This window comes from Astyanax mexicanus, chromosome 7 (assembly GCF_023375975.1).
Source record: "Astyanax mexicanus isolate ESR-SI-001 chromosome 7, AstMex3_surface, whole genome shotgun sequence".
NCBI classification, from domain to species: Eukaryota; Metazoa; Chordata; class Actinopteri; order Characiformes; family Acestrorhamphidae; genus Astyanax; species Astyanax mexicanus.
The window spans coordinates 11,222-155,400 of record NC_064414.1 but is presented as its reverse complement, the minus strand read 5'-3'; the positions used below and the strand labels follow the sequence as shown (position 1 = coordinate 155,400).

Below are 144,179 nucleotides of genomic sequence, written 5' to 3'. Positions count from 1 at the left end.
TCACTGCCTCTTTATTCTCTCTCAGGTCTCTCTCTCTCTTTCATTCTCTCTTATATTATTTTTATCTCTCTTCCTGTCTCTTATTTTCTTTTGTTCTCTCTCACTTCTTGATTTTTTTATTCTGTTTTCTTTCATTCTCCTTATTATTTCTATATGTCTCTGCTATCTTCTCTATCTTTCTTTTCCTCTTCTTTTTCCTCTCGTTTTCTCTCTTTTTTCCTCTACCTCTTTCTCTCTGTCTTATTCCCTCTCTCTCCATATTTTTATAGGTTTTAATATCAAAGTCAGGAGGACCCATTATTGTGAATAACCCAGTGTGTTAGTGACAGTTTACAAATAGTGTTTTTATTTATTTATGTTTTTTCATTACTTTTATTACTTTTATTTATTACATTTACATTAATATTTTTTTCAAAAGTTTAAATATTCTAAATAATAAAAAAGAGGCTGCTCTTTAAAGAGGTGTGATTGCATTATAATTCTAATATTATATTACATCTCTTTTTCATTCTTGGATTCTCTATTAGGTTCACTAATTCACACTTGCTCTATTGTTTTTATAATTTATTGTTTCTTTCTCTTGTTCTTTGTCTCTTTCCCTCTCTCTCTTTCTTCACCCTCGTACTCACTCTCAGTGTGGGTCATTATTCTGGCTGAGCTCGGTCACGGGGTGTCTCTTAATTTCTGGAGTCCACAAAGCCCTTAACAATCAGCCAGAGATAATAAGCATGAAAACACTTTTCCCTGTAGGATCAGCCACAGCTATCAGCACCACAAGTGCAGGAGAGGGGGATAGATAGTGGCACAGAGAAGCAAGAGAGAGAGAGAGATCAAGGAAGAGAGAGAAAAGAGACAGAATAGAACGATGGAGGTGGAAGATAAGCCAAATCTTCATTAGAAAATTCTGTAATAAACAGTGAAAGGAAGCTGTTTTTTATTTATAATGATGATGTCTTTTACAGAGTCTAAAACTGATGGATTAAAATGCTGCGTAAGATTTTTAATCTGAACCTATATTTTAAATCTGAATTTGACCAATCAAAGCTCTATGGGTAATGTAAATGTGCTACTACCGGTTCGCTGTGGCCACGCCCCTTTCCCAGTGGAACATGCCATAAAATTAGGCCTGTCAGAATAATTTTAATGGGTGGTGGCCTACTCTCACTATCTGTCCTCAGAGCAGATGGGAGAACAGGTCAGTGCACCTGGTGAAAAGCCTCCACTTAAATTAACACAAATAAACACAATGGACATATTGAATTAATCAAAAAAAAAAATATATATATATATATATATATCTGGAAACAGGCATTTCTAAAGTATGATCAACTCCAGTCAATCAAAGCTTCCTAGATACACATCCCCTGTCTGTTTCTGCTCCTCTTGTGAACTGATGCCAAATATCTCAGATGTCTGATTCATTATTTGTCTGTACTTGAATTCTCTATTGTCTGACCCTGTTTTGGTAACTCCAGATGCACTTCTGTTTAGTTAACCTTTCTGGTTACATGATTTAAACAACCCGTGTCTGTCTATATCTGTCTATTTAGTACTCTGGGTATTGTCTGGAAGTGATATCAAACTTCCCTGCTAAGTGTATTATATTACTCTGAGTTTCAACACAATGCATATTAGCAGTTTCCTGTTTTTGGTGGACGAGGAGTTTTCCAGTGCTTTAAAACATCACATTTGTTTTCTCATTGCTGAGCTGGGAATATACATCCAGAATGTAGTGGTTGCTGAATAATGTGATGTGTGCTATTTCTGTTTTATGTATTCAGAATACATTTAGAATATACTTAAAACACATTTTGATAAGGCACAGTGGAAAACGTTTGCTGTTGTGATTCTCAATACATTCACACTGTTAATGGTTGGCACTTTTTGTCTTGTAATTGTTCATTTATCTACATTTTAACTCAAATTTGTTTGACAATCAGAGCATCTTAAATTTGATCACAGCTCCACTCGCGTTCCATCATCACGTCTCCGTCTCAAATTCGCCTTTTCTTTCTCTTTGCTGTTGAAGCGTTAATATTTAGCGTGAAGCAGTCACGTGATTGTGTGAAGCTCTGCACATCACTGGTCTAATGATCACTGTAGAATGATGAATGTTTTTTACAGAAACTAAAACCAGAAAAAATTAATCATACATTCTATAAATAACTAAATAAACATAAACTGTATATTGAATACTAAACACAGTCTAAGGCCCAATCCCATTTCTCCCCTTAGCTTTACTGCTTAGCTCTACTCCTCAGTTTTGTGTGCACACCTAGGGGTAGGGTGTCCCGATTCTCATTAGGATGAAGGGGTAGATTAGGGAAGTGTTGGGGCTTTATATATTTTTTGAATCAGCACACTCGAAACAGAGGGAATAGTAGTAATAAATGTGGGGATGTCCAATTCTCAGTCGTATGTGTTTATTATACAACCTCCATCTCTGAGTATTATTCACATGAAAATCAAATGCCCAAATATTTAATTATGTCACTAAAAGAACAAATGTTTTCTCGGGGCGTCCTAATATTATTAGATGATTAAATACTGCAGTAAAACAGCAATGACTCTCCACTGCTCCAGCTTTCAGCTTAAAGAGGAAGAGACAGATAGTGGAGGGGGTGTGAGGGTGGGTGTTTTAGAAAGTCATTGGGTGCGATGTAAAGCGATGGTGGCATCGTGCTGATAACTCAGCGCGGCGGCTCGGCTGCCCGGGTGATTGGAGGTGTCTCTCGCTCGTCTCCAAACCTCAGTCACAGTGCCGGCCGTGTGTTTACACATCCCGCGCTGTGAAAGGGCTGAGTGTTGACCCAGCCGCAGCGCTCCAGTCAAGATTGAGTGACAGACTTAAAAAGAAAAAAAGTTGATTGAGCGGGTGAGACAGGATGAGAGGACGACAGGTAGAAAAAAAGGGGGAGGTAATGAGACGCTGCTGTGATGAACAAAAGGCCCGGGGCGGAGGAGGACGAGGAGGAACAGAAAAGGACGAGGAGAGGTGGACAGAGTTAATGCAGAGGCTGCAGAGGCTAAAGTAGAGAAGAGCACTGCGATGTCAGGTGTGTGTGTGTGTGTGTTTTACCTTCACTGAATGTGTGTAGGAGGAACGTGGAGAGGAGCAGCTTGGCCACCGTCATCCTGCCACCAGAACCTTCCCTCCACATCACCTGCACCTTCTCAACACTGCAGAAACACACACACACGTTTCATTTCAGTAAAAACTGCGAAAAATACAAATATTGGACATTTTTATTTCATTTATATCACAGGTCTGAAACCTATTTTACAGCAAACAATTTCAACAAATAGTATTTTGCCCTTTCTTGGTACTTTATACAAACAAAATCTTCACGCAAGCTGAGACAGGGGTTACAAAACTACACACAGATCATTCCAGAGGTTCTATCTCATAACTGCGTTCTCCTATTTTAAACTGGACCCATTGTTGACAGTAAAACACAGTTTGTCTAGTCCCTGTAGAGAAGTACTGCCAACAGAATATACAGTAACTCTCTAGAGCAGATAAATCAATATAAAAGTATTGGCACCGTACCTGACGCCGGGTCTGGCTGAGGGGTATAAGACCCTCAGCGTGGGGGTGTGGGGGGGTGGATTCAGAATGATGGAGCTCCATAAAATACAACAATCAAACCACACTAATGCTTCTCTTGTTACAGAATGCAATCAAATCCTCACAGCAATGCTGGACAGTACCGAACAGTTAGAGAGACAGTTACTCCAACTCCAACTGTTTAATATCACTGATTACAAAAGAACTATAAATGATCCTAATGTGTCCCAATATTTAAAAGTGAAATCTCTCGTGATCTGGCAGATCAGGACTCCTCGACCCGGTCAATACTCTGTTCATTTAAAGCACCTTCAAAGGCCTACAGAGCCTCGGAGTGCAGAGTATCACCCGAGGCGAGGGGTTTTATACCAGCGGCATTAATATTGGATAGGGAATATGACTTATGCATTGAACTGAGCGATGAGCCAGAAGCTTCAGCTGCTCACTGTGGCTAAAGAGGAAGATTCAGCTCATCAGGGACGTCCCCAGTAAAGGCTGATCCCCCTCTCCCCCAGAATCCCTGCTAATCGAGACATTCCTAATCGTCTCGCAGGGTGTAACTCGCTTTAAATGAAAACCCGACGGATAAGTGAGCATCCGAACGAGTAAATAAAGGTGTCTAAAGTGTGTTAACTATATTAGCGGGAGACCCGGTGTGACATGCGATTTAATTAAAGGAACTGTAAGGTCGAAATTAATGATGTGTAATCGCGCCGAGTGCAACCTCTGTGTAATCAGGCTAATTACAGCAGTGGGACTGTTTGTTTGCTGCTGTTTAGTGCTAATGTTGCAGAGATTGGGAGGCTACAGGGGAGAAAGCGAGAAGCACACCACAACATCTCAGCACTGAAAACTCAAATCATTTAAAATCTGTTCACCTATTAAATATCACTAACAGCACAACATTGCTTTATAATAAGGATTTCAGATTAGGATATTTTGCCCCTCGATCAGATCTGAGTCTTTTAATGCTGAGTATCATCCAGTACCTGTCCAATCCAATCTTTGTGTTTGTGTAAGTAATTCAGCTCCACAGTTTAAATCAGATGTGCTGCTGGGTAACACTGACGTAAAATCACTTTATTTTGTAAAATGCTGGACTGATTTTACATAGTCCTATCCCATGACTTTGACATGATTTTTATAGCATTTTTAAACAATCTAAATTAACAGTTTCCTTTATATTCATTACTGCTTTCCAGAGTCTCCTTTAAGTTTTTTTTTCTCCAGACAGTTCCCAACACTTTCCCAAAATTTCACAATAGTGTTTAATCATCACTGGGGCTGCATCATATTGGAAAAAAAAATATGGCATTACAATATTTTGTTGTTGTGCAATATTTCGCCAGAAGTCAATCCTGCAACGTCACAATATAAAAATGTGTAATGAGTATTTAAAATGGTTGTATGCAGCAAAAAAGTGCTTAAAAAGTAACATTTAAAAATTAAACTCCCTGTGATGTGGCTATTGTGCATTGCGATATCGATGCAGAAAATATATATTGCAGCCCTAATCCTCACCACACTGCATCACTGGATGATGGTGTGGAATTTTGCTTTGTCGATCCTTCAGACACATCCTGAACATCTGCTGCACACCCGCATATCAAACATATACATCCTTTCACAACAACTGGTTCCACTGAGGCGTCCAGGTTTACAGATGTTTACTGAAACCCAGCACCTCAGCACCTGATTTCAGTAATTAGTTTACCTTGATGCTACAGAAAGGAGCAGGCTGGAGGAAAGAGCTGCTGGATGTGCAGTGCTGGAACCAATCTCTTAATGACTCTTAATTAATGACTTGATTTAATGCAGGGAAATAATAATGTGTGAAAGAATGTAGACATCTTTGATAGCCTGGAATAGTGGTGCACGACACAGAGAATTTAAAGTGATAACCCTGCTGGATATCCATATCTAGCTGTACTCATTTCTCTCATTCTCAGGTTAAGAATTAATTTAGTTTGATAGTTTGATGCAGGCGTCCACCGTGAACTTTTACCTTGTGCTACCTCCAGCTACATCCATACATCTGTAATATCAGATATCGGCATCAGCCCAAAAACTTTAATTTAAACAGTACAAACTAAATTAGGTTGTTTGTGTCACACCCCCCCTATATTTCCAACTGAAATACTAAAATGTGGCAGGAGGATGTGGCAGCAGTGTCTAAGTAAATGTTTTAAATAGCACAGAGTTAAAGTTTAATAAAGTAAAATAAAAACACACATGGGCACAAACCAAAAGATTGGTGTGGAATAACATGCTCTTCTCTTTCAAGATGGTAAATAATCTTTTCCAGGTGACTCTACTTCATGAAGACACTGAGATTAAAATACCAAGAGTGTACTAAATATGGCTACTTGGAAAAATCTAAAGTATTAAACATGTACAAAATGAACAAAATAATTCCATGTGTTCCTGAAGAGCTTTAATATAGTGTTCAATATTAAAATTATGATATAAAAAATCATAAAAAGAAAGAAACACACTGAATTGGAAGAGGTTAATTTAAGGTGAGAGTAAGTAAGGTAAGATGGCAGAGATATTAGACATTTAATCTGACACCGAACTACTAGTTAAATGGTTTATCGGACACCCATAACCTGAGCAGGCCAGGCTGTTACTAGGAGACAGGTTTTGGGAACCACTAGCAGCCAGTGTGTGTGTGTGTGTGTGTGTGTGTGTGAAGCCAGCCATGGGACAGGTAACTCAAAGAGCCACTAGATAGAAACTGGATCCACTCTGAGTGTCCAGGATCGATTTATTATTTAGTGAATCAACCTGATCCTCCGGCCGCTCCTCGCTCTGAGAGAATTTAATCACTGCATTTTTACACTCTGAGCTTCTTCTACACTCTTCTGATCATTTCTAAAGATTATAATGTGGAGGACCTTCCATCCATGTTCCGGATGCCTCACAAATCCTGCCAATAGTTTTAGGATCATCAGGTTCTGAGATTAAAGCATATAAAGTGCTAAACACATTATGCAGCATTCTGGTTTAATAACCAAAACATTAGGAACTCTAAAAGCATTGATGTTTATGAGGCATACCGGTCATTACGAGTTTAAAAAATAAGATAAACAAGAAAACTTGTACGCTATTTACTACTACTTTTATTCTGTATTTATTGATTACGCTGGTATATCAGTTATTAATCAGTACTGTGTCCAATAGAAGCTAAAGAACGCTGCACTGATCTGCAGGATATGTGAATGTGGAAGTGGTTTCTGTCAGATGAAACCCTCACCTAATGCTGTCCCATGACTTTTAGCATGTTGGTTTATGAGCATGGTTTCAGCACTGAATCAAATGACTAAATGTTTTCAGCTGAGCTTTACTGTTTTCTATTTTAATCTTTTATTCTCTTATTTTTTTTCCATATACTTTAGTGTTTCACTTAAATATTCCATTAAGCACTTTTTATTGAGTCATATAAGCTGCTTTTTCATTCATTATTCAAGGTGCTATATTATATTATAATTATGGGTGAGCATTGCAAAGTAATATTCTTCCTTTCTTCTACTTTCTTGTCTGCAGGATATCCACATCATAACCTCACAAAGTTATCAAGATATCGGCATCATCCCCACACTGTCCAGTATGATAAATAAACAGCTAAAAAAAGTGTACAATCTATTGTACTGCATTGTACTGTACTGATACACACCGTTTTAAATCCAGTTTTTTAGGACAGCCCCCAAAAAATAAATTCAATATCGTTTTAAACCACACTCATTTTATATTCATCTCTCATTTTCCTAATTTATTGCAATTTATTTTCATCCATGGCCAAAGCCTAGAGTTTAATTGGTCAAATAGACACAGTTTATTCCCTTGTTCCTCCCATTTACTCCCATTCATTCATTTTTCATTCATTTGCCTGACAGAAACCAAATTACATGTAATTCTTTAGGGTAGGTTTCTAAGTTCTAATCTACAGTCATACTGACTCGTACTTTTCTGTTTGCCGTTTTTGCATCCTTTGTTCCAACCGTTTAGCTGCATAAACTTTATGCATTTCATTCAGAAAATTAACATGTCTAGTTATTACTATTATTTAAAAAATGTAATTTCCATAAGAGAAAGAATTTGGTCAGTTTATTCGTCAGTGTTTGAACACAGGAAGTGTTTGTAGATATGCTGTATGATAAATGTAATTACCAATTTACAACAACCCTCAGTCCTTAGCTACAAGTTAGAATTCATATAAAGTGAGTGCAAATCAAAAAGCGGGAAAAACACATGGCTGTTCAAGTCTCTGCAGATTACACAGTGGGAAAAATAACTGCATATGATTTTGCAAAATGTAATAACAGGCTGCCTAATACACAGAGTTCGGTTTGCAAGTCGGTCCCTGGTGCGGGTCAGAGCTGCAATCTTGGCAGTGAATTGGATTCTGAGCGAAAAACCGGGGCGAGCGAGAGGAAGAGACAGACAGACAGAAAGACAGAGGGAGAGACAGAAAGAGAAATGGTTGCATTTGTTTTCATTTGGCCTGTTGTTGCTTCCTGGGTGTGATAATGATTGGAGTGCCCTGCTCTGCTCCAACAGCCGCACACCCACCCCTCCCTCCCTCCCTCCCTCCCTCCACCACAACCTGTATCTCATTCTGCACCGTCACCCGACGCCGCTACACGTGCTTCACCGGTCAGAGGCCAACGGTCCAACAAAACATTATAAATCATAGCTGATTAAGAGCATAAAGCCAAAAAAGCCACAAAGTTTACTGTCACTTTTTCACCCATGTTTTTACTCTTATTTTGTTGAACAACTTTTAACAGATTTATTACAATAATGACATATTTATTTACACACTTAACTGTTGTACATTAACCAGCCATTACATCATCATTTCCATGTGTCTACACTCACTGTTGATCCTATAAGATATAATCTGTGTAGCTCTATAATTACAGACTGAGGTCCTTCTGTTTCACTACGTTATCTTCATTTCACCCCTTTCTTCAGTGGCCCAGACCCCACAGGAGATCAGGGTTAGGGTTCTATAAATCTGGCCTTAATGAACAAGTGGCTAAAAGAAAATAAATAAAATCATTAGAAGTGCTGTTTGCTAATTTGCCACAAGAATAAGAGAATGAAAAAACACAGATTCTACCACTTTTTTCTGTTCTGAAGCTCACTTGCTAAACCAGCCTCCGGTACAGATACACAGAGTTTCAGAATGATAGCTAACCAACTAACCACTAACAGCACAACACAGACCACGATCAAGCAAGATCAAATCACACATCTAAAAGATAAAGCTCTAAATCTGCACACAGTTAACTGAATTATGTTTTTTGAGGCACACTTTACAGACTCTTTCGCTTGTTTAATTGAAGAAAGCGACTTAAATTTTGTGAGCATCCCCATCATATGTCCATCATAACTAAACATTGTATTAGCTAGACACAGAGCAAACATTTGGCACATCAGACACATCAAATTTATGAAATATTGAAAACATTTTAAATCCTCACACTCAATTGAATTATTCAATGAGTCACCCGTGACAGAATAACTATGAAAACACCATGCTTTTACTATTTCCTTCAATACGGTTACTCTGAAGGAACCTATAGTAGGAATCTGTGAGCACAAAAAGTGGTTTAATCTTCCAAAGAAAGAACAGAGCGTCACTTAGACTCCAAAGTGAGCTGAGTGCCTGCACTGCAAAAGGTGGGATAGCTGATGCTGGCTGGATGACAGATAGAATTAGTCTCAATCACAAAGAAGACTGATCCTTCTGCAGAAGCTGCAGAACTGACAGGCCCTTCAGCGTCACACTGCAGCTAACCCTGTTATAGCGGGTCCTTTTGACTGATATTGACTGTTCTCACTGATGTTCAGACACTCATATGGACATGGCTGGTTTGTTTCCAGTCTTGGTACATTTAGACAAGATGCACTTATGCATGTACTGATGCTCAACACTATTGTAGAAGACACAAACTTAACAACAATAATAATGTCTTGCTTTTTTCCACCAATACCGGTAATAAGAATACACTGAGTGTGTATACTTTGATATACTTTGAAACTGGTTACGCTGCAACCCTGTTCTACAATAGTATCACATCACCACAATTTCAGTGAAGAATAGAACATTTTCAGGTTCAAAGTCTGAACAAACCAAGATTCAATTTGATTCTATTTGATTCACCTGCAGTTTAGTGAGCGCACTAAAGGACTTAGCTACATTTAGTCATCATTACCTCCAGCTCTAGTCGGTTATCAGTAGTGGTCTTTATTCTGAATGCAATCAAATCCTCAAAGCAATTCTCCAAAATTTCCTGGACAGACAACAAAAGCATGATAAACTCTTTTAATGCCTTTGATTTCAGAAGAAAGAATGAGTAAACCACTGTCTCAATACTTTTCCACTGCAGCGTATGTATAGCCTGAAAGAGCCTGGAGTTTAGTGCTCTTTCTGACCTCTTTTTAACACAAACATGTACACTCAGACACTCTGCAAGCACTGTCAGAAACCTCCCCTCCCCCGTCCCTGAAGTATGTCCGTGCCAGCCCTGTCGCATGAGTGGACGTGATGGATTTGATGGTAGCCGGAGCAGACAGTGTGTGTGTCTGTGCGCTGAAGCTAAACTGAGACTTCAGCAACTCCACTCGATGCTTACTCTCACCAAACACAACCAGACTACACAAACACCAGCCTGCACTGCTCCGCTCCTCAGATCAATGACTGCAAACGCCATCCTGCTCTAATAAGGCTGTGTACTGTTAGCAGCTGCTGAGCCTGGACAGAAAATACTTTAGAAATATAATGGTCAGTGCTGTGGTCCAACAGAAGAGCACAAGATCCTACTTCAGCACAAAGACACTTCCAACATTCTTAAAAGGCTTAATTAAGTATAGGTTTAGGTTAAGTTTAAGTTTAGGTTTAGTATAGAATTAGTTATTTGAGGTGTACGTTAAGTTAATATTTAGGTTCAGGTATCTTTGGTTAGGTTTATGTTTAGGTTTAAGCTGGTTAAACTTATGTTAGGGTATTTTACATTAAGTTTAGGTTTATGATGAGTTGTAGTTGGTTTAGTGTAGTTTGAGGTGTAGTAGGTTAAGTGTAGGTTAGGGTATTTTAAGTTAATATTAGGTTTGGGTGTAGATAAAGTGTAGGTTGAAGCTGAGGTGTAAATTAAGGTTAGGTTGAGGTTTAGGTAAAGTGTAGGTTGGGGTGAATTTTAAGGTTAGGTTGAGTTTGAGGTGTAGGTTAATTTATGTTTAGTAACTAAATTTTTACATTTAGTACAGAAAATGTAATTTAGTCACATATGTATAAATTCCTCTTAAAACCCGTCTGAACTGTAAGCTGGCGACAGATTTAGTAATGAAAACATGTTTTAATTTGGTCAGTTAAATGTTTGCATTTCTAGACACAGAAATGGAATCACTTGGCCATCTGACAAATGAGAATTCCCAGAACACCTCTACCTCGTGTTTTACGATAGCTGTGTTTTTACACTCCCAACATGAAATTTTTCATCATGTTTATTGCATTATGTATCAGAGCCAGAAGTAGTGTAATTTGGATCACTGAGGATGTAAATGTGTTGCAGGGACTCTTGCCCAGTCTCTCTGTTTCTACACTCTCTCACTCTTATTAAGATATCAACATGATTTGTTCCAAACTTGGCAAATGCTGTATATTGATTTGCATCTCGTTTGGTGTAACACTAATCTGATTTTAATTGCTAATTGTTGAGATGGATCTGCGTTCTACATTCAGGGAGAGTGAGCGAATGTGTGGAGAATTACAATGTTACACCTAAAACACAATTAGCCTTGTGAACAGAAATGCTTTCAGCCTACAGTTTTCTGTATTTTAGTTTTTCTCTGTGGTCCATTTACAGGCTTTAAGTGAGATTATGCTTCACATAACTTATTTTTGTATTCTGAATTATTCTGTCTTGTCTCTTTATTGTGTCATCTACACCAATAAGCCATAACATTAACATAACATGCCTAACGATTTTCTGAACTTACCCACTCACTAGGACTCCCTCTATGATTCCTGACATTAGGAGGGTGAGGATAAGTGTATGCCTCCTCTGATATATGTGAAGTCACCCACAATCTTTTTTCCAACTGCAGCCAACACACACTCAGAGGTAAGAACAGGACTCCTGTTATCTGCAACTAAGACTAACGCTTTAGAATATTTATGGGTGCTTTTATATCTACTGTGTTTGGTCTGAACCTTCTGACATTTCAGTTTGGTCCAAATCAAAATGTCAGGAGTAAATGAATGTGCAGACTGTAGTCTACACCAAATTATCGTTCAATCAAATATAGAAGTTTCATTCCAGATCAACTAAACCCTTTACATTTTTGCAGTAAAAGTGAAAACTTTTGGGTTTTAGAACAAAGAAATCAGAGAATGGGCACAACACCTGGAAAGACAAATCGCTGGATAAAAAAAATCACTGACCCAAATGCCAGACTCACACCCAAAGAAACCCAATAACCAAAACTAACTGCAAAGTGGGGTCTTTTTGACCATCAAAGCATCAGTGACAGCAGTTCACAAATTCTCCTTCCTGGTGCTTATCACAAGATCTACCTGATGTTTTAGAGATTTTCTGACCCAGTCTTCTCCCCATCACAGATAGGTTTTTGTTAAAAGTCTTATGTTTGCCAAAGTTTCAATGTTCCTGCTTCAATACTTTACCTTCAAGAACTTACTGTTCATTTGCTGCCTAAGCCCATCCATTTACAGGCACCACTGGAACCAAATATTTAATGCTATTGAATCACCTATCAGGGATTTAACAGTGTGTTTTAAAACTATGTTCACATGCCACATCTAACTACATTGTATTTCTAAAATGCGAAGAAAATTCAATTCTACATGATACGTGCCTCTGACCCGCCAGTCAAGCCTGAAGCCATTAAAGTCGGAAACCCATGAGAGCGGCAGGACCTCTAACTCCTTCCTTTGCCCCGGGTACCGACATGAGCCCCTCTCCCTGCTCCTCTCCTCCTCTCTGTCAAAGCCACTACTCATCAGCCCATCATTCTTCCTCTTCATCTCCTTTCTCTGTCTCCTGCATTTTACACTCTCTCTCTCTCTCTCTCCCACCTCCCGACTGCCACTCTTCCGCTGCCGTTCATCAGCCCTGTTACTGGTCTTCTTTCCTCCTTCTGGAAGTAAATTCTCACCCTCTGTGAGAAAGACACAGTGACAGGCGAGACAAAGTGCAGCCTAAGAATCAAAGATGGACTCGACATCAGTTAAACCACAAAGACACGTCCTGCTGACCAGCCCGTGGACCTGTCTCACACAACATGTTCAACTAGGTCAGGGCTTCTGAAAAAGTCCAGCTTCATGAAACCCAACCAGCTCCTCTTACTACAATGAACAGAATGTCACGTCTTGCTGCACACAGGCACTTTGAGTTTATATCTTATACTAAATAATCTATAGTAGTTACTAAGCCTAAAACACAGCAAAATTCATCACAGACAATCACCTGTGCGAGAGCCAACCCCACAAATTTCAGGTTCACACCTCATGGTTTGGTATACAAAAAACATCAGAGTATCGCAGGTTTCTTTTCATTTCATTTGAATTTACAGTTGTGCAAGCTACGCTCTGTACCATCGGTTTATGCATATTACCCCCTATAGTTAATACAGCTGCAGTGTGTTAATTAAACCGCAGTTTAACCAATATAATAATACAATATATAATATTAAATATATAATAATATTTATAAACGCACACAACAACAAATCCGTCATGATATGGTGATATGTTTTTTTAGGGGACCTGAGGTCCAGAGGTGATCAGCACTTGTGTTCAGGATCAGCTCTTCTGTATCTGTGGAGAAGATGCTGCCAGAATGTTTAAATACAGAACAAGTGACTCATGCACTGCACTGTGGACACCCTGAGAATTGTGCAAACAACATCTTTTGTTTAGATATACTGTACGCACTGCAATGGCCGGATTTCAATAAAACAGCTTACCTCATTACAATGAAGAAGAGCAGAGGAGAAACACTACACCCCCAACTATTACTACAGTACCATAACAATCCAGAGGCTTTTAACAGTTTAGGGTTTCTGAGAGGCACATGTGCTGGCAAATGTTTATGGTATTTACCCGAATATCGTGTATTTCCTGCAGGCACTGTGACGGTGTGGAGAATAAGCACACATGCTGTTAAACACTAACTGCTTCAGGAAAACAGGCCCTGCATGAGATTTCTGAATGTTAGAACTTTACTGAAGGCCTACAAAAACTCCATCAATTTAAAATGTTAATTAATAGAAAGCCATTGTCCTATAGCCCAGCAAACTCCACACAACTTTCACTTTTCCCAATTTATTTACAGTGACTGACCTCAAAACAACACTGACCTTAAACAGTTTGTTCCCTCCTGAAAAAGCCATTAGAAAAAAGGACATCATCATCAGTAATCCTTTACACGGGCTGTTAAACTTTTCATATTAACTTTATCCAGGCTATCAACATAGCTAAAATTGTAATAAGTTTCAATTTAGAGTTCCATAAAAGCTTAATATCCTCCAAAAGCCATCTGGTAATGGTGATGTTCCCACTCAATCAATTAATTTTATAAACACTCATCATTATGTGATAAATATGGCTTACGGGTCCAAACAAAAAAAGTTTGAAGAACGTCTGGTGTCGGTTCTCTGTGCTCAGTGGTGCAGAATAAGGTACACTTTGGGCGAAATGAAATCTCTCTCTCTCTCTCTCTCATTCTCCCTTTCTCTCTGTCTCTCTCTCTCTGTACTGAAGTGGTTCCCCCTAAAAACTCCCACTTTGATATTATTGATTGCAGTGGGATTGTCTTTGACGGGACTTAACCTCAGAGAGCTCGACTCAGACAGACACCCTCCCCCAAGATCCTCACACTTTCACAGGACTCAACCAGAGGCACACGCCGCCTCGGACTCCAATAAAAGATCAATCATTTATTAACCCTGATCACAAACGAACAGCGATTCTGTTCAGTATGAATTCAGAAGAAACGGTGGCTGAATGATGATTAATATGTGCTCTCTAAAGGTGAGCAAATTGATAATGTTTTATTATCATATTGTGATAACATTGTTAACCCATACGTAAGATTTATCGTTAACTAAAAACTGTTTACCAAACCCTTACATAAATAAAGTACTAACTGAGAAAACGGCAGGGTCAATAATCAGGATTGTTTTAGTGGTTGGTTCTATATCAAATTATATTATATTATATTACACACTTAAGACATCAATTGTCTAATTAAAATACAGCTTGGCGATGGTGGAGCTTTTGATATCAATGCTGCAATCAATGAATTCCTGCAGACAACTGGTTATGGTCACAATTTAAGCAATGCTGCTGTCTCTGTTATACTGTGCTGTAATTTCACTTTTGCACCACTTATTGGTTTTAAACTGAATTTGTAATGTAATTACATTTTCACTGTAACTATAACACATTGCAGTTTTAGTTTTTTTAATCTTTACTACAAACAGTTACATGTGTTCCTTTACTACCCAGCTCTGCTTGTGTTCTGCTGTGTGTGGAACTGGTGTTCTTCTCTCTGAGTGCAAACTGACAGATCTGCAGAGTTTGAGGCTTTGCTACAACAGCCAAGAAGCAAATCTAACACAAACACTCCACAGTGGGGCCCTGTAAACCAACACTGGGAACAGTGACAGCTCAAAAGTGTGTGTGTGTGTGTGTGTGTGTGTGTGTGTTCCAGAAGAGCACACTGAGTGTATACCTCTTGTAGTGTTTACCTCTTTTTTTCACATATGCGCACGTGTGGGAATTAGCTGTGAGGTGCTTCAGTGTCTGGACTGTGTAAGGGTGTGTGTCTGCGCTCCAAGGTGCGTTTGTTTGCGTGTGTGTGGTTGTTTGTGTGTGTGTGTGTGTGTGTGCTTGAGTGTTTTGAAAACCTGCAGTGACGGCAATTATCGGGACAGGATGGAGTCTCAGCGAGGTGTCACTCTGCCATTTGCCCTGTCACCATCGCTCAAGCCCCAGCTATCTCTGTAGGAGCCGCCGCACTCTTTGTCTCTCTCCATTTCCTTCTTCTTCGCCTCATCCTCTCAAAACAAACTGCAGGAATGAATGAATTCTAGTGCGTCTCCCGCAGAGAGAGAGAGAGAGAGGGAGAGAGAGAGAGAGAGAGAGAGTAGATGGGGTCTGCATGAGGGGTGGCATAGTTAGGAGGCTGCACTCCTGAAAATGAAGGTGACAAAAAGGGTTCTTTGGAGTGATGCCACAGAACGACTGCTGGCTCCCTAAATCGCCTTCCAGTGGGCGGCTCTTAAAACATTATTTTTTGTAAAGGAGTCTAAGTAGACTTAATATTTCAAAATGCACTATTCACTCCAAGTCCATAGGGTCCATATATGTGAACAAATCAGTAAAAGGGGCCTGGCTTAAATTCATTCTTTTAAGCTCAGTTCACACTTTCAGTTTTACAAAATTTACATTTTGGAAGATTATCTACAAAATCCACAGATTACAAGCAAATTACTGTTTAATCAACACTGGGCTCTAGCTCAGTAAATTTTTCAAAATCATGATCCAAAAGATCATGAAGATCAACAGCTCCCGGATGTCTCGCAGGTGCCCAACAAGCTGTTCATATCTGGAGTCCAAATCTAGATGTGTGAAAATTGTTTGGGACTGTCAGTAAGGGCCGAGAACAAACAATGATATAAACAATGATCTTTGTATGGCTCATAAAAAGAACCACTAAACAATGTACACTAGAACAATATACATCAATCAGCCAGAACATTAGCACCACCTGCTTATTACAGAGTAGGTGCCCTTTGTGCCAACACAACAGATCTGACTATTCGAGGCATTGACCCACAAGATCTCTGAAGGTTGTTGTGTAGTATTTGGAACCAGGAGCAGCAAAGTTAGTAGAAGATCCATCTGTAAGTTGTGAGGTAAATCCTTTATGAGTATAACAGCATCAGCTGCACTGGAGCCTCACTGACTCATTCACTGTTTGTTCTTCATTGGAGGGTTTGGTAAATACTGACCACTGCATACTGAAATTAGAAGAGTAACTGTCTCTACTGTGCAGGGAAATGTTTCCTTCAGATTTTGGAGGATTGCTGTGAGGATTTGGCAACAAGAGCGTTAGTGAGGTCAGGATGCTGGATGATCACCAATCCAACTCATCCCCAACTCCTCAACTCATCCCATCCAATAGAAGAAGGGAGAACACACGTCCACTGCTCCACAGTTCAATGCTGGGAGCTTTAGAACCCTCCGGCCCAAACCTGGCCTTAGACATGCTGCCTACACAGCCAGGATTCTTTATCTGCTCCAGAAAGCACTACTCTGTTTCCGATACAAAACAATAATAGAATGCATTTATTACACAGAAAGAGTGTCCACCATACTCAGACTAAGAGCAGGTATGTGACCATGAGGAACGTCATATACATTACTGTAAATAAGGTCCACATAATGTAAAGAGGTGGAGTTCTGGGATGTTGCATTAAGAACTTTTGACTGAAAATGTTCTTCACACTCACATACCTCTGCAGTGTGCTAATTAAAGCATCTTTTTAGAACCGCGCAACCAAGCCAAAAAGCATTTAGAAACCTTTCATTCTGAGAGTGTATGTGTTTGTGTGAGACTAAACACAAGTGTGGATCTGAATTGGAACTGAAGGCTGCTGCTGGCAGACTCATGAGTGACGCTTTCTACAGTATAAAAAAATAAAACAGCAACTTCAGGGCAATGCACCGAGCCACGCACCAGATCTTGGGAGGACATGCCAAATGGAATTATGATTGACTAATTACTTCACAGGGATACTGATGTGCGTAAAACTAAAACATGTACCTGCTGGGATTCTTCTACTCAAGAGTCTTATACACAAAATTAACCGATCGGCTCAAGGCGCCACAATGACAGGGAAAGAAACAGCTGGAGAAAATCAATTAATGAACAAATATTTATGCAACGCTGACGGCCATGTAATTTTAAAGAAATCAGTGATGACTGAGACCACGTGGGACTGTCAAAACGTCTAAAACATATTCCACAGAGGTGATTATATATTTCAGAAAAGGACAGTGTTTCTTTATAATGGCTGTTGTCATTCCCATACTTTACGATCTCAAAACAATGTCATCTTTCTATCTCCAGAGTCTAACTCCACCAGTTAGTTTACCCTTTATTGTCCCCCAGAAATATGAGGTTACACCTAGAAATGATGTCATAGAAAGCCTTGGCTGGAGCAGATTAGCTGCATAAAACAGTTAAAATGAGTTGTAGTTGAGCTGTCAGACAACTTAATTATATTATTAATTATATTATTACTGATCAGGTGCTGTTGTGCTGTTGGTCACTTTAACAGACACAAATCTGTAGTATTTGTTCTCAGTCTCAGGCAGTGCTCTCGTCACATTTACTTCAGTTCTGCACGGTTAGTTCTGTCAGCGGTGCATGCTGACTCTCGCAGCAGCTCGGGGGTTAAACTGGACAATAGGAGCTAATAAACACATTAACTGCACTAATGTGCATGTATTGTACATTAAATCAATAATGGAATTATCCTGACAGGCCTCATGCAGAGTGTAGTAAGTACATCTCTCTACATTATATTTCCATATTTATAAACACTAATACTCTCGCGTGCTCTCTGCTGGTGAATGTTGTTTTTGTCTTTTTGAAGAATAAAATTTAGAGGTGGACGAGTGATCCAGACTATGTTGACTAAAAGGCACGGATCAATAAAGCTGTCAGATGAGGGGAGAGTTGGAAAGGGTACTCTCTCTCATCCCTCACTCCGCAGAGGATGGGCTTCTGTGTTTGCTCTATCATTTCTCTGCAAAACAAACTGTCAGAAGGCTGAGAAAAGAGAGAAACAGAAAGAAAGGAGGAGCTCGTTTCTTTGTCATATGGAAAAGCTCCATGGATGCAATAAACCCATCAATTCCAGAAGCTCTGACACAAAGCTTTTGCATTTGCGCTGAGGCCCAAACAGCAAACAGAACAGAGCTGTTGATGCTCAGTGTTCTTAACCCTGATCTAGACCGGGGGTCGGCAGCTCGCCGCTCTTTCTCTTAACCCTTAACTCCTCCAGCTTGTGGTATTGTTTGAAAAAGGACAAAATAAAGTACTACTAAAGTGCATTAAAATTATCCAAACATTTACAGTTAAAATTACTTTAAACAGAAAACACCAATCACTCATAACCAAATTCACTGACCATTTAATCAACATCAGATAAAGGAGCACTCATCAACTTCATTATTTGTATTTGGTTAAGAAACAGGTCTCATTTGTGTTATGAAAACTTGTTAATATAAAACAGCCTTCTCAGTTTCATATATTTCACTCAATAATAAATTAATAAAGTTATTCAATAATTTATCTTTTTAGAAAGTATTGTTAAAGTACATTTACACAGTGTTCTTGTGTAATACAACCCCAAATCAGAAAAGGCTGGGACATAATGGAAAACAGAGTTTCTTACATTTCCTTTGGCTTTTTTTTAATGCAGACAGTATGAACCCAAGATATTTCATGTTTTGTCTGCTCAACTTAATTTTATTTATTAATATACATTAATTCAGAGCTTAAACACATTCAAAAAAGAGGTTTGGACAGTGAAGCATTTACCACTGTGTTGTTGCCATTCCTTCTCACAACAGTTAAAACCACAGAGAATATTAAGCAAATTCAGGTTTTGTATTATTTTATCACATTTCTGGAACATTTTTGGGTCGTATGGGGTCACTAACATTTATAACTTCACAATTCTCCACAGGTTCAGACTGCCTCTGTAATGTGTGCTGTATGTGGTTTTGAATTGTCTTGTTGAAAACTGTTGAAAACTGTTGGAATGGATCTGTATTAAACAATGAAATAAAGTGTAACAGATAAAGAATGAAATATTTTGACGTAATTTCATACTTCATACACTGAAAGGTTCTTCAGTGAACCTAAAGTGGATCTTCTACAGTACCCTGTTTTATCCTGAGCATGATTAGTCAGGTTTCCCCTCACTGCCTGGATCAATAAGGAATCCCTGTAAATGTTTCCCAGCACAACGTTATTGATTAAGGTCAACAAGCCAAAAAAGAGCACTGGAGGCCAACTGCTCATACACACACTTTTACTGCCATCTAAAATCAGTGTGAAATTCATACGGTCAGGAATTCATTCATTTGCAGCTTATGTGTGGTGCTTCAGTACTGAATGAACTATGGTATTGTTTGCAATATTCCTCTTAACAATATAGAACAAGAATGAATGTGGTACAGTAGCATACTACTGCATTGTTACGAGCACACTGCGCCGTAAAGTGAAAGGAGAATTATTACAAAAAAAAGTTGACCTTGTTGTAGAAGGGCTGCAGATTAAATGCCCATGCCTGTAGAGCACAGCAATTGTGCCTGAGAGAAAGGCATTTACTCTGAAAGTGCTCTCGAGGGGAAAGCCCTGTCACACTGCTTCAATTTCCCAGGGCATGTCTGTAAATGAGAATATGTTCACAGAGCACTTTCTCTGTAAAAACACAGCGCGTCTAATTGTGCAGCCCTGGCTAAAGGGGCTGCCTGACAGAATCACTCTTATGGCTGAAGGAAGGCGTACACAGAAAACAACTAGCATTACAATTAGTAAAGCTTTAGGGTACATCTAAAAATAAATATATGGGACAACAGGTCTGTGCCCCCCACTCCTATATTGATGATACAAAACCACTAGTAATACTCGACTAACCACATGGTGTTCCACAACAACCACTTGGCAACACTTGAGCAAAAGACATGACACCTAAATTAACTGGCAACAGCCACAGCAACAACCTGAAACACTGTAGCACCCATGACTTGCTATACATTATCTGGGTTTGGTTTATCTGCTGTGCCACTTCCTTACAAAATCAACCCCAAAACTCATAAAATGTATTAGTGACTTTAAAACGCTTAAAGTTTTAATGTTTACACCTAAAGTTGCTTTGTTTTGGTCAAACAGAGGAAAACATAGAAGGGCACCAAAATGCATCTGAACAAACCACGAGAAAATTCTCTCTGCTTATTGGTCAGACCTGTCTGGGGCAGAGCACAAAAGCTAATATGGAAAGTCCTGTGTTCTAGAGTTAGAGCAATGGCCGAGATAAAATGCATTAATAGATAAAGTCGTTTTCTGGGAAAATTCCAGCCTAAATGCAGTTTGGCTTGCAGAGTACTTTTGGAGTAAACCTGCTAGGTGGGTTGGATTGAGGTCAGATCACATTTTCACTATAATCACATCCCTTCTCTCAAGGGTCTTGGCAAACAAATCGCACTAAACCCGAACATAAACTCCAAATTAAACCCACTGTACCAATTAAACTGAACTAAGAAGTCAAGGATAGACCAACCTGAAAAACATCTATTTCATTGTGGAATGACTATAAAATAAACTGTACTCGAACAGGCTACAGGTCTATATTTACAGTACATGTTTACGACATTTGTTTTCTTATGCATTCTGAAACCCCAGCAGCCAGCATAATATACACTTTTAAACCGAAAATACTTACAAAAGTATCCTTTTATATTTTACAATACTGTTTAAACAATATTTTACAAATGCTTCTGGTTCTCCCTGCCTCTCTCTCTCTCCCTCTCTCTCTCTCTCTCTCAGACACAAACACACACAGAGCTCCCCAGGGCTGCGTCCTGTACATAAATACCAACAACAAGGATTTGTCATGCTGTAAAGCTAACAGTGATTGGGTATTATGGTCACCCTCTCTCTGATTATTTATGAGCGGGGCTGTAATTGAACGCTGTAAATCCTTCAGTTGTGAGTTATACTCTCAACAGGAGTGGCTGTTCACAAAGTACCTTTCACACACAACTTCCTTTGTCATTCTCTCTCTCTCACAGGCTGTCTTCCTGCTGTCTCACCACCTGCAACTTACTTATAAGCAAATAAACATTTCTGTAGATAAGGATTGATTACTGGACAATAATCCATTAGCACACATTCTCCTGTACATTGTCAATCAAAAGCAGCTGCTCTGAAAGATGCTGCCAACAGACTGGATCTGAGAACCAAAATTTGATCTGATCGACAGAGGTGGCTTCGATCAAAATCAAATGAACCATGGTCAGAATCATCACCCATTAAATAACAGAAGTAGAGTCTCGTTCACATGCAGGTACGTCACGCAGCAGTGTGGGTACAACCAATTCCTGCATCTACTGTAACTGTAGATTAACCCTTATTAAACAGAAATAGCCGAAACCTGAGGGGAATATGCTATAGTCGATATACATCATGACAAACACAGATTCTGACAGGGAGGCAGAATTTAAACTCACTGCACAGTGCAACTGTCTAATAATATTGTCTCCTATAAATACACAAAAGTAAAAACAACGGGCAAAAAAATAAAAAACGGGAAAACGTATTCACGCCATGTTAATTTACATAATGAGTATAAGTCTGTAACGTAATTATCGAGACAAGCCTTGTGCTGTCCCAAAATCAACCATTAAACTTTATACACAAATGAACATTTGATGATGCTCCTACACTGCTGTAATGCACCTGTAACGTACACTGCAGTGTCACCTTTAATGTCTTATATTTAATAGAGCTCTCAATAATGCTCTTAGTATACTTTCATAATAGACCTAAACACACTCAATAAAGCTTTCTATCCAAACTAGCTCTTGATATGGCTCCTACATTTCCATAGCATGACCAGCTTCCGTTTGCATTTCTGAGCAGCACACAGCTTGCTGAAATGAGCGTGATGTCCGATCCACAGCTGTGCTCAATTAGGAACCCAATCACACATAATGAAGCGACTATAGCACTTCTGGGACGTGTTCTTCTGACTTCTATAAGGTTGAATGTGTACAGAACCCTACTGACATGCTGATTTGTGTAGTATTTCATGTCACTCGCAGGTTGCCTCCTACGATGGTTTGGAAGGACAGAAAGGCCGACCTTAATGCACTGGGCCGAGCAAAAGGGCCATCTCCTAAACCACACACACACACACACACACACACACACACACACACACACACACACACATACACACACATACACACACATACACACATACACACACATACACACACATACACACACATACACACACACACACACACATACACACACATACACACACACACACACACACACCAGCACCCTCTGTCCCCTCATTCCCTCTGTTCTGCCTGAGTGAGCCGGCTGATTTAATGACCTCACACAGACGTGCCACCGGGATGGAGGGATGCAGTGATCGAGAGAGAGAGAGATGAAAGAGATGAATTAACCAAACAAGAGAGAGGTGTCAGGTACAGGGTCTTCCAACAAGAGTCAGTGTTGTATATTATTATTCACTGATCCCCTAACCTCTTTATCTCGATCATCACCTTCTCACACCCTCCTTCATTTGCAGCTCCTGAGGGCTGGATGATCTGGGCTGAGTTGGAGCGATGCATGACAGTGGGTTGCCAGATTAATAGGACATTCCTTGTCTGACTTGTGCAGGAATTTAACATTCCTCGATCCACGGTGTGACGGGAATAAACCGTATAAGCTATTGCTGACCACAGTGTAGTGTAGGGGTGGACGATATGGCCCTAAATTAATATCACAATACACACTCTACACACACGCTCTACACACACGCTCTACACACACGCGCTCTACACACACGCGCTCTACACACACACGCTCTACACACACGCGCTCTACACACACGCGCTCTACACACACGCTCTACACACACGCTCTACACACACGCTCTACACACACACACACAGACCCCACAGCTCAGAGCGGTGCTCTTTAGCTTCTATGGGACACTAAAAAATCACAGGACCCCATACCACCCTTGACATTTGGCAAATACAGAAAGTTCAAATACAGACAGTTAAACATAGACTGTTGTTCTTCAGAATCGTTTGAAGCACATTTAACCCACTAGGATCGACAAACCTACATATAAAATTCAACATATCTCAATCTGTCTGGCAGTCTGGCTTCAGTCTGGCCTGCAGCAGCTATAGGAAGCCTCTTTTGTATACTAAAAAAAAAATTAAGAATTTATTTTAAAGTACTGACAATTTTCACATTAGCATGTTCAAAAGCATATCGAACATATCGAACACATGATGCTCAAGTCATTACATCACATCACCCAGCCTCTCCCCTCCCTCTGTCTCACTGTAAGGAGTGTGTTTGGACGATGCCACTGTATCTGCAATTCAAACCGCTTTCCCCTGATATAGCGTTTCATTTGTGCCTGCCACTCAAAATACCTGCCAGATATCCAGCCTTCATTTCAAATGATCGCTCCTTTCTCTCGCTTCTTCAGCATCCTTCTCTCTCTCTTTTCTCTTTTTCACTCTTCATCATCTCAATGCTTATTTTCAGAGTGGATTTGGAAAGAGTGACAGACTCATGATGTGAATTACTCAGTCAGAGAAGGTTTTAGTCTCAACATCACAGAAAAACACAGATGCTAATGCACCTCATTCACTCATATATAACCCACTGAGCCTACTGGTTAATTATACCATTTTGACTTTTACTATGAACAAGTCTTATTTGCAACAAACCCAAAGTGGCTGCAAAGCTTATTTTCTATTTGATTAATGAGTGGAATCAAGACTTTAAACTAGGGATGTCCCAATCCAATCCAGTGATTTGGAACTGGGTTGATCCAGGTATATCTTAAAGGATCAGATATCAGCTATTTAATCTCAATGCAGATCAGAGACTTTGTTTTCACAACAGTGTTCAAAGCTCCATCTGGTGCCCACACGTTATTGTCCAGCACTGAGGAGAGTTCCCAGAAGGTAAATTAAAGAGTCTGCATTGTAAAAACATACAAAGTGAATATTTGGACACAATCTAAATGCAAAAATCTGGTTTGTGTAGTCTGAACATAACTGGTTTACAGACATATGGACTTGTGTGACAGATCTGAAATCTCCAGGGTGGTAGCTGTCCAGGAGCAGGGATAAGCATCCCTGCAATAGAAGAACTAACTTACCAAAAAAAAAAAAAAAATACTAGTGATGAAGAGATGTGTGAACCATCAAGTGAAACTTTCTTCACACTCACACAACCATTTTTTTAAGTAAAAAGGGCTCTTCAATGGTATCACTCAAAAAAACCCTTTATAAGAGATTATAACAGTACCTTATCCGTGAATATGCAATGATTGTTAAAAATTATGTATTAAATAATTAAAAATTTATATTTAAAATATCTCAAGTAAACTCAATGCAATACTTTCTGGAGATCTGAATCTAAGAGAAGACTTTCTGACACACTAACTCTGTGATAGGAGTTATCCTTGGGCCATACAGCATCTCCAGCTGGGCTCTGCCTGTGTGAGTGAGCGAGTTGCTGTGAAAAATCGATTCAAGTGTCTCAACAGTAAAAAGCCCTCTGAAACAAAACAACTAGCATTGACTTCTTTTCACAAATGTGGGTCAAAATGTGTTCTGTAACGTCCCACTCAGGCTTTATGAACGAGGTCAAAAAAGCATCTGGTAGGTCATTTTAACAACCGCTTATATTGTATTTCTTCTTTTTTTTTTTTTTTACACAGGGTCTGATGATCACAACGTGGCTGCTTTGTGGTAATTCAAGTTTTTGGAGCTCTTTCTGGAGCTCTTCTGAGGAACACTATATCCTTTTGCAGGAATCTAAGAGAGCCATAGAAAAAACAGAAAGCCTAAAAAGCCTTCAGACTTCAACAGCTTCTACCCACCCGCTTTGTTAGGAAGAACCCTTATCCGAATGATAAAACATTAGCTGTCCTAACCATTTCCATTTTTATAACATTCATGCCGCATTGGAAATGGACAGATTAACTGGCCATATCAGTGTGGGTGAATATTCAGGCTACATATGTGACTGCGCAAAGAGAAAATAAAGATAGATTACACTACCAAACATTAAAGTAGGGCTGCACAATATGTGGTTTGAGAATTTATAGAGCACTCTGCAGAGCAAACTGCTCAACGCTTAACCCTTAAATCCACCCATCTTCTTATCTGCTTCTTTCTGGTCAGCGTCGTTGGGGGGGGCAACAAGGCCTTGCACTGCAATGTACCACAAATAACCATCCGTTTACACAATCACACCTAGGGGTAATGTATCATAGCACTTTAGCAATTTGCAATGTAGTAATTCACATACCCTATATATTTTTGGAACCCAGAGGAGACCCTGTCCGAACACAGGGAGAGGGCACCTCATATACAATGATGGAGACTCATGGATCAAACCCACAGCTCCAGGCCTCCAGCTGTGCAAGCGCAGTACCTGTGATGCTACCATGCTCCCCCCAAAGCTAAAACCTTTAGATATTATTTAAACAAAGTTAATTCAGCTGTTTAGATAATAAAATAAATATTAAAAAACAGCGTTTTAGAAACTAACTGAACGCTAACAAATTTAACACCTTAGGCATTAATTAAAAATTGTAGGAGTCAATTCAACCCTTTGGTTACTAATCGAATACTACTGGAGATTCAAATTCACAGGTGGAGTAAATCTGACCCATTAAAAACTTTTGTTTTATTTTAACTATTTAGGTATTAATTCAACACTATTGCAAATAATTAAACTCTTTTGGTATAAAATATACAATATATTTAACTCAACTCTTAATCCTAATTTATATACTAAACTCTTCACAACCTAACTGAACAATTATAAAATGAATTTAACCCTTTATGTATTAATTAAACGAAGGAAGAGTTAACTCAAATCTTTAGACTGAATGAACTGTGAAAGTTAATTACAATAAACTCTTTAGACATTAATTGAATAGGTCCAAGAATGTTCAGTTTATACAGTTAATTCAATGCTTTGGGTTAAGCTAATGTTTTTGGATTTGAATTTAACCCTTTATGTTTTCAGTGCTATATGGGCTGGTTTCCTGGTCTTAGCTTTAGTCGTGGTGCAGTGCTGACTGTAAATCACCACAGATTAAAATACTCTTCTCAATACAGACTTTTGCTAAATTAATGTTTTTGTAAAAGACAGTTCCACTACACTACACTACACTACACTACACCACACCACACCGTGTCCATTATCACCAGTCCATTATCACCAAACCCTGTCTCCTGGAGATCGACCTTCCAGCAAACCTGATCTCCAACTCTAATCGACCCCACCTGATCCATCTAATTATCGCCTTCAGGGCCCCGGATTGAGGGGTGCTGGGCAGGTCTTCAGGAGCAGCTCTGGTCGCTACTGTTACCCAAAGACCAAATGCTCTCGAGGGCATGTCAGCTGAGCCCTCGGTCTGCGGTTAGCTCACCTGGCACATGGTGCGTAAGGATGACTGTGCGGGAGCGCTCAGGTGGCTCAGATATCAGTAAATAAATAAATAAAGGGCGCGCGGCGATACACGAGACGCAGAACTACACCCGACACCTAGAGAGGCATCAACACGAGCCACAACCAAGCCAACACAGGGAAGAACCCAACACAGAGCACAGGACCAACACAGAGCACAGAACCAACACAGAGCACAGAACCAGCAATGTACAGAACCCAAAAACCTAACAAAGCAGAAAACCAACACACTGCAAGCACAGAACTAATACACGGCAGACAGAGCCCCAAACAGGTAAGAATCCAACACAGAACCCTCGGAAGGTAGAAAAATAAAACAGCTAGCTTTAGCTAAATATATAAAAAAAATCGTTTACAAATAAAAAAACATAACAACAAAATACTGAAAATTAAAACAAACGAAAATAAATGCAGCCCAAAAAAGTTTATAAACGCATCAGTGTCTGTCGGCATTCAAAAACATAATAAACTGCGTAAATAAACAGACTTATTAGTGTCTCCTGTCTTTTTTGGTCTCTGTTTACATTCAGTTATATTAGCTATAATTCATTCCCGTTTAATTCTAACAGCACAGTTTGTGTGGTTACTGTTTGCAGCGAACATGAGCAACAGTGTAAATCTCTCAGTGAAGGTAAACTGGGTTTAGTCGCGGGCTGAACTCTTTCCCCGCAGGGTAATAAACTCTCCCGGCTTACCTGCTGCCTCGTCCTGAGCCGGTGAGGCTGGGAGACCCGCCGCTGCTGCTGCCGCTGCCGCTGCTCGGTGTTCGGGTCCTCCGCCTTCCTCCCTCCCTCAGCATCTTTTCCCGCCCTCTTTCCTCCCAGTCCTTTTTGTTTCCCACCCGTTTTCAGACATTACCCGCCCGCGTGCGCTAGGATTGGCTGAGCTGTCCGCGCACACAAGTGGTTTATGAAATCGGCCAGTCCTAGTGTGGGAGGAAGGACGAGGTCAGCCAATCAGAGAGCAGGAGGCGGGATATGTGCGAATACCGGCGGGAAAAATTAAGGCGCGTGCAGCGCTGTAAACCGACCGTTGCTGCTGAGATAGTTATAGCTAGCTATGCTAGCCTAGCCTAGCCTAGCGACTAGCTAACAAAGCACAGAACTCCTACCTAATTATATATTTTTTTCTGTTTTCAAAGGATGTTGGTGGAGTGTTTATATGTAAATATATTGTATATTTGTTTTATAGAGTTTTTGAGTGTCCAGGTTAAAATAATAGCTAGCTAACCATCAGTGAGGAAGATCATTCTGAAAATGCAAAGTACAAAATTGCCCAACTAACTAGTTTTCCAATGAACCAATCAAATCACAGGAATTGGATCTTGCCCAAATATGGGCGAGACAATAAGTAATGCACAAGAGATGTAGTTAGCTAAAGTAACAGACCCAGATGGCAAACAACTGACTTTTTACATTGAAACATGCTTGAAGTAACGCCTTTTTAATATTAAATGATATTGCAAACGTTGACATTTTAATATTGAATTAACAAAATGTCCTCAACCTTCTGCCTTATAAATTAGCATTTAATATTTCATCATCATACAATTTCAAAAAACTGTTGAATGGAAGAATAAAAGTTTTTTTAACTCCCATTTACAGTAACTGCTTTTTAATTTGGCACCAATTCTTCTCTATACCTGGGGAATGTTCTTTTAGTTTTACTGTTGTGTTTTTGAGATCAGATGTTCAGTAATCAGATTGGCTGTGGTGGGTAACTTTCTTTATACTCAATGATGTAAGTTTATTATTAACAATCTGTTACCAGAGGATTTTAATTACTTGTAGTAATTAAAGCTTTTTGTTTGTAGTTGTACAGTTCCTGCTTCTAAGAGATGTACATTCAGAGAGAGATAGAGAATAAAAATAAAATTGTAATTTTTTTCATCATGGCATACATTTATTTCCCGCATCCATACAGTTTTGAACATTCCAAATGTGAGCTATGGTCTATTAAAGGTTGAATGTCCAGCATTGACATAACAATGTTGATTAACTTTTCAAAATCAACACCAAATCCAACATTGATTCAACCATAAAATCAATTTTGATTCAGTGTTGAAATGCCAGCTTAGGAGACGTAAAGTATAAGAACTTTATTACTGTATTGGAGTATTGTTTCTTTCTTGTACATCCACTTTTACTTTACTACATATTTTTCAATGACTTTAATATTTTTACTTTACAGTCATTATGGAGTCATTAGCCACCCCCTGATGATAGACAATATTGCATATTCTCTGTTCTCCATAAAACCAGTAAAAACTAATTCCATCTTTCTACTTTCCTCACAGTTACTGACTACCCACCTGTCTGGCCCGATACTGATGGATATTCCACCCTCAGGTTCTCCTCTCACCGGTCAGACTGCTGGAAGTTTCTGGAAGTCAGGCTTCCCCATCCGTCACCCACCACAGATCAGCTGCCCACTGCCCAGTTTATGCCAACGGCCTGACATATTAATTTAGTTACAGTGTGAACCCTATAAAGAAAAAGTGTAAAAATTTTGAATGAATGAAATATTCTCAAAACTTGCTGTACTACACTTCTACTTTTTTGTGTAGAAGTGTAGAATTGAAATATAAATTGACTTAATCTAATCATTAGTCTTAGTCTAAATGATGCTTTGTTTAGTTAGAATAATTGATGTAATGACTGAATTGGCCTCTCTGCACGGTCTGCAGTATTTGTGTATGATGCAAAGTGGTTTGGAAGACGTATTCCTCCAGTGCTACTTTGTCGTGTTATAAACTGCTCCAATGCTGCCATCTGGTGGAAGATGAGTAGAAATGTTTTATTTCTAGTCATTTAGTAAATCTGAGCAGACCTGAAATATTACTAAATAAAAAAATATTTGAGCAGATAAAACATAAAATATATCTTGAGTTGATACTGTCTACAATTAAATAAAAGCCCATTTATTTTCGCATTTAGGGTTGGAATTATGAACACATTCAGAAACTACTTGAATTGTGTAGAAATTTGGTGATTTCTATTTAGACCAAAACTGTTTTGTAATATATCTATTGGATGTATAAAGTAGTGAGAAAATCATTATAATAATTTTAAAAGCATTATAGCTTTTAAATCATTAGTTAACAATCATTAGTTAGCTGGGTGTGGCTGGGTGTACTTTTCTATTCTGTTTCCAAAAAATGTCTTAACTAAGAACTCGAGTAAAGTCATTTTAAATATGTATTTTCAGCTTCTTTAGCTCTGTTCCAACCACTTTAAAAACTGTAATGCTTTAATAAAATGCTTACCGTTCCATAGAACTATTTTATTCTAGAATAAAATAGTATAATACACTTTATGAAATCGTTGTTTAATTTTCGTTACATGAGGATTTTAATTTTAAAGTGGTTACAGGCATGTGTTGCTCACTATTTGTTATTTTTTTTCTAAGGGTTTGTTTTTTCTCTCCCACTTTGTTTACCTGTTATTTTGCTTATATTATTATATCTCTAATAATAACACAATCACCCCAGAAACGTCTGCATTAATACTTATAAAGCTGCTTACTGATGATTTTGATCAGTGTTCAGAAATGGGTCTGGGCGTCAAAAAAAGGCGTCATGTGAAGTTAGAAACACCTCATTCATGAGACTTTTATGTTGAAAAGAGGACTTTTATTTTGAAACAGGAACAGGTTTGGAGTGTGAATGTGTCTGATTTCACGGGCAGTGAGTGAGTGTACCTGTATTTAGGAAGTCTCTGTATCTGAGTGATAATTACAGTTAAATCAATGGATGATCGAGAGCTTGATCTCACTGAGGCTCAGAAGAAGATAAAATCCAAATATCCTCCAATCAACAAGAAGTATGAGTGTAAGTGAAGCGCTTTAATGCTGAGTTTAAAACTTAAGATTAGTACTGCCTCAGACATGACGATGATAGCCAGGGAGCTAAATAACTTCTGTTTTTACCAGTAAATTAAATTGAATTCTAGTTAAATGAGAGTAATATATCTGTAGGGAGTTTTAAGAAACACATTTAAAACTAATGTCTCCTCTCTACTGAAACACGATAATATCAAAAGTTAAATAATCTCCTCTGCCTGAAGCTGTTACAATTCTGTTACATAAAGTTAAAGTCGCTAAATCGCATATATCGCGTATTTATTGATCTTGGGCTAGACTCCTAACTCTACTCTGCTCCATCTCTGTAAGAGGAACATCCCGGTAAGTCGCTCTGGAAAAGAGAGTCAGTTTAATGCCATAAATGTAAATTTAAAAAACGCCAGTACCCTCTCAGGTGCTGATCGAGCTTTTTAAACCTTTAAACATTTCCCCACAAATTTCCATGGATCTTATAAAAGGAATAAGATTTAGCAAATTTTGCATTAAACTGCATAAATATGAGCTTGAATAACAGCTAGGTTACTAGGAGAAATCCCAGATATTATTTATATGAGAGGAAGTTATATTAAATCCAAACGATTGATATTCTTTTTTAAAACCTGGGCTGCTTTATATTTAAATGTAAGTATTTATTAATATAAATATATGTATATAACTACAGCAATGGCGATAAAACGAGCTTCTTTAGTTTACTGTTTTTTAAACAACAAAGTAACAGTTTGTAACTGTTGTGTATTTAAAAAGAAAAGGCTATATATAGCAAATTGGCCCTGCTCCCTCCGGGTGGGTAGATGGTGCTCTCTCCCCAAATCACTCCGAGGGTGATGTCTGCAGCACAGGGCGTCTGTCGCTGCGCTTTCCTCCGAGCGTTAGCGCTGTGATGCTCGGTAATGCTGCATCAGGAGGAAGCTTGTGCTAGTCTTCTTCACCCTCCTGGTTTTGGAGAATCACTATTGATGGTGGAAGTCCTAATAAGTGGCTTGAGTAATTGTCTGAGTAAAACTGGAAAAAAAAAAAAAAAATTATATAAAAAAACAACAACAACTGCAAGAACTGCCTGTAAAGCCTGCAGCCGCTTTTGTGATATAAATGCTGTATGTCTTCTTCACCTGGTGAAGGCACAGACACAAAAAAACAGACAAAAAACAAACCGACCTGCACTAAACCAAACCAGGCGCTGATCTGCACTGCGTTAAATCCAACAAACCTGTCACCAGAGGGCAGCAGCAGTGGGTGCTGAAGCCAAGCCAAGCAAACACAACTGCCCACATCTTGTGTGTGTGTGTGTGTGTGTGTGTGTGTGTGTGTATGTGTATGTGTATGTGTGTGTGTGTGTGTGTGTGTGTGTGTGTGTGTGTGTGTGTTTGTTATTCTACTCAGGAAGCAACACAGTCCCATAATAGCTGCTCTGAGGTGGTTTGTCCGGAGCCGTGAATAACAGGGTAAAGAGTTTGCAGTGAAAAATAAGAACTACAGTGCGTAATCATAGAACTACAGAGTGTTCTGTATGATCAGAGAGATGATATATATTTAATGTTCAGTGAGTGTAAAATCATGGAGATGATGTAAATGTAATAGCAGATCTGTGTATTTTATTAAGATGATTATTTTTAGGTGTAGATATCATACAGTTTATACAGTTGTATAAAGAGAGTTACTAAGCTGGAGGGGAGGGGAAGGGTGTTCCCCAGTTTTAAGCAGTGGAACGGAGTTCTCCGGATTGATGGAGCTCTATTCATTACCTATTCATTCATCTATTTATTACCTTTTAGAATTCATCTGCGTAATAGAACTAGCTCTCATCCCCCATCATAAGATCCTCACCGCAGTGATGCTCTAATGGGGCGTCTCTGATCATTCCTTTCCAGAAGAATAGAAGCAGTTAATGCCCACAAACTTTTGGACATGTCTTAAAATTATGACGAAATCGAGTTTTATTCCAAATGTTTCCTGTTCTTGGTGTTGCGTCAGTGCGTGCAATATTTTGAGAACACACAGTACCAGACAAAAGTTTGGACACACCCACATATGCAGTAATAAATATTTACTGTATAACTACATTTAGATTTTTCAAAGTAACTCCTTTTCCTTTAATGCCAGCTATGACCACTCAAAATAATGACACTCTTGGCATTATTCTCTCAGTCGGCTTCATGAGGCTGAACCTGGACCGGTTCTGTTTTTAGAGAATAAATATTTTTATAAGACATTTTTTACACAGGTCTGGGCTGCCCTCCCAAGTACATTAGAAGCTGACAACATTTTTTAGTCTAGCCAGTTCCATAACCCCATGAACTTCACTTTAGACTAATCCACAGGTATAAAGGTATTTTAAAAATATTTTGCTGCCTGAATATTAAAGTTTTAATATACATTTAAATTAATAAGTCATCTTGATGCTTAAAACAATCAAATAATATTTGAATACAGTTTCCTTTTACTTTTAGTTGCACTTATTGCCGACAAAGATATAAAAATGCTCATTCACAACATGTTTAGTCCCTGTAGTAAAGTACTGCCAATAGAATAGGATTCTCTAAAGTCTCTCACCATGTGTGAAGCCATTCGTGGTCTAGAGAGGTATAAAGCCCTTCATCGCTGAGCTGTGGAGCCGTGGAACTGTAATGATGTGTGTAATTAATTTTGGATGTGTGTTTTATCTAGTAGACTGACGATAACATCAGACATCTGCAATATCTGATGAAATAGATATTCTTATTTTGCATTTGTACCTTTTAGGAGAGGCCTCAGTTCCGTCAGCTTACATCATCCAGACTGATAAAAGGGGTTTTATTTGAAATAGATATTATTACTCCTTCCTAATACTTTTGAGATGACCTGTAGAGGTGAGGATGAGGTGAGGTGATGATCATCCAGCATCCTGAACTCGTCATTAAATGCAATCCTCACATGAATGCTCCGAAATCTGTAGACAGTTTGTAGACAAAAGCAGTTTTTAATAGAAAGGAATAAGAATGAATCAGCAGGTGTCCCGGCCGTCTTTTTCTATATAAAGAATGCTGGTAAGTGTGTAACTGAATCAACAATTGCGGCGTTGGGGTGCCAAATGGTCCAGCGGTCTAAAACCCTGCCACTATATTCAGGAGATCATATTTGAATCCTGATCATGCAGCTTGCTCTCTCTGGGTGGAAAGATGGAGCTTTTCCCCCTCATCACTCCTAGGGTGATGTGGATCAGCACAAGGCTGCGTCTGTGTATAAGAACCGAGTTGCTGCGCTTTCCTCCGAAAAAGCGCAGCTGTGATGCTGCTCGGTAATGCTGCATCAGCAGCAGCTCAAAAAGAAGCGGTGTCTGACTTCACATGTGTCAGAGGAGGCGTGTGCTAGTCTTTTTAACCCTTCTGGCGTTGGAGCATCACCAGTGAGTCATGTCAGCATGATTTTCATGTCTAATTCTAAACCTTTGTTTTTTTCATTTCAGATCTGGATCACACTGCAGATGTTCAGTGAGTAAACTCTGATCTTCTCATGATGATAACGTGCATCTGTTCTGTTTCATTTCAGCCTTGGCCTGTCACATTGACTTCACTTTATCTGACAATATATTTTCCCAGAAATAATTGCAATAAACAATATTACTATCAGTTTACAGCATTTTATGCTTAACTGTAATAATTAATCCTCTATTAATCAGCAGAGGTAAATTAGGGAATATGTTAGGGATTTATTATAGGCATAAAATATATGCAACATATAGTTTTAGCTGTTATGTTGAATGGAGTTATGTTGTACAGTTGATTTTTTTTATTTTGCATGTGTTTAAAGCTGTATACCAGGCCGGAAAAGCTGCTGTGATCACGCGCCTGTGATCACACTGTTACTGTCACAGGTACAGACTGGTTTCCCGCCAGGCCATAACAAACAGATGAGAGAGGAAACGGGTGGTTAGTTTTACATCACGTCTTCCAGTCAAAGATCCCACAGCTAAAGAGTGATGACAGCACGCCAACTCAAACCCTGCCCAGCAGCATTTTCCCTCCTTCCTGTAAAAGAATGCGCACTCTCTTCAGCCGTTTCTATTTGGTGCTGTAATACCATAAGTGTGTGTTTAATCAGTACTTGCGTGTTTTATCTTGTCACATGAAGCAAATAAAAGGGCATTTTTCTCAGAAATAATAAACTCAAGGCTAAAACCGATCATCAGCAGCTTACAAAATTCAGTCAGAGAGTCATTAGTGACATACTGTCATATTTTTATCACTTTATTATGTCAAACTGCCCAAACAAAGCCGAGCAGAAATGCTGGAATTTTGTTCTTTTAGACTCTCTAATTTACATGACTTGTTGTATAATGTATATATATGTGTGTGTGTGTGTGTGTGTGTGTGTGTGTGTGTGTGTTTCCAGGCTGCACTCTTGGGGTGACTCTCTGGAGGAGGCGTTTGAGCAGTGTGCGATGGCCATGTTCGGCTACATGACCGATACAGAAACGGTTGAACCCACAGATACTATAGAGGTTGAATCTGAAGGTCAGAAATGGAGCTTAATTTTGATATGATTTAATGTATAATAGTGGTGGGCGATATGGTAAATATAGTATGTGGCAGTATTTTTGTCATTTACAATGAGGTTAATATAACTATTGTATCATAATAGATTTAGATAGAATAAATAGAACTGAACAACTGTATTTTATTACAGAGTGTAATCAGTCCTGATTAATAGGATAATGTGCAGCACGAAATGTTATATAAATCACTGTGCAATGCATAAGAGTATTTGTTTAGTGATTTTTTTTATCTTCCACTGATGATCCTGATGATGATGATGTCTATTCACAATATTTTGATATAGATAAAGAATGCATTAGTTGTGTCAGGATCTTAAAAATTGCTGCAGAAAGCATAAAGGAAAGTGTAGCAGCATTGTGCAGTAACATGCCGGGAATACTGGATATAAACAGACTGATATTTGATGTAATAAAAGCGAATAGAGAGGTTTATTGTGATGCATTTTAAGGTGATATGTGATGCATGGTGTCATTGAAAAGTCATTATTTTTGCGTTTTGTTGGACAGTTGAATAATTTCCTGTGTCTGTCTCTGCCCAGGGGAAGACCTGGAATCACTTCTGTTCCATTTCCTAGACGACTGGCTCTTCAAGTTCAGTGCTGATGTTTTCTTTATCCCAAGGGTAAATTACATCTCTCATCTCCTCTTTCCCTCATCTTAATTGCTACTAAATATTCACCTGCTCCCAAATTTACGTAAGTTATGAAAACCCACAAAACAACCCCAAAAAAAGTCCATTCCTGTAGGTGAGACCTGCAATATTTTCAGAAAAAGAGAGGGATGATAATATATGTACCAGTTTCTAACACTGCCATTCTTTCTCAATACTTCAGAGATGTTTTGGTGCAAGGCAATGGAAATTTAGCATTCCACAATCTTCTGTAGTGTACTGTATTTATTTCTGTCCAGAGTTGCATGAATTTTCCCTCAAGATCTTGTATTGATGATGGGAGATTTGGAGCTCTGCGGCAGCAGCTCATCCTAAAGAGTTCATGTCTGAACTCTGTGTCGGCTATTCCTGCATTCTTTCACAATCTGAGCCCATTTAATCCTGGAACTGTTTATTTGGAAAACACACCTTGCTGAACCTAGATCTGACCAACTGCAGCAGCCCAAGATCATAGCTCCGCCTCCACAGGCTTATACAATAGCACTAGGCATGATGGGTAATCACTTCAGTCGCCTCTCTTCTTACCCTGATGCTCCATCACGGATTGGACTCATCTGGACTCAGATCAGATCTTCACATGATTTTCTTCCACTGATCCAGAGCCCAGTCTTTAGGCTCCCTAAAGAAACATAAAAATTTAGACAAAAAAAAAATTGATACCGGTTTTTATTTTATTATATATATTTTTTGTTATTTTACAGGAGGTGAAAGTTGTGCACTTGGATCGAATGGGCTTCAAAATTCGTTCAATAGGGTGAGTGTCTTGGAAATTATTCAGGCAGATGCCATTTTCCCAACAGGAATAGGCAAACATGAATATGTGTCACTTCCACTCTGTCTCTCTCTCTCTCTCTCTCTCTCTCTCTCTCTCTCTCTGTGTGTCTCTCTCTCTCTCTCTGTGTGTCTCTCTCTCTCTGTGTGTCTCTCTCTCTCTGTGTGTCTCTCTCTCTCTCTGTCTCTCTCTCTCTCAAATTCAAATGGCTTTATTGGCATGAATTGTAAACAACAACTGTTGCCAAAACAAACAATTCAACAAATACAAAAATAATAATCAAATTATGACAAAATTGAAGGATAATAAATAAATTACAATATGTGAGAAAAAATAATAATAATAATAATAATAAGAAATAAATGTACATATAGTTTATGCAATAATATATATATAATTATATGAGCAGGGTTGTTTAGTGTAGGGTGGGGCTCTGGTTTCTCAGGGTGTGGCAGTTGTGTACATATTTAGCAGATAATCCAGCACATTCTGGAATCTCTCCTAAATACAGTCTGATCAGATCTTCCTCTGTTATTAATCTGAGTGATGGGATGGTGGATGTGATGTTCTGTAGGAACTGCAGTCTGAGCTGGGTGTATTTAGAGCAGGAGGAGAGGAAGTGCTGCTCGGTTTCTACCTGCCCGGAGCTGCAGTGATCACACACTCGCTCGGCTCTGGGTCTCCAGTGTTTCCTCTGTCTCCCGCTCTCTATCTCCAGGCTGTGGGCACTGAGTCTGTACATCGTCAGCGTGTGTCTTTCTCTGGGGTTTTTAATTTTAGTCAGGTAATCTGCGAGGGTGTATTCTCTATTTAATGATCTGTAACATTCTAATTTATTAATGGAGGAAATTTCATGAAGCCAGTGATTAATATAGTCTGATTGCTGTGTTTTGTGGATGGTTTGGAGGTGTGTGTGTGTGTGAGAGTGTAGTAGGTGTTAGTGTGAAGGTGGTGGTGGTGTTTAATGTGTGTGAGAGGGTCTGTTTCTGGGTGTGTGCAGGTATTGAGGTATGCTGTGTCTCTCTCTCTGGCTCTCTCTCTGTCTCTCTCTCTGTCTCTCTCTCTCTCTCTCTCTCTCTCTGTCTCTCTCTCTCTGTCTCTGTACACAGTGAATGAGAAGGTGTGTAATTCGGTAAAGAGTGGCAGCAGCAGGGCTGAGATAAAGATGCTGTGTTTCACTCACAGATGAACACTTTCAGTACTTTTCCTAGTGGCCACAGAAACCTTTTATCCCCTTCCACTGAATCATGAGGCGTATAAATGTGCTGTGACCTAGATTAGATGTACTATTTACAACCAAAACACACTTCATGTTCACATGAGTAACGTGTGCTTACAGTTCAGAACAGGGCTTTATGAGAAGCGAACAGTAGGGTCTCTGTCTAAAATACTCGATGACTGAGGCGAGTTTATTAGTTACAGCTTCCTCCCGGGAAAAAAAAAATCTTTATTAAATAACTTTTTTTGCTCTGATTACATCAAAAGTGGTCCCAGTCCTAATTTGTTCCCAGCATGTTAATTTTAGCACATAAAAATATATTATACTCTAAAATAATACATATGTAATAAAGTCAGGAGCCACAACTAGCATGTCCCACGGAGGCTCGAGAACACGGCACTGACCTGTGGAATTTGTGTATTTTTGATCTCCTGCATTAAATAAAGATGTGATTTCTATTACCATTACTATTCATTACCATCAACTGCTCTGTCCACTGTGGGCGGTAATGCCTTCTGTGATTTATTCCCAGTACACACCTGCAGACATTGTGTTGGTTGAGGAATGTTCATAACCACAGTAATGAAATAACTTAAATAATTTTGCCATCTGTCTGCTCCCACTGTCAGATCTCACTCCAACTCCCATAATTCATGTTGCCTTGCCATTAGCATGCTGGCCAGTGTTCAGCCTCATTACCAAGATAACACCTCACAATGGCGTCCTATAGAATCCTAAAAGACAAATGCATTTTGATAAATAATGGTGTAAAACGGGAAATATATACATTAAAAAGAAATGTAGCTTGCCATCAGCTGCCAGAGCCCTGAGAGAGCACAGATGGCCTTGCTCTCTCTGGGTGGGTACAGTAGATGGCGCTCTCTCTTTCTCCTCATCAGCTCACAATGTGTCTGTAAGCTGATGTGTTAGAACCGAGTCGCTGCGCTTTCCTCCGAGCGTTAGCGCTGTGATGCTGCTCGGCAATGCTGCATCAGCAGCAACTCAAATAGAGGCGGAGTCTGACTTCACCTGTGTCGGAGGAGGCGTGTGCTGGTCTTCACCCTCCTGGTGTTGGAGCATCACTAGTGATAGGAGGATATACAGCTGAGTTACAGCTGAATGGGATAATTAGCCTAGCTACACAAAGTGCTGTGATTTGTCAATGCTGAGCGAGGCTGGCACCTGGCACAGCGGTGAAGAAATGACATGGTGGCAGGACTGACAGTGTGATGACAGTGCCAACAGCATGGCAGCAATAGGAATAAGAGGAAGAGTAATGCTGAGGAATCCAGGCTCATTACTACCAGCAGTAGCATTGCTGTGCAGTGGCTGGTATGGTGTGAATGCACTGTAACTTTCTTAGTCACAAAGCCAGTCAGAAAGAAAACAACTTTTCTGAAAATATGACTTTATATTGCATGTATTTATTTCAGACAGACATGTAATTAGAGGCATACCAACAGCTTTTCTTATTATATGTTTCATTTCCCTTAACGCCAACCCAGATAGTTGGGTAAGCCTCAGCTAACCACTAATCTAATCCAGAATACAAATTTTCTGCCTGAATCATGCCCATAATTACTGACTGTTTATTCAGGTGGTGTTGAAATCGCAGCGTATAATGTTTATTATGTGTTTTGAAACAGAGTTAGTTTTATTATATCTAGTGGAGAAGTTGTGCTCATGCATTTCTTGCCGTAGTGTTTTATCTGAAGCATTCTGCCTTTTTGCTTTATCTGTTCTGTTGTGTGTACCATCAGGAACGTGCAGTATCTCTGGATTTCCACTGGATTTATAATGCAAAGTAGATGTGGAACAGTGTATCAAATTTAGTGCATTATAATGTGAAAACATCAGGGGTGTCCGTGATCTTCAATCAGATTGTATCGATTCTAAAACTGATAAAATCTAAACTTCCTCCCCCTCCAGCCTCACACTCACAGTTCTGGTTACAACCGAACAATATATTGTAATTATCGATATATCAAAACTATTCCATTTAAAAAAAAAGTTACCATAATATTGTACAGATTATGTCATAGAAACATTGTAATTAAAGCAGCAGCATAGCAACTTAATTTCACAGTCTTAAACAACATAATCCAGTGTTATGTTATATATTAAAAATGTATATATATATATTCTATTACTTGGATTCACAGTTAGATATTTATTAAAAAGCGCACCAAAAGAGACGGGGGGCACCTAGGATTTAATTGTGAAAAAGACATCACGTCTTCTCAAATGGTTCAGAAATTATAAATCATTAAATAATTATACATCACAAAATAACTGTTTAGATGATTTGCTAGAATTTTCAAAAATAAACAATTTTCTTACTTATTAATATAAAAGTTTGGGGAAATATATATAATTTTTTAGATTAAAAAGTCAGCATTTTACATTTTCTTTTAGTTAAATTATATATTTTTTAAATTCTACCTAGGTCTGTCACGATACAATTGTTTTGGATGATGTATTGTCATGGAAAACAGCATTACCGTCACTTTAAAGAAGAACATTAAATGCCACTGATGATAAAACCTTATATTACACTCTATTAAAGCACATTAGAAAGCTAAAATGATTAAATTATTACGAATTCTCACTGAAATTGAGTATTGCCTTAAAGCTGATGAATTCCAGGCAAGTTTATTCAGGCGTGATGAGGCAGGAAACACTGTGAGCTCTGACGCACTTTATGTGTGTTTTCACTGCAGTGCGGTGCAGCCAAAGGACAGACCAATAAACACTCATATAAAACAAGAAGCATTTGGTGATGAAATTGCCTCCTCATTTAGGGATTTTTACACTGAAGTTCATGAATCAGAATAAATGATGTTAGCCAGTAGTTGCTGACAGATGTTACGCCCTGAGAATAAAAACGCACAGATGTATGTAATATTTATATATTGTAATAGATATGTAATATTTATCAATGTCACTTCACTCAGGATTAATATAATTGAAGGTTATTTTTACAGCTCGGTTTAAGGAAGGTAAAAGGTGGTGGAATCTCTGTATGAATGACTGACATGGTTTTGAATGAGCCTAATCTCACTAAAGACTTTGAGATGAAAGTATGTTGTCAAAGTCTAATGTTTAGCCAATTTAGAAACGTGTGTGCCTGCGTGCCTACCTGTCTGTCTGTCCACCTGCTACTGTTTATTCATGGTGGTTTTCTTACTCAGCAGAAGCTGACCTGTACTGAAACTGCAGTTAGTTGTTTGTGTCTGACGCTGCACAGTCAGCCGCGGGTCTTCCTGAGGTCACCTCCGTCTCTGATGTTGTATTAATTAAGCTGAGTCACTGTGTTTGTGTTAAAACTGCAGTCTTAACTACAGAGTGTACACATGGTGCAACACTGTCCAAACACAGGGCCTCTACAGAAGAAAGTCACGTCATTAACACTTACCTTACCTCACCCAGTCTAAACACAGCCATACCAACCCCACACGGACCAGTGGAATATTTATATCCTAACACTCAGAAATCTCAGATCCAGAGCAGAGTGTGTGTAGTTGCTCATGAGCTTCTCACAGCTTTAGATTTAGAATTGATTTCTGCAGTCTGAACCTCCAACCCACATTTAGGTTTCATATCCATGGGATTTCTAAACATTCCAGCTTGACCAGCTTGACCAGTCAAATAAGTTCATTTTATTTCATTTTTTCACCATTTGAAGCATTGTGTTTTTGTGTGATTGTCAGTCTGTCGCAGTGCTTTCTGTCGAAGCCACTGGTAGACCTGTCATGATCACCATGATATTTTGTCCCAGAAATAATTACATTTTTTCATTTATTTTAAAATGTTTAGTTGTGGTCTCTAGTATGAATAAATGCCATGTGCACTCCGGGGATCCGGTAAAATGCATACATAAAATACTGTATACAGATTTTGACATGTATGCACTTTAATAAACGCATCGTGCTTGATCACAGAATGTACTGTTCCAGATATATTCCTTATGCTTGCAAGTTTCACTTGTCATCTTTTATATTTTTTTATATTTTTCAAAAAGAAATAAACTTATTTATTAATACAGTGACTGGGTGTAATGTCCATCACAACTTAGTGTCCAATTTCCTCCAAACATTATTCACATGATAAGTTTGTATATACAAATATACCTCTAAAACCCCCCAGTCTTCAGTTCTTCACGTAAAGTACTGTGACTCAGACAGACTCTGTAATTCAAACAAGCAGGGAGTAACATTCACTTCCTGTGTTTTCTCTTGAACTATTCACTGTTCATTTCCAGTAACTAAACATTTGTCCACTTGCTATTTTGATCAGATTTAATTCTCTTGTCTCTTTCATCTACAGCTGGGGGGAGGAGTTCAGCCTGAACAAACATCCGCAGGTCAGTCTCACTGTTCCTCTGAAAAAATGCTTCAGTTACCTCTGAACAATCTAGTGTCCTATGATGTAGGATTCTATTAAAGAAGCACATTGATACATTTTTTATTATATATGTTATTTTATATATTACTTTATTATATTATTATATAATATTTTGCACAAAGACTACTGCTTTCAATGTAAAAGAAAACATTTATAGATGCTTTAAGCTCTTTGTTTGTTTTAAGTTTAGAAATTAACACTATCTACATTCATTTTTCAAAAAACAATTAGGAAGGAAGGGTGGGAATGTTGAAATGGGTTGATGTGATTGGCCTGTTAATCACAAACTACTTTCCCCGCACATCCAGTGTTACTTATAGAGGCTGGCATGTTTCCCAACAACAAGCTAGTATACTTATGTGTTGTTTACCTCACATATTTTAAAACACAGAGCAGTATTAGCTGGACTTTTAGTTTCAAGGGAATTTATTTGTGGCTTTGTGTTTTGCCTCGAAGCACAAAAACCTCAAAGTCTGGAAAAACAATTTGGTCTTTTCTTGTGTCAGAATAATAAAGCCATGTTAGAAAATCATCACTATGTTGTAACTTTCATTCTGAAGCATTTGAGCAAAATCTGGGAGCTTATTTGATTTAAGGCGTGTCAGTGTGTGGTTGGTATCGTGAGGACACAAGTATGCCTTGCACATCTCAAAATGTGCAAAAGGCATGTACTAATTCTCTCAATTAATCTTTGGTGTGTTTTAGGCGTAACGTTCAAAAAAACAATCAGCATTTCACTTGCCATTTCCCTTGCCATTGCTATTTTAATGGCGCATTGCTTCTGTGCTTCTAAACAGAGGAAACTGACCTGCTTGTTCACGCTGTGAAGGTGCACACACAGGTCATTTACAGGAATAGCAATGTTATTTTGTTTAGTATTCTGTCTATTGTTGATGTAAAAGTTGGGTTTGTGCACTGCTGCTAATTCTTTTGTTTATGTGTAAAGAGCGGGGGTGTACAAGTGCTCAGAGAGCAATTTTGCACCTGCATTGTTGTGATAGCAATGAACGTCTAACAGTCGACTGTTGTCAGGGTTTAAATGAGTCAGTGGTGCACCTGTGTTATAGCAATACTTCTGAAATTTACCTAAGCACACCTCCCTTTCATACCACCACACCTATCAGTGTAGATATATTCGTAAGCACCTTTTGCTAATTAAACGCCGCAGGTACAAGGAGTGAAAATAGACTGTTTGCGGGGTGTATGATAGTGATGAGCCTCGCGGCATGTCTTGTGCAGGGTATAAAATGGGCTGTACAATAATAATAATACAAATGATAGTAATGATAGTAAGACTCACAGTGTGTTTTCTTTCTCAGGGCACGGAGGTGAAAGCTATCACCTATTCAGCCATGCAGATCCGTGATGATGATGAAAAATCAGAAATCCTCGTCATAATCGACATCTGAGCAGGAGGAGGCGGAGCAGAGACAGCATGTCTTACTAAGTGCTGAGGTGTGAAGAGCATATATTTATGACTGTATAATTCACTGCTATTGCCTGTAATTTTGGTGTGGTTTAAATGAATAATGCTGCTTAAGGGAGGCTGGGTGACTCTGAAGAGATGCTCTTTTATTGTTTAAGGAAGTTTTTATTTATGTTTTCAGACTGTGTACACAGGATAAAATTAACAAGAACTCAATGAGTTGTTTACATGCACGAACAAATCCATTCATAATAATATTACAGCAGATATCAGTTTATTGTTCCAGTGCTCATGTAAACAGCATACTCCCAATTTCTAGGGTAAGGTAAAAAAAATCTCTAATCTAATTAACACTGCTTAAGGGAGACCAGATGACTCTAAAGAGATGCTCTGTTATTTTTAATTTTCTTTTCCAACTGTGTTTGCTATTTTTAAACCTCCATCCGATTACCTCATCTTAACTACATGCTAAAGGCCTGACGGAGGCTATTTTTATGGGGCTGTGGAGCAGACATCTTTCACTTCCTGGCAGGTCAATCCTAACTTCTGGTTACCTGCTTTTGTATGTTTTTTTTTATTATTAAATTCACGTCTGAGAAATGTAATAAAGTCTTTCTTTTTAGAGCTGTGTTTTTCACTCCTGGTCCTGGCACCTCCCTGCCTTTCACATTTTCGAGAATTTCCCTGCTTTAACACTGCAGCTCGAGCTCCAGCAGTTAAATCAACTTTAGTTCAGTCAAGAAAAGCACAAATAAGGTTTTTAAATGTTGTTGCTATTTTCAAGCCATCTTGAAAATTTCCTGTTTATGAGATCAGTTCACACAAACACCAGCAAAAACAACATTTACTGTTGGGAATGCAGGTTTTATTGTTAACTTTGAGCCACATGAGAAAAAATCAGATAAGGACATGCTACTAATACTTCTTTAACATGAAAACATAAAACCACTTGTTGTTTTGGACCAAAACCACTTGAACAGAAATCCAAGCTCTTAAGTAAAGATATGAACACCTGAGATGAACTTGAAGGCGCAGCTGATGTTTAAGCTGCAGACAAATGGGATTTGTTTATTTAAACATATGTCAGATTGAGATGTATGATACAATAGATGTCCACACTGTTATTTGCAGCTGATCAGATCAGATTAACGTGTTCAAACATTACAAATGTATTTGTTGTAATGAAGAAACCTTTGCTGCTCTTCTTGAACCTCATGATGCAATCTAAAAACTAAAAAGGAGTATCACGACCAGAACAGAGGAACACTGTTCTAGAGGAACATGAAGGTAAATTCTACTAGGAAATGGTCTGGGGAAATGTTGGAATGGCTTTCGGATTATTTCACAAAGGAATTTACACTGATGTGCCTGAATTGAACATATTGTACCCAGTAAAGGCCATTGCTGTGTGAATGTTGTGTGCAGCACGACTCGTCTTCAATCTTCCGAAGTTCAGTCATGTGACTTCTTTGCTGCGTTCCCTCCACTGGCTTCCTGTTGCCGCCCGCATCCGATTCAAAACCCTGACGCTGGCCTACAAGGCAAAAAACGGACCAGCACCTTCATACCTGATGGCAATGGTCAAAGCCAGATCTGCACCAAGAGCTCTTAGAGCTTCCAGTACGGCTCGGCTCGAACCTCCATCACTCAAAACACACAGAAAACAGACATCCAGACAGACTCTTCTCTGTGCTGCACCAAGGTGGTGGAATGAACTTCCACTGGATGTCAGAACAGCAGAGTCACTCACGGTCTTCAAACGTCGACTGAAGACACATCTTTTCAAAGAGTTCCTAAACTAATAAAAAAAAAAAAAAAGGTTCCAAGGGTTCTAAACATGATTAAATTCTATGTATCTCTTGATCCTAGTCTACAAACTAGCTTTGGATATTTGAAGTAACTTTGAAGCACTGTTGAAAGTCGCTCTGGATAAGGGCGTCTGCTAAATACCGTAAATGTAAATGTTTGTGTTGAATAACTTACAGCATTTCGTTTATTGGCAGAAACACCAGTAAAATAGTGCTGTTTTGATCCATTCTTTCATCAGTTCTATTTTGGAATTGTTGGCTTGAGCACCGGGAGGAATCTGGGTTGGACATTTCTTTCTGCAGATGAAATGCACTACATGGACAAAAGTACTGGGACACCTGCACAGTCATTATTTCTTCTGAATCAAAGTATTAATAATTTATTCTGCTCCTGTTGGACAGAGAAGACTTTTTAATTGGATTAGGAGCATTGTTGTGGAGATTTGATTGCATTCAGTGATTGACCTTAAACTACACAACTTTTGATTATTAACAGAATGGGTATCTAAACACTTTCTAATTTTCCATTATGGAGATTTTTAAATTTTTTAAATTAAATTTTAATCAGAATAAATGAGAGATGGTACACCAGCAGTTTTCAACCTTTTTCTAGTTGGAATCCGCTTTTGTAGAAGGTCAGTTTACCTGTGATCCCCAACCCCCCTTACTACTTCCTACCTTCCTAGGTAAAAAGAAAATATACAGACTTTTATTTTTATTTTTTATTATCAGGAAACCTTTTTTTTTAGTTTATGGGCAAATTAGATTTCCAGTGCCATGGAAAGGTATTCATCCCCCTTAAACTTTTTTAATTCTGCAATATGGTGGATAATTAGGATATGGATGAAAGGAATGGGTTTGGTGTGGGTGTTTTCTTGCTGTTTTTGTATTAATTTGTCACATACCTTTCTCTAAAATGATGTTATGTAATAACAAAAGTTTGGGAGAAGGACCACGCCCGAACTCTACGTTCTAACTCCACCCCGTATCAATCAACCGCCCTATAAATACCTGCCCTAACTAACTACGTCTCGTGACAAAAGTTCACAACCCACCTCCTCCCCAACACCCCCCTTTATCTACTCTTACACTTCTCATGAATAAAAAGGGGGGATATAACTCCACGCTTCTTCAAGCGCGCGGTTCAGAACTCCAGCCCAATTTTCCCTGAGTTTCCTCCCCTTTTTCCTTCTTCTTTCTCTACTTTAGGCGTGGTCCGCACAATTATAGAAAGTGATTGGTCTAATGAAAATACAATTTTAACATTTTTGTAATAATATGGTCCTTCAGTGTGAATAGGGGGCATCCAATTATTTTCTCTGCCATTTTGTGACCCTCTGGAGCTCAGGAGTTTCCTGTTTGCTACTGTACAGCTAGAAAACTATGTAGAGAGGTTATATGAGATGGTAGAGCGGTAATGGTAGAGTGGTAAAAAGACACAAGGAATCTCCGGTTGATGTTATTCTTCATGACGATTCTCAGAAAGTGAAGTCGTGCCGTGCCTTCTGACTGTTTACAGTACAGGTATACAGTAATTCCACCTTATTCCAAGTGTAAATGGTCCAGTATCTGTTCCACTGGTCAATATTTAATGTTAACTGGTTCATAGAGTAACACAGTCTCTAGTGATTGGTCTGAGCTGAGAGCCCACTCTCACTTTCTGTCACGACCCTACACTGGAAATTCCGTTACATAACCATGGTCATCTATGTGGAGATTGCCCCTTCTCTCACAGCCTCTACATCAGTGGGAAAGCTTTCACATTCCTTAATGCCCATAGCAGTATGATGTGTAGCTCCGCCGATCCCCATATATTTCAATAACAAAAAAGAAGCATAAAACAATTTTTCCTGTGTTAACATTAACCCCGTCCCCCGACAAATCACAAGTTTTTAAACCTTGTTTTGCTATATAATAAGAAGGCGGGTCTACACTACACAGACCAATCCTCTGCATTACATGGAGTATCTGAGTTTCAGTCGAGCAGAGAGACAGTTTATCCTACTGTTATTGGTCATTGGTGGGAAATATGCAAGACATAGTTTATATTCTATTCTGTATTTCCTTCAGGAAATGCACTTTTCTAAAGGCCATCTCAGAATCATGTCCTAAATGTGGCCTTCAAGTTTCATTTGAATTAAAATTTTAAGCATTCATAAATTATGGCTGTTAAATTTGTGAATTGTCATGCTTCAGGAGTATTTAGTTGAATATATCTTTTTGCAATTATTATTGAGTTTCAGACTCTGTCAGATTGTTGCACACCTTATATGTTAAGATTGATCAAAAATCCAAAGACTACTTTGCAAAAGTAAGTTTTGTACATTTTCCAAATTATAAAAAAAATGCGCAGCTTTATAGTCCTAACTGGAAAGTTGTTTGACCTGACCTAAGAAATAAGGCCAAAAATTGAGAATATGGTTCAGGTATAGTGCCACCATCAGGCCAATAAATGACACTTTTGGTAATTAAGTCTTTTTTACACTGTATCTTAAGGTGTAAAACCCTTACACCATAGGGTCTTTGCTCCACATTGTGTTTATCCAAGAAATAAGAAAAAACAGACAAAAACAATAAGGTCCAAGCACGTAATGTTTTAATAAGCCAAAAAATGTGCACAGGTCTGGTTAAAACATCAGTGATGGCAGAAACAGACCCAACTTTAAAGGGAATCCACAGTTCTTATATCACTGCAACATTTTACCTGTCCCCAGAATGCATTTAAAAGTTTTTAGAAAACAGATTTCCTCTTTAAACACAGTTACATGAGGAAAACAGCTTAAAAGGGTTAAAATCACTGCTCTTACTGCTGAAATGGGTGTTTTATTGAGTGGAGGCAGACACATTGTATAATCTAATATAAGAACTGCCAGTAAAACACTCATAAGCCTAATGTCAACAGAGACTTAAAAAAGCCTGGAATCGCACTGTTGGTTCTCTCAGTGAAACATCAGAACCAACAGAATTATTTTGGGTTTGTTTTTCTGGCAACAGAAGCCGCAAGGGGAATGAGCTTTATTACACAACACAGCAGAGAGTCAGCACACACTTCAGAAACTCATTCAGAATGTTTATTTGCAGAGATTAATAATCTGTTGGTGACATAAATAAAGGTGCGACATTATGCTCCAATATTCTTCATTAACAGTAAACATATTATTACAGCATCGTTATCACAATATTGTTTCAGACTTTTATGATTTGTAATTTTTTTATGAATATTTATGACATTTATAAGAAACACAGTAATCGTATTTTTAATTGTATGTATTTGTCCATGCTGTTATTGTAAGATGCACGTCAGGGTGGCATTCAGTAAAATATATTGACTAGATTTGCAGACGTGCTGAATTACTCACGATTCTTTTGATTCGAAAATACATTTTAATCTTTAATAATTATTTTAATTACTGAGATATTTTACCATAACAGGGTAAAATAAAACAGTGTGAAGGTTGTGATGTCATTGATATCAAAGACTACTTTCTTAAAGGGGCGGGGTTATCCCAAGATGACAGAATGCACAGGGAATTCTGAAACAGGTTTAAATAGCTTGATATTTTTATGAAAACTAAATAATTAGAAACTTCTTTAAAATATATTTTTATTGTGTTATTTAACCTCTTAAAATAATTATAGCCAAGACGCGTTATATTATTACTGACCCAGTATCCATTACTAATGCTTAAGGCAACTTGATGAGGTGCATTTTGAATTGATATAGATTCTGTTGTTGAAGTTTTTATGACAGCAGCAATGTGAATAGATAGCAATACTGGATACCCCAGAAAATGAGACATAGAACAAAAAAAGGCTGTAAACTCTTACAATGAATATTAAACTACATCTATGTTAAAAGTCAGATAATACAAGTATTTTTATCATTACAGTGATGAAAAAGAGACCAGAATCAATGTTAACTTCATTGAGTTAACTTCAAGGCTACATTCACTCAGCAGGTAAAAGTGGGCTATTGGTCATGTTTTATACAGATTTTAAGTAAAAGACAAAGAAACATTTTCAGTGGGGAGAAGGAAAAAGGACGGCAGATATCGCAACCACTCTGTGTTCGTAAAGAAACGGTCGAACATGGCCACAGAAGGGAGCTGCTGCAGCGTTAAAGGAAAATATAAAGTGAAAACAAGTTTAAAAAAAACAAAAATGGACGTGGCTGTATAGTGCCCTTTTTACAGCGAGCTGGAACACATTCTCAGTGGTTAGCCGAGCCGTACAAACTGGAAAGCCTTGATAGCTCCGGTGATGCTGGAGAAGATGAAACTGAAACTTCATGTGAAGCATTGCTCTTTAGCACATGAGCATCAGTTTAGGAGTGTGAACTGTTCTGTCTGAAATGTGTCACATTAAAAAGAAAACTTGGGCCACTTTTAGCTGCTGAGTGAAAGTGACACAAGAGTCAGTGCATATATCAATACATCTAGCAACATAAAGCACATCATTATGTCTATAATACACCATTATGATCAACACTATGTTTGACGTGGGATATATACATCATAATAACTTCATATGTTCCCATTAGTTCTTCAGAAGCAACAATTGACAAGAGTCCAGATATTTTTAAATACAGAGATTCTTTGCATGAGCTTTGCTAGCTCTGTAGGGGTGACAGACCCTCATAAAGAGAAACATCAACACACAATAAAAACACAGAGATTAAGGAAGTTAGTTGTATTAAAGTGTGTACCGTATTTTTACGGACTATAAGGGCTTGTAACGGATTGTAAGGTGCCTAAGTAAACAAAACTGTAATTCTTTAAAAAAATTCTTCAAATGAGAGTGCTGGATGTTAATCTACACAAATACGCGCAGACTACAGTCCGATGTAGTTACCTCTGAACAGCAAAAGAGCTAGCGCTGCGGTTAGCGGCTAATGCTAATACTGCTCCAGTCTCGGTGCTGGAGAAACTGGCTTTACTGCTCCTTAATACCTGACTGGTAGAATTCATACATAAGGAGCACCTGATTATAAGGAGCTCTGATGATTTTTGAGAAAATTAAAGGATTTTAAGTGCAGCTTATAGTGCAAAAAACACTGTAAATACGTTGTAGGTGTGTTTATAGCTGCTGGTTGTTGTGTGTTGGGCGTGCATTTGCGCGATCAGTTATTGAAATGCTAATAAGGCTAATCCTGCAATTAACTATTGCATCTATCTGCTCCTTTCACCCATGCTTAATTTTTCTAAACTGTCCCTGTATTTGAGAAAAGATGCATCACATAAATAATCAACAGCTGTAATCATCTCTGTTGTGTTTAGACCCACACTGCTGGGATATGAATAAATGTGATAGTTATAGGATCGAATAATTCCTGTAATGCTAATGCTATCCAGAAGAATATACCTCTCTATCATTTATCTAAACACAGCAATCGCTTTTTAAAGCTGTTTTCAGCAAAATCTTATTCGGTTTATTCCTAGTCTAAACTGTATCTTACTTTTCTCAGCCAGTTTTGAGTGTATACATGTTTTAGTACTGCAGTAGGCTTCTGTTTTTAAGTTAAAGATTTTACTCTTCAACAAAGTAAAATAGCCTTCAGCTGCAGCCGGTCTGAATCTTTGTGGGTGGAGTCTCACTCACTCTGCTTAAATGCTAATTTTGAATCCAATCCAAATCATAAGGCTTCATTCTAACTTCTTCAGGATGTGAAAATCCCTAATCCACTATGAATCTACATTGTTTTTAATTTGTGGAACACTTAATAATCCCTTTTAGTAAAATCACCAGGTCTGTATTTAGATGACCTGGAGAGATCAGCTGAAACAGTGGTAACTGGTAGTTTGAATCCTGAGGTAGACATTTCAGAGCTACATTAGTTTACATCACTAGCTCTCAGCAGACTCTACAGACATACATCTCATAACCAAAACTGACCATTTTTTTAACAATAAAAAACCTACAAAAATAAAGAACGTATATACACACACTTTTAAACTGATCCAACAGGAAACACAGACTCTTCTGTAACAGCATAAATTGAATCAGCAGTAAAGTAGAGAAGAGCTCAGTCGAGCTCAGTTAAACCCAATTTATAGCTGCACTAATTAACCCACCCTCCCACTATCACACCCTCTATCACTCGCAACCTCAACAACTTCCATATGCATTTTTGGAGTGACAGCATAGCCCCCTCCATAACCTGCTAAAGATCATATATGATCAGAACGGTTATTATGTAAAATCTGTTTTGATCTGCTGTGATATACTGCAGGCACTTAACCGGGGTGGAATTTAACTTCCTGGGAAATGCTGCTGAGCAGCACGGTCTGAATGCTCCTGCTCTTAATGCATCAAATTAAACTGACCATTCATAGCTTTAAAAATATAACAGACTATATATAAAGTTATGTTAGAATACATGCATAAGGCTAATTAACAAAACCAAAATGGAATTACTTTTTTCTGTGTGCTGAAGTGTGTATTGTGTGCATTATGTAGTTTATTCACACAAATAATAATCAGCATCCACCCCTTACTAAAATATATTGACAATTCCTGTAATTTTGAATATTGATAGATTTGTGCCCCGCTCTCTGATATATGATAATAAAAAAATATCAACATTAAAAAAAATCATAATATAATGACTTCAAAAGATCATCGTTACACAATACACAATCATTAGACAAATGAAGTATTAGTCATTAGTATGATTTAAATAAAAGCAAATGCATATTGCACAGCAATACTTGGCATGTAGTGTAATAATACTAAAGTACTAAATAGTACACTAAAGTATTATTCATGTAGCTTTACTTACTTCACTCTGTAGTGTTATCTGTAATGTGTGTGGCTGTGTACAGCAGAGATTTCTAGGGAAAGGAGGGGGACGATGTTTCCAGTATATCAGCAGATAAGTGAATAATCACAGAAACAGACCACTGATTTCTCCAAACTGACAAAAGCATTAAACTGCTTAATGCTATCTGACTATGGGGTTTATTAATATTTTTATGAAGATAGATGACACTATTTTTCCACTGTGTGAATACACCCACTAATATACACCTGTCTTTTGTAGTGTTTCCAGCAAGTGAAGCGCTTAGGATTTTGTTCTCTTTGTGGAGCTGTTATAACTGTATGTCACTTATCATTCACTTCTTCTTCCAGTACAACCACGCTATCAGCAGAATGCCAAAAACACAGAGCAGACTGCAGATCACTGCCAGTATAAGCACTGTTCTGTGAGCAGAGCCACCTAAAACCAGAGACAAGAGAAAAGAGAATATCAGTCATACACCAAAATCGATGCACTGGACAACATCTGTTTTCTTATTTCTTGTGTATTTTTGTTTTTACACAGATGTAGGCCTTTTATCCAATAATCAAATAGCCGTTTAGCCCTGGCCACTGCATTGGACAAAATAAAACATTCACATTAAAAGTTACCAACAATATGTGTAAAAGCTCTCAGATGTATTTGTTCAATAAAGCAGTACCACTGTTAGCACTAGTCTAAATGTAAAATAAAGCTATTGACACTATAAGCCAAGAATCGCATCTGCAAAGTTCTGGTGTGGCAGGAAGTTTCATTCTAAACAATCAGTGTCACACCAACACATTCCACTCATTTAATCGGCTGTTCAGTCATTTAACAGCTGATTAGCGAATGTGCTTCTGCTCAGATGGAATAAAGACCAGCATCCAAACCAGCCCTGTGCAGATCCACGTTACCCTTGTCAAGTTGACACTTATTTTAACCATTATTATGGTAAATATAGATCACTGACTACTAGACATGCCTATAAAATCTTCTCCATTTGCACTGGACTATACACCAGCCATAAAATAACTAATCTGGATTCCAGTTCCACAGTTTACCATGAACCCAAAGCAGCTCCAGCCTCCAGATGGAATATTGTAGGACAGCTTTTTTTTTGGCCAGGCAGTGTATAAACCAAAACCTATACAAAATAATAAAATGGCCAAATTCCGTTTCCCCCCTCATTTTTGTTTTTTTCTCCCATATTTTTTTCCTGTTGAGATTTTTAGGATTTGTCATTATATCTGAAATCCAAAGTTCCTAATTCTAAAATTTCAAATATGTTCTCTGTGTTACAATCATAGTTCTAATGAATGCATTCAGCTACTCCAGGATGAGCGAGAAACAATGAAGTCCGATAGTGTTTGTCCATATATTGCAGTTCTGGATGTTTTAAGAACTATACTTTGGTTTGGTTTGGTTTTTTGTACGTTTGGGATTAATATCATAATAGAAATATAATATTATACATGGAATTAATAAGTCTTATTTATTAACTATCTTAGAGCAAAAGTTCTGATCTCAGATCATTTCTCATCAGCTGTCTAATAGAATACTGTAAACCTTAACTGATCATGGATCAGCATTTTTGATAAAATATGGTCCATTATGAGGACATACCCACTAAGGGTCTATATAATCAGTTTTATATAATAATTTTCGTTTTCGATATACACATCTGAGTACCTTTAAGAGTGACCAGTTCACATGATGTCTTGGATTTTGGACAGTGGGAACCTGGAGGAAGTCTGCAGAGTTAATATTTGGCCTCCAGAAGTGATTTCAGCTGGTATTAGTTTCACTGTATTTGTACAACAGAACCTTCATGGCCTTATGAGCAGATGTTTGGGTCTGTGAATCGGGAAAAGGATGAATGTTTTGACCCTGCGGTTGTTTTTCTAGATAAAACCTGTGTCCTTCAGCGGGAAGCAATACTGTGTTCTCAAAGAAATTCTTACCATAAAGGTCATGTTCTGTAGATGCAGGATCATTAAAATGCAAATATGACAGATGATGAGTGCCTTAAGAAGGTGCCTTTTAAAAAAATATATATATATATGCCATTCTGTGTTGTGCAAAGTTGATAACAGCCACTTTTATAGATGTTTAATTAGAAAAAGTATGTCTTGTTCATGATATAAATTACATTATTTTTAAATAAAAAAAAGTTACATTTGCCCTCATATTTTTAAAAATAGAGCCTTTAATTTTCTGCCTCTAACTTCCTGTTTGCTTCCCCTTTGCATTTCACAAACACTATTCTGGGAAGAAAGTTTAAATTCAGCTTCTATTTTCTTTGTGGTTAAAAGTACTCTCTGTAAGTGTAAGTAAAGCATGTGGAATGTGGCTTGGTGGTCTGAATGTTTGCCTCGAGATTTTGGCTCCATGGGTTCAGAAAGGTCAGTGTTCATATCAGTGAGAGCTGTGAGGAGAACGTGACCCTAAGTGGGAGAGAATCTTCACTGCTGTTCTGTGATCAGTACTTATGAACTAAGAGACAACAAGTTCTCTGTGTGAAGTGTTGGGAACCTCTCCTCAGATCACCGGCACCTGCCTGTAAAGTTCAGACCAGAAGAGCTTTTCATCCACTCTTTTCTTCTCTTCCTCCTTCTTAGAGACTTTAGGACACTTGTTTGATACACAAGGACTGGTTATCATATTCATAAAGAAAACAAAGCTTAACAACAGCATGCTAAGAACTTGTTGCCCAGACAGGCTGGATCTGACCACATCATCTTTAATATTATATTATGTAATATCATGTAAAAATCATGAAAAAAAATAAAACACATTGAATGAGAGAGTGTGTCTGAATTCTTTCAAGAAAGGTATTGCACATGTTGTGTTCTACAGGTTTATTTCCTTTGTGTGTTTTGGAAAAACACCCAAAATTATTGGCACCCTGAACCAAATATTTGGTTGCACTCCCTTTAGAGAAAACTGAAATCTATAACTCCTGCTGGAGCTTTTGCCAGTTTTCAGGCAGTGGTGGCTCAGGGGTTAGAGCACTGGGTCGTTAATGACAAGTATGTGTATATGAGACCCAGGTTTGGTGAGCTACTGATAGATCTTCCCAGATCTCAAATGAGAAAATCAAAGCCCTCAGTTTTGACTCCTTTAACGTAAAGAAGTATCTCGTGGTCCTCTATTCATTTTAGTCCCGTCCGGACGCACATCTCTGAGTTTCGTCTCCTCGCGTTTAATAAAATAGCTATTTGTCCACTGCCGCGCACCGTAATTACACTTGGTTTCCACGGAGATCCACAATAAAAACACAACAGCGAGTGGAAATGGAGAAGCTACTGAATGTGATTTCATGATTACACAGACGTCCCCCTGAGAAACTAATCCCTTCCGGATAGAGCTTTAGTTTGTATTTGGCTTCCTAACACTAAGCTGGAATGTGGAGTCCTAGAAATAATATCCAGTGCTGTCTGGCATCCTATTTTCTAAAATGCAATAAAGCTGATGTAGTGGCTTTAAATTATGTCAACTCTATAGTCAACAATTACAACTCGTGACTGTCCTAATTCAAACAGTGTAGAAAATTGGCTGCAGTTCCCACACTGAAACATTCCACATGTCACCAATAAGAGTGCTCAGCAGAATAAATAGCCTCCCCCTGACAGATCTGAATTATTCTACTGGATTTATCAAGATTATTGCTGGTGGATTGGAAATATCATGCTAACTTCCAACAAGTTAAGAGTAAACAGGGGAGAGCAGTGCAAAAACTAACATATTTAAATAAGACTATTATTACTATTTCATTTTTTATACTGGAAATGAAAGTGTGCTGGGCAGTGTATGAACAGTGTAGACATATAATTTGTACAATGACTTGCCAAAAGTCATGGGATGGGAGTATGTAAACCGACCATAAAGTGTCGGCTTGGAAATGGCCACAAACTGTACAAGTTGTGAGGCGTTATCTTGTGAGTGAGATGTGATGTAAGAACTCGAGGATAGCTCATAAAATTTGAAGGGATACATTTTTTTTACAATATCGCCCTACCTGGAGCTATAGTGGCTCTGTCTGCAGGGGTGTAGCAGCAAATTCTGTCAGTGGGCCCCAGTACACAAGGAACATGAGCAAAAAAAAAAACAGGATTTTTAATGGGCCCCAGTTTTCCCCCACTACTCTGCCCATGTCTGTCTGTGTTTCCATTGGTTGACACTAATCAAAAGTGTATACAGTGTGTAGAATAAATCTCACCTGCACAGTCGATGCTGACGTGCCTCTGAATGTCCTGATTCATAAGTTGGTTCTTCAGAATAAAGGTGATGTTTTTTGCAGAAGTTTGGGTCACATAGCTGCTCTTTAGGTAATAGAGTCCTGCTTCCTGTCCCTCCCCTTTTTTGATTGTCATGTTGTGGCTGAGGTTCTTGCCCTGTGTGTCCAGCCACCTCACGTCAGGTTGAGGGTATCCCTCTGCTTCATACTGCACCTTCACTTCACTCGTGCTGAAGCTGATGCTCAGTCTGGGCTCTGTGTAAAAGGCTTTAGAGTGGAACATTAAACATCTTTATATAAATGAACAAAGACGAACAAATACAAACACTACAGTAAAAACAGGTATACTAGGGCAGGTAGTGCAAGAAACTGCAGGCCAACAGTAAAATACACTATACACTGGCATGCCAGAAGTCATGGGACAGCAGTATTTTGTGTGTTGTCAGCTTGTGATTCACAAGACATGTTAAGGCACAGGAACTGGTATAGTGTCCCATGCCCCACGGAGACTGGCCTCACAATGCTAATGCTCAGCAGTGTTCAAATCAACCAACCTCACAAGATAACAACTCACAACTTATATAGGTGCGTTTCCATGTCAGTGTATATAAAATACAGCTGAAACAGGGCTGCCATACAATTTAGTACTAACACTACATTTTTCATATTATACTTAGTTGTTTATACTGGGTGTCTAAAAGTTTGTTGTTGTAACGTGACAAAATGTAAAAAAGTTTAAAGAGTAAGAGTTTTACAAGCCACTGTATGTGCTATTGCTGAATGCAATAATTATCAATATGTATATATCATATATATTATATTATCACGAGAATACCTCCATAGTTCAGTAGAAGCTGCGCTCTGTCCGTGCCCTCGGGCGCGCTCACCATGCACTGGTACCGGCCCTCGTCGCTCGGCCTCACATCTGATATCCTAAGAGATGCGTTTCCTTTCATCAGCTCTGTGTAGAACAGCGCCGTCCGGTTCTGGTAATCAGAGCTCTGCAGTTCCAGCTGATCTTTCAGGTAGTAGAAGCTGTGGACCACCCGAGAGTCCTCCTGTCTCTGCCAGGTGACGATCAGGTTGGACAGGTTGTGGCTGGGTTTAGGGGTGAACTCACAGCCGAGGATTACGCTGTGCTGACGAGCTGCGACCAAGTGTGCTGATGGTACAGTCACCCTAAAGGAGCCTAAAAGAACAAACACATATTCTTCTTTCAGACTTTTTCTATTGTATCTCAGCCAGACTATGAAAGACTCTAGATCATTAAAATTCTTCACGCTAGGATTGGTTGATAGGGGCACCAATCCGTGCTACTAAGTAATGACAAAGCCCTAATTCTGTCACACAAAAGCCCCAACGCCCCCCCAACCAGGCTGTTAGAGCTGTGTTCTCCTCCAAGTGTGTCTAGCAGGCCAGTTGTGTGGCGGTTAGAAAAGATGGAGTGGAGCTTGACGTTGCTTAGAGGACTTCACTCTGCTCCTGGCATCATGTATCATCATACAGGGGGAGTTCTAGCTAGTGGTACAGTTTTAGAAAAGAACCCATAGAAAAGATTTCCTGTTCACACGACACTAAACTAAAAACATGTTTTTTAAAAATTCCTTGTCTGGGAAAACTGAGCTTTAAGAGATAAAGTCTTAAATAACTCCTAACTCCCTACATAATGAACTCCATATATAGACACAATTCATAAAATTAGAAATGGAGAGAGGAAAATCTCAGTTTGTGTGTTCAGGGCCTAAATTGGAAACTCTCTGATTTAAAATGAATGTAATCCATTTCATCCGACAGTGTTAGATTAAACTGAACAGAATATCTACATTTACACACACTTACACAGCCCAGCTGATTTCTCAGTATATCTAAGAAACCGAGACTTTTTAAATAGCAGTATAAAAACAATTTAGTGCATTTATAATTCTGTTTGTATGATTATTGATACACTGATACATTGTTTTATGCAAGTTACAGAAGTTCTATATCTACTATTAATAAAGATAAAGTGATTTTACAGCACATCTCTCTAAACTCGGGGACGATCAGAATCAGAATGCAATTTTTACATCAATCAGACTCAAACTATGTCCGAAACAAAACAAATGTCACTAAAATAGCCATCTCTCAAAATTCTAACACTCACCAGTGTTTTCTCATTTGGGTTGTCTTCAGTTATGAGGACCATGTGATCCATCATTATAGGAGCATTATTATTTTCTCATAGAGCTTTAGTAAGGTCTCTTTTTGAGAAGAAATTTAAAGTGATAGTTCCAAGTTTAGTGGATTTGTGGATTTCATGACCTCTCTGGTGAGATTGTGTAATTGCACATATCATTTAGAATAGCACTTTTAAAACAAGTTAAATGTTAATAAACATCTTTGTGAAATTCTGTGTTTTTGAGTATATTGTAATGTTTATTTTTTTCTTTTTAGAATCTATATATTTGATGTTGCAGGAATGGTCATGCCCGGAAACTGATACCATTAATTCAAGATTCTGGCCCTTCCCAACTGCTTTCAATTTAAAAGAAATCACCTTAGAGTCGGCTTCTTTTAAAAAATCCTTTCACACTTATAAAGCATTTTTTTATATAAAGGACTCTTTATACTCCTTTACACTCAGCTTTCAACCACCAAACACCTGCGAGAAGCTGCAGCCAACAGTGCACAGAGTGCCAAACCATTATAAACACACACACACACACACACTCACACTTACACACACACACACACACACACACACACTTACACACTCACACACACACACACACACACTCACTCACTCACTCACTCACTCACACAAAGCAGGCCAGGATCCGGCCGCAGCTCTACAGCAGATTCAGACCTGCAGCTTCAAGATGTGACACAGTTTTAGAGAAATTAAACATTAGCGAGAAGTTTTATTTAACAGCTACTAAATTGTACTAAAATCTGCTAAATTAGCTAAACAAGAATATTGTTTACTACATTTACTATATCATTTGCTATTTTCCATTCCACCTTAAATGCACACACTAATAAGAAATGTGTAACACAGTAAATTAAACTGACTCACAGAGGGTATGACCTTTTCTCTAGTCTCAAACACTCGAATTCAGAATGGCACTTTTAAAACGCTCTAAACTCTGTTCTCTGCATAAGACATAACAATCTGACATAATAAAGTCACATTATTCATTAGTCATATTAAAATAAGGTTGGGTATAGTGACGCTGGGTTTGGTATACAATTCCAGTGCAAACATTAATCAAAATACAAAAAAACTGGATATAGGCAGCACTGTTCCTCATCATGAATGAGCTCTTTGTAAACACCCTTGTTTCTTAATCGTGTTTATATAAAAATAAGCCCCTCTGTAATGATTATTTTCAGTAACATTTCATTTCAGAATCTGAGATTTTCCTGTACAGTAAAACAATATATACTGTTCTCAGTTTTGACCCTGAACAGCAATCTTATCGAACTGACAAGATAGAAAGTACGAGCATCTGAGTTGGACCTGAAGGCAGTTTCTAACCCAGATCCCAGGTGTGTTACTGTGTAGCAGGAGAATTAAACCCAGCAGCTCTTCTAAATCAGGTTCACTACTAGATTAAAAAGTGCAGAGACAGAGCTTGAGTTTACTATAATCATGAACAGTATATCAGGACCTACCCACTCCAACCAGCACAAATACATTTTTTTAAAAAACAGATATTAACTAAGATTGGAAAGACAGTTAGCATCGGCAGTTAGCCGCTAGCCATCTAGTGTGGCTAGCATTGGGCTGAAAAAAATGAACCTGTAAAACTGCAGTGTTTAATGCAATGCAGTCGAAAATTTGGGTGCACGTAACTAAGACAAAAAGTTAAGTGCAGTGTGCAAAAAGTTAGAGCCCTGTAAAAGTGTATATTATTAATTGCTGAGCATGCAGCAGCATCTTCAGGCCCTTAAAAATAAAAGTGTGAAGCTTATGATGTCATGTTTTATATATATATATATTTGTTTGTACAAAGTCTGCATGTCTAGGCTTGGTTTTATACACCTGTGGTCACAGAAATGTGATTGGAACTCTTGAATTCATTGATTTGGATAGGTAAGCAAATACTTTTATGAAAAAATACAAAAAAATAATATTTGAAATAATTCAATTAAGTATTGAAAAAAAAAAACCTCAAACTTTAATAAAATATATCTATAACAAATGTAGTGTTGCTTAGACTCTTTAAACTATTATTCAACTTAACCATGCAGAACAGGCAAAACCCACCCCCATATCAGAGAAAGCTGCATATACTGTAAAGACTAACATTACGTCCTCTATATATTTGGTAATCTGTTCTTTTAGAGCAAATCTTAAAAAATAAACGCAAGCATGAAAAGAAAAAAAACTTTGAACAACATTAATAAATAAACAGCTACTGTAAGTATGGAGTAAAAATTACGGAAGTTATGTCTTTTTTGGGGGCAGACATTCCTTTAAACCAGACCCAGTTACAGGAGAGAATAACACCTTTTTTCCACAAGAGGTGGTAAAATGTGTTTCACAGATGTTCGCATGTTAAGAACAATGTGAACAGTGTTCCTAACACGTCTGGAGTTGTTCTTGTTATTATTTTATTTAACGTTACTTACATTAAATATGTATAATCTTGTTTGTATTCTATTCTTATAGCTTGAATTTATAGGAGCCCCAATTATTTAATGTTCAAATCTTTACTTTAAATCTTTACTTAATAATGGTTGTTTAAGGAGTGTTTTTTATCAATAATATTACAAAATGTAATGCAAACTAAACATTACATTTATCCAATGTTTTTTGCTATCACGTGTGGACCACTATACCCAGTAAAAGAATCACACTCCAGTAGCCTAAATAAAAGTGTAATTTACCTCTTATACAGGCTGACCTGCTGTTTTAATGGCGCTATTAACTGCAGGAATTTTCCATTTCATCTTAAGAAACCCTGCAGGTATAATCAGATTCACATGTTCTTTTACATGTTTTTGCACTGGGCATAAACTGACCCACAGTTTTTTTGATAATTCTGTTTCCATTGGGTTCAATTAACAACCTGAGCTCAGTGTCATTATTTGCTTGTTATGTGTTATGTACTTGTAAATGATTATTTGTATGCATTTACTAAAATATTAAAATATTTAGTTATTTAAATGAATAATTTATAATATTTATTAAAAATACACAAAACAATTTATCTCCTCTTCTATTTTAAATTGATACAGATATTTAGGCTTTTTTTTCTAACTAGACTAATTGTGCTACCCTGTCAAACTGTGATACCTTGGTGTATATGTTGTGTTGTTTCTAAGCTACCGGATGCCTTAATCTATCTATCTATCTAAAAAAAAAGCACATACCAATGGAGTTCAACTGATATACAGTGTCAGTCAAAAGTTTGGACTAACACATTCTTTATTTAATTTAATTTCTACATTGTAGACTAATATTAAAGACATGAAAACAATTGAGGGACACATATATAATTCAGTATTAAAGAGTATAAAAGTGTTATTCCTCCACATTAATCTCCTGATCTAAACCTGATGAACTGAGATTAAGGTGATTTGAGGTGATTTAATTGGGATGAGCTGGAGCTTCACAGCAAAGTGAAGGAAAAGCAGCAGCTATTGTTCAGCACCTCCAGAAACTCCTTCCTTCAAGACGCTGAGAAAACTATTCCAGGTGATTCTCCCTCATGAAGACACTGAGATTAAAATCTCACCAAGAGTCTGCAGATCTGAACTCAAACATACATCTGATACTTCTAAAAGAATCTAAAGTGGTTTTCAGTTAACAGCTGTGCTGAACTCATCAAGAGTTAATTACTTGAATTTCTTGTCTCTTAATGTAAAGTTTGAGAGCATCAGTTAAAGTAAAGTAGTGAAGAGGTAGAGTTACAGGTATACAGTGAATAGTGAATATTTGAGTAATGTTCGAATCCAGATTATGAGAAGCAACAACTACTCAACTAAATAAAGAAAAAAACTTTAAAAAATGAAGGTTGGATAAAATGAAAGTATCCTCAAATGCAGTCACAAAGACTATCAAAAATGTCATGATGAAACTGGCTCTTATCAGGAGTTCCTTCTGTTGCACAGGATAAATTCATCAGTTAGGTTAAATTAAGTTAACAGCTCCCCAGATAAGAGCACCTAAAAGCTTCTTCACAGAGTATTTTAGTTTGTTTAACACAGTTTTTATGTTTCTACATGATTCCTTATGTGTTCCTTCATAATCTGATAATTACTTCACTATTTATTTACAGTGTAGAAAAAAAACAATGACTGGTTCTGTATTTATGAAGAAGAGCCTGTACTAAGATTATTGTTCATTATAAGGGAGTCATTGCCTTATTGTGTTTGTTATATTTTCATTATTTTAGTTACTCAAAATGTCTTTAAATTACACAAATATTTCTGAAACAAAAGTTTTGTCTCCAAATAAATAGTTGTCAGAACTGGTTAAATTTTTTTGTTTGTTATTTTATCACGGTTATCTAAACAGCTGTTCTGCAACTTTTGTTTTTCTCCTTCAGTTTTCTGAAGCTCTGCAGCTGGAAGAATCTACAATTTTAAACATATTCTGTTTTTGTTTACGGAATAATTCAGAATAATGTTATATGTATAGCTGTATAGCTTTTTTATAGTCTTCAATGTTAAAAATCATAAAGAGAAAGAAAACACAAATATTGAATGAGAAGAGGTTTGACCAAATCAAGGAATCAGGCAGAACAACTCAGTGCGCCTCTATAACCTTAAACTCTCTGTTCCACCTTAAAAAGTTTAAGGTCTTTAAGGTCTGAGAGGGTAAAATAGACTGTTTAGTGAAAAAAGCCAGAGGAAAGAAACTGAAATTAGAATAAAAACAGCTCAGCTTTGCGTTTATAAGATAAAAGTATCCTATTATTTCTTCTACTTTCTCACTTTTAGACCAAAAAAAAAACAGCCTCTCAGCGCGAGACTGGATCTAACCCGGACCTCAGACCCCTCTGACCGCCCCGGGACAGTACCTCCTCCGCAGGGGAACAGGCTGAGCACGAGGCCGGAGAGAAACACGGAGTTCCAGCAGGTTCTGGCTCGGTACCGGTCGCTTCTCATGGTGGATATACTGATGCTCTCCCCGACAGAGTGTCTTAAATCCCCGCTTTCCCGCGTTTCCCGCAGTTTTGCGCGTTTGTAAAACTTGAATAATCTTAAATGGAATGTGGTCGGGGCTTAGAATGTGGCACCACCCCTTTGTGGTTAGTGAGTGTGCTGCACTCACTAAACTCGAGCTCCTACACCTGACTGCTGGTGTACCAGTCAAAAGTTTAGAAACACTTCTCCTTCCCATTCAATGTGTTTTCTTACTTTCTTTCTTGAATTTTAACACTGTAAGTTTAATATTGAAGAGCAAAGGCGTAGGATTTTTTGAAATTGGTGGGGGGAAACATTTGCTAAAATGATTTAAATTGAACATTTGTGGAATTACAGTTAATCACAAAAAACAAAATAATTTTTTTAAAGGAATGTAACTTTACATATCATAGAGATTTTTAGCAGCAGTTTATATAAACGTTAGATAACCCAAACCCTCCCAGTCTGTTAGCAGAACAAGACATTATCCAAAATCTGTTTTTTCTTATTGCAGTATATTGTCATTGTTGTGATTCATTGCTCTGGTCACTTGTGACCTCGCCTGTAAAGCTGGTGAACTCCCCAACGTCCAATGAGGAGAAAGCTCGGGTCAGTGAAGCTGCTGCAGATTGCAGGACATTTTTGAACAGGCATCTCAACTCAAGCATAAACAAAGTGAAAAACCACAAAACAATCAGAGCCAGTATGTGAAACATGCTTTCTAAATGTTTTAATTAGTTTTACTTTAAAACAATTTCTAATTTTTCTGCGTTATCATTTTTTTTGGAGGGACCAATCCACCTATTTCTGACTGGCCCCAAAAAAAGTTGCCACCAAAAGAAAAAAGGTCACTTACTACAATATTTAGTTGGATCGTCTTTATCTTTGATTGCGTGACGCTGCTTTCACTGTGATATTGTGTCAGTAATGTTCTGCAACCTCACAAGATTTATTTTAATCCAGTGTTTCTGGATTAAATTTTCACAAAGATCTTCAGCAGCATTGATGATGGTAGAGTCTGACCAACCTGCACAAAGCAGCATCAACTCTCTCTAGCTAAAAGAGAACGTATGTCCAAACTTTTGACTGATATATATACCAAAAAGATTAGGAATTGTTTTTACATTTTACTTCCTTATCTGAAACATACCATGTTGTATTGTTTTTGGTATTCTAATATTATCGGAATCTGAATCAATTGTTGTTGTTGTTTTTATATTATCAGAATTGCCTTTATTGTCACATGGTCAACCAGCGAAATTAGCCATCAACCCATCCATACAATAACATACAAGGGGGAAACAGGACAGGATAGGAAGACAGGGTAAGCCGCAGCGTGTGCACGCGCCGCCAATCATTTCTTCAGTTAGAGGGATACAAGGGGGAAGAAGAGGGTAAAAAAACATACCCCTAGACTGTGCCCTGAAGAGCACAGTGTAGGAACATCAAAAAAAACCTCAGCACATAGGCACATACAATATACACAAGAGACCAAGCAATGAAGGCGTGGGAAGGGGTACGGGAGGTGGGGGGGTCGTTAGGTAAACAGGGAGAGATTCACGTCACAGTGTTCTTTGGAGGAATGCTCCCTATCATCCACAAGGCCGAGTGCTGATAGGGCGGGAGCCGAAAGCAGATTAGACTTCAGTTGTTTAGGTGAGTGACCGCTCTCCAGTTTAGCATGGTCACTCTCTATTGTCCATCATGGTCTCAATTTTCTCCACCTTCCTTTGCAAAGCCGTTTGCTTCTCCGAGATGTTTTCCATGTTGCGGTTAAAAGTCACAGTCTGAGTGCCGACAGCTCTGCCCACCGCATCAATCAGGTCGGGCAGCTTTTGGGGGCCCTTGACAGCTGTCCCCACACTTTTAATTTCACGATACACCAGGGCAATGCCTAATCCAATCAGCAAGAACCCTGTGATCATTGTGCCGAAAAGGTAGACGTCTTCGATGTCCTCCACAGAAAGAGTCGCCAGGCACACGGTCCGCCACGTCTCCCACGCGTCCCTCGTGTAGCCAGCTGCAAACGTTCCATCAGGACAAGCAGGTTCCCCCGAACCCAGGCTTCTCGTCGAGAAGATGGTGTCAATTGCATTGAGAGATCATTTGATCAAATCCATTTCTTTTAGTTTGAAGAGCAGTGTGAAGAGAGTCTCTTAAGGAATAGCAGTGCCAGACGAGACAGGAGAAGCCAAGCAGGAGAGATAAGGGGAGGAGAGGGAGAGAAAGAAAATGCGACCGCCTTCAACGAGAGCAGAAAGAGTTATTATTATTATGTCCATAATGAATGGCCCAAACGCTCCAAAAACAGAATAAACTCTATTCACATTTACATTACATTACATTACATTTAGCAGACACTTTTGTCCAAAGAGAAACAAAAATAATAAAAGTTAAAGGTAAAAATATCTTTAGACAGGGCCTAAAGGAGGTCTAAGGGAAATAATGAGATAGAAGAGTGAAGGAGGGAAAGAAGGAAATGAGGTTAAAAGTAGTTAGTGTGTTAGAGGTGTTAGGAGAGTAAGTGCTCTTCGTTTACATTTACTACATAACTTTGTAAAGTTGACATTTTGGGCAAAACTTGATGATTCTTGATAATAAAACTTTAAATTAATTACTGCAGTTATCTGTTTATTCTAGTAGTCAAGTAAACATCATTCTCTGAATTCTTAAATTAGAGTAAGGCCAAAATCTGATTAAGAAATCTGATAATGAGATCTGGATTCATGACGTTTGGTTTTTACATGCTGTTTTTGCTTCCACTGATTGATTTTCATGATCCTGGTTTGAAAATGTCCGACTCCACAGAAAGTGGCTTTAAGTAGTCCATGATGCACGTAGAAGCCTGGTGTGAATCACTGTTATAAAAAGCCTTTCTCTTTTCAGCTTCAGCTTTCAAACTAACATTACAAATTACATAATCATCCAGACATTCAGACATTCCTGGCACAGATGAACCACTTGAACCACCGATTAATGGGTTTAGTTATGCTCTATATTTGAACAGTGATGAAGACCCTGACGCCTCACTAATCTTTTAGCAAAAGGCTGGTATGGCTGCAGACTTTTTCCAAAGAATCAGAAACACGCCTCATATATCTCCTTAACTGATTTAATAAAAGGTTATCTCTTGGTTAAATAGAGTTATAACCCCAAATCAGAAAAATTGGAACATTGTGAACAAAATTGCTGAACCCAAGATATTTCACAACACATTCCGAAAAAACAATGATGTGATGGCAATAGGAGATTAGAAAGAGGATTTTTTAAGTTTTTTTTTCCAGAGCAGTGTAAAAAGTACTTTGCTTTACTTTCCCATATTCATTGCTAACAGGTACAGAATATTAAAACCTATAAAGGGCACCTCATCACATTTAATCCACTGCTGATGCACTTCTTCATTAGAGGATCACGTAACTCTGCACTACAATATACACTATCTTTTGAGACCCTGCCTAAAAGGTGTAGCATAGAAGGTACTTCATTACAGCACATTTTTACTTCTTTTATCTCTTTTCTGCTACTCTAGAGGGCACATTAGTGACACATCTCCAACCGTGGGCACCATGTGTGGTAGTTGCCCCCTCTTCCCCCTTTTCAAATCTGGCAGTGTTTACAATATCTCTCAACAAATCACATTATGGGATCAAGTGTAGTGTAACTTAATCTATTACAGTATTATAGGTAGGGTGCTGTTCTGTTTCTGTCGTCCATTAAATTTTCATTGATATAAACTATTGTTTTATAACACTTTTAATTTTGTGTTATTATTTGGTTTTATCTTGCTATATTTGGCTAATTCCCACACTTATTGCTGACGTGCATAAGGTTATGAGTACAGCCAGGCTACTAATCAGTGTAGACAAAAAAAAAAGCAGCTAAATGGGTATTTTGGTACTGTTACAGCATTATTTGTAAAAAGGAAAATATCCCCAAAAACAAAAAAAAAGTGAGAAATTGAAGTGATGTACAGGACTCTGCCAGTGGCTTTTGGACCTCCAGCTTTATGAATGTATGTGCTGGAGTAATATGTGTAGAGCTTCGAGCAGAGTGCCATTATTGTGCAACACTGGCATTTATAGTATAATGTAATTTATCACAGTCCTGTTGATAGGTTGTTGTTCTGTTTCTGTCATTCATTACATTTATTTTTTATATATTTAGATCATTCCAACACTTGCTGCAAACAGGTGCATAATATTAGGCAAACAACCAGACAATTAATCACTGTAGACACTCATTAGCTAAATGGGTCATTTGGAAAGTTTGGAACTGTCATAGTAGACTTTTGTAAAAGTGAAAATGTGGCAATAAAAGCTGTGATGTAAACTAATGTAATCCACGGCTCCACCTGTGGACAGGGATTACACATCACTGTCTGTCAGTCAGTCACTTGGACTGTTCTTAATGGTGTGGGCTTGATTAATTATTTCTCAGGAAGATGAATGATACGGTTTCAGATTGCAGTGACGTGCTGAAGAACTGTGAAGTTTGGAATTAGCTTAGTGAAAAGTTCTCAGGATTAGTGTGTAACAGAAGAGACGCTGAATCACAGTCAGGCCTGGGTTTCTGAATAGCTGGGATTTACACAGTTCTTCGGGACAACCTCCTTTACTGCCAACATTTGACTAGGACCCCATGACTGAGTAATGCACCTTTCTAAAACCCAGACCGTATTAATCAGAACAGGTGCTTTTGTTTCTGTAGTGTATGTATCGGTCAATATCAAAATAATGCATATTAAGTATAAGCAGAATAGTTTAATAATATAACTGATAAAATAATTCTTTATTCATTTAAATTTTGATACATCAGCTCACAGACATCTTGTGCTGATTGCCATCACCCTAGGAATGATGAGGGGAAAAGCGCCATCTACCAACCCAGAGAGAGAGCAAGGCCAATTTTTAAGGATATGAACAATTATTTTATACCTTTTTAAAATGACTCAAAAGAGCCTTGCAGTTTTACTCATTGACCCTCATTGTGTTCACACTGGCAGGCAACAGCTGCTTATTTATTTCTTATGGGAGGCGCCAAACAGCCTCAAACACGCCCCCAAGAGACAAACAAAGGGTGACTCAAGTTTTCTGGAGCCTGCCAGCTAATTCAAGGTCTGTAGTAATAATGCAACCATCCTATTTACAATTCACAAGTATATAAAAAAAAAGTCATTTGATTATTTGTGTGTGCCTGAAATATCTTGATTTTGATTGGTTTTAAACATTTACAAGAAAAGGAAGTTCAGAATTTAGCTGTTTTATACCACTTTATACATGCTCCTGCTGTGAAAACACCACTAACGCATCCTGAAATCTGCCTTAATCTGTTAAAAATGCTGTAGAGGCTTGTTTAAGAGATGCTATAGACGGGTCTGAGCGCACAACTAGGATTAAACTTCACTAACTGCAGAAAAGGATGGAAGGACAATGTTTAATATCTCAAATATTTTGGCAAAGGTCACAGAAGTTAAAAAGAATGCAGATTTGTTCATTTTTCGAACATTTCTTATAAACAGTGTGCAATACCCATGCAGTCTAAATTTGTTTATGTTACGCAATTTTGCTTGTTATACAATTTGAGTATATTAAATTGACTTAAGCAGCCTTTGTAACAGTTGACGCCTTTCAGAATAAGCATTTATGTTTATATATGTTTGTCAGTTGCCATGCAGCTATGTAATGTAATCTTATTAATAGTTACTGTTTTTCTGAGAACACTTATCAGAACAGTTATCTGGAACTGCGTGAAGTCGGGTGGGACGAGATTTCCAGTTCAGACGTCTGACATGACGTACATGAAATGAAGCAAAATACACAAACCCACTATGTGGAATGCACACATATTTGAAGTGTTCGTGTGGTATTTTAACACACCGGCACCTGAGTCAACAGAAGAGCTGAATTTAAAGTTCCAGAGCAGAAAGAAAAAGACTGGTAATAAAACCACAAAAAAATAAAAAATAAAATAAAAAATAGAAATTAAAACCAGGGAAATGTCCTCTAGAGACTCTCATAGCTTTAGAAAGGACTGTTCAGCTGAGAGTGAAAGTCTCCCACATGCATTTCTGATTTGGCTTTATCTACAATATTTATACTATGAGTAGAGAACAGTTCCACAGCTTTTCTGATCTTTTTCTGGAGTTGCTGTGCTGCCATCTTGTGGCCATTAAGGATTTGAACTATCCACTCACCATTTAAACCATTAACCTCAATCACAAAATAAATATTAAAGAATATTAATTTCTTTAGCTTTGATGTATAATTTAATATGGAGACTCATTACAAAACGTCTGAAAAACACAAAATATTTTAGCTCACATTTCATCCATTTCCAAATGTGTTTTACAGATGCACTGTGCAAACGTTTATTTTTTTTGCATGGGTTGATGATCCATTATGTGGTTTTAAGCAGTCATTGCCCCGTCTCTAATGTTACCCTCATTAACCTGCAAAGACTGACCGTCCTTTAGACTGGACAAAACCTGCGATATATTCACACCCGATAAATGTGGCCAAAATCTTTAATTTTTTTTTATTAATTAGTGTTAATTCCAACGAGTCACTTCCATACTTGGTAAAAACAAACAGCTGTGAGAGAAATTCAATGTTAGAAAACAAAAATAACTCAAATGTTTGTTTTCTTGCATATTAGAAGGCTTGTATTAAAATGTTCCTAATGTATTGGCCAAACACCAGTCTCCAAACTCTGAGGCCAAGCCTAATATGGCCACCCTGTTGTGATTACACAATTTACAATTTCATTTTACGGTTTAGTCTGGGGTCTGTTTTGTGGAAAATTAAGGGCCAACAGGCACAGTATTCTGATAACCCTGCACAATACAGTCACTTATTGTTCTGCCTCTCAGGGCTGATACTGCAGCTTCAAGTTCCTATCCTTATTCTCCCCATGTCTGAGTTTCTATTGACTGTCTAAAAGCTAATGAGGTTATTACTGTAAAAATATAAAAGAAAAAGTAACCAGACAAGTCTTTATAAAAGTGGAATGTTTACTGAGTTTTCAATAACAAATAAATTTACTGTAAAAATGTTTAAAAAAAGTAACTTGCATTCCCGATCATGAAAAAAGTTTTAGATAAAAAGATAAGCATAGAAAAATAAGGTTAGTACACCGTTCACCAGTAATTGCACCCACCACCTGTTTAGAGAAGAGAAAAGCAGGGTTGGGGAAAGGGGTAGAAAAAAAATAAAAAGAAATTTAAATGAACAATTTATCGATTATAAAAAGTCTGCATTCATATGCACTAGTTGATAATCAATATTACACTGAGATTACTGACGCTTACCTCTCGTGGTCTGTCAGATCACTTATGCCCTGAGGAAAACCATCAGGTATCAGCAGCAGCATCTGGTCGACAGCAGAACACAGGTGAGGAGAAAGTTAGTAAATCATCACAATCACACAGAGCCAAAACTTACTACAAGTTACACAACTCATGCTTTTTTTTATGTTAAATTTTAGTAAATCTATTTTTAAAAACTTAGACTAATAGAACTATTTTTATTTAATCAGGATTTAGTCAATAATATTTTTTAAACCATATTTTAGAGCAAGAGTTGCACTACATTTCTACACAGTACAAAAAGAAATTAAGGTGGTTTACAAAACCACTTTTAAATGGAATAATAAAATCAGTTAATTACATCTACAGATTTTGAACTTAAGGTCTAAAATTCTACTATTTTTTGTATGTTTTTTCTTAAACACAAAACAATAAACATTTATGTTGAGAAAGAGATTTAGGGCAGATGTTACCTTTTTGTTGCGCTTCCTAGACTTTACGCCTCCTTCCCCAATTTTGTTCTTTATTTTGTCAGCCCACGAAAGCCAAGTAAAGCCTGCAAGTTTTCAATCTTCTCCACAGTACGTGTTTCATTCACACTACACATACATTTATATCGTCGAGCACGAGGTAAGAGGCGTTCTCCCTTTTTCCTTCTTACATTTTGATGGACAACACTACATGATTTGTAGCAAACACTAGATTTTGTTCTGGAGACTTCTTGGTATTTTTCAATTATACGTTACCTTCCTTATAAGGGGGAAGCTATTTTTTAGACTTTGCAGGTCTCGCCTCATGATCCTTTTCAATGGAAGAAACATATGGAGTGAGCAATAAAATTGTCAAAGACATCAGATGGTCTTAGTGCAGCTTAAGAGCGCACAGACACGTTTCAAGACATTATAACTACTTGGTGTATTGTGTATAAATCATTGAACTCATAATTGAGCAGATGAAAGTACATTTGCAGGGGGAAAGTAATTGCATGTTGATAACAGTATTTATTATATTCAGTAAACTTTTTAAATTCAGCAAACTGGGCATTTGACTGATTTTAATTAAAAACAAAAGGCATTTTCCCAATTTAACAGTAGCTATCTATTTGGATTCTAATAAGCAACGGTTTATACACAATATTTTGGCAAGGAACAAACTCAGCTTTGTATAAAAGTACATGTGTTTTTTTCTGCATGCAGTGGTCAGTTTTTTAGAACTTAATTCGGTTAGTGTGCCATTTAAACACAGTCTTCTAAAAATAACCAAAATACCAAGTTTTGTTAGCTGGAAAAGAACACTGCGCTTTATTGACATTCTACAGAAAACAAAAACAGATTTAGTTTCCTATTTAGGCAACGAACACAGATTTGTATTTTATGAAAAAATCTATACAAAACAAAAAGTAGAGTTTTGGAGTTTCAGTAAGTGTAGTATAAGTGCAGTTAACTTATACACATTTTGGGCTGGTCATTTTTCAAGACAATTGGGCATTTCTTTGAACAGCATAAACTAAAAGTACAGTTTTCTTCTGGTTTGTGAAAACTGATCATATTTATACACTGCAGGTTGTTTCAATGGGTCTTTTTTTTGTTTTGTTTTAAACGTTTATCTAGATCTTTACTTTCCCCCTTCATTTTGAAAAGGCTATTTTGTGTATTACGATACTCAAAAGCGCTTTTATATACAAAATAAGTGAACAGGTCTACCATGCATAAGATTTTGCATTAGAAGCACATTAGTCTATCCAAAGAATCTGCAAAATACACTACCCAAGAGACATAGCCCTAGTTACACTCAAATGATCAGCCGGTCAAAATCATAAGCAAAAATATCAATGCGCAAGACAAGGCAAATAGGAATAAACAAAAGAATAAGCACAGTCCTTACAGGTAACCACAAAAGGTTTGTGTCCCATCAACTTTTAAGCATTAAAAGCAGTCTGTGGCAAATAAAAAGAACTGAACAAAAACATACAAGAAAAAGAAAGATATCTAAAATTACTTTGTGTTGTTAAAAGGAGGAGTTACAACGGGGAGGCGGCTGCCCAGGCAACCAAAGTGTTTAGACACGTCTCAGAATCTTCCGTATGGGTGCTCCCTATAGGCGCCTTTGTTCTGCCTCGAGGATGCCGACTTTCCACCAGTACCACCCCAAGCAGCACCTTCCCAGTCATCTTCAGCTAAAAGGACAGAGAAAATTACCAAAATCAGCATTTAGCATTCACTGTTCATATGGTTACAGATTTAGCCTGATAATCAATAATTATTTTAATGACATAACTAGTTCATATTCAGGGTACTGCTAAATTTATATAATGTAATTCCTTTTAAAGGTGTAGTCATTTAATCTGAACACTTCTATAGTTCAAAAGGAGACATTTGAGGTAAGCCCAGATTTTAAATTGCAAGTGCTGTGTGGACAGTTCCTTACCATAAGATCCATAGGACTCCTGAGCCTCACCATGACCATAGTCATAGTACTCTGTATCGCTGTTAGGACAAAGAAAAGAACCAAAAAAACAAAGGTTTAATTGGATATTTCAGTAAATGATAGTATTTATTCAACTGACTGAAAGGGAACATTAAAAACATACAGCTTATAAAAGGTCTGTTTACTTACGCTTGTGGAGCAGGCTGACTGTAATAGCCCTCATAACCCTCATAAGCTTGTTCCGCATAGGACTCCTCGTAAGGCTAGAAGGAAATTGAGCCATTAATTAGAGAAATTGAGATTAAACCAAGACCCAAGATGTACTTGATTGACAACAAAAGCTAAAACAGGCTGCAGAAACTCACATATTCTCCGTACGACTCTGGTGGCTGCTGGTGATGCTGCTGGTGAGAAAGCACAGGTGCGGGGGCCATCCTCTGAGGGGCACTAGGGGGCCTGGAACGTGCAGAAGCTCCTCCACGATTGGAGCCACCGGAAGGTGGGCCACCTCTGCCCACAGGAGCCCCACCTCTTGATGCACCTCCTCGGCCAGGACCTCCTCTAGGAGCTCCACCACGGGGTGCGCCACCACGAGGGGGCATGCCACGTCCCCTAGCTCCAGCCAAAGGTGGTGGACCTCCACGGCCTCTGACTGGACCACCTCTTCCACGGTTTGAACCATCTTGTGAGCCATTCAGATAACCAACATCCATGAATGGGTCTCCATGCATCTCATCCATGTTTTCCACCTGAAAACCAAAAGAAAGCACAATTAACGCAATAGCACTGGACAAATTACAGGAGCAAATGCCTAACAAAAAGAGGGGCAGTGTGGCTAACTATGATTTAGTGCTGCTGACTTGAAAAAGTGAGTTAATGTATGCTATATCTTATTCATATTAGTTTTACATATCCAACTAAACACCATCATGTACTTTAAAAGGAAAGAACCATTAGCCATTAACCTTTGGAACGTGCAAATCGTCCAATTAGACAAATGGTAAAAACCTGTGCAAAAGATCACAACCCAATGACTTCTAAAGCGCTCCAACTGTGCACAGATCTGGTTAAGTTTATAGCCATTAAGCAATCAAGTAACAAAGCAAACAATCACAACAGCTAATTAATTATATCTTTATTAAGATTTTAGGAGAGACGTACAGGCATTAAGAACTTCTTGACTTCCTCCATTGCATGAGCCATTCGCAGGTAGCACTCTGGGATTGGAGCAAACACTTCAATATAGACATGCAGCTCCATAGCAAGGTGAGCATATTTGGGTTCACCTCCCTTCCTCAGCTCCTCCTCCTAAACCAAAAAGCAGAACCACATTAAGAAACAGATTCCTTACAGATTTTACTGCAGTTTAATAAAAGAATTGAGGCCTTGTGCTTAATAACAGTGGGAAACAACTGCTTACCTTGTTTTTGTCCCTCATCGAGCCCTTGCCCAGGACTGAGATTTTGGCACCTGTATCCTCCTGTAGTCGTTTGATGGTGCTGCCCTGGGGTCCAAGAATCTTGCCCACAAAGTTGAACTAAATGGTAGAGGGACAGCGTTAAAACTAATGGGATCTAGCCATTATTCGAAATTCACCCATCTTAGGAAATACATACAGTTCTGCATGTTTCTAATAAGTAACTCACCCGTGGGTATTGTTTGACAGGAATAAGCACACGCTCCTTCACACGGACATTCTTGGCAGTAAAAAGGTCCAAGTAGGCCTCTTCATCTTTCTTGGGCTCTCCTTTTTGGATCCTTTCAATTTCTGAAACACAAAATAGGCAATTAAAAAAAATATGTGCTCCCATTGTTCAATGAAGGAATCACTTAAGCTTTGCTCACACTAAACAAAATAACCATCTAATCAGATGTGCAGTGAGGAAACACAGGAATGGTCCCAGTTTGTCCTGATATAAATTAATTTCAGAAGCGCATAGTGTGATATCAAGACTGCAGGCTTAACGATTTAGCCTGTAATTGCAGTTACCTAGCAACTGGGCTAAACCAAAATCCCACATCTTATAAAACAGTCTAACCATTAGCATGAATGGTCGAAAATGATATGAAACCTCAGCATTAATCCTGTGAGCCGACTGGTGACAGAGCCTGGGTCTCTTAGTTGTTGTTAGTTCGGACAACCTGATGAAATTGATCACTTGAAATAGGTCTTTTGCAAAGCTTTCATTTTAAAACACAACACGAAATCAATAAGACTATGAGCAACATAAACCATAATATTTGAATGCAAGAGTTGTTAAGAAGCAGTGGTTTAAACAAATGATGCTACATCCAAGTCCAATCAAAAATGTAGGTTTTTTTTACAGATGCGGTTATATTACCTAGTAAGTTATTTTAAGTGGGGGAAATGTATTAAATGGTCGGTCACCAACAAAATGATGTAAATGGCCCCCTTATTCTCTACATACAACAGCGTCAGCTAACCACGTGTTTGTGGGTAAATCCATTGTTCGAAGCAGAACACATGAAACACGGCACTGATCCGCATTATTGATCATATGCGATTTAGATATTTATAATTGGTTGTTATTTACTTTGTTTCCAGCGTTTCAATTAACATCTTGGCTCAATAACAGTTTTAAACACCGAAATTAACCGTGACGTTAGTTTTCAAAAGCTAAGCTAGACAAAAGCCGGGTTGCTGTTCCACCTTAAATAATACAATAGAAACAGTGGCGCCTGAGCAGCTTTTACATGGCGCATATAAAAGGGAATTTAAGGTGGATAATGAAAGAGTGGAAGCAATCAATGCACTTCACTAAAATGCGAGGCGTATATTTAAATCGATATACTTTTATATTTTACATTGAAACGGCCATAATTCGTTAGCTGCCATGCTAACCTTGTTAGATAATTAAGTAACGTTAAGGTTAGAGACCATGTGAACAGTTTCGTGGCTGATGACTTAAAACTGCTTAAAATCAGCTTAGTTTATTTTTTCAGTTGACCTTAAAATGTTGGATCGTTTAATGGTTTAGCGGAAAAGGGGTAACATGGCGCCTATAGAGAAGCTTTAAGGTGGACCAGCACATTCAAACAAGACGCCATCTTCGGCCTCGTATTCACATTTGAATTGAATATAAAGACTTAAGCAGACTAACTAGCCTGTAAGTAACCAGAAAAAATGCATGTCTTCAATTAAAAATACAAGTTGGCCAGATAAGACCTAGGTTATAATGTGTTACCTAAGCAAGTTTCGTAACACCAGCTTAAATGAGATGGGCATTCTTTGTTTCTTATTTAACGTTATTGAATCTGAAGACTTAACGACGTAACGTTAGCTATGTAGCTTAGCTAGGTTAGCTAAGATAACTAAAAAAAAAACATACACCGAAATTAAAAGCATAGTTTATAGCTGCGTTAACTACATTAGCTAACGCTAGCTATATAGCTATATTTTTTTTTAGAAACAAAATGAATTTAAGGTTCCTGAGCTAGCCAAGTTAGCTAGCTAGCTCGCTAGGCCCCACACCCACTTTACGAGTGATTAATACAGCGATAACGTTACCATGTGATTCGTAAAGCTAGCTGTTAGCTTAGATAGCGTCTTTGTCGAGTTAGTCTACCTTAAAATATTGCATTGGTTTGACTGTGGCGCGGGAGAATGGTTTACATTGTCTAGACTGAAGATTTAAGGTGGACCACCAAATTCAAACCAAGAAGCCCCAAATCATCGGCCTCGTAGTTACATTTAAATGCAAGTTAATACTTATTATAGCGTCTGAACATTTAGAAATAAATGCACAACAGCTTTAAATAACAAAAAATAGCTAAACTCTAGACAAATTATGCATGAAATAAAGCTAGCTAAGCTAACATAGCTAACTAGGCCCAGATTGGGTAACTAAGGCCCAGAAAGTAAAAATCCATCCCAGAGTGTTTTGTACAGCTGCACAGTTTTGAACAGCCCAAGCACTTGGTACAAAACCATGGGATGGATTATTACTTTCTGGACCAGGGCTAAGTTAACGTTACTCACCTCCGACTAGGCCACTATTACATACGAGTTTCCAGATGCAAATAGTAAAAAAAAAAACCTTCCCAATTTTAAGACCAAATGTAACCTTATTAAGTTAAAAGTAGTTAAAATGCACGGCCTGTACCTGCAGACAGCAGTTTCATGGCGTGAGTGAAGGACGAGTCCAGGCTGTCCTTCTCCGCCAGCAGCTCCGGCAGGTACTTGCTCTCGCTCTCCATTTTACCGCCGGGGTTCATCTTCTTTCCTTTGTTGTTGTTGTTGCGGTTGTCCATCGGATCCATGTAGGAAAATGAGCTCCGTATCGCGGGGCTTCTGTAGTGTTGGAGGTTCTGTGTGAAGGAGAGAAAGCTGGAGGAGAAAGAGCTGCTGTACCGCCGCGACAGAGAAACGGCCTTTTTATGCTGCTTCTCTAACAAAGGAGCTCGCGGAGGGGGAAGACGGAAATGACGTCGAGGTGTGAAATCGAGGCTCCTGGGCTTTGCGCGATGATTAAATAAATAAATATATTATATAATATAAAATATATTGAAATATATATATAATACATAATTTCACCACAAACAACAGAACTATAGAAGCCCATTCCCGCCTAAAAAAACCCAGCACATTACTCTCTCATTATTTTAAGATACTACTTTATTATTTTGAGATATCAATTTTTTTTTCTTTGGGAAAAAAGTTTTTTTCTTTTAAAATAATTACTTACTATTTCATACTAATGACTTATTATTGCATAATAACATACTGCAAAATAATTAGATGGCAGTTTATTTAATAATAAGAAAAAATATGTTAGTGGTGGCAATGGGCTTGCATACTGAGTCTTTAAGATGGCTTTGTATTTTTATAATGAAAGTATGGCCTCAATATAATAATTTATTAAAATATGTTAAAATATTAAGACAAGGTAAAATAATGAGACATGGTAAAAAAGATAAACCAAATATTGTATAATTCATATTATAATGCTAATCCATATTTAGGAAACAGTTATTTTATTGCTATTACAGGTTATTTGTAAGTGTAACATTAATCACTGTTGCATTTTCATGTTTATGGTAGTTTGAGTTAAAACAAAGAAATATATTTTCATTCTCAAACACTAGGAGGCAAGATTACACCACTTAACCTCCAGATATGAACTCCCAGTAAAGCATTTTAAGTGTGCAGTGTCACATAATCCAGACAATTCATATAAACAGTACAGTTATTCAGAGTGGTTCAGGTATGAAGTTATTTAATATAAATTACAATGTTTTCAGGGTTTACAAGGTAAACATAACAGCCACATGTAATATTGTCTGTCTTTAGTTTTACTCTCTATAAACATTCTGGTGTGTGTGTGTGTGTGTGTGTGTTTGTGTGCTTTACTCTTTAGCTGACATATTTATTAGTCAGATCTCTTTGCTTTTGCATATTTATCTTCAGAGCTAGTCACAGCATGTTTCCCCTGCAGCTGTTAAAGAGTGTAAGGAGAGAGTGAACAGCAGGTGAGAAGAGTTAAACAAATCAGAATACAGACACACATACAGTCTTACATCTTAAATGTTTGTGGATTCTCCTTTTACTTTTTCTTAAGTTGCATCCATTGCTGACACAGATGTGCAAATGCATATATACAGCTTGTATATAGGCAGGAGAAATGAGACTTTCTGAACCAGATAATCAGGTTCAGTCCTATACTACTGGCAATACTTCTGTTGGAGCCATGCTTAATGCCAGGTATGGGCTAAAGGGATACAAAGCCCCCAGTATAGAGATGTGGAGCAGTAGATCTGAGTTCTCTGAAATGATGGAATGCATGGTGCATCATCAGGGGGAGTTGGGGGTGATGATCACTGAATGCAATGTTCCTGGAACAGTAGAGACAGTTCCTCCACCAAAACAGGATAGCCTCTTTAGCCATTAAAGCAAAAAACAGGATTAAAAACTGTTTAATCCGGTATAAATTATTTCATTTTTTTGTCTTAGACAGTTGCTTAAAAAGATAAACAAAGCTTATAAACAAATGTAATGCCTTTCCAACACCTGGTGTGTAGATATAATAAAAGATATAACTGCATATGCTGGAAATATTCTCTACTCTTCTACTCTAATAGTCTATAATTAAAATGAATAAATAAATAAATAAATAAATCAGACAATAGGGTGCCTAAACCTTTTTTACAGGCCACACTCATGAGTTTGTTTTCTTCATTTGATGAAAGATAGATAAACTGCATTTAATAAAACTATTTGTAATGTTTGATTATCTACACAGTCTGTGTTTACTACTTCTCAATAACAAAAATACAAAAGAGTTACTAATCAAACTACACAGGCCACACTTCAAGTTATTTTTACATTGTTTATGTTACAAAAAACAGAATATAATGATTTTCTGACCATATTGTGATTTAACGCTTACTACATCTCAATAAAAATAAGAACAAATGACAAAACAGACAAAGGAGTGTCCAAATTTGTCCACACAATATGAGGTTTTTTTTTACATACTTACATACTTTTTTACATACTTTGTGCAATTTATGTTAATTTGCTGTAACCAGAAATTATATGTGATTATCTATAAATTCTGTTTTTACTATTTTTAACTACTAGTTTAACTTCTAGTTAACTTAAAAACAAAGAAAAACAGGCAAAGGGTGTCCAAACTTTTGCATAAATATGCATAACGAATGGCCTCAGTGAACATTATTCAGGTCTCGCTTTTCAATCACCTGCTGATAGCCCAATTGCCCACAATAGAGGTGATAACAGACCCGCCCCGCTGGGCTCTCTGTGTCTGTCACCTGCAGGATTCACTCTTTCACTATGATCGTTCAGGAAAATTGTGCTGCAGCTCTGAGCCATTCACTGAAATCAAAATGTTTTGCATCAGTAAGTAGAAGGAAATGATTGGACTTAAGGTCATCTCATTTATTTTAACTAAAAATCTGTTTCCACAGAGTCTGGGAAACATTTAAAGATGTATACATATATAATTAATATAGAGGGTTTTATAGACTTGGGGAAATTCACAAGGAATAACTTTGGCACAAAGCTGGGTAATTTCACTATATGATTGTGTTTAGCCCATCTTTTGATAGACCTACATTATAAATGTCATTTTTACATTTAAACACTTTATTTGGATAGTTCAGTGTTGATGCCATCTAACATTTGAATGAATACCTATTAAATGTAACTAAATTTGAAAAATAACGTAAATCAATCTAGACTGAATAACACTCTACACTCAACACCAAACCTAACATTTTAATTTTATGGTTAGATTTAAGGTTTGTTTTAATTTAAGGATATAAGTATTACGTTAGGGTTTTAGGGGCCACAGAATGGCTTCAGAAGCCAAATGAGTTTCAAAAGTGATCAAAATACATTTTATTAAAGCACTTATGTTGTCTATATTGTAATGTGTGTGTTGCATGGTGTACTCATACTAAGATGGAATGAAAATAAAATTGTTTTAATTAAACATTTTTATTGCAGCTATATTTCTTTCACAACTCCACATTAGGTTTGATCCACTCAATGCTACACAGTTGGTAAGGTATGTTGTAGTATAACTGTAGAAGCCAGAGTGAAGCCCTTTTTCCAGTCTTCAGATCTAAACACTTTGTTAAATATTGTTCACATTGTATTAAAGATGCCATCAAATATTTAGATTTAGGTTGTCTTTTTAGAGAAATGCTGGATTTCCTTCTATTGTTTCCATATAACATTGATGGTGTTAGAAGCTGGTTGTAATGGAATCCCAGGTGGTTAATGTATTGTGGCTAGTAATAGTGGTTACCATGGTTTACTTAAGGGGTTGCCTAACTGGTTGCTGTGGTGTTACTACGTGGATGGTACTACATGGCAAAGTGATTGCTATGTTATTTCAGGCAAATGCCTGGGAGTTTTCTTAAGTGGCTGCTAGGATGTTGTAAGCTGGTAGCTGGCTAGATTCTACAGTACCCCAGGTGGTTGCTGAGGTACAGATGAGTGGGTGTTTCAAGTGTATTGTGATCATTACTTTTGTATTGTATCACCCTATTTATTCCTATAAGAAAAATATATGGAAAAAAAAATTAATCTTAAAACTGTGGGACAGAAAAATAAAGATAAAAGAGAACAATATAAAAGTACATACAAGCATGCAATATAGTACTTTGCAACGCACAATCAGAAGGAGTAATTGTGCAAACCCTGTTTAAGGAAGAAGCAGAACTGTGGCTGAAATGATCAACAATATATACAACATGGCACTTGAAATTTTTATTTGATCAAAATCACAGTACAGGAGTACAGGACTGATAAATCACACTGAGTAAGAAAAGTGTAATAAAACTGATTCCCTTTCCAGAACTAGCTGGGTGCTGCTGTGAAGCTTCCTGTATAAGAGGTGATCTCCACAACAAATCAAGCTACTGCTAAGAGTCCACTGTCCACTATCCTCTACAGATCTGTACATGAAGAGAAAACCAGTGAGATTTGAAGTTCCCTGGATTAACACACACAGTAATATTACCATCATGATTAAAGACAATCAGCAGTGTATGTTAGGTTGGACTGCAGACCTACTTTAACTACAGCCTTCAAATAAAAAGGTACTACAAAGGATTCCTTTAACAATGCAATAAAAGAACCACATACCGGTTCTCTTTGTTTCATTTAAAACCAAGTAGACTAATGCAATCTGTGAACGTACGGCACTTTTTAATAAATAATGTAATAAAATCATTACACAAAACTTTTTCCTCAACTTAGCGGTGCCAGTTAACCCACTCACTCAATAACACTCCCCCCATCACTCGCAATTTTCCAGGAGGGTAGGCACATGCCAGAGCCAGTTTATGGAGTCAGAAAATGACTGCTAAAACTAGGAGGAGACCATGAGTGGTGCGAAATAACTAACGAAGCAAAGGTAAAATAGTGCCTTACAACTTCTGGAAGCAGAATTATGCATTTTATCTATTATTATTTACATTTTTCTACAGGAAAAAAGGTTTTGGCCAGTAGAGGTGCTAACATTACTGCTACTGTGAGCGGACACTCAGAGCATGTTTAAGTGGTTTATAACTGAGTTTAAAAGCTTTAAAATTATGTCTGGAGTGCTGAAACATTTGATAATGCTCAGTATTGAGAAAATGAAAAGATTTATCACTATAAAAATAATCCTCTTTACACATTCTCTGCACATGCCTCCTGTAATATATGTGAAGTCAGACTTTGCCAATTCAGCATCAATTGGCTGCCACACACACAGAGGAAAGCGCCAGATCCCCAGCTCTGATGCATCAGCTAACAGACGCTGTGCCAGCGAGTATCACAATGGGAGTGATAAAGGGAGAGAGCATCATCTACTGTTGTGCTCTCTCAGACTCTAGCTGCTGATTGTGAATAAATGAAAAAAAATTTAAAGGCTCAAATTTGAAGATTGGAAAATTTCAGATTTTATTTCTTTTCCTACGTGGTTCCTTTTACCTATTCAGAGAATTGCTCAAGAAACACTTTGTAGCATCTTTATACTTAAGAGAGTTAAAGCAGCAAGTGGGTGCTAAACTGATTTTTTTCAGGTGGTAAATAAGTAGAGCTGGTCAGCAATCAGCTTGACCCATTTTTAGCCACTACCTGTTATTGACTCTTACTGAAATCACACAAGTCAACAGTTAAGACATGGACCATTCGGCCTGCTCGCATTTAATCTTGTTTATTTTATCTCCAGAAACAAAACAGAAAGCACTTTACCACAGTGTATTTGCTGTCAACTCAACCTGCCTCCCCACTGAATGGTCAGCAGGCCACCAGACTTGGTTTTCAATGATGTCAGTAGCTTACGGTGGCTAATTAAAGCTGACTTGATTATAACCTGAGCAAAACATAACAGAACACAGATGACAGATCCCTAATCCCTCCATTTGGACGGAAAATTTCCCCTATTCAACGAGGAAAACTATCAGAAGGTGTACTATGGAACTTGGCTTGAACCCACAGACCTAAAAAGCAAGGGACAAAGCACAGGAGTGCCCTAGAACATAATAACCAAGAATGACTTCCTTTACAGATGTCATGGTTACTTATTTTCTAGTATGGAATGAATTTCCTCCATTAAAAAAGACTGAAGGTCACTGTGAAACCTGCTTTGTTGGGCTGTGAAAGGACTGCGCAAATAGCCCATGAATAACAGTGTCTAGCAGCTCATGTGGTCACAACAGGTTTGTCTGCAGTTACTGATCGTTCTTGGGTAAGCTGGAAAAGAAAGCTTTATTTATCCTGTGACTCATTTTAACACAGATAAGACAAAGAATGAAAGTTATCCTTATCTTTAAAGGGATGGGATTGGCCACAATGGAAGTATTTTTCTGCACACATAAAATTACTTTACAGCAACCAATATTAAATCATCTTTACCATATAAGAGCATTCTATCTACACTTTATTGCACAGAACCAAAGACGCACATTTGAGCCAGGAATGGTCCGGAATAAATAGGATTATAACACTGCAGGGAATAGACATAGTGACGGTGTGAAAAACAATCGAAGGCACATGATCATTCCCCGCAATCGACACGACAGTCTGAAACGTGATTTGAAAGGAGAAATGGAAGAGATCTGCAGACAGGTCTGAAAGGGGCGGCCAAGGAGCCCGAAATGTCAGATACCGGGGAGGGGGGGGGGGGGGGGGGGGGGGAGTAGTTAGGACTCTTGGGCGTATATTGGCATGGAGGGCTTCCAGTCAAGGGTTCAGTTCAGTTGTAGGCAAAGAGCCCGGCCTTAGTGCAAGAAGCGGATACTCATCTTCTGCTCAACGTCGACCTTCTCTAACACCTTAAAACAGAAAGCAGAAAAAACACCCATTTTAAATCATGAGGAAGTTTTATATCAGCATTTCTTTTTTTGCATATTGGTTAATTTCTTCTTCCATTAATCTAAAAAAAAAAAAAAAAAAAGAAGTACCACTGCTCTAAAACCCACCTGCCGCCAGGGTATGTTTATCCTCAGAAAAAGCTGTTTTGGTTATTAATAGAAGTTAGAACAAAATACTTCTTTCCAAGTAATTTTAGAGCATTTCTATTGACCAGTTCATCATGAAAATCTGACACAACATAAACAATAGCAGCAGAGTCACATTAGCTCAAAAAGACAAAAACAGTAAAAATGGAATTAGACAAGTGACAACATGAAAAATTTAATAACTGTGTTTGATTTTTTTAAATATATGTTTATTATTATTGTTTTATTGCTGTAATTAAAACTATATGCTTCTTGTGTTTTATACCTAAATTGGTTTATTTTGTGAACTGTAGTTGTAACTGGTGGCAGGTGGTGCCTCACCTTGATGAACTCGCTAAATGAGATGGACATGTCTCCGTTCGTGTCAGCTTCCTGGATGGTCCTGTCTGCGATGCTGCCGAGCTGCTCGTCAGAAATATTCACTCCAACCATCATACGCAGTACCTGAAATACACACACATTTATAGTCATTAATAATAAAGCAGTATACAGATATAATGTGGTGTTGAACTTTTATTTTTAATATGTCTTGACACTGTTTGCGAGTGTATGTAAAATATGCAAAACCACAATTTTAATTAAATCTTTTTTGTGATTTCATAAAAAAAGCATTTAAAGGCATATACATGAAAAAAACACTACAAAAATAGAATACGGTTCTTTTATATAAAAACAGGTTAAAATGGTTAGTATTTTATAAACTAAACAAGCAGCTGATGTTGCCTGGTAAAAGTATGATAAAAATAAGATAAAAGTATGATCAATTTGAGAACACCATTAAATTCTTTACTTTTAAAGCTATTTAATTGTATGTACGGGTTTCCCTAAACTTTTGTGACATTTTGCGATCTGTATAAAGGAGTGTTTGAACATAGTCCCTGAATAGCTGGTGTCGGATGACAGGGAGTTTCTGAGAGGATTAACCACATAACAAGGCCTCTTCAACAAAGCTATCTGTTTCCCCTACAATAAGACCAAAGGTGCCTTACTTCAGACTAAAGGTATGTCTAAGCAACAGAAAGCTCTGCTCACCTGGAGGAGTTCATCTCTGGAGATTTTGTCATCTCTGTCCAGGTCATACAGACGGAAGGCAACTGAAAGAGAATGATAGAAATGTAATCTACACAGAAAAAATTAATTAGTATTTATAGGAAAAGAAAGAGTATAAACTTGGAGTTTGGTCCTAGTAAAGCAAGTTACAGCTATAAAACAAGGTAACAAGTTTATAAACACAAACGCAAACGGCTTCATGAGTTTAGGCAAGCTTGTTTTGCCGATATCCTGAGGACACAGTTGTGAAAGAGTGAAGGTGTTGGTCTAGGGTTGGATGATATGGCCAAAAATTATGAATCACAATATATTTCTTAATTTCGGTACAAAAGTCTCTGACTGCTGTGTTAGTCCTAAAATCAATCCTGGGCCACCAAGAGTCTTGTCACTACTAAGAATCTATTTAATATATTTTACTCCAGGACTAAACCTTTAAGACATCTTAAAAGTGCTGCTTAAATATTGGAAAATAAACTACTAAAGACAAACAGACCTCGCTCAGTCTGCAAAATATCAAAATGCAAAAAATAATAATGGAACAATATGGTGTTTTAGCAGATCATCCCAATGTTATCAGGAGCCAGAGCAAAGGTACCTGATGCCTGAGCCCATACAACTACATTTGATTGCGTCTGGGAGTTTGATAAGTTCCTGTTTGAAGCTCATTTGTCAGTAACTCACAGAGCAGCTTATTGTTTCTGCTGTTGAGGGGCTCAGCAGTCGGGTCTTTATTTTTTTCGTTGTCCTCCACTGGGCGGAAGTGTGCCAACGTTCGCATAAATCCTCTGAAGTTCACCTGATCCTCCCTGTGTGAGCCGAGAAACACAGTAAGGTGACAGAACCAGAGACATTAATTACCACCACAAAATCTATTAGACCTCTAGTGTACTACAGAAAGAACACAAAACCGACCACAAGATGAGCCCATTTCCAAAACAGTACAAAATTAAAGTTTAAATATTGTCTCTTTTAACATTTTATCAAAAATATGTATAATTTTTTTGTCTTCACATTTTAAGGCAGGGGTCTCAAACTCATTTTTGCCGAGGGCCACATTGGCATATTGGCTGTCCTCTGAGGGCCAGATGTAACTTATAAATATAAGAAAATGTAACCAGATGTAATACAAAATGAATGTAATTACTCCTTAATGTTAAATAACTCTCAATATATTATTTATTCAATCAAATATTACAGTTGCATGGAAAAATGGTTGCTTGTTGCTCTATTAACATAAATCCTTTTAATTTATAAGTTATATTAGCTTTGATCAAAACGTTTGATACTGAAATAAGGCTTAATAAATATAAAATCAAAAATTGTGAGCTGTGACAGATTTAGCATTTCCTCAGATTTAGCAGTTCCTCATCCAACCACTAGTCGGAGCTGCAGCTGCAGCACCACAAGCCCGCAGTCTTTGCTTAGTCAGAGCTGCAGCCCAGCCACGGGCTACAGGGCTCAGCTGAGCCAGTCTGGAGCGTTTTTAAAAATTTGTAAGTTCTTCTGTGTATGAAATAAAATAACCCCACTAACCGGATAATACAGCTCTCTACAGTTCATCTTTCAGCCCAAGCAGCTAACAGCAGCAGTTTAGAGCAGCGTCACGGAGGCACTGCTCGGATTACATTATAAACAGGTCAGTTAGCGCGCTGCTAACCTCAGGATGTTTATAACTACGGAGTTTAGTGGACACACCACGGCTGCAAGGTTAGACTGTTGAAGGCTACTGAAGACTACTAAAGCAGGCAACGCAGCGTAAGCAAAAAAAAAAAAAAAAACCACACACACACACCAAAATACAAGTTAAGATAAAATATGAAAACGAACATAATAAAGCATAAATAATGAAATTGAATTGCGGGCCAGATGTATGTTTATTTTGTTAACCCGTGAGGGGCCGTATGAAACCGCGTGGCGGGCCGCATGTGGCCCGCGGGCCGCTACTTTGAGACCCCTGTTTTAAGGAAAACAATCAGCACCATGAGAAAAGTTTTAAATGTTTAGAAAAAATAAAGAGGGGAGAAATTCATGCCGACAAGGATCAACATGCAAGCCTGAAAGTGTGCAAATCCAAACCAGAAATATTTTATAAATATAAATAATGTATATCAAAACCAAGTAACAATCCATTCACAACACCATGTACAAAGAACCCATCTAGACATTTCTCAAAATAATTATACATGTGCTGGCCATTAGTGTATCTAAAAGTGTGCTTTGGAAATAACACACGAGGTCTCGTCTGTGCCTTCTGTTGACACACCCATGGAAAAATAAGCTTTTTATGTCTTCAAGAAACCACTCACTCAGACCAAAGCAAACCAGAACATGGCAGAAGGAAGCAAAAAACATCTGAAACCATTAGAATCTACAACTAGAATTACTCCGCCTACGTACCAGTCCTTCTGGGAGCATAATGATACGGTCTCAACTGGCCGCCTCATGACCACAATCAGCCACAGTCAGAAATTAATAAAAAAGGACAAAAATTCCTAACAATAGAGCTAGGGTAGACAAGTTGATATTACAGTCCACGCTATTCCAGGCAGACTAGGTCTGCAAGACACTGGAAATTTATCTCTGTAATACATACAACCTCTGAGATGGACACATGGATAGAAATTACAATATATATATGTAAAAAAAAAAGTGATGCATCAGATTTCACCAGAAGTTAATGTTATTAACTTCTATTTCGTAATAACTGAAATGTTAAAAACCAATATGAAATTCAGAATCATTATAGGAGTACAATAATACATCCTAGGTACAAACAGTACATTCTGTATTTTCAGCCACCTTATTCAGTACCCCAACACTCAAACACAAAAAGAACCTTCTATTACAGGCTCAAAGTGACAGTTATACCCACTGTAGCTTGTTAATGTTCTGTGTAGCCAGGCTGAGCTAATTACCCTTTACTCACCCCTCAGGGAAGAAGGCATTGATTATCCGATCACCAAGAGGGTTGATTGCCAGCTCTGGAATCCTCTGAAAGTCTTCGCGGCTGAAAAGGAGAGAAAAAAGACAGACAATTTTTCCACTTTTCCTCGTCTTTTAAAAAGACAAGTACCCTAACACAAAACACAAACGTTACCCTCACAAAAAAAACTAAGCAGAAGAATTTTTTATTAATATGTCTACTTAAGTACAAAAGTTTGCTAGATAAATAATTTATTATTGGGCTGTTTATTGGAAAGCACAATAATAAATAATGTATCTTTTTTTATTGAAAGACAGAATGATTTGCACTGAACCTCACTGTAACTAATAGTAACAAACCTATACAGAAGGTAGTAGAAGTGAAAGAAAATAGAGTTTAATACTATTAAGGGCAGTAGTTTATGGTTTGGTAAACAGATTGTGTTGTAGACAGGCCTGCCATTTGTGATATATATTATATATTATATATATATATTAGACCTCAGCATTCACTAACAGCTCTTAACAGTACACAATGTTTTATACTTACTTTGGTGACTGCAAATCAGTCATTCCGTGCATTTAAACTATTAAACAATTATAAATGTCTGTATTATTCCAGACATGTGAGAATCAGTGGATTAAGAATGCGCAGGAATGTTCTTGCTCAGTTTATACTTTTACATGCAAAGCAGGCCTTTGTTTTGACAACTGATGAACAATCAAGTCACCTTCAGTCTGTCCACAACACTAAGGCTACACTTTATCACACACACCACCTCGCACAAGGACACACTGTTCCCGACACTGTTTACTGCTGAAACAAATTCAGCATTAGATTGCCATCAACCATCCAGATCATAACAGCAAGCTCATATTTTCACCCAAAACAAAGTTATTAACCTGAGGAACACGCGTGACACACACAAAATCATCAGTATGGCCAACAGGGAGTGAGAACTCCATATAAGGAACTGGAACTGTTTAAACAGTAAATACAAATGAACAATGTTTACAGTTGCACAGAATCACAATTACCAAGATATGAAAAGTGAAATGCTGTGTAATTATGAACAGATGTATATATGTAACTGGATTAAAGTGGCTAAATGGGCTATGATCTGCATTTTGTGTGTAATAGCATGAGCATTAGCCTCTGTAAAGTTCTAAATAAGCGTTTTAGTGCTGATTTTCAACAAAAAAAGGCATGTGGCTCTACCATTTGTGTGATAATGCTAACGTTAATAAATAAAAAAAAAATGGGATGTTTTATGCTCCACTGTAAAACAGTTCCACACTGCAGACTAAACTCTTTTTTTTAATTTACCTTCTGAGAACTCTCCTCAGTGCTGTCGGCTGGATAATAATGCTCGGTAATGGATTTAAAAATAAATCAATACTCAACACATTGGCCATGATAATTAACCACCTGAAATATACCTTGCTGTTGTTTAAAATTATATCAGTACCTGAGTCTACATTCATGGCAATATCTGCATAACCAGAAGAGAGAAGAGTCAATGAGTGCCAGGCTACACAATAGAAAGTGTTTGATCGTCAGTGATGTTTCAACACTCAGCACATTTTGTCTAAACATCTCAGTAATTTGTCTCATTTTTGTTATTTGGCTTATTAGGCACCAATCTTCACTGATCTTCATTGATCACAGATTGATTGAGTACATTTAGTTAGGAATCCACCAAACATTAGACAAAGAAAATTATTCAGTTACAGAATAAGTAAAAAGACACAACATATTTTTTATTAAAAACATGACATTTTTTGTTCCACTAAACAAGATGAAAATACATTTAGGGTATTTGTTTCATGAAATGGTGAAAGCTCTGGCAAAATACATGAAAACCTGCAAAAAAAAACTGCATTATTTCATACTTGTAAATGTAACATTTTGTGTGGTTTTGGGCAAAATATTTTATTTTCTATCCTGGTTCCTCATCAATCTATTCTTTTATAATTTTCTGAGCAGCAACATCAGCCAAAACACTGCCCACAATTCCCAAACATTCAGTAAAACATTTGTATTTTCTACTAAATTAGATTATTAGTGCCTGTTATATGTTCCAAAGATCCCTCACCTTTAGTAAATATTAAACTACATTCATGCATACTTTCACTAAGAGCAGGCTGGTGAGGTGTTGTACAACCTTACAGACACTGGATCTGATATAAGCCCAATACCCAGGATAAAGTATAATCTGTAACGTACAGAGGTCAGTTCTCAAGTGTAGAAATGCCGTGTGATGATTGTGCAAACACTGTCCAACTCTGCCATGACACTGGGAGGAGAGTTTCTCAACAAGTCTAACGTCACATAGCTTAGTTGAACTTTCTTTTAAATGAGCATGAGTGGCAGAAATCTCAAATGTCAAGCAAATATACTTGGACATAGGTGTGGAGTATTTCAGCTATTTGATGTATAAATAGTATGTGTGCCACTCTGTTTAGACAGAAAATTCTCAGATGTGGTTTACAAATTTATTTAAAACCCGGCTATTTTGCTAACATATTGAATGTACATCCATGGAAAAGAATGTACTTCTAGATATGAAAATAGCACACTCCACCTACTGGGTTAATATTACATTATTTTAAGCTATTTTTAAAACAGATTTAATGTCTAACCTAACACACAGTTTGCACTTTTCACAACTTTACGTACTGGTACACCACAGGTTTTTTTTTAGTAAGTGAGCTTGTTCGTATACAAGTAGACATGACGCACATTTTCACACACCAGAGCTTACTTGAGCTGCAGACGTTATGCTAGAGTTATTGTCTCAACAATAATTACCCGTTCACTCTGCACAACACAGAAGACACTCTATGTTAACATGCTTACTTACGAAGAATACCAGACTTTAACCTTTCGGGTGGCGGCTAGGATGAATAAGCTATTCTTAAACATATTATCTTATCGGGGACAATAGGACGCTTGGGCTTTCCCAGCAGGATAATCATAAACAGCTTGGTAATTTAAAAAAATTCTTCCTGAACCCAAACCAATCTGAACCATTTCTCAGACTGCTTCTTGATTTAACTGACACCATTCTACTTCCTTATAAGTTACAGTCAATGTCACAAAACTACACCTAATATAAAACACAAATATTAGCTCCGCCAACATTAAATCATCAACACATGCAACTTAATCTGCATAGATTTAATGCAAATTTAAAGCGGTGCAAATTAATCAATGTCCTCTTGTACTTCACTGAATTTACAAAGCCTGGTGATGTATTAGCATTTTTATTTAGCTTTGCAAAGCGGTGTCAGAAGTTAGTTTATTTTTTTATTTATAATCAAATATAGATTAAATTTCTGTCTGTTTTGTATTTGTTTTGATATTTACTGCAAAGTTTTAGGGCTATTTTTTGCATGGACTAAATATTCTGGAAATTTTCTTTATTTTGTAGATGTTTATGTTACATTACTGTTCCCAAAAGAGACATGTTGTAGTTTACTAAATAAAACCTCAAAGTTTGCTTTGTTGCAGTGTTTTAATAAAAATAATAGATTTTTTTAGTATTTTATCATATTGCCAAGAATATCGTTATCAGAAACAAATCCACTAAAATATTATGATATTATTTTAGGACCTTAACACCCATTCCTAGAAACTATACCCTGTTTACCTGAGAGCACCATTTTCTCCTTTGTCCAAGCTGTGGAATCTGCTGTAGAGGCGAGTGATTTGACTGTGGGAGACTGCAAAATACAGAAAAAGAGTGATCTGAATGAATTTTAGTAACCAAGTACAAAACAGGACAACAAACCCTGGATAGGGAATTTAGCAATGATAAAAACATTATTTCAAACAGGTTTTTGTAATCATGATTTGGTACAAAAGCAATATGCACAAAAGGCTTCATCTTTTGTTGAGCAACGATGAGGTTCTCTAGTTTTAAACAAATGTTTAAAAACAATATTTCTCAAAGGAATACTGGAAGGGATTCACATTTCTCCCTTTACAGTGCATAGTATCATAAACTATTAAAAAATCGGGTGGAATCTTAGTGTGTAAAAGGCAAAGAAGCAAGTCTAGAATACCCGTGATCTTCAACCCCTCAGAAGACACTGCATCAAGAACAGTCATTCAACAATAGCTGATAGAACCCCATCGACAAGGGGTTAATTTAACAGTTGCATTTACAAATACCACTTACAACTTTACTGTGCAAAACAGAAGCCTTGTATGAACCGTGTTCAGAAGTAGCATCGGCTTCTGGGCTTGAAGGCATCTGAGAAGGACCATCGCACAGTGGAAATGAGTATTTGTGGTCATTATTTCAGACCTTTTAAAGTCAGGGTCTGTCATGGCACCAGAGCGTTTCTTAGAGCAACATATGCTGCCTTCAAGATAACTTCTTTTTCAAGGAGGTCCTTGCATTTGACAATGCAAAACCACATGATGCAAACATTAAAAAGCCATGTCTGCAGAAGAAGAGTGTATTGGGCTGCCCTGCAACATGTCCTGTCTTGTTCTCATTAGAGAACTTTAAAAGGGTAAAACACAACAACTGCCATGAACTGTTACGTTCACTAATTATGTGTTTTCTGGAAAAAAGGGACAAAATAACAACTGAAACCTTTTGTTGCCTGGCATGAGTCATAAAATGACACCAGCACATTATCTGCATTTTTCCCCTCAAACAGTACGAACTATGTTATGTCAGAGCTTCCATTAAAAGGTGACAATTAGGGGAAGAACAGCTGACAAACACACTGCATTGGACACTAAGAAGTGGTGCAACAAAACCACAGACATGCAAGCAGTGTGTGAAGGCTACTGTTTAACAGAGAAGCTGTGTTACGCCACATTCAGCTTGGTTAATATTTTTGAGGAAAACAGCAAGAAACAAGGACAGTTCAGAAATATGAGATCAAAAAGAGCAACATAGCTCCAGCATCTGTGATATTCTACTGTATAACTGCAAAACTGCAGGTAAACACCACACTCCAGTAAAGTTTTTTGTACAAAGCTCGTAAAGTATAATTTTCTTTTATTTCATATTTTGCTTTCTGAAAAGAATATGTGCCCTAATCATCAGTGACCCCATCCTTCCCTCCATCTCCGTAAATGTTTAAAAAAAAAAAACATCAACACAAAGCACAAACTACACAAAATGTGGCTGCTGTCTCAGGAATGGTCACACACTGAAGTATTGGGCCTCATCGGGCTCATTCGTGCTTGGACCACGGAGTTGCTGCATAACTTTTATTTTTTAATATAAATAACTATTATTTACTATTATTATAAATCATTCCCTCAATTCAATAAATCATAGTTTAATGACCAGGTCTTTTGCTACCTCAGATTTATTACACTTATTACACATCTGGGTCAGTGTAACGTTTAGCACTTTAATTTTCTGACCATATCTAAATTCGAAAATAGAAAATTGGTATAAAACTTATTATTTTTTCCATTTAGTAAGGCAGAAATTTTTTTAATTATTTAGTTTTTCCTTTTCTGCCCTTTTTTAAGAAAAATGAAAAAGGTTAAATCTTATCTCGATTTTCACATTTGTCCATTTTTGTATCTTATAACACAAATTTGATGGTATAATCCAACTTGGAATCGCTGTTTGCGGCTTTATAATTTGTTCCCCCAGTTCAATAAATCATTCTCTTAGTTACAAAATGTATCTTAGTTTTTTATGTTCCTTTAGATTAATTATTATTAAAATTATTATTTTATCACAGATATTATTAGAACTTCTAACTAGTGGACAATGACTCTACACTACTTTACTGAGTCCCCTCAGGGTACAGTTGGCTAACTAACATGCTAACCGAAGTAACATAAGTAACAGTCTCAGTTCTAACAACGTTTAAATAAATACTCACAGCCAGTCTCCTTCTTAATCTCCTCTATATCCTCCTCTCTCAGTAATGAAGACGCTCTGGAGCCCATGGTTCTCCGCCCGCGGTCAGTTCAGCTGAAACCCCCGCTCCGCTCCGGCTCCGCTGCTGCTCGCTAGCCGAGTAAGCTAACGGTCACTCAGACAGAGGCTTAGCCTGCTTAGCGCTTAGCCTGCGAGCTAACTACCACAGCCAGCCGATTTCCGCAGCGTGTTTACCCTCAGCGCGGCCCTCACACACCGCTGCAGCTTTCTATAACCTCAGTAACTCCAGTACACTGCCTGTACCGCTGATCTAATACAGACACTCTGAAAACCAGGAGCGCTGGAGCTGCGGTGAACACTCTGGACCTTAAACTCTGCGCGACGTCAGCTAACGTCGACACCCCGTGGGCGTGGCCCGTCAACGCCCCATCTGCGTCACTGCCGTCCTATTAAATTATATTTTAGCCCCCACAGGATTCTTAAAGAATTCACCATTGAATGCACAAATTCTGTGTTTTTTGGCTGAAGTATAATGTCATGAAAAGCTTTAAAAAAATTGTACAACCAATAAAAAATACCACATTTCTAAAACAAAAACTATGATGGATTTGTTTAACAAACAAATGTAAAGAAGAGAATTTGTTTTAGTCTTGCATGTTTTTTTTATTTGTTCATAATAACTAATATGTGTTTATTAAAATAAAGTCAGTTTTATAGCATTAATAAAACGTTTCCCCTAAAACGATTTTTTTCCTTCCAACCCCAACATTTTAACATTTATTATGTAAAAATATATGTATATAGCTTATTCCCTTGTTACTAAAATGCTTATTATTGAAATAGCATTTTTTTATTTAGCAAATTATAACATATTTACTACATGGTATTCTTTTAAGAGACAGTCTATTATTTTGTTTTTTAAGCTAAAATCAGAAGCATTTCTGAGTGGAAAATGGAAAAAAAATATTGTGTTTGATGGAACCAGTGTGCTGCATCGACCATCCCTGCTAAGCCTAATATGTTAATTCTAAAACTGCGGTGTCAGATCACTTTTCGCTGGATTCTTCTGGCCTCGTCAGGCGTCTTTACTTTACACTCACAAAACTGACAGCCGTATATAATAACTCTCTTATATCCTTTGAAGACAATTCCCTTAACTTAATTAAGTTTCTGACTGAGCAAACTCTCTCTCTCTGACTGAACATAACCTGGATTCGGATTCATCCGCTCTGAAAGGAGACCGCATCAATCCGTGTATCATTCGTTCATTTGATATTCAATTGAGAATCAAAATCGGAAAATTAAAAAACCAATTCGTTTTTTCGTTTTTTCGTTTTTGAATATAATACCAAAAAACGAATAACGGCTTGTATTTTGTATTTTTATTTGGTTATCCAAACAAAAATTGGAAATTTAAAAAACGGACCAGGAGCCGAATTTGATTTTGATTTTGAACTTGACCCATTTGTGTGCCCCGGAAGTTACTGATTTGTTTATTCTTGGTGGGTTTCTGTTGCGCGGGAGTTCACTGCAGTGTTATCTACACAGTCTGTATTGCTGTAGGCTTTGGATGGAGTTGAGGATGGAGAGTTTTATCTTGTTCAGAGGAACTAAACGCGTTGCAGTGAAAGAAGACGATATGACAACAGAAAAAATCGGCAGGATCTTTCAGGTGTTTGTCTAACGTTCCGTAGCTAAATGTCATATTTAGTTAATACCTTCAAAAAGATCTTTAATTAGGCCAGAATGTGGTTCCAGTCCGGCCATGCTGCCTACAGCAATACAGACTGTGTAGATAACACTGCAGTGAACTCCCGCGCAACAGAAACCCACCAAGAATAAACAAATCAGTAACTTCCAGGGCACACAAATGGGTCAAGTTCAAAATCAAAATCAAATTCGGCTCCTGGTCCGTTTTTTAAATTTCCAATTTTTGTTTGGATAACCAAATAAAAATACAAAATACAAGCCGTTATTCGTTTTTTGGTATTATATTCAAAAACGAAAAAACGAAAAAACGAATTGGTTTTTTAATTTTCCGATTTTGATTCTCAATTGAATATCAAATGAACGAATGATACACGGATTCGCATCACACCTGCCCAGTACAAAATCATTTTTCTGCATGCTCGTTGCAATAACACATTTACACCAGAGAGGGCCCTAAATCCCAAAACTTATGCTTTTAGGTTTTAGGGTTAGGTTAGGGTCTAGGGCAGAGGTCACTATTTGGCGGACCGCGGACCAATAAACTGCTGAGAAAGATTTAATTCTGACAGAGTTCTTTTAAAGCGGCGAAATGTTTGTTGTCGTTAAGGTATACATGCTTTGCAGCGCAATAAACTTATAGATCAGTAACTTGTGCTGTGAAATCACCAAACGCTCTTCTCTGAAAATCAGATTTGTGCAGGTGCGGGAGCGCGAAGCCACCTACAGGTGGAGCAGGCAGTGAGAAGCAGCAGTCGGAGAATAAAGCGAGAAAGGCCAATACAGATTGTGCACACTAGAAAAAGAAATTCAAATACGACCTTTATAAAACATACTAAAAGTAGAAAAGAGAAACAACCAAGACAAAAGTGCAAAGTAGTCCACTTTACTCCACCTGCTTAGAACTTCTCAGCAAGAAAAAAAAAACTCCCGCTCTCGCAAACACTCTCACTCTACTCCTAAAACAACCCTACTTCAAAACTACGGCAACCCCCAGGGGACAAAAAGCATTGTCAACTCCCCAGAGTTTTACCCACAACATAATAAAGTCTGATACAGTAATAGTATTAAATAAAACAAAACTGCTGTTTTTAAACAAAGTTGATATTTTGGCCAAGTTCAGCAAATATTTCTTTATATATTTGTATGATTTGTCATTTATGTAATTATCATGACAGGCAGGACTAAATTTAATATAAACAAACTCAAATAGAATAAATTTAGCATTTTGAAACAAAGTTGACATACAAATTCATATTAACAGACTCCATAAGTTAAATTGATGAGGGTGTTTCCATATATTGTATGATAAGTAGATAATGTAATTATTGTGATAGGCCTATTTAAAACAATACATATTGTTAAAATATACTGAATAGTATGTGTAATTTATTTTGTCTTTCAGTTGTTGATGACATAAAACACTGACAGAACTACTAGAAAATTTTCTCTAACTGGACAGTACTGAATTCTGATTACGTACCTCTGGTCTAGGTTTAGGGTATAAGTATTGGGTGATAAGCTGATTACTGATAATCAGAATGATAATAATGATTATTAGTGATAATAACCTTAACCCTAATTCTTAACCCTAACCCTAAATTCTTAACCTTAACCCTAACCCTGATTCTTAACCCTAACCCTAAATTCTTAACCCTAACCCTAACCCTAATTCTTAACCCTAACCCTGATTCTTAACCCTAACCCTAACCCTAACCTAACCCTAACACGAAACTTTACAAACAACACCAGAAGTGTCATTTGGACAATACATTACAATATCAGACCTCTGGAATGTCGGGGAAAGGAGTTTGGCCTACGTTGACTTCAGTAACACGAGACTTTACAGGCAACCTCAAATGTGCTATTTGGACAACATATTTCGATTTCAGACCTCTGGGATGTCGGGGGAAGGAGTTTGGCCTACGTTGACTTCAGTAACACGAAACTTTACAAACAACACCAGAAGTGCCATTTGGACAACATATTTCAATTTCAGACCTCTGGGTTGTCGTGGGAAGGAGTTTGGCCTACGTTGACTTCTGTGTTACAAAACTTTACAGGAAACCTCAAATGTGCTATCCGGACAACATATTTCAATTTCAGACCTCTGGGTTTTCGGGGGAAGGAGTTTGGCCTACGTTGACTTCTGTGGTACGAAACTTTACAGGCAACCTCAATTGTGCTATCCGGACAACATATTTCAATTTCAGACCTCTAAGTTGTCAGGGGAAGGAGTTTGGCCTACGTTGACTTCAGTAACACGAAACTTTACAAACAACACCAGAAGTGTCATTTGGACAATACATTACAATTTCAGACCTCTAGGTTGTCGGGGGAAGGAGTTTGGCCTACGTTAACTTCAGTTACACGAAACTTTACAGGCAACCTCAAATGTGCTATTTGGACAACATATTTCGATTTCAGACCTCTGGGATGTCGGGGGAAGGAGTTTGGCCTACGTTGACTTCAGTAACACGAAACTTTTCAAACAACACCAGAAGTGCCATTTGGACAACATATTTCAATTTCAGACCTCTGGGTTGTCGGGGGAAGGAGTTTGGCCTACGTTAACTTCTGTGTTACAAAACTTTACAGGAAACCTCAAATGTGCTATCCGGACAACATATTTAAATTTCAGACCTCTGGGTTGTCGGGGGAAGGAGTTTGGCCTACGTTGACTTCTGTGGTACGAAACTTTACAGGCAACCTCAATTGTGCTATCCGGACAACATATTTCAATTTCAGACCTCTAAGTTGTCAGGGGAAGGAGTTTGGCCTACATTGACTTCAGTAACACGAAACTTTACAAACAACACCAGAAGTGTCATTTGGACAAAACATTACAATTTCAGACCTCTGGAATGTCGGGGGAAGGAGTTTGGCCTACGTTAACTTCAGTTACACGAAACTTTACAGGCAACCTCAAATGTGCTATTTGGACAACATATTTCGATTTCAGACCTCTGGGATGTCGGGGGAAGGAGTTTGGCCTACGTTGACTTCAGTAACACGAAACTTTACAAACAACACCAGAAGTGCCATTTGGACAACATATTTCAATTTCAGACCTCTGGGTTGTCGGGGGAAGGAGTTTGGCCTACGTTAACTTCTGTGGTACGAAACTTTACAGGCAACCTCAAATGTGCTATTTGGACAACATATTTCGATTTCAGACCTCTGGGATGTCGGGGGAAGGAGTTTGGCCTACGTTAACTTCAGTAACACGAAACTTTACAAACAACACCAGAAGGGCCATTTGGACAACATATTACAATTTCCGACCTCTGGGTTGTCGGGGGAAGGAGTTTGGCCTACGTTGACTTCTGTATTACAAAACTTTACAGGCAACTTCAAATGTGCTATCCGGACAACATATTTCAATTTCAGACCTCTGGGTTTTCGGGGGAAGGAGTTTGGCCTACGTTGACTTCAGTAACACGAAACTTTACAAACAACACCAGAAGTGCCATTTGGACAACATATTTCGATTTCAGACCTCTGGGATGTCGGGGGAAGGAGTTTTGCCTACGTTGACTTCAGTAACACGAAACTTTACAAACAACACCAGAAGTGCCATTTGGACAACATATTTCAATTTCAGACCTCTGGGTTGTCGGGGGAAGGAGTTTGGCCTACGTTAACTTCTGTGGTACGAAACTTTACAGGCAACCTCAAATGTGCTATTCGGACAACATATTTCGATTTCAGACCTCTGGAATGTCGGGGGAAGGAGTTTGGCCTACGTTGACTTCAGTAACACGAAACTTTACAAACAACACCAGAAGGGCCATTTGGACAACATATTACAATTTCCGACCTCTGGGTTGTCGGGGGAAGGAGTTTGGCCTACGTTGACTTCTGTTTTACAAAACTTTACAGGCAACCTCAAATGTGCTATCCGGACAACATATTTCAATTTCAGACCTCTGGGATGTCGGGGGAAGGAGTTTGGCCTACGTTGACTTCAGTAACACGAAACTTTACAAACAACACCAGAAGGGCCATTTGGACAACATATTACAATTTCCGACCTCTGGGATGTCGGGGGAAGGAGTTTGGCCTACGTTGACTTCTGTGTTACGAAACTTTACAGGCAACCTCAAATGTGCTATCCGGACAACATATTTCAATTTCAGACCTCTGGGTTGTCGGGGGAAGGAGTTTGGCCTATGTTGACTTCAGTAACACGAAACTTTACAAACAACACCAGAAGTGTCATTTGGACAATACATTACAATTTCAGACCTCTGAAATGTCGGGGGAAGGAGTTTGGCCTACGTTGACTTCAGTAACACGAAACTTTACAAGCAACCTCAAATGTGCTATTTGGATAACATATTTCGATTTCAGACCTCTGGGATGTCGGGGGAAGGAGTTTGGCCTATGTTGACTTCAGTAACACAAAACTTTACAAAAAACACCAGAAGTGCCATTTGGACAACATATTAAAATTTCAGACCTCTGGGATGTCAGGGGAAAGAGTTTGGCCTACGTTGACTTCTGTGTTACGAAACTTTACAGGCAACCTCAAATGTGATATCCGGAAAATATATTTCAATTTCAGACCTCTGGGATGTCGGGGGAAGGAGTTTGGCCTACGTTGACTTCAGTAACACGAAACTTTACAAACAACACCAGAAGTGCCATTTGGACAACATATTTAGATTTCAGACCTCTGGGATGTCAAGGGAAGGAGTTTGGCCTACGTTGACTTCAGTAACACGAAACTTTACAGGCAACCTCAAATGTGCTATCCGGACAACATATTTCAATTTCAGACCTCTGGGATGTCGGGGGAAGGAGTTTGGCCTACGTTGACTTCAGTAACACGAAACTTTACAGGCAACCTCAAATGTGCTATCCGGACAACATATTTCAATTTCAGACCTCTGGGATGTCGGGGGAAGGAGTTTGGCCTACGTTGACTTCAGTAACACGAAACTTCACAAACAACACCAGAAGTGCCATTTGGACAACATATTTCAATTTCAGACCTTTGGGTTGTCGGGGGAAGGAGTTTGGCCTACGTTAACTTCTGTGGTACGAAACTTTACAGGCAACCTCAAATGTGCTATTCGGACAACATATTTCGATTTCAGACCTCTGGGATGTCGGGGGAAGGAGTTTGGCCTACGTTGACTTCAGTAACACGAAACTTTACAGGCAACCTCAAATGTGCTATCCGGACAACATATTTCAATTTCAGAACTGTAAGTTGTCAGGGGAAGGAGTTTGGCCTACGTTGACTTCAGTAACACGAAACTTTACAAACAACACCAGAAGTGCCATTTGGACAACATATTTCAATTTCAGACCTCTGGGTTGTCAGGGGAAGGAGTTTGGCCTACGTTGACTTCTGTGGTACGAAACTTTACATCCAACCTCAAATGTGCTATCCGGACAACATATTTCAATTTCAGACCTCTGGGATGTCAGGGGAAGGAGTTTGGCCTACGTTGACTTCAGTAACACGAAACTTTACAAACAACACCAGAAGTGCCATTTGGACAACATATTTAGATTTCAGACCTCTGGAATGTCAAGGGAAGGAGTTTGGCCTACGTTGACTTCAGTAACACGAAACTTTACAGGCAACTTCAAATGTGCTATCCGGACAACATATTTCAATTTCAGACCTCTGGGATGTCGGGGGAAGGAGTTTGGCCTACATTGACTTCAGTAATACGAAACTTTACAGGCAACCTCAAATGTGCTATCCGGACAACATATTTCAATTTCAGACCTCTGGGATGTCGGGGGAAGGAGTTTGGCCTACGTTAACTTCAGTAACACGAAACTTTACAAACAACACCAGAAGTGCCATTTGGACAACATATTTCAATTTCAGACCTCTGGGTTGTCAGGGGAAGGAGTTTGGCCTACGTTGACTTCTGTGGTACGAAACGTTACATCCAACCTCAAATGTGCTATCCGGACAACATATTTCAATTTCAGACCTCTAGGTTGTCGGGGGAAGGAGTTTGGCCTACGTTGACTTCAGTAACACGAAACTTTACAAACAACACCAGAAGTGGCATTTGGACAACATATTTCAATTTCAGACCTCTGGGATGTTGGGGGAAGGAGTTTGGCCTACGTTGACTTCAGTAACACGAAACTTTACACACAACACCAGAAGCGGCATTTGGACAACATATTTCAATTTCAGACCTCTGGGATGTTGGGGGAAGGAGTTTGGCCTACGTTGACTTCTGTGGTATGAAACTTTACATGCAACCTCAAATGTGCTATCCGGACAACATATTTCAATTTCAGACCTCTAGGTTGTCGGGGGAAGGAGTTTGGCCTACGTTGACTTCTGTGGTATGAAACTTTACAGGCAACCTCAAATGTGCTATCTGGACAACATATTTAAATTTCAGACCTCTAGGTTGTTGGGGGAAGGAGTTTGGCCTACGTTGACTTCTGTGGTATGAAACTTTACACGCAACCTCAAATGTGCTATCCGGACAACATATTTCGATTTCAGACCTCTGGGTTGTCGGAGGAAGGAGTTTGGCCTACGTTGACTTCTGTGGTACGAAACTTTACACGCAACCTCAAATGTGCTATCCGGACAATATATTTCAATTTCAGACCTCTAGGTTGTCGGGGGAAGGAGTTTGGCCTACGTTGACTTCAGTAACACGAAACTTTACAAACAACACCAGAAGTGGCATTTGGACAACATATTTTAATTTCAGACCTCTGGGATGTTGGGGGAAGGAGTTTGGCCTACGTTGACTTCTGTGGTATGAAACTTTACAGGCAACCTCAAATGTGCTATCTGGACAACATATTTAAATTTCAGACCTCTAGGTTGTCGGGGGAAGGAGTTTGGCCTACGTTGACTTCAGTAACACGAAACTTTACAAACAACACCAAAAGTGGCATTTGGACAACATATTTCAATTTCAGACCTCTGGGATGTTGGGGGAAGGAGTTTGGCCTACGTTGACTTCTGTGGTATGAAACTTTACATGCAACCTCAAATGTGCTATCCGGACAACATATTTCAATTTCAGACCTCTAGGTTGTCGGGGGAAGGAGTTTGGCCTACGTTGACTTCTGTGGTATGAAACTTTACAGGCAACCTCAAATGTGCTATCTGGACAACATATTTAAATTTCAGACCTCTAGGTTGTTGGGGGAAGGAGTTTGGCCTACGTTGACTTCTGTGGTATGAAACTTTACACGCAACCTCAAATGTGCTATCCGGACAACATATTTCGATTTCAGACCTCTGGGTTGTCGGAGGAAGGAGTTTGGCCTACGTTGACTTCTGTGGTACGAAACTTTACACGCAACCTCAAATGTGCTATCCGGACAATATATTTCAATTTCAGACCTCTAGGTTGTCGGGGGAAGGAGTTTGGCCTACGTTGACTTCAGTAACACGAAACTTTACAAACAACACCAGAAGTGGCATTTGGACAACATATTTTAATTTCAGACCTCTGGGATGTTGGGGGAAGGAGTTTGGCCTACGTTGACTTCTGTGGTATGAAACTTTACAGGCAACCTCAAATGTGCTATCTGGACAACATATTTAAATTTCAGACCTCTAGGTTGTCGGGGGAAGGAGTTTGGCCTACGTTGACTTCTATGGTATGAAACTTTACACGCAACCTCAAATGTGCTATCCGGACAACATATTTCAATTTCAGACCTCTAGGTTGTCGGGGGAAGGAGTTTGGCCTACGTTGACTTCAGTAAGACGAAACTTTACACACAACATCAGAAGTGGCATTTGGACAACATATTTCAATTTCAGACCTCTGGGATGTTGGGGGAAGGAGTTTGGCCTACGTTGACTTCTGTGGTACGAAACTTTACAGGCAACCTCAAATGTGCTATCCGGACAACATATTTCAATTTCAGACCTCTAGGTTGTCGGGGGAAGGAGTTTGGCCTACGTTGACTTCAGTAACACGAAACTTTACACACAACACCAGAAGTGGCATTTGGACAACATATTTCAATTTCAGACCTCTGGGATGTTGGGGGAAGGAGTTTGGCCTACATTGACTTCAGTAACACGAAACTTTACACACAACACCAGAAGTGGCATTTGGACAACATATTTGAATTTCAGACCTCTGGGATGTTGGGGGAAGGAGTTTGGCCTACGTTGACTTCCGTGGTATGAAACTTTACAGGCAACCTCAAATGTGCTATCCGGACAACATATTTCAATTTCAGACCTCTAGGTTGTCGGGGGAAGGAGTTTGGCCTACGTTGACTTCTGTGGTATGAAACTTTACAGGCAACCTCAAATGTGCTATCTGGACAACATATTTCAATTTCAGACCTCTGGGATGTCGGGGGAAGGAGTTTGGCCTACGTTGACTTCAGTAACACGAAACTTTACAGGCAACCTCAAATGTGCTATCCGGACAACATATTTCAATTTCAGACCTCTGGGATGTCGGGGGAAGGAGTTTGGCCTACGTTGACTTCAGTAACACGAAACTTCACAAACAACACCAGAAGTGCCATTTGGACAACATATTTCAATTTCAGACCTTTGGGTTGTCGGGGGAAGGAGTTTGGCCTACGTTAACTTCTGTGGTACGAAACTTTACAGGCAACCTCAAATGTGCTATTCGGACAACATATTTCGATTTCAGACCTCTGGGATGTCGGGGGAAGGAGTTTGGCCTACGTTGACTTCAGTAACACGAAACTTTACAGGCAACCTCAAATGTGCTATCCGGACAACATATTTCAATTTCAGAACTGTAAGTTGTCAGGGGAAGGAGTTTGGCCTACGTTGACTTCAGTAACACGAAACTTTACAGGCAACCTCAAATGTGCTATTTGGACAACATATTTCGATTTCAGACCTCTGGGATGTCGGGGGAAGGAGTTTGGCCTACGTTAACTTCAGTAACACGAAACTTTACAAACAACACCAGAAGTGCCATTTGGACAACATATTTCAATTTCAGACCTCTGGGTTGTCAGGGGAAGGAGTTTGGCCTACGTTGACTTCTGTGGTACGAAACTTTACATCCAACCTCAAATGTGCTATCCGGACAACATATTTCAATTTCAGACCTCTAGGTTGTCGGGGGAAGGAGTTTGGCCTACGTTGACTTCTGTGGTATGAAACTTTACAGGCAACCTCAAATGTGCTATCTGGACAACATATTTAAATTTCAGACCTCTAGGTTGTTGGGGGAAGGAGTTTGGCCTACGTTGACTTCTGTGGTATGAAACTTTACACGCAACCTCAAATGTGCTATCCGGACAACATATTTCGATTTCAGACCTCTGGGTTGTCGGAGGAAGGAGTTTGGCCTACGTTGACTTCTGTGGTACGAAACTTTACACGCAACCTCAAATGTGCTATCCGGACAATATATTTCAATTTCAGACCTCTAGGTTGTCGGGGGAAGGAGTTTGGCCTACGTTGACTTCAGTAACACGAAACTTTACAAACAACACCAGAAGTGGCATTTGGACAACATATTTTAATTTCAGACCTCTGGGATGTTGGGGGAAGGAGTTTGGCCTACGTTGACTTCTGTGGTATGAAACTTTACAGGCAACCTCAAATGTGCTATCTGGACAACATATTTAAATTTCAGACCTCTAGGTTGTCGGGGGAAGGAGTTTGGCCTACGTTGACTTCAGTAACACGAAACTTTACAAACAACACCAGAAGTGGCATTTGGACAACATATTTCAATTTCAGACCTCTGGGATGTTGGGGGAAGGAGTTTGGCCTACGTTGATTTCTGTGGTATGAAACTTTACATGCAACCTCAAATGTGCTATCCGGACAACATATTTCAATTTCAGACCTCTAAGTTGTCGGGGGAAGTAGTTTGGCCTACGTTGACTTCTGTGTTACGAAACTTTACAGGCAACCTCAAATGTGCTATCCGGACAACATATTTCAATTTCAGACCTCTAGGTTGTCAGGGGAAGGAGTTTGGCCTACGTTGACTTCTGTGTTATGAAACTTTACAGGCAACCTCAAATGTGCTATCTGGACAACATATTTAAATTTCAGACCTCTAGGTTGTCGGGGGAAGGAGTTTGGCCTACGTTGACTTCAGTAACACGAAACTTTACACACAACACCAGAAGTGGCATTTGGACAACATATTTCAATTTCAGACCTCTGGGATGTTGGGGGAAGGAGTTTGGCCTACGTTGACTTCTGTGGTATGAAACTTTACATGCAACCTCAAATGTGCTATCCGGACAACATATTTCAATTTCAGACCTCTAAGTTGTCGGGGGAAGTAGTTTGGCCTACGTTGACTTCTGTGTTACGAAACTTTACAGGCAACCTCAAATGTGCTATCCGGACAACATATTTCGATTTCAGACCTCTGGGTTGTCGGGGGAAGGAGTTTGGCCTACGTTGACTTCAGTAACACGAAACTTTACACACAACAACAGAAGTGGCATTTGGACAACATATTTCAATTTCAGACCTCTGGGATGTTGGGGGAAGGAGTTTGGCCTACGTTGACTTCTGTGGTATGAAACTTTACATGCAACCTCAAATGTGCTATCCGGACAACATATTTCAATTTCAGACCTCTAAGTTGTCGGGGGAAGTAGTTTGGCCTACGTTGACTTCTGTGTTACGAAACTTTACAGGCAACCTCAAATGTGCTATCCGGACAACATATTTCGATTTCAGACCTCTGGGTTGTCGGAGGAAGGAGTTTGGCCTACGTTGACTTTTGTGGTACGAAACTTTACACGCAACCTCAAATGTGCTATCCGGAAAACATATTTCAATTTCAGACCTCTAGGTTGTCGGGGGAAGGAGTTTGGCCTACGTTGACTTCAGTAACACGAAACTTTACAAACAACACCAGAAGTGGCATTTGGACAACATATTTCAATTTCAGACCTCTGGGATGTTGGGGGAAGGAGTTTGGCCTACGTTGACTTCCGTGGTATGAAACTTTACAGGCAACCTCAAATGTGCTATCCGGACAACATATTTCAATTTCAGACCTCTAAGTTGTCGGGGGAAGTAGTTTGGCCTACGTTGACTTCTGTGTTACGAAACTTTACAGGCAACCTCAAATGTGCTATCCGGACAACATATTTCAATTTCAGACCTCTAGGTTGTCAGGGGAAGGAGTTTGGCCTACGTTGACTTCTGTGTTATGAAACTTTACAGGCAACCTCAAATGTGCTATCCGGACAACATATTTCAATTTCAGACCTCTAGGTTGTCGGGGGAAGGAGTTTGGCCTACGTTGACTTGAGTAACACGAAACTTTACACACAACACCAGAAGTGGCATTTGGAAAACATATTTCAATTTCAGACCTCTGGAATGTTGGGGGAAGGAGGTTGGCCTACGTTGACTTCTGTGGTATGAAACTTTACAGGCAACCTCAAATGTGCTATCCGGACAACATATTTCAATTTCAGACCTCTAAGTTGTCGGGGGAAGTAGTTTGGCCTACGTTGACTTCTGTGTTACGAAACTTTACAGGCAACCTCAAATGTGCTATCCGGACAACATATTTCGATTTCAGACCTCTGGGTTGTCGGGGGAAGGAGTTTGGCCTACGTTGACTTCAGTAACACGAAACTTTAAACACAACACCAGAAGTGTCATTTGGACAACATATTTCAATTTCAGACCTCTAGGATGTCGGGGGAAGGAGTTTGGCCTACGTTGACTTCAGTAACACGAAACTTTACAAACAACACCAGAAGTGTCATTTGGACAACACATTACAATTTCAGACCTCTAATTTGTTTTGGGAAGTAGTTTGGCCTACGTTGACTTCTGTGTTACGAAACTTTACAGGCAACCTCAAATGTGCTATCCGGACAACATATTTCGATTTCAGACCTCTGGGTTGTCGGAGGAAGGAGTTTGGCCTACGTTGACTTTTGTGGTACGAAACTTTACACGCAACCTCACATGTGCTATCCGGAAAACATATTTCAATTTCAGACCTCTAGGTTGTCAGGGGAAGGAGTTTGGCCTACGTTGACTTCTGTGTTATGAAACTTTACAGGCAACCTCAAATGTGCTATCCGGACAACATATTTCAATTTCAGACCTCTAGGTTGTCGGGGGAAGGAGTTTGGCCTACGTTGACTTGAGTAACACGAAACTTTACACACAACACCAGAAGTGGCATTTGGAAAACATATTTCAATTTCAGACCTCTGGAATGTTGGGGGAAGGAGTTTGGCCTACGTTGACTTCTGTGGTATGAAACTTTACAGGCAACCTCAAATGTGCTATCCGGACAACATATTTCAATTTCAGACCTCTAAGTTGTCGGGGGAAGTAGTTTGGCCTACGTTGACTTCTGTGTTACGAAACTTTACAGGCAACCTCAAATGTGCTATCCGGACAACATATTTCGATTTCAGACCTCTGGGTTGTCGGGGGAAGGAGTTTGGCCTACGTTGACTTCAGTAACACGAAACTTTAAACACAACACCAGAAGTGTCATTTGGACAACATATTTCAATTTCAGACCTCTAGGATGTCGGGGGAAGGAGTTTGGCCTACGTTGACTTCAGTAACACGAAACTTTACAAACAACACCAGAAGTGTCATTTGGACAACACATTACAATTTCAGACCTCTAAGTTGTCGGGGGAAGTAGTTTGGCCTACGTTGACTTCTGTGTTACGAAACTTTACAGGCAACCTCAAATGTGCTATCCGGACAACATATTTCGATTTCAGACCTCTGGGTTGTCGGAGGAAGGAGTTTGGCCTACGTTGACTTTTGTGGTACGAAACTTTACACGCAACCTCAAATGTGCTATCCGGAAAACATATTTCAATTTCAGACCTCTAGGTTGTCGGGGGAAGGAGTTTGGCCTACGTTGACTTCAGTAACACGAAACTTTACAAACAACACCAGAAGTGGCATTTGGACAACATATTTCAATTTCAGACCTCTGGGATGTTGGGGGAAGGAGTTTGGCCTACGTTGACTTCAGTAACACGAAACTTCACACAACACCAGAAGTGGCATTTGGACAACATATTTCAATTTCAGACCTCTGGGATGTTGGGGGAAGGAGTTTGGCCTACGTTGACTTCCGTGGTATGAAACTTTACAGGCAACCTCAAATGTGCTATCCGGACAACATATTTCAATTTCAGACCTCTAAGTTGTCGGGGGAAGTAGTTTGGCCTACGTTGACTTCTGTGTTACGAAACTTTACAGGCAACCTCAAATGTGCTATCTGGACAACATATTTCAATTTCAGACCTCTAGGTTGTCAGGGGAAGGAGTTTGGCCTACGTTGACTTCTGTGTTATGAAACTTTACAGGCAACCTCAAATGTGCTATCCGGACAACATATTTCAATTTCAGACCTCTAGGTTGTCGGGGGAAGGAGTTTGGCCTACGTTGACTTGAGTAACACGAAACTTTACACACAACACCAGAAGTGGCATTTGGAAAACATATTTCAATTTCAGACCTCTGGAATGTTGGGGGAAGGAGTTTGGCCTACGTTGACTTCTGTGGTATGAAACTTTACAGGCAACCTCAAATGTGCTATCCGGACAACATATTTCGATTTCAGACCTCTGGGTTGTCGGAGGAAGGAGTTTGGCCTACGTTGACTTCTGTGGTACGAAACTTTACACGCAACCTCAAATGTGCTATCCGGACAACATATTTCAATTTCAGACCTCTAGGTTGTCGGGGGAAGGAGTTTGGCCTACGTTGACTTCAGTAACACGAAACTTTACACACAACACCAGAAGTGGCATTTGGACAACATATTTCAATTTCAGACCTCTGGGATGTTGGGGGAAGGAGTTTGGCCTACATTGACTTCAGTAACACGAAACTTTACACACAACACCAGAAGTGGCATTTGGACAACATATTTCAATTTCAGACCTCTGGGATGTTGGGGGAAGGAGTTTGGCCTACGTTGACTTCTGTGGTATGAAACTTTACATGCAACCTCAAATGTGCTATCCGGACAACATATTTCAATTTCAGACCTCTAAGTTGTCGGGGGAAGTAGTTTGGCCTACGTTGACTTCTGTGTTACGAAACTTTACAGGCAACCTCAAATGTGCTATCCGGACAACATATTTAAATTTCAGACCTCTAGGTTGTCGGGGGAAGGAGTTTGGCCTACGTTGACTTCAGTAACACGAAACTTTACACACAACAACAGAAGTGGCATTTGGACAACATATTTCAATTTCAGACCTCTGGGATGTTGGGGGAAGGAGTTTGGCCTACGTTGACTTCTGTGGTATGAAACTTTACAGGCAACCTCAAATGTGCTATCCGGATAACATAATTCAATTTCAGACCTCTAAGTTGTCGGGGGAAGTAGTTTGGCCTACGTTGACTTTTGTGTTACGAAACTTTACAGGCAACCTCAAATGTGCTATCCGGACAACATATTTCGATTTCAGACCTCTGGGTTGTCGGGGGAAGGAGTTTGGCCTACGTTGACTTCAGTAACACGAAACTTTAAACACAACACCAGAAGTGTCATTTGGACAACATATTTCAATTTCAGACCTCTAGGATGTCGGGGGAAGGAGTTTGGCCTACGTTGACTTCAGTAACACGAAACTTTACAAACAACACCAGAACTGTCATTTGGACAACACATTACAATTTCAGACCTCTAAGTCGTCGGGGGAAGTAGTTTGGCCTACGTTGACTTCTGTGTTACGAAACTTTACAGGCAACCTCAAATGTGCTATCCGGACAACATATTTCGATTTCAGACCTCTGGGTTGTCGGAGGAAGGAGTTTGGCCTACGTTGACTTTTGTGGTACGAAACTTTACACGCAACATCAGAAGTGGCATTTGGACAACATATTTCAATTTCAGACCTCTGGGATGTTGGGGGAAGGAGTTTGGCCTACGTTGACTTTTGTGGTACGAAACTTTACACGCAACCTCAAATGTGCTATCCGGAAAACATATTTCAATTTCAGACCTCTAGGTTGTCGGGGGAAGGAGTTTGGCCTACGTTGACTTCAGTAACACGAAACTTTACAAACAACACCAGAAGTGGCATTTGGACAACATATTTCAATTTCAGACCTCTGGGATGTTGGGGGAAGGAGTTTGGCCTACGTTGACTTCAGTAACACGAAACTTCACACAACACCAGAAGTGGCATTTGGACAACATATTTCAATTTCAGACCTCTGGGATGTTGGGGGAAGGAGTTTGGCCTACGTTGACTTCCGTGGTATGAAACTTTACAGGCAACCTCAAATGTGCTATCCGGACAACATATTTCAATTTCAGACCTCTAAGTTGTCGGGGGAAGTAGTTTGGCCTACGTTGACTTCTGTGTTACGAAACTTTACAGGCAACCTCAAATGTGCTATCCGGACAACATATTTCAATTTCAGACCTCTAGGTTGTCAGGGGAAGGAGTTTGGCCTACGTTGACTTCTGTGTTATGAAACTTTACAGGCAACCTCAAATGTGCTATCCGGACAACATATTTCAATTTCAGACCTCTAGGTTGTCGGGGGAAGGAGTTTGGCCTACGTTGACTTGAGTAACACGAAACTTTACACACAACACCAGAAGTGGCATTTGGAAAACATATTTCAATTTCAGACCTCTGGAATGTTGGGGGAAGGAGTTTGGCCTACGTTGACTTCTGTGGTATGAAACTTTACAGACAACCTCAAATGTGCTATCCGGACAACATATTTCGATTTCAGACCTCTGGGTTGTCGGAGGAAGGAGTTTGGCCTACGTTGACTTCTGTGGTACGAAACTTTACACGCAACCTCAAATGTGCTATCCGGACAACATATTTCAATTTCAGACCTCTAGGTTGTCGGGGGAAGGAGTTTGGCCTACGTTGACTTCAGTAACACGAAACTTTACACACAACACCAGAAGTGGCATTTGGACAACATATTTCAATTTCAGACCTCTGGGATGTTGGGGGAAGGAGTTTGGCCTACATTGACTTCAGTAACACGAAACTTTACACACAACACCAGAAGTGGCATTTGGACAACATATTTCAATTTCAGACCTCTGGGATGTTGGGGGAAGGAGTTTGGCCTACGTTGACTTCTGTGGTATGAAACTTTACATGCAACCTCAAATGTGCTATCCGGACAACATATTTCAATTTCAGACCTCTAAGTTGTCGGGGGAAGTAGTTTGGCCTACGTTGACTTCTGTGTTACGAAACTTTACAGGCAACCTCAAATGTGCTATCCGGACAACATATTTCAATTTCAGACCTCTAGGTTGTCAGGGGAAGGAGTTTGGCCTACGTTGACTTCTGTGTTATGAAACTTTACAGGCAACCTCAAATGTGCTATCTGGACAACATATTTAAATTTCAGACCTCTAGGTTGTCGGGGGAAGGAGTTTGGCCTACGTTGACTTCAGTAACACGAAACTTTACACACAACAACAGAAGTGGCATTTGGACAACATATTTCATTTTCAGACCTCTGGGATGTTGGGGGAAGGAGTTTGGCCTACGTTGACTTCTGTGTTACGAAACTTTACAGGCAACCTCAAATGTGCTATCCGGACAACATATTTAAATTTCAGACCTCTAGGTTGTCGGGGGAAGGAGTTTGGCCTACGTTGACTTCAGTAACACGAAACTTTACACACAACAACAGAAGTGGCATTTGGACAACATATTTCAATTTCAGACCTCTGGGATGTTGGGGGAAGGAGTTTGGCCTACGTTGACTTCTGTGGTATGAAACTTTACAGGCAACCTCAAATGTGCTATCCGGACAACATATTTCAATTTCAGACCTCTAAGTTGTCGGGGGAAGTAGTTTGGCCTACGTTGACTTCTGTGTTACGAAACTTTACAGGCAACCTCAAATGTGCTATCCGGACAACATATTTCGATTTCAGACCTCTGGGTTGTCGGGGGAAGGAGTTTGGCCTACGTTGACTTCAGTAACACGAAACTTTAAACACAACACCAGAAGTGTCATTTGGACAACATATTTCAATTTCAGACCTCTAGGATGTCGGGGGAAGGAGTTTGGCCTACGTTGACTTCAGTAACACGAAACTTTACAAACAACACCAGAACTGTCATTTGGACAACACATTACAATTTCAGACCTCTAAGTTGTCGGGGGAAGTAGTTTGGCCTACGTTGACTTCTGTGTTACGAAACTTTACAGGCAACCTCAAATGTGCTATCCGGACAACATATTTCAATTTCAGACCTCTAGGTTGTCGGGGGAAGGAGTTTGGCCTACGTTGACTTTTGTGGTACGAAACTTTACACGCAACCTCAAATGTGCTATCCGGAAAACATATTTCAATTTCAGACCTCTAGGTTGTCGGGGGAAGGAGTTTGGCCTACGTTGACTTCAGTAACACGAAACTTTACAAACAACACCAGAAGTGGCATTTGGACAACATATTTCAATTTCAGACCTCTGGGATGTTGGGGGAAGGAGTTTGGCCTACGTTGACTTCAGTAACACGAAACTTCACACAACACCAGAAGTGGCATTTGGACAACATATTTCAATTTCAGACCTCTGGGATGTTGGGGGAAGGAGTTTGGCCTACGTTGACTTCCGTGGTATGAAACTTTACAGGCAACCTCAAATGTGCTATCCGGACAACATATTTCAATTTCAGACCTCTAAGTTGTCGGGGGAAGTAGTTTGGCCTACGTTGACTTCTGTGTTACGAAACTTTACAGGCAACCTCAAATGTGCTATCCGGACAACATATTTCAATTTCAGACCTCTAGGTTGTCAGGGGAAGGAGTTTGGCCTACGTTGACTTCTGTGTTATGAAACTTTACAGGCAACCTCAAATGTGCTATCTGGACAACATATTTAAATTTCAGACCTCTAGGTTGTCGGGGGAAGGAGTTTGGCCTACGTTGACTTCAGTAACACGAAACTTTACACACAACAACAGAAGTGGTATTTGGACAACATATTTCAATTTCAGACCTCTGGGATGTTGGGGGAAGGAGTTTGGCCTACGTTGACTTCTGTGGTATGAAACTTTACAGGCAACCTCAAATGTGCTATCCGGACAACATATTTCAATTTCAGACCTCTAGGTTGTCGGGGGAAGGAGTTTGGCCTACGTTGACTTCAGTATTACGAAACTTTACAAACAACACCAGACGTGGCATTTGGACAACATATTTTAATTTCAGACCTCTGGGATGTTGGGGGAAGGAGTTTGGCCTACGTTGACTTCAGTAACACGAAACTTTAACACAACACCAGAAGTGGCATTTGGACAACATATTTCAATTTCAGACCTCTGGGATGTCAGGGGAAGGAGTTTGGCCTACGTTGACTTCTGTGGTATGAAACTTTACAGGCAACCTCAAATGTGCTATCCGGACAACATATTTCAATTTCAGACCTCTAGGTTGTCAGGGGAAGGAGTTTGGCCTACGTTGACTTCTGTGGTATGAAACTTTACAGGCAACCTCAAATGTGCTATCCGGACAACATATTTCAATTTCAGACCTCTAGGTTGTCGGGGGAAGGAGTTTGGCCTACGTTGACTTCTATGGTATGAAACTTTACACGCAACCTCAAATGTGCTATCCGGACAACATATTTCAATTTCAGACCTCTATGTTGTCGGGGGAAGGAGTTTGGCCTACGTTGACTTCAGTAACACGAAACTTTACACACAACACCAGAAGTGGCATTTGGACGACATATTTCAATTTCAGACCTCTGGGATGTTGGGGGAAGGAGTTTGGCCTACGTTGACTTCTGTGGTATGAAACTTTACAGGCAACCTCAAATGTGCTATCCGGACAACATATTTCAATTTCAGACCTCTAGGTTGTCGGGGGAAGGAGTTTGGCCTACGTTGACTTGAGTAACACGAAACTTTACACACAACACCAGAAGTGGCATTTGGAAAACATATTTCAATTTCAGACCTCTGGAATGTTGGGGGAAGGAGTTTGGCCTACGTTGACTTCTGTGGTATGAAACTTTACAGGCAACCTCAAATGTGCTATCCGGACAACATATTTCGATTTCAGACCTCTGGGTTGTCGGAGGAAGGAGTTTGGCCTACGTTGAATTCTGTGGTACGAAACTTTACACGCAACCTCAAATGTGCTATCCGGACAACATATTTCAATTTCAGACCTCTAGGTTGTCGGGGGAAGGAGTTTGGCCTACGTTGACTTCTGTGTTACGAAACTTTACAGGCAACCTCAAATGTGCTATCCGGACAACATATTTCGATTTCAGACCTCTGGGTTGTCCGGGGAAGGAGTTTGGCCTACGTTGACTTCAGTAACACGAAACTTTAAACACAACACCAGAAGTGTCATTTGGACAACATATTTCAATTTCAGACCTCTAGGATGTCGGGGGAAGGAGTTTGGCCTACGTTGACTTCAGTAACACGAAACTTTACAAACAACACCAGAAGTGTCATTTGGACAACACATTACAATTTCAGACCTCTAAGTTGTCGGGGGAAGTAGTTTGGCCTACGTTGACTTCTGTGTTACGAAACTTTACAGGCAACCTCAAATGTGCTATCCGGACAACATATTTCGATTTCAGACCTCTGGGTTGTCGGAGGAAGGAGTTTGGCCTACGTTGACTTTTGTGGTACGAAACTTTACACGCAACCTCAAATGTGCTATCCGGAAAACATATTTCAATTTCAGACCTCTAGGTTGTCGGGGGAAGTAGTTTGGCCTACGTTGACTTCTGTGTTACGAAACTTTACAGGCAACCTCAAATGTGCTATTCGGACAACATATTTCGATTTCAGACCTCTGGGTTGTCGGGGGAAGGAGTTTGGGCTACGTTGACTTCTGTGGTACGAAACTTCACACGCAACCTCAAATGTGCTATCCGGACAACATATTTCAATTTCAGACCTCTGGGTTGTTGGGGGAAGGAGTTTGGCCTACGTTGACTTCAGTTACACGAAACTTTACAAACAACACCAGAAGTGCCATTTGGACAACATATTTCAATTTCAGACCTCTGGGTTGTCGGGGGAAGGAGTTTGGCCTACGTTGATTTCTGTGGTACGAAACTTTACGGGCAACCTCAAATGTGCTATCCGGACAACATATTTCAATTTCAGACCTCTGGGTTGTCAGGCGAAGGAGTTTGGCCTACGTTGACTTCAGTGACACGAAACTTTACAAACAACACAAGAAGTGCCATTTGGACAACATATTTCAATTTCAGACCTCTGGGTTGTCGGGGGAAGGAGTTTGGGCTACGTTGACTTCTGTGGTACGAAACTTTACAGGCAACCTCACATGTGCTATCCGGACAACATATTTTAATTTCAGACCTCTGGGATGTTGGGGGAAGGAGTTTGGCCCACGTTGACTTCAGTAACACGAAACTTTACAAACAACACCAGAAGTGGCATTTGGACAACATATTTCAATTTCAGACCTCTGGGTTGTCGGGGGAAGGAGTTTGGCCTACGTTGACTTCAGTAACACGAAACTTTACAAACAACACCAGAAGTGGCATTTGGACAACATATTTCAATTTCAGACCTCTAGGTTGTCGGGGGAAGGAGTTTGGCCTACGTTGACTTCAGTAACACGAAACTTTACACACAACACCAGAAGTGGCATTTGGACAACATATTTCAATTTCAGACCTCTGGGATGTTGGGGGAAGGAGTTTGGCCTACATTGACTTCAGTAACACGAAACTTTACACACAACACCAGAAGTGGCATTTGGACAACATATTTCAATTTCAGACCTCTGGGATGTTGGGGGAAGGAGTTTGGCCTACGTTGACTTCTGTGGTATGAAACTTTACATGCAACCTCAAATGTGCTATCCGGACAACATATTTCAATTTCAGACCTCTAAGTTGTCGGGGGAAGTAGTTTGGCCTACGTTGTTTTCTGTGTTACGAAACTTTACAGGCAACCTCAAATGTGCTATCCGGACAACATATTTCAATTTCAGACCTCTAGGTTGTCAGGGGAAGGAGTTTGGCCTACGTTGACTTCTGTGTTATGAAACTTTACAGGCAACCTCAAATGTGCTATCTGGACAACATATTTAAATTTCAGACCTCTAGGTTGTCGGGGGAAGGAGTTTGGCCTACGTTGACTTCAGTAACACGAAACTTTACACACAACACCAGAAGTGGCATTTGGACAACATATTTCAATTTCAGACCTCTGGGATGTTGGGGGAAGGAGTTTGGCCTACGTTGACTTCTGTGGTATGAAACTTTACATGCAACCTCAAATGTGCTATCCAGACAACATATTTCAATTTCAGACCTCTAAGTTGTCGGGGGAAGTAGTTTGGCCTACGTTGACTTCTGTGTTACGAAACTTTACAGGCAACCTCAAATGTGCTATCCGGACAACATATTTCAATTTCAGACCTCTAGGTTGTCAGGGGAAGGAGTTTGGCCTACGTTGACTTCTGTGTTATGAAACTTTACAGGCAACCTCAAATGTGCTATCTGGACAACATATTTAAATTTCAGACCTCTAGGTTGTCGGGGGAAGGAGTTTGGCCTACGTTGACTTCAGTAACACGAAACTTTACACACAACAACAGAAGTGGCATTTGGACAACATATTTCAATTTCAGACCTCTGGGATGTTGGGGGAAGGAGTTTGGCCTACGTTGACTTCTGTGGTATGAAACTTTACAGGCAACCTCAAATGTGCTATCCGGACAACATATTTCAATTTCAGACCTCTAAGTTGTCGGGGGAAGTAGTTTGGCCTACGTTGACTTCTGTGTTACGAAACTTTACAGGCAACCTCAAATGTGCTATCCGGACAACATATTTCGATTTCAGACCTCTGGGTTGTCGGGGGAAGGAGTTTGGCCTACGTTGACTTCAGTAACACGAAACTTTAAACACAACACCAGAAGTGTCATTTGGACAACATATTTCAATTTCAGACCTCTAGGATGTCGGGGGAAGGAGTTTGGCCTACGTTGACTTCAGTAACACGAAACTTTACAAACAACACCAGAACTGTCATTTGGACAACACATTACAATTTCAGACCTCTAAGTTGTCGGGGGAAGTAGTTTGGCCTACGTTGACTTCTGTGTTACGAAACTTTACAGGCAACCTCAAATGTGCTATCCGGACAACATATTTCAATTTCAGACCTCTAGGTTGTCGGGGGAAGGAGTTTGGCCTACGTTGACTTTTGTGGTACGAAACTTTACACGCAACCTCAAATGTGCTATCCGGAAAACATATTTCAATTTCAGACCTCTAGGTTGTCGGGGGAAGGAGTTTGGCCTACGTTGACTTCAGTAACACGAAACTTTACAAACAACACCAGAAGTGGCATTTGGACAACATATTTCAATTTCAGACCTCTGGGATGTTGGGGGAAGGAGTTTGGCCTACGTTGACTTCAGTAACACGAAACTTCACACAACACCAGAAGTGGCATTTGGACAACATATTTCAATTTCAGACCTCTGGGATGTTGGGGGAAGGAGTTTGGCCTACGTTGACTTCCGTGGTATGAAACTTTACAGGCAACCTCAAATGTGCTATCCGGACAACATATTTCAATTTCAGACCTCTAAGTTGTCGGGGGAAGTAGTTTGGCCTACGTTGACTTCTGTGTTACGAAACTTTACAGGCAACCTCAAATGTGCTATCCGGACAACATATTTCAATTTCAGACCTCTAGGTTGTCAGGGGAAGGAGTTTGGCCTACGTTGACTTCTGTGTTATGAAACTTTACAGGCAACCTCAAATGTGCTATCTGGACAACATATTTAAATTTCAGACCTCTAGGTTGTCGGGGGAAGGAGTTTGGCCTACGTTGACTTCAGTAACACGAAACTTTACACACAACAACAGAAGTGGCATTTGGACAACATATTTCAATTTCAGACCTCTGGGATGTTGGGGGAAGGAGTTTGGCCTACGTTGACTTCTGTGGTATGAAACTTTACAGGCAACCTCAAATGTGCTATCCGGACAACATATTTCAATTTCAGACCTCTAGGTTGTCGGGGGAAGGAGTTTGGCCTACGTTGACTTCAGTATTACGAAACTTTACAAACAACACCAGACGTGGCATTTGGACAACATATTTTAATTTCAGACCTCTGGGATGTTGGGGGAAGGAGTTTGGCCTACGTTGACTTCAGTAACACGAAACTTTACACACAACACCAGAAGTGGCATTTGGACAACATATTTCAATTTCAGACCTCTGGGATGTCAGGGGAAGGAGTTTGGCCTACGTTGACTTCTGTGGTATGAAACTTTACAGGCAACCTCAAATGTGCTATCCGGACAACATATTTCAATTTCAGACCTCTAGGTTGTCAGGGGAAGGAGTTTGGCCTACGTTGACTTCTGTGGTATGAAACTTTACAGGCAACCTCAAATGTGCTATCCGGACAACATATTTCAATTTCAGACCTCTAGGTTGTCGGGGGAAGGAGTTTGGCCTACGTTGACTTCTATGGTATGAAACTTTACACGCAACCTCAAATGTGCTATCCGGACAACATATTTCAATTTCAGACCTCTAGGTTGTCGGGGGAAGGAGTTTGGCCTACGTTGACTTCAGTAACACGAAACTTTACACACAACACCAGAAGTGGCATTTGGACGACATATTTCAATTTCAGACCTCTGGGATGTTGGGGGAAGGAGTTTGGCCTACGTTGACTTCTGTGGTATGAAACTTTACAGGCAACCTCAAATGTGCTATCCGGACAACATATTTCAATTTCAGACCTCTAGGTTGTCGGGGGAAGGAGTTTGGCCTACGTTGACTTGAGTAACACGAAACTTTACACACAACACCAGAAGTGGCATTTGGAAAACATATTTCAATTTCAGACCTCTGGAATGTTGGGGGAAGGAGTTTGGCCTACGTTGACTTCTGTGGTATGAAACTTTACAGGCAACCTCAAATGTGCTATCCGGACAACATATTTCGATTTCAGACCTCTGGGTTGTCGGAGGAAGGAGTTTGGCCTACGTTGAATTCTGTGGTACGAAACTTTACACGCAACCTCAAATGTGCTATCCGGACAACATATTTCAATTTCAGACCTCTAGGTTGTCGGGGGAAGGAGTTTGGCCTACGTTGACTTCTGTGTTACGAAACTTTACAGGCAACCTCAAATGTGCTATCCGGACAACATATTTCGATTTCAGACCTCTGGGTTGTCCGGGGAAGGAGTTTGGCCTACGTTGACTTCAGTAACACGAAACTTTAAACACAACACCAGAAGTGTCATTTGGACAACATATTTCAATTTCAGACCTCTAGGATGTCGGGGGAAGGAGTTTGGCCTACGTTGACTTCAGTAACACGAAACTTTACAAACAACACCAGAAGTGTCATTTGGACAACACATTACAATTTCAGACCTCTAAGTTGTCGGGGGAAGTAGTTTGGCCTACGTTGACTTCTGTGTTACGAAACTTTACAGGCAACCTCAAATGTGCTATCCGGACAACATATTTCGATTTCAGACCTCTGGGTTGTCGGAGGAAGGAGTTTGGCCTACGTTGACTTTTGTGGTACGAAACTTTACACGCAACCTCAAATGTGCTATCCGGAAAACATATTTCAATTTCAGACCTCTAGGTTGTCGGGGGAAGTAGTTTGGCCTACGTTGACTTCTGTGTTACGAAACTTTACAGGCAACCTCAAATGTGCTATTCGGACAACATATTTCGATTTCAGACCTCTGGGTTGTCGGGGGAAGGAGTTTGGGCTACGTTGACTTCTGTGGTACGAAACTTCACACGCAACCTCAAATGTGCTATCCGGACAACATATTTCAATTTCAGACCTCTGGGTTGTTGGGGGAAGGAGTTTGGCCTACGTTGACTTCAGTTACACGAAACTTTACAAACAACACCAGAAGTGCCATTTGGACAACATATTTCAATTTCAGACCTCTGGGTTGTCGGGGGAAGGAGTTTGGCCTACGTTGATTTCTGTGGTACGAAACTTTACGGGCAACCTCAAATGTGCTATCCGGACAACATATTTCAATTTCAGACCTCTGGGTTGTCAGGCGAAGGAGTTTGGCCTACGTTGACTTCAGTGACACGAAACTTTACAAACAACACAAGAAGTGCCATTTGGACAACATATTTCAATTTCAGACCTCTGGGTTGTCGGGGGAAGGAGTTTGGGCTACGTTGACTTCTGTGGTACGAAACTTTACAGGCAACCTCACATGTGCTATCCGGACAACATATTTTAATTTCAGACCTCTGGGATGTTGGGGGAAGGAGTTTGGCCCACGTTGACTTCAGTAACACGAAACTTTACAAACAACACCAGAAGTGGCATTTGGACAACATATTTCAATTTCAGACCTCTGGGTTGTCGGGGGAAGGAGTTTGGCCTACGTTGACTTCAGTAACACGAAACTTTACAAACAACACCAGAAGTGGCATTTGGACAACATATTTCAATTTCAGACCTCTAGGTTGTCGGGGGAAGGAGTTTGGCCTACGTTGACTTCAGTAACACGAAACTTTACACACAACACCAGAAGTGGCATTTGGACAACATATTTCAATTTCAGACCTCTGGGATGTTGGGGGAAGGAGTTTGGCCTACATTGACTTCAGTAACACGAAACTTTACACACAACACCAGAAGTGGCATTTGGACAACATATTTCAATTTCAGACCTCTGGGATGTTGGGGGAAGGAGTTTGGCCTACGTTGACTTCTGTGGTATGAAACTTTACATGCAACCTCAAATGTGCTATCCGGACAACATATTTCAATTTCAGACCTCTAAGTTGTCGGGGGAAGTAGTTTGGCCTACGTTGTTTTCTGTGTTACGAAACTTTACAGGCAACCTCAAATGTGCTATCCGGACAACATATTTCAATTTCAGACCTCTAGGTTGTCAGGGGAAGGAGTTTGGCCTACGTTGACTTCTGTGTTATGAAACTTTACAGGCAACCTCAAATGTGCTATCTGGACAACATATTTAAATTTCAGACCTCTAGGTTGTCGGGGGAAGGAGTTTGGCCTACGTTGACTTCAGTAACACGAAACTTTACACACAACACCAGAAGTGGCATTTGGACAACATATTTCAATTTCAGACCTCTGGGATGTTGGGGGAAGGAGTTTGGCCTACGTTGACTTCTGTGGTATGAAACTTTACATGCAACCTCAAATGTGCTATCCAGACAACATATTTCAATTTCAGACCTCTAAGTTGTCGGGGGAAGTAGTTTGGCCTACGTTGACTTCTGTGTTACGAAACTTTACAGGCAACCTCAAATGTGCTATCCGGACAACATATTTCAATTTCAGACCTCTAGGTTGTCAGGGGAAGGAGTTTGGCCTACGTTGACTTCTGTGTTATGAAACTTTACAGGCAACCTCAAATGTGCTATCTGGACAACATATTTAAATTTCAGACCTCTAGGTTGTCGGGGGAAGGAGTTTGGCCTACGTTGACTTCAGTAACACGAAACTTTACACACAACAACAGAAGTGGCATTTGGACAACATATTTCAATTTCAGACCTCTGGGATGTTGGGGGAAGGAGTTTGGCCTACGTTGACTTCTGTGGTATGAAACTTTACAGGCAACCTCAAATGTGCTATCCGGACAACATATTTCAATTTCAGACCTCTAAGTTGTCGGGGGAAGTAGTTTGGCCTACGTTGACTTCTGTGTTACGAAACTTTACAGGCAACCTCAAATGTGCTATCCGGACAACATATTTCGATTTCAGACCTCTGGGTTGTCGGGGGAAGGAGTTTGGCCTACGTTGACTTCAGTAACACGAAACTTTAAACACAACACCAGAAGTGTCATTTGGACAACATATTTCAATTTCAGACCTCTAGGATGTCGGGGGAAGGAGTTTGGCCTACGTTGACTTCAGTAACACGAAACTTTACAAACAACACCAGAAGTGTCATTTGGACAACACATTACAATTTCAGACCTCTAAGTTGTCGGGGGAAGTAGTTTGGCCTACGTTGACTTCTGTGTTACGAAACTTTACAGGCAACCTCAAATGTGCTATCCGGACAACATATTTCGATTTCAGACCTCTGGGTTGTCGGAGGAAGGAGTTTGGCCTACGTTGACTTTTGTGGTACGAAACTTTACACGCAACTTCAAATGTGCTATCCGGAAAACATATTTCAATTTCAGACCTCTAGGTTGTCGGGGGAAGGAGTTTGGCCTACGTTGACTTCAGTAACACGAAACTTTACAAACAACACCAGAAGTGGCATTTGGACAACATATTTCAATTTCAGACCTCTGGGATGTTGGGGGAAGGAGTTTGGCCTACGTTGACTTCAGTAACACGAAACTTCACACAACACCAGAAGTGGCATTTGGACAACATATTTCAATTTCAGACCTCTGGGATGTTGGGGGAAGGAGTTTGGCCTACGTTGACTTCTGTGGTATGAAACTTTACATGCAACCTCAAATGTGCTATCCGGACAACATATTTCAATTTCAGACCTCTAGGTTGTCGGGGGAAGGAGTTTGGCCTACGTTGACTTCTGTGGTATGAAACTTTACAGGCAACCTCAAATGTGCTATCCGGACAACATATTTCGATTTCAGACCTCTGGGTTGTCGGAGGAAGGAGTTTGGCCTACGTTGACTTCTGTGGTACGAAACTTTACACGCAACCTCAAATGTGCTATCCGGACAACATATTTCAATTTCAGACCTCTGGGATGTTGGGGGAAGGAGTTTGGCCTACGTTGACTTCTGTGGTATGAAACTTTACATGCAACCTCAAATGTGCTATCCGGACAACATATTTCAATTTCAGACCTCTAAGTTGTCGGGGGAAGTAGTTTGGCCTACGTTGTTTTCTGTGTTACGAAACTTTACAGGCAACCTCAAATGTGCTATCCGGACAACATATTTCAATTTCAGACCTCTAGGTTGTCAGGGGAAGGAGTTTGGCCTACGTTGACTTCTGTGTTATGAAACTTTACAGGCAACCTCAAATGTGCTATCTGGACAACATATTTAAATTTCAGACCTCTAGGTTGTCGGGGGAAGGAGTTTGGCCTACGTTGACTTCAGTAACACGAAACTTTACACACAACACCAGAAGTGGCATTTGGACAACATATTTCAATTTCAGACCTCTGGGATGTTGGGGGAAGGAGTTTGGCCTACGTTGACTTCTGTGGTATGAAACTTTACATGCAACCTCAAATGTGCTATCCAGACAACATATTTCAATTTCAGACCTCTAAGTTGTCGGGGGAAGTAGTTTGGCCTACGTTGACTTCTGTGTTACGAAACTTTACAGGCAACCTCAAATGTGCTATCCGGACAACATATTTCAATTTCAGACCTCTAGGTTGTCAGGGGAAGGAGTTTGGCCTACGTTGACTTCTGTGTTATGAAACTTTACAGGCAACCTCAAATGTGCTATCTGGACAACATATTTAAATTTCAGACCTCTAGGTTGTCGGGGGAAGGAGTTTGGCCTACGTTGACTTCAGTAACACGAAACTTTACACACAACAACAGAAGTGGCATTTGGACAACATATTTCAATTTCAGACCTCTGGGATGTTGGGGGAAGGAGTTTGGCCTACGTTGACTTCTGTGGTATGAAACTTTACAGGCAACCTCAAATGTGCTATCCGGACAACATATTTCAATTTCAGACCTCTAAGTTGTCGGGGGAAGTAGTTTGGCCTACGTTGACTTCTGTGTTACGAAACTTTACAGGCAACCTCAAATGTGCTATCCGGACAACATATTTCGATTTCAGACCTCTGGGTTGTCGGGGGAAGGAGTTTGGCCTACGTTGACTTCAGTAACACGAAACTTTAAACACAACACCAGAAGTGTCATTTGGACAACATATTTCAATTTCAGACCTCTAGGATGTCGGGGGAAGGAGTTTGGCCTACGTTGACTTCAGTAACACGAAACTTTACAAACAACACCAGAACTGTCATTTGGACAACACATTACAATTTCAGACCTCTAAGTTGTCGGGGGAAGTAGTTTGGCCTACGTTGACTTCTGTGTTACGAAACTTTACAGGCAACCTCAAATGTGCTATCCGGACAACATATTTCAATTTCAGACCTCTAGGTTGTCGGGGGAAGGAGTTTGGCCTACGTTGACTTTTGTGGTACGAAACTTTACACGCAACCTCAAATGTGCTATCCGGAAAACATATTTCAATTTCAGACCTCTAGGTTGTCGGGGGAAGGAGTTTGGCCTACGTTGACTTCAGTAACACGAAACTTTACAAACAACACCAGAAGTGGCATTTGGACAACATATTTCAATTTCAGACCTCTGGGATGTTGGGGGAAGGAGTTTGGCCTACGTTGACTTCAGTAACACGAAACTTCACACAACACCAGAAGTGGCATTTGGACAACATATTTCAATTTCAGACCTCTGGGATGTTGGGGGAAGGAGTTTGGCCTACGTTGACTTCCGTGGTATGAAACTTTACAGGCAACCTCAAATGTGCTATCCGGACAACATATTTCAATTTCAGACCTCTAAGTTGTCGGGGGAAGTAGTTTGGCCTACGTTGACTTCTGTGTTACGAAACTTTACAGGCAACCTCAAATGTGCTATCCGGACAACATATTTCAATTTCAGACCTCTAGGTTGTCAGGGGAAGGAGTTTGGCCTACGTTGACTTCTGTGTTATGAAACTTTACAGGCAACCTCAAATGTGCTATCTGGACAACATATTTAAATTTCAGACCTCTAGGTTGTCGGGGGAAGGAGTTTGGCCTACGTTGACTTCAGTAACACGAAACTTTACACACAACAACAGAAGTGGCATTTGGACAACATATTTCAATTTCAGACCTCTGGGATGTTGGGGGAAGGAGTTTGGCCTACGTTGACTTCTGTGGTATGAAACTTTACAGGCAACCTCAAATGTGCTATCCGGACAACATATTTCAATTTCAGACCTCTAGGTTGTCGGGGGAAGGAGTTTGGCCTACGTTGACTTCAGTATTACGAAACTTTACAAACAACACCAGACGTGGCATTTGGACAACATATTTTAATTTCAGACCTCTGGGATGTTGGGGGAAGGAGTTTGGCCTACGTTGACTTCAGTAACACGAAACTTTACACACAACACCAGAAGTGGCATTTGGACAACATATTTCAATTTCAGACCTCTGGGATGTCAGGGGAAGGAGTTTGGCCTACGTTGACTTCTGTGGTATGAAACTTTACAGGCAACCTCAAATGTGCTATCCGGACAACATATTTCAATTTCAGACCTCTAGGTTGTCAGGGGAAGGAGTTTGGCCTACGTTGACTTCTGTGGTATGAAACTTTACAGGCAACCTCAAATGTGCTATCCGGACAACATATTTCAATTTCAGACCTCTAGGTTGTCGGGGGAAGGAGTTTGGCCTACGTTGACTTCTATGGTATGAAACTTTACACGCAACCTCAAATGTGCTATCCGGACAACATATTTCAATTTCAGACCTCTAGGTTGTCGGGGGAAGGAGTTTGGCCTACGTTGACTTCAGTAACACGAAACTTTACACACAACACCAGAAGTGGCATTTGGACGACATATTTCAATTTCAGACCTCTGGGATGTTGGGGGAAGGAGTTTGGCCTACGTTGACTTCTGTGGTATGAAACTTTACATGCAACCTCAAATGTGCTATCCAGACAACATATTTCAATTTCAGACCTCTAAGTTGTCGGGGGAAGTAGTTTGGCCTACGTTGACTTCTGTGTTACGAAACTTTACAGGCAACCTCAAATGTGCTATCCGGACAACATATTTCAATTTCAGACCTCTAGGTTGTCAGGGGAAGGAGTTTGGCCTACGTTGACTTCTGTGTTATGAAACTTTACAGGCAACCTCAAATGTGCTATCTGGACAACATATTTAAATTTCAGACCTCTAGGTTGTCGGGGGAAGGAGTTTGGCCTACGTTGACTTCAGTAACACGAAACTTTACACACAACAACAGAAGTGGCATTTGGACAACATATTTCAATTTCAGACCTCTGGGATGTTGGGGGAAGGAGTTTGGCCTACGTTGACTTCTGTGGTATGAAACTTTACAGGCAACCTCAAATGTGCTATCCGGACAACATATTTCAATTTCAGACCTCTAAGTTGTCGGGGGAAGTAGTTTGGCCTACGTTGACTTCTGTGTTACGAAACTTTACAGGCAACCTCAAATGTGCTATCCGGACAACATATTTCGATTTCAGACCTCTGGGTTGTCGGGGGAAGGAGTTTGGCCTACGTTGACTTCAGTAACACGAAACTTTAAACACAACACCAGAAGTGTCATTTGGACAACATATTTCAATTTCAGACCTCTAGGATGTCGGGGGAAGGAGTTTGGCCTACGTTGACTTCAGTAACACGAAACTTTACAAACAACACCAGAACTGTCATTTGGACAACACATTACAATTTCAGACCTCTAAGTTGTCGGGGGAAGTAGTTTGGCCTACGTTGACTTCTGTGTTACGAAACTTTACAGGCAACCTCAAATGTGCTATCCGGACAACATATTTCAATTTCAGACCTCTAGGTTGTCGGGGGAAGGAGTTTGGCCTACGTTGACTTTTGTGGTACGAAACTTTACACGCAACCTCAAATGTGCTATCCGGAAAACATATTTCAATTTCAGACCTCTAGGTTGTCGGGGGAAGGAGTTTGGCCTACGTTGACTTCAGTAACACGAAACTTTACAAACAACACCAGAAGTGGCATTTGGACAACATATTTCAATTTCAGACCTCTGGGATGTTGGGGGAAGGAGTTTGGCCTACGTTGACTTCAGTAACACGAAACTTCACACAACACCAGAAGTGGCATTTGGACAACATATTTCAATTTCAGACCTCTGGGATGTTGGGGGAAGGAGTTTGGCCTACGTTGACTTCCGTGGTATGAAACTTTACAGGCAACCTCAAATGTGCTATCCGGACAACATATTTCAATTTCAGACCTCTAAGTTGTCGGGGGAAGTAGTTTGGCCTACGTTGACTTCTGTGTTACGAAACTTTACAGGCAACCTCAAATGTGCTATCCGGACAACATATTTCAATTTCAGACCTCTAGGTTGTCAGGGGAAGGAGTTTGGCCTACGTTGACTTCTGTGTTATGAAACTTTACAGGCAACCTCAAATGTGCTATCTGGACAACATATTTAAATTTCAGACCTCTAGGTTGTCGGGGGAAGGAGTTTGGCCTACGTTGACTTCAGTAACACGAAACTTTACACACAACAACAGAAGTGGCATTTGGACAACATATTTCAATTTCAGACCTCTGGGATGTTGGGGGAAGGAGTTTGGCCTACGTTGACTTCTGTGGTATGAAACTTTACAGGCAACCTCAAATGTGCTATCCGGACAACATATTTCAATTTCAGACCTCTAGGTTGTCGGGGGAAGGAGTTTGGCCTACGTTGACTTCAGTATTACGAAACTTTACAAACAACACCAGACGTGGCATTTGGACAACATATTTTAATTTCAGACCTCTGGGATGTTGGGGGAAGGAGTTTGGCCTACGTTGACTTCAGTAACACGAAACTTTACACACAACACCAGAAGTGGCATTTGGACAACATATTTCAATTTCAGACCTCTGGGATGTCAGGGGAAGGAGTTTGGCCTACGTTGACTTCTGTGGTATGAAACTTTACAGGCAACCTCAAATGTGCTATCCGGACAACATATTTCAATTTCAGACCTCTAGGTTGTCAGGGGAAGGAGTTTGGCCTACGTTGACTTCTGTGGTATGAAACTTTACAGGCAACCTCAAATGTGCTATCCGGACAACATATTTCAATTTCAGACCTCTAGGTTGTCGGGGGAAGGAGTTTGGCCTACGTTGACTTCTATGGTATGAAACTTTACACGCAACCTCAAATGTGCTATCCGGACAACATATTTCAATTTCAGACCTCTAGGTTGTCGGGGGAAGGAGTTTGGCCTACGTTGACTTCAGTAACACGAAACTTTACACACAACACCAGAAGTGGCATTTGGACGACATATTTCAATTTCAGACCTCTGGGATGTTGGGGGAAGGAGTTTGGCCTACGTTGACTTCTGTGGTATGAAACTTTACAGGCAACCTCAAATGTGCTATCCGGACAACATATTTCAATTTCAGACCTCTAGGTTGTCGGGGGAAGGAGTTTGGCCTACGTTGACTTGAGTAACACGAAACTTTACACACAACACCAGAAGTGGCATTTGGAAAACATATTTCAATTTCAGACCTCTGGAATGTTGGGGGAAGGAGTTTGGCCTACGTTGACTTCTGTGGTATGAAACTTTACAGGCAACCTCAAATGTGCTATCCGGACAACATATTTCGATTTCAGACCTCTGGGTTGTCGGAGGAAGGAGTTTGGCCTACGTTGAATTCTGTGGTACGAAACTTTACACGCAACCTCAAATGTGCTATCCGGACAACATATTTCAATTTCAGACCTCTAGGTTGTCGGGGGAAGGAGTTTGGCCTACGTTGACTTCTGTGTTACGAAACTTTACAGGCAACCTCAAATGTGCTATCCGGACAACATATTTCGATTTCAGACCTCTGGGTTGTCCGGGGAAGGAGTTTGGCCTACGTTGACTTCAGTAACACGAAACTTTAAACACAACACCAGAAGTGTCATTTGGACAACATATTTCAATTTCAGACCTCTAGGATGTCGGGGGAAGGAGTTTGGCCTACGTTGACTTCAGTAACACGAAACTTTACAAACAACACCAGAAGTGTCATTTGGACAACACATTACAATTTCAGACCTCTAAGTTGTCGGGGGAAGTAGTTTGGCCTACGTTGACTTCTGTGTTACGAAACTTTACAGGCAACCTCAAATGTGCTATCCGGACAACATATTTCGATTTCAGACCTCTGGGTTGTCGGAGGAAGGAGTTTGGCCTACGTTGACTTTTGTGGTACGAAACTTTACACGCAACCTCAAATGTGCTATCCGGAAAACATATTTCAATTTCAGACCTCTAGGTTGTCGGGGGAAGTAGTTTGGCCTACGTTGACTTCTGTGTTACGAAACTTTACAGGCAACCTCAAATGTGCTATTCGGACAACATATTTCGATTTCAGACCTCTGGGTTGTCGGGGGAAGGAGTTTGGGCTACGTTGACTTCTGTGGTACGAAACTTCACACGCAACCTCAAATGTGCTATCCGGACAACATATTTCAATTTCAGACCTCTGGGTTGTTGGGGGAAGGAGTTTGGCCTACGTTGACTTCAGTTACACGAAACTTTACAAACAACACCAGAAGTGCCATTTGGACAACATATTTCAATTTCAGACCTCTGGGTTGTCGGGGGAAGGAGTTTGGCCTACGTTGATTTCTGTGGTACGAAACTTTACGGGCAACCTCAAATGTGCTATCCGGACAACATATTTCAATTTCAGACCTCTGGGTTGTCAGGCGAAGGAGTTTGGCCTACGTTGACTTCAGTGACACGAAACTTTACAAACAACACAAGAAGTGCCATTTGGACAACATATTTCAATTTCAGACCTCTGGGTTGTCGGGGGAAGGAGTTTGGGCTACGTTGACTTCTGTGGTACGAAACTTTACAGGCAACCTCACATGTGCTATCCGGACAACATATTTTAATTTCAGACCTCTGGGATGTTGGGGGAAGGAGTTTGGCCCACGTTGACTTCAGTAACACGAAACTTTACAAACAACACCAGAAGTGGCATTTGGACAACATATTTCAATTTCAGACCTCTGGGTTGTCGGGGGAAGGAGTTTGGCCTACGTTGACTTCAGTAACACGAAACTTTACAAACAACACCAGAAGTGGCATTTGGACAACATATTTCAATTTCAGACCTCTAGGTTGTCGGGGGAAGGAGTTTGGCCTACGTTGACTTCAGTAACACGAAACTTTACACACAACACCAGAAGTGGCATTTGGACAACATATTTCAATTTCAGACCTCTGGGATGTTGGGGGAAGGAGTTTGGCCTACATTGACTTCAGTAACACGAAACTTTACACACAACACCAGAAGTGGCATTTGGACAACATATTTCAATTTCAGACCTCTGGGATGTTGGGGGAAGGAGTTTGGCCTACGTTGACTTCTGTGGTATGAAACTTTACATGCAACCTCAAATGTGCTATCCGGACAACATATTTCAATTTCAGACCTCTAAGTTGTCGGGGGAAGTAGTTTGGCCTACGTTGTTTTCTGTGTTACGAAACTTTACAGGCAACCTCAAATGTGCTATCCGGACAACATATTTCAATTTCAGACCTCTAGGTTGTCAGGGGAAGGAGTTTGGCCTACGTTGACTTCTGTGTTATGAAACTTTACAGGCAACCTCAAATGTGCTATCTGGACAACATATTTAAATTTCAGACCTCTAGGTTGTCGGGGGAAGGAGTTTGGCCTACGTTGACTTCAGTAACACGAAACTTTACACACAACACCAGAAGTGGCATTTGGACAACATATTTCAATTTCAGACCTCTGGGATGTTGGGGGAAGGAGTTTGGCCTACGTTGACTTCTGTGGTATGAAACTTTACATGCAACCTCAAATGTGCTATCCAGACAACATATTTCAATTTCAGACCTCTAAGTTGTCGGGGGAAGTAGTTTGGCCTACGTTGACTTCTGTGTTACGAAACTTTACAGGCAACCTCAAATGTGCTATCCGGACAACATATTTCAATTTCAGACCTCTAGGTTGTCAGGGGAAGGAGTTTGGCCTACGTTGACTTCTGTGTTATGAAACTTTACAGGCAACCTCAAATGTGCTATCTGGACAACATATTTAAATTTCAGACCTCTAGGTTGTCGGGGGAAGGAGTTTGGCCTACGTTGACTTCAGTAACACGAAACTTTACACACAACAACAGAAGTGGCATTTGGACAACATATTTCAATTTCAGACCTCTGGGATGTTGGGGGAAGGAGTTTGGCCTACGTTGACTTCTGTGGTATGAAACTTTACAGGCAACCTCAAATGTGCTATCCGGACAACATATTTCAATTTCAGACCTCTAAGTTGTCGGGGGAAGTAGTTTGGCCTACGTTGACTTCTGTGTTACGAAACTTTACAGGCAACCTCAAATGTGCTATCCGGACAACATATTTCGATTTCAGACCTCTGGGTTGTCGGGGGAAGGAGTTTGGCCTACGTTGACTTCAGTAACACGAAACTTTAAACACAACACCAGAAGTGTCATTTGGACAACATATTTCAATTTCAGACCTCTAGGATGTCGGGGGAAGGAGTTTGGCCTACGTTGACTTCAGTAACACGAAACTTTACAAACAACACCAGAAGTGTCATTTGGACAACACATTACAATTTCAGACCTCTAAGTTGTCGGGGGAAGTAGTTTGGCCTACGTTGACTTCTGTGTTACGAAACTTTACAGGCAACCTCAAATGTGCTATCCGGACAACATATTTCGATTTCAGACCTCTGGGTTGTCGGAGGAAGGAGTTTGGCCTACGTTGACTTTTGTGGTACGAAACTTTACACGCAACTTCAAATGTGCTATCCGGAAAACATATTTCAATTTCAGACCTCTAGGTTGTCGGGGGAAGGAGTTTGGCCTACGTTGACTTCAGTAACACGAAACTTTACAAACAACACCAGAAGTGGCATTTGGACAACATATTTCAATTTCAGACCTCTGGGATGTTGGGGGAAGGAGTTTGGCCTACGTTGACTTCAGTAACACGAAACTTCACACAACACCAGAAGTGGCATTTGGACAACATATTTCAATTTCAGACCTCTGGGATGTTGGGGGAAGGAGTTTGGCCTACGTTGACTTCTGTGGTATGAAACTTTACATGCAACCTCAAATGTGCTATCCGGACAACATATTTCAATTTCAGACCTCTAGGTTGTCGGGGGAAGGAGTTTGGCCTACGTTGACTTCTGTGGTATGAAACTTTACAGGCAACCTCAAATGTGCTATCCGGACAACATATTTCGATTTCAGACCTCTGGGTTGTCGGAGGAAGGAGTTTGGCCTACGTTGACTTCTGTGGTACGAAACTTTACACGCAACCTCAAATGTGCTATCCGGACAACATATTTCAATTTCAGACCTCTGGGATGTTGGGGGAAGGAGTTTGGCCTACGTTGACTTCTGTGGTATGAAACTTTACATGCAACCTCAAATGTGCTATCCGGACAACATATTTCAATTTCAGACCTCTAAGTTGTCGGGGGAAGTAGTTTGGCCTACGTTGTTTTCTGTGTTACGAAACTTTACAGGCAACCTCAAATGTGCTATCCGGACAACATATTTCAATTTCAGACCTCTAGGTTGTCAGGGGAAGGAGTTTGGCCTACGTTGACTTCTGTGTTATGAAACTTTACAGGCAACCTCAAATGTGCTATCTGGACAACATATTTAAATTTCAGACCTCTAGGTTGTCGGGGGAAGGAGTTTGGCCTACGTTGACTTCAGTAACACGAAACTTTACACACAACACCAGAAGTGGCATTTGGACAACATATTTCAATTTCAGACCTCTGGGATGTTGGGGGAAGGAGTTTGGCCTACGTTGACTTCTGTGGTATGAAACTTTACATGCAACCTCAAATGTGCTATCCAGACAACATATTTCAATTTCAGACCTCTAAGTTGTCGGGGGAAGTAGTTTGGCCTACGTTGACTTCTGTGTTACGAAACTTTACAGGCAACCTCAAATGTGCTATCCGGACAACATATTTCAATTTCAGACCTCTAGGTTGTCAGGGGAAGGAGTTTGGCCTACGTTGACTTCTGTGTTATGAAACTTTACAGGCAACCTCAAATGTGCTATCTGGACAACATATTTAAATTTCAGACCTCTAGGTTGTCGGGGGAAGGAGTTTGGCCTACGTTGACTTCAGTAACACGAAACTTTACACACAACAACAGAAGTGGCATTTGGACAACATATTTCAATTTCAGACCTCTGGGATGTTGGGGGAAGGAGTTTGGCCTACGTTGACTTCTGTGGTATGAAACTTTACAGGCAACCTCAAATGTGCTATCCGGACAACATATTTCAATTTCAGACCTCTAAGTTGTCGGGGGAAGTAGTTTGGCCTACGTTGACTTCTGTGTTACGAAACTTTACAGGCAACCTCAAATGTGCTATCCGGACAACATATTTCGATTTCAGACCTCTGGGTTGTCGGGGGAAGGAGTTTGGCCTACGTTGACTTCAGTAACACGAAACTTTAAACACAACACCAGAAGTGTCATTTGGACAACATATTTCAATTTCAGACCTCTAGGATGTCGGGGGAAGGAGTTTGGCCTACGTTGACTTCAGTAACACGAAACTTTACAAACAACACCAGAAGTGTCATTTGGACAACACATTACAATTTCAGACCTCTAAGTTGTCGGGGGAAGTAGTTTGGCCTACGTTGACTTCTGTGTTACGAAACTTTACAGGCAACCTCAAATGTGCTATCCGGACAACATATTTCGATTTCAGACCTCTGGGTTGTCGGAGGAAGGAGTTTGGCCTACGTTGACTTTTGTGGTACGAAACTTTACACGCAACTTCAAATGTGCTATCCGGAAAACATATTTCAATTTCAGACCTCTAGGTTGTCGGGGGAAGGAGTTTGGCCTACGTTGACTTCAGTAACACGAAACTTTACAAACAACACCAGAAGTGGCATTTGGACAACATATTTCAATTTCAGACCTCTGGGATGTTGGGGGAAGGAGTTTGGCCTACGTTGACTTCAGTAACACGAAACTTCACACAACACCAGAAGTGGCATTTGGACAACATATTTCAATTTCAGACCTCTGGGATGTTGGGGGAAGGAGTTTGGCCTACGTTGACTTCTGTGGTATGAAACTTTACATGCAACCTCAAATGTGCTATCCGGACAACATATTTCAATTTCAGACCTCTAGGTTGTCGGGGGAAGGAGTTTGGCCTACGTTGACTTCTGTGGTATGAAACTTTACAGGCAACCTCAAATGTGCTATCCGGACAACATATTTCGATTTCAGACCTCTGGGTTGTCGGAGGAAGGAGTTTGGCCTACGTTGACTTCTGTGGTACGAAACTTTACACGCAACCTCAAATGTGCTATCCGGACAACATATTTCAATTTCAGACCTCTAGGTTGTCGGGGGAAGGAGTTTGGCCCACGTTGACTTCAGTAACACGAAACTTTACAAACAACACCAGAAGTGGCATTTGGACAACATATTTTAATTTCAGACCTCTGGGATGTTGGGGGAAGGAGTTTGGCCCACGTTGACTTCAGTAACACGAAACTTTACAAACAACACCAGAAGTGGCATTTGGACAACATATTTCAATTTCAGACCTCTGGGTTGTCGGGGGAAGGAGTTTGGCCTACGTTGACTTCAGTAACACGAAACTTTACGGGCAACACCAGAAGTGGCATTTGGACAACATATTTCAATTTCAGACCTCTGGGTTGTCGGGGGAAGGAGTTTGGCCTACGTTGACTTCAGTGACACGAAACTTTACACACAACACCAGAAGTGCCATTTGGACAACATATTTCAATTTCAGACCTCTGGGATGTCGGGGGAAGGAGTTTGGCCTACGTTGACTTCAGTAACACGAAACTTTACGGGCAACACCAGAAGTGCCATTTGGACAACATATTTCAATTTCAGACCTCTGGGTTGTCGGGGGAAGGAGTTTGGCCTACGTTGACTTCTGTGGTACGAAACTTTACGGGCAACCTCAAATGTGCTATCCGGACAACATATTTCAATTTCAGACCTCTGGGTTGTCGGGGGAAGGAGTTTGGCCTACGTAGACTTGTGGGTTACGAAACTTTACAGGCAACCTCAAATGTGCTATTCGGACAACATATTTCGATTTCAGACCTCTGGGTTGTCGGGGGAAGGAGTTTGGGCTACGTTGACTTCTGTGGTACGAAACTTCACAAGCAACCTCAAATGTGCTATCCGGACAACATATTTCAATTTCAGACCTCTGGGTTGTTGGGGGAAGGAGTTTGGCCTACGTTGACTTCAGTTACACGAAACTTTACAAACAACACCAGAAGTGCCATTTGGACAACATATTTCAATTTCAGACCTCTGGGTTGTCGGGGGAAGGAGTTTGGCCTACGTTGATTTCTGTGGTACGAAACTTTACGGGCAACCTCAAATGTGCTATCCGGACAACATATTTCAATTTCAGACCTCTGGGTTGTCAGGCGAAGGAGTTTGGCCTACGTTGACTTCAGTGACACGAAACTTTACAAACAACACAAGAAGTGCCATTTGGACAACATATTTCAATTTCAGACCTCTGGGTTGTCGGGGGAAGGAGTTTGGGCTACGTTGACTTCTGTGGTACGAAACTTTACAGGCAACCTCACATGTGCTATCCGGACAACATATTTTAATTTCAGACCTCTGGGATGTTGGGGGAAGGAGTTTGGCCCACGTTGACTTCAGTAACACGAAACTTTACAAACAACACCAGAAGTGGCATTTGGACAACATATTTCAATTTCAGACCTCTGGGTTGTCGGGGGAAGGAGTTTGGCCTACGTTGACTTCAGTAACACGAAACTTTACAAACAACACCAGAAGTGGCATTTGGACAACATATTTCAATTTCAGACCTCTAGGTTGTCGGGGGAAGGAGTTTGGCCTACGTTGACTTCAGTAACACGAAACTTTACACACAACACCAGAAGTGGCATTTGGACAACATATTTCAATTTCAGACCTCTGGGATGTTGGGGGAAGGAGTTTGGCCTACATTGACTTCAGTAACACGAAACTTTACACACAACACCAGAAGTGGCATTTGGACAACATATTTCAATTTCAGACCTCTGGGATGTTGGGGGAAGGAGTTTGGCCTACGTTGATTTCTGTGGTATGAAACTTTACATGCAACCTCAAATGTGCTATCCGGACAACATATTTCAATTTCAGACCTCTAAGTTGTCGGGGGAAGTAGTTTGGCCTACGTTGACTTCTGTGTTACGAAACTTTACAGGCAACCTCAAATGTGCTATCCGGACAACATATTTCAATTTCAGACCTCTAGGTTGTCAGGGGAAGGAGTTTGGCCTACGTTGACTTCTGTGTTATGAAACTTTACAGGCAACCTCAAATGTGCTATCTGGACAACATATTTAAATTTCAGACCTCTAGGTTGTCGGGGGAAGGAGTTTGGCCTACGTTGACTTCAGTAACACGAAACTTTACACACAACACCAGAAGTGGCATTTGGACAACATATTTCAATTTCAGACCTCTGGGATGTTGGGGGAAGGAGTTTGGCCTACGTTGACTTCTGTGGTATGAAACTTTACATGCAACCTCAAATGTGCTATCCGGACAACATATTTCAATTTCAGACCTCTAAGTTGTCGGGGGAAGTAGTTTGGCCTACGTTGACTTCTGTGTTACGAAACTTTACAGGCAACCTCAAATGTGCTATCCGGACAACATATTTCGATTTCAGACCTCTGGGTTGTCGGGGGAAGGAGTTTGGCCTACGTTGACTTCAGTAACACGAAACTTTACACACAACAACAGAAGTGGCATTTGGACAACATATTTCAATTTCAGACCTCTGGGATGTTGGGGGAAGGAGTTTGGCCTACGTTGACTTCTGTGGTATGAAACTTTACATGCAACCTCAAATGTGCTATCCGGACAACATATTTCAATTTCAGACCTCTAAGTTGTCGGGGGAAGTAGTTTGGCCTACGTTGACTTCTGTGTTACGAAACTTTACAGGCAACCTCAAATGTGCTATCCGGACAACATATTTCAATTTCAGACCTCTAGGTTGTCAGGGGAAGGAGTTTGGCCTACGTTGACTTCTGTGTTATGAAACTTTACAGGCAACCTCAAATGTGCTATCTGGACAACATATTTAAATTTCAGACCTCTAGGTTGTCGGGGGAAGGAGTTTGGCCTACGTTGACTTCAGTAACACGAAACTTTACACACAACAACAGAAGTGGCATTTGGACAACATATTTCAATTTCAGACCTCTGGGATGTTGGGGGAAGGAGTTTGGCCTACGTTGACTTCTGTGGTATGAAACTTTACAGGCAACCTCAAATGTGCTATCCGGACAACATATTTCAATTTCAGACCTCTAAGTTGTCGGGGGAAGTAGTTTGGCCTACGTTGACTTCTGTGTTACGAAACTTTACAGGCAACCTCAAATGTGCTATCCGGACAACATATTTCGATTTCAGACCTCTGGGTTGTCGGGGGAAGGAGTTTGGCCTACGTTGACTTCAGTAACACGAAACTTTAAACACAACACCAGAAGTGTCATTTGGACAACATATTTCAATTTCAGACCTCTAGGATGTCGGGGGAAGGAGTTTGGCCTACGTTGACTTCAGTAACACGAAACTTTACAAACAACACCAGAAGTGTCATTTGGACAACACATTACAATTTCAGACCTCTAAGTTGTCGGGGGAAGTAGTTTGGCCTACGTTGACTTCTGTGTTACGAAACTTTACAGGCAACCTCAAATGTGCTATCCGGACAACATATTTCGATTTCAGACCTCTGGGTTGTCGGAGGAAGGAGTTTGGCCTACGTTGACTTTTGTGGTACGAAACTTTACACGCAACCTCAAATGTGCTATCCGGAAAACATATTTCAATTTCAGACCTCTAGGTTGTCGGGGGAAGGAGTTTGGCCTACGTTGACTTCAGTAACACGAAACTTTACAAACAACACCAGAAGTGGCATTTGGACAACATATTTCAATTTCAGACCTCTGGGATGTTGGGGGAAGGAGTTTGGCCTACGTTGACTTCAGTAACACGAAACTTCACACAACACCAGAAGTGGCATTTGGACAACATATTTCAATTTCAGACCTCTGGGATGTTGGGGGAAGGAGTTTGGCCTACGTTGACTTCTGTGGTATGAAACTTTACATGCAACCTCAAATGTGCTATCCGGACAACATATTTCAATTTCAGACCTCTAGGTTGTCGGGGGAAGGAGTTTGGCCTACGTTGACTTCTGTGGTATGAAACTTTACACGCAACCTCAAATGTGCTATCCGGACAACATATTTCGATTTCAGACCTCTGGGTTGTCGGAGGAAGGAGTTTGGCCTACGTTGACTTCTGTGGTACGAAACTTTACACGCAACCTCAAATGTGCTATCCGGACAACATATTTCAATTTCAGACCTCTAGGTTGTCGGGGGAAGGAGTTTGGCCCACGTTGACTTCAGTAACACGAAACTTTACAAACAACACCAGAAGTGGCATTTGGACAACATATTTTAATTTCAGACCTCTGGGATGTTGGGGGAAGGAGTTTGGCCCACGTTGACTTCAGTAACACGAAACTTTACAAACAACACCAGAAGTGGCATTTGGACAACATATTTCAATTTCAGACCTCTGGGTTGTCGGGGGAAGGAGTTTGGCCTACGTTGACTTCAGTAACACGAAACTTTACGGGCAACACCAGAAGTGGCATTTGGACAACATATTTAAATTTCAGACCTCTGGGTTGTCGGGGGAAGGAGTTTGGCCTACGTTGACTTCAGTGACACGAAACTTTACACACAACACCAGAAGTGCCATTTGGACAACATATTTCAATTTCAGACCTCTGGGATGTCGGGGGAAGGAGTTTGGCCTACGTTGACTTCAGTAACACGAAACTTTACGGGCAACACCAGAAGTGCCATTTGGACAACATATTTCAATTTCAGACCTCTGGGTTGTCGGGGGAAGGAGTTTGGCCTACGTTGACTTCTGTGGTACGAAACTTTACGGGCAACCTCAAATGTGCTATCCGGACAACATATTTCAATTTCAGACCTCTGGGTTGTCGGGGGAAGGAGTTTGGCCTACGTAGACTTGTGGGTTACGAAACTTCACACGCAACCTCAAATGTGCTATCCGGACAACATATTTCAATTTCAGACCTCTGGGTTGTTGGGGGAAGGAGTTTGGCCTACGTTGACTTCAGTTACACGAAACTTTACAAACAACACCAGAAGTGCCATTTGGACAACATATTTCAATTTCAGACCTCTGGGTTGTCGGGGGAAGGAGTTTGGCCTACGTTGATTTCTGTGGTACGAAACTTTACGGGCAACCTCAAATGTGCTATCCGGACAACATATTTCAATTTCAGACCTCTGGGTTGTCAGGCGAAGGAGTTTGGCCTACGTTGACTTCAGTGACACGAAACTTTACAAACAACACAAGAAGTGCCATTTGGACAACATATTTCAATTTCAGACCTCTGGGTTGTCGGGGGAAGGAGTTTGGGCTACGTTGACTTCTGTGGTACGAAACTTTACAGGCAACCTCACATGTGCTATCCGGACAACATATTTCAATTTCAGACCTCTGGGTTGTTGGGGGAAGGAGTTTGGCCTACGTTGACTTCAGTTACACGAAACTTTACAAACAACACCAGAAGTGCCATTTGGACAACATATTTCAATTTCAGACCTCTGGGTTGTCGGGGGAAGGAGTTTGGCCTACGTTGATTTCTGTGGTACGAAACTTTACGGGCAACCTCAAATGTGCTATCCGGACAACATATTTCAATTTCAGACCTCTGGGTTGTCAGGCGAAGGAGTTTGGCCTACGTTGACTTCAGTGACACGAAACTTTACAAACAACACAAGAAGTGCCATTTGGACAACATATTTCAATTTCAGACCTCTGGGTTGTCGGGGGAAGGAGTTTGGGCTACGTTGACTTCTGTGGTACGAAACTTCACACGCAACCTCAAATGTGCTATCCGGACAACATATTTCAATTTCAGACCTCTGGGTTGTTGGGGGAAGGAGTTTGGCCTACGTTGACTTCAGTTACACGAAACTTTACAAACAACACCAGAAGTGCCATTTGGACAACATATTTCAATTTCAGACCTCTGGGTTGTCGGGGGAAGGAGTTTGGCCTACGTTGATTTCTGTGGTACGAAACTTTACGGGCAACCTCAAATGTGCTATCCGGACAACATATTTCAATTTCAGACCTCTGGGTTGTCAGGCGAAGGAGTTTGGCCTACGTTGACTTCAGTGACACGAAACTTTACAAACAACACAAGAAGTGCCATTTGGACAACATATTTCAATTTCAGACCTCTGGGTTGTCGCGGGAAGGAGTTTGGGCTACGTTGACTTCTGTGGTACGAAACTTTACAGGCAACCTCACATGTGCTATCCGGACAACATATTTCAATTTCAGACCTCTGGGTTGTTGGGGGAAGGAGTTTGGCCTACGTTGACTTCAGTTACACGAAACTTTACAAACAACACCAGAAGTGCCATTTGGACAACATATTTCAATTTCAGACCTCTGGGTTGTCGGGGGAAGGAGTTTGGCCTACGTTGATTTCTGTGGTACGAAACTTTACGGGCAACCTCAAATGTGCTATCCGGACAACATATTTCAATTTCAGACCTCTGGGTTGTCGGGGGAAGGAGTTTGGGCTACGTTGACTTCTGTGGTACGAAACTTTACAGGCAACCTCACATGTGCTATCCGGACAAAATATTTCAATTTCAGACCTCTGGGTTATCGGGGGAAGGAGTTTGGCCTACGTTTACTTCTGTGGTACGAAACTTTACGGGCAACCTCAAATGTGCTATCCGGACAACATATTTCAATTTCAGACCTCTGGGTTGTCGGGGGAAGGAGTTTGGCCTACGTTGACTTCAATAACACGAAACTAACCCTACAGTTAACCCTAACCCTAACCCTAACCTTAACCCTAATGCTTAACCCTAACCCTAACCCTAACCCTAAATTCTTAACCCTAATTCTCAACCCTAACCCTAAATTCTTAACCCTAATCCTAACCCTAATTCTTGACCCTAACCCTAATTCTTAACCCTAACCCTAATTCTTAACCCTAACCCTAAATTCTTAACCCTAAATTCTTAACCCTAACCCTAATTCTTAACCCTAACCCTAATTCTTAACCCTAACCCTAAATTCTTAACCCTAACCTTAACCCTAACCCTAACCCTAAATTCTTAATCCTAACCCTAACCCTAATTCTTAACCCTAACCCTAATTCTTAAGCCTAACCCTAATTCTTAACCCTAACCCTAAATTCTTAACCCTAACCCTAACTCTAACCCTAATTCTTAACCCTAACCCTAATTCTTACCCTAACCATAACCGTAACCCTAACCATAATTCTTAACCCTAACCCTAATTCTTAACCCTAACCCTAACTCTAACCCTAACCCTAAATTCTTAACCCTAACCCTAACCCTAAATTCTTAACCCTAACCCTAACCCTAATTCTTAACCCTAACCCTAATTCTTAACCCTAACCCTAAATTCTCAACCCTAACCCTAACCCTAACTCTTAACCCTAACCCTAACTCTAACCCTAACCCTAAATTCTTAACCCTAACCCTAACCCTAAATTCTTAACCGTAATTCTTAACCCTAACCCTAACCCTAATTCTTAACCCTAACCCTAACCCTAACCATAATTTTTAACCCTAACCCTAATTCTTAACCCTAACCCTAATTCTTAACCGTAACCCTAAATTCTTAACCCTAACCCTAACTCTAACCCTAACCCTAAATTCTTAACCCTAACCCTAACCCTAAATTCTTAACCCTAATTCTTAACCCTAACCCTAACCCTAATTCTTAACCCTAACCCTAACCCTAACCATAATTTTTAACCCTAACCCTAATTCTTAACCCTAACCCTAATTCTTAACCCTAACCATAACCCTAACCCTAACCCTAACCATAACCATAACCGTAACCCTAACCATAATTCTTAACCCTAACCCTAATTCTTAACCCTAACCCTAACTCTAACCCTAACCCTAAATTCTTAACCCTAATTCTTAACCCTATGGTTAGGGTTAGGGTTAGGGTTAGGGTTATGGTTAGGGTTAGGGTTAGGGTTAGGGTTAGGGTTAGGGTTAGGGTTAGGGTTAGGGTTAGGGTTAGGGTTAGGGTTAGGGTTAGGGTTAGGGTTAGGGTTAGGGTTAGGGTTAGGGTTAGGGTTAGGGTTAGGGTTAGGGTTAGGGTTAGGGTTAGGGTTAGGGTTAGGTTAGGTTAGGGTTAGGGTTAGGGTTAGGGTTAGGGTTAGGGTTAGGGTTAGGGTTAGGGTTAGGGTTAGGGTTAGGGTTAGGGTTAGGGTTAGGGTTAGGGTTAGGGTTAGGGTTAGGGTTAGGGTTAGGGTTAGGGTTAGGGTTAGGGTTAGGGTTAGGGTTAGGGTTAGGGTTAGGGTTAGGGTTAGGGTTAGGGTTAGGGTTAGGGTTAGGGTTAGGGTTAGGGTTAGGGTTAGGGTTAGGGTTAGGGTTAGGGTTAGGGTTAGGGTTAGGGTTAGGGTTAGGGTTAGGGTTAGGGTTAGGGTTAGGGTTAGGGTTAGGGTTAGGGTTAGGGTTAGGGTTAGGGTTAGGGTTAGGGTTAGGGTTAGGGTTAGGGTTAGGGTTAGGGTTAGGGTTAGGGTTAGGGTTAGGGTTAGGGTTAGGGTTAGGGTTAGGGTTAGGGTTAGGGTTAGGGTTAGGGTTAGGGTTAGGGTTAGGGTTAGGGTTAGGGTTAGGGTTAGGGTTAGGGTTAGGGTTAGGGTTAGGGTTAGGGTTAGGGTTAGGGTTAGGGTTAGGGTTAGGGTTAGGGTTAGGGTTAGGGTTAGGGTTAGGGTTAGGGTTAGGGTTAGGGTTAGGGTTAGGGTTAGGGTTAGGGTTAGGGTTAGGGTTAGGGTTAGGGTTAGGGTTAGGGTTAGGGTTAGGGTTAGGGTTAGGGTTAGGGTTAGGGTTAGGGTTAGGGTTAGGGTTAGGGTTAGGGTTAGGGTTAGGGTTAGGGTTAGGGTTAGGGTTAGGGTTAGGGTTAGGGTTAGGGTTAGGGTTAGGGTTAGGGTTAGGGTTAGGGTTAGGGTTAGGGTTAGGGTTAGGGTTAGGGTTAGGGTTAGGGTTAGGGTTAGGGTTAGGGTTAGGGTTAGGGTTAGGGTTAGGGTTAGGGTTAGGGTTAGGGTTAGGGTTAGGGTTAGGGTTAGGGTTAGGGTTAGGGTTAGGGTTAGGGTTAGGGTTAGGGTTAGGGTTAGGGTTAGGGTTAGGGTTAGGGTTAGGGTTAGGGTTAGGGTTAGGGTTAGGGTTAGGGTTAGGGTTAGGGTTAGGGTTAGGGTTAGGGTTAGGGTTAGGGTTAGGGTTAGGGTTA

General features: G+C 39.7%; 5 protein-coding genes across 7 annotated transcripts in view; 1 reads left to right on the top strand and 4 right to left on the bottom strand.

The window, feature by feature from the left end:
* Positions 1-27,710, bottom strand: part of cdh23 (cadherin-related 23) — a 277,788-nt gene extending 250,078 nt beyond the window's left edge. The window contains exons 1-2 of the mRNA XM_049481005.1: positions 27,627-27,710; positions 3,080-3,180 (exon numbers count right to left, since the gene is read on the bottom strand). Coding sequence (XP_049336962.1) covers positions 3,080-3,161 — 82 coding nt within the window. The 5' untranslated portion in view covers positions 3,162-3,180; positions 27,627-27,710. The remainder of the gene's footprint in view (positions 1-3,079; positions 3,181-27,626) is intronic.
* Positions 27,711-28,620: 910 nt separating this feature from the next.
* Positions 28,621-44,436, top strand: zbtb8os (zinc finger and BTB domain containing 8 opposite strand). Of its 2 annotated transcripts, XM_007238498.4 has the most exons (7): positions 30,588-30,760; positions 34,235-34,259; positions 35,161-35,282; positions 35,863-35,945; positions 36,695-36,747; positions 42,311-42,347; positions 43,708-44,436. In XM_007238498.4, exons 1-7 carry the CDS (start codon positions 30,679-30,681, stop codon positions 43,795-43,797), a joined length of 492 nt encoding a protein of 163 aa, XP_007238560.1. In that variant the 5' UTR covers positions 30,588-30,678; the 3' UTR covers positions 43,798-44,436. The 2 variants fall into 2 exon arrangements, with proteins under 2 accessions (XP_049337569.1, XP_007238560.1); XM_049481612.1 differs by lacking the exons at positions 30,588-30,760; positions 34,235-34,259 and adding an exon at positions 28,621-28,625.
* Positions 44,437-48,201: 3,765 nt separating this feature from the next.
* Positions 48,202-63,889, bottom strand: LOC103021910 (CD276 antigen). The gene is made up of 4 exons (XM_022663213.2): positions 63,648-63,889; positions 57,473-57,826; positions 56,620-56,904; positions 48,202-52,838 (listed from the first exon to the last, which is right to left on the bottom strand). The coding sequence occupies exons 1-4, from the start codon at positions 63,733-63,735 to the stop codon at positions 52,735-52,737; spliced, it is 831 nt and encodes a 276-aa protein (XP_022518934.2). The 5' UTR covers positions 63,736-63,889; the 3' UTR covers positions 48,202-52,734.
* A 6,855-nt stretch (positions 63,890-70,744) lies between these two features.
* khdrbs1a (KH domain containing, RNA binding, signal transduction associated 1a) lies at positions 70,745-77,928 on the bottom strand. Of its 2 annotated transcripts, XR_002648794.2 has the most exons (10): positions 77,608-77,901; positions 75,130-75,251; positions 74,904-75,020; positions 74,645-74,791; positions 73,849-74,232; positions 73,673-73,746; positions 73,484-73,542; positions 73,055-73,232; positions 71,060-71,121; positions 70,745-70,911 (listed from the first exon to the last, which is right to left on the bottom strand). XR_002648794.2 is itself a non-coding variant. In XM_022663212.2 (8 exons), the coding sequence occupies exons 1-8, from the start codon at positions 77,762-77,764 to the stop codon at positions 73,126-73,128; spliced, it is 1,167 nt and encodes a 388-aa protein (XP_022518933.1). In that variant the 5' UTR covers positions 77,765-77,928; the 3' UTR covers positions 72,329-73,125. The 2 variants fall into 2 exon arrangements, 1 of the variants encoding a protein (XP_022518933.1); XM_022663212.2 differs by lacking the exons at positions 70,745-70,911; positions 71,060-71,121 and having other exon boundaries at positions 72,329-73,232; positions 77,608-77,928.
* A 3,790-nt stretch (positions 77,929-81,718) lies between these two features.
* On the bottom strand, positions 81,719-94,703 carry chp1 (calcineurin-like EF-hand protein 1). The gene is made up of 7 exons (XM_022663215.2): positions 94,322-94,703; positions 92,107-92,179; positions 88,458-88,538; positions 86,213-86,337; positions 85,514-85,575; positions 84,803-84,925; positions 81,719-84,295 (listed from the first exon to the last, which is right to left on the bottom strand). The coding sequence occupies exons 1-7, from the start codon at positions 94,386-94,388 to the stop codon at positions 84,242-84,244; spliced, it is 585 nt and encodes a 194-aa protein (XP_022518936.1). The 5' UTR covers positions 94,389-94,703; the 3' UTR covers positions 81,719-84,241.
* Between the last annotated feature and the right edge of the window lie 49,476 nt (positions 94,704-144,179).

Coding starts and splice junctions, on each gene's coding strand:
- zbtb8os (XM_007238498.4), top strand. CDS start 30,679: ATGGATGATCGAGAGCTTGATCTCACTGAGGCTCAGAAGAAGATAAAA. Junction 34,260..35,160: donor GATCACACTGCAGATGTTCA/GTGAGTAAACTC, acceptor GTGTGTTTCCAG/GCTGCACTCTTGGGGTGACT. Junction 42,348..43,707: donor GCCTGAACAAACATCCGCAG/GTCAGTCTCACT, acceptor TTTCTTTCTCAG/GGCACGGAGGTGAAAGCTAT.
- LOC103021910 (XM_022663213.2), bottom strand. CDS start 63,735: ATGAGAAGCGACCGGTACCGAGCCAGAACCTGCTGGAACTCCGTGTTT. Junction 56,905..57,472: donor GCTTCTACTGAACTATGGAG/GTATTCTCGTGA, acceptor TCCACTCTAAAG/CCTTTTACACAGAGCCCAGA. Junction 52,839..56,619: donor CGTCAGCATCGACTGTGCAG/GTGAGATTTATT, acceptor CTCTGGTTTTAG/GTGGCTCTGCTCACAGAACA.
- khdrbs1a (XM_022663212.2), bottom strand. CDS start 77,764: ATGGATCCGATGGACAACCGCAACAACAACAACAAAGGAAAGAAGATG. Junction 75,021..75,129: donor CTGTCAAACAATACCCACGG/GTGAGTTACTTA, acceptor TCTACCATTTAG/TTCAACTTTGTGGGCAAGAT. Junction 74,233..74,644: donor TCAAGAAGTTCTTAATGCCT/GTACGTCTCTCC, acceptor TTTGGTTTTCAG/GTGGAAAACATGGATGAGAT.
- chp1 (XM_022663215.2), bottom strand. CDS start 94,388: ATGGGCTCCAGAGCGTCTTCATTACTGAGAGAGGAGGATATAGAGGAG. Junction 88,539..92,106: donor GGAGAAAATGGTGCTCTCAG/GTAAACAGGGTA, acceptor TCTCCTTTTCAG/CCGCGAAGACTTTCAGAGGA. Junction 84,926..85,513: donor CCAGAGATGAACTCCTCCAG/GTGAGCAGAGCT, acceptor TGTGTATTTCAG/GTACTGCGTATGATGGTTGG.